This window comes from Ceratotherium simum, chromosome 22, assembly GCF_057802395.1.
Source record: "Ceratotherium simum simum isolate JZ-2026a chromosome 22, ASM5780239v1, whole genome shotgun sequence".
Classification (NCBI taxonomy): domain Eukaryota; kingdom Metazoa; phylum Chordata; class Mammalia; order Perissodactyla; family Rhinocerotidae; genus Ceratotherium; species Ceratotherium simum.
The window spans coordinates 3,038,996-3,183,174 of record NC_141921.1 but is presented as its reverse complement, the minus strand read 5'-3'; the positions used below and the strand labels follow the sequence as shown (position 1 = coordinate 3,183,174).

The 144,179-nt window shown below is 44.9% G+C and overlaps 1 protein-coding gene across 6 annotated transcripts; it reads right to left on the bottom strand.

The window, feature by feature from the left end:
* Positions 1–44,360: 44,360 nt before the first annotated feature.
* PLPP3 (phospholipid phosphatase 3) lies at positions 44,361–143,279 on the bottom strand. 6 transcript variants are annotated; one of them, XR_015555730.1, is made up of 7 exons: positions 141,119–141,833; positions 97,624–97,781; positions 83,142–83,422; positions 82,651–82,708; positions 76,689–76,740; positions 71,767–71,943; positions 44,361–48,440 (listed from the first exon to the last, which is right to left on the bottom strand). XR_015555730.1 is itself a non-coding variant. In XM_087445860.1 (7 exons), exons 2-7 carry the CDS (start codon positions 141,255–141,257, stop codon positions 58,687–58,689), a joined length of 939 nt encoding a protein of 312 aa, XP_087301986.1. In that variant the 5' UTR covers positions 141,258–141,765; positions 143,102–143,279; the 3' UTR covers positions 56,868–58,686. The 6 variants fall into 6 exon arrangements, 3 of the variants coding, with proteins under 3 accessions (XP_087301987.1, XP_087301986.1, XP_004438664.1); XR_015555728.1 differs by lacking the exon at positions 76,689–76,740 and having other exon boundaries at positions 44,372–46,930; positions 47,991–48,440; positions 141,119–141,832; XM_087445860.1 differs by lacking the exons at positions 44,361–48,440; positions 76,689–76,740 and adding exons at positions 56,868–58,812; positions 143,102–143,279 and having other exon boundaries at positions 141,119–141,765.
* Positions 143,280–144,179: the final 900 nt, after the last annotated feature.

Below are 144,179 nucleotides of genomic sequence, written 5' to 3'. Positions count from 1 at the left end.
ATGGAGCCCCTCCCTGGCTCGTCCCCACCAGGGCAGCACTCGGATAAAAAGTCTCGGGAGAACAAAGACCACATTTTCCGCTGAGAAGCAGCGAGGCCAGTGCTGGGGAACAATGCCGTGCTGGGATCAAAGACAGCTGGGCCCAGACGGGGACAAAAGCCGAGTCCCAGCTGGATGAGAATGACAACCTGCTCCCCTCCTCCTTTTACAAAGGTCTCTGGAGAGCACGCAGGCCAGGTCCTCCGAGGGCCACCCCACCTTCCGACCTCACCTCCCCACTCCTCTCCCAGCCCCTACCGCAGAGCTCCAGGAACGCAGCCTCATGCTCTTCCCCAGCCAGCCATGTTCTTTCCACTCTAAGCCTTCGCTCAAGTGTTTCCTCAGCCTAACAGGCCCATGCCCTCCTTTCCTCTTAAGGGCGCTTACTCCCCGGCAGCGTTTTAGCTCAAAAGCAGCCTCTGCTCTGCCCTCTGCAACCCTTTGAGGCCTGAACCAATCGCACCCTGCAGTGAGCTTACCCAGAACCCAGTTCCTGCCTCTAGTTACAGCACTGAGCACATTGCATCATTACTACCAGTGTCAATGCCTGCCTCCCCCACCAGGCTGTGATCACATGGAGACCAAGACAATTTCTTCACGATTTTGTAAATGTGTGGCCTAGCACAAGAGGAGGCGGCTGGGTAAATGTTTGTTGAATGAATAAGGCAATGAACGGCAGAGAGTGAGCTCTCCCAAGACCTGGAAATTCACTGGGGAACCATGTCTTTTGTATGAATCAAAACCTCTCCAACCTCTCAATCGCCTTTGTTTAATTTTTTTCGGTGAATATTCTTACAGTGCCTCATCTGTCCTGGGCATGGCTGGGTGCTGAGCATGGAATGGTCAGCAAAACAAAATCCCTGCCCAAGGAAATGAAGAGACACTTCTCCAAGGAAGATATACAGATGGCCAATAGGCACATGAAAAGATGCTCAACATCACTAATCATCAGGGAAGTGCAAATCAAAACAACACTAAGATACCACCTCACGCCCGTTAGAATGGCTATAATCACCAAGACCAAAAAACAACAAATGTTGGAGAGGATGTGGAGAAACAGGAACCCTCATACACAGCTGGTGGGAATGCAAATTGGTGCAACCTCTATGGAAAACGGTATGGAGATTCCTCAAAGAATTAAAAATAGAGATGCCCTATGATCCAGCCATCCCACTACTGGGAATCTATCCAACGAACCTGAAATCAACAATCCAAAGAGGCTTATGCACCCCTATGTTCATTGCAGCATTATTCACCATAGCCAAGAAGTGGAAGCAACCTATGTGTCCCTCGACTGACGATTGGATTAAGAAAACGTGGTATATATATACAATGGAATACTACTCAGCCATAAAAAAAGACAAAATCGTCCCATTTGCAACAACATGGATGGGCCTGGAGCATATTATGTTAAGTGAAATAAGCCAGAAAGAGAAAGACAAACACTGTATGATCTCACTCGTATGTGGAATATAAACCAACACATGGACAGAGAAAACTGGACTGTGGTTACCAGGGGCAGTGGGGGTGGGCACAAGGGGTGAAGGGAGTCATATATATGGTGATGGACAAACAAAAATGTACAACCCAAAATTTCACAATGTTAGAAACCATTAAAACATCAATAAAAAAAGCAAAAAAAAAACAAAGTCCCTGCCCTCATGGAGCGACAGGCTAGTGCCGGGGACAGGGAGACAAACAGTAATCATTTGCTTAATTAAAAGTGATGGTAAGTGCCGTGAAGGGAAAGCACAGGGCAGGACAGTAAAGGAGCGTGTCAATTTGTGCCTCAATGTCTGTTGCGAGCCCACCACATACTAGGGGAGGTCTAGGCTCTGGGGGGTAAGGTAGGGAACTGTGTGTCCATTATGGAGCGAACCTGGCCTGTAACGGGAAACTGACCCAGGCTGAGGAAGTGGTAACAGAGCCAAGATCTAAGGGATGAGCCAGCATGAAGAAGGCAAAAGGCAGAAGGTGGAGAGAATAAAAGTTTGCTGTGATTGGCAAGTGGATTGGGTTGCCTGTAGGAAAATATAAATGCCTACACACTAAAAGCCCAATAGAGAACATGGTAGCAGAAGTCGGCAGAGCAATCAGAATGTGAAGGTCAGACTCAAATGCCCACAGAGAATTTGTCTTTGCCCAGGGTCACCCCCAGACCTCTAGCAGATGGAGAAAAGCGGGTCCCCAGGGCCCTGGCTCCAACCTGCTGCCTCACGATGCCCTGTAACTGTGAGATGGATCGGGGAGACCCTTCTCTAGCCCAAAGATGGGCCCCTGGGATTGGAGAGCAAGGCATCCCCAGGACGTGCCTCTGGAGGACCAGGCTCGACCTGGAATTGCCTACAAAGATACTGCCACTTACCATAGCAAAAATAATAAGGGATGCCTTACGATGTTGTGTTCATTCAGCAACCACATACAGTTAGCAATGCACCTTCACGTAGACGGTCCCATTTCTCCTAAGAGCAATGGTCAAGCTCTAAGTTTCAATGAGACTGAGTTCTAATAAGTCTTCTTATTAACTGTGACCTTGAACGTGTTATTTCACCACTCTGAGCCTGAATTTCCTCATGTGTCACTTGGGACCAATTCTTCCTACGGGCAGAGCTTGGTTAGGATGCTGTATTAGTCTGCTTGGGCTGCCATAACTAAGTACCACACATTGGGTGGCTTAAACAACAGGAATGTATTTTCTCACAACTCTGGTGGCTGGAAGTCCAAGATCAAGGTGTCAGCAGGGTTGGTTTCTTCTGAGGCATCTCTCCTTGGTTTGTAGGTAATTGTCTCCTGCCTATGTCTGCACAAGGTCATCCCTCTGTGTCCTATTTTCCTCCTCGTATAAGGACACCAGTCACATGGATTCGGGCCCACCCTAATGACCTCACTTTAATTTAATTATGTCTTTAAAGGCAGTATCTCCAATTATAGTCACATTCTGAGGTACTGGGGGTTAGGACTTCAACATATGAATTTGAGGGGAACACAATTCAGCCCATAACAGATGGAATAATGTTTCTAAATTTCTACATGATGCCTGGCACACAGCAGACACTGGCTAGATGGCAGGTATCACTGACATTGGTATCATGGGGAGAAACTGTGGGGTAGATGACCACCGGTTCTCCCTCATGTCCTGTAATGGACAAACGGGGGTCGTGAGGTGCCTTAGGTTCTAATCCTGCCTTGCTACCTGGATGACTTTGGCAAGACCCTGGCGCCGTCTCTTCAGTAGCAACAAAGGGGATGAGCCCCATAATATCTAAGAAAGGAAGTTCCTTTCCTTCTCATATAGTTCTGTTGTGTAAGTAGAGAAAAATGAAGTTCCCGGCACTGGCCCCTCCAAGAGCAGGACAGCAAGGAGGCTTAGGTTCTGCCATTTTCAGAACCAGACACACCAATGCTCACCAAGGGCTCAGCTCCCTGCTGCTGCTCTGAACATTCTTTTGTAGTTGAAGCAATTCCAGAAAATATTCTTTTCCTTACCTTTCCCCTACTGCCCTCCCCAGCATGTGGGAGACAGCATTTTTCCTAGAGGCAATCAGTTATAATATTATCAGGCACAGAAAGCATAAGTTAGGGAGTCATCCTGATAAGACTCAATTGTCTCCAGGTCACTCACTGGTATCTTAGGCCAGATTCATTCATCTGGCGACTTGCCCTGCCCTGAGCTGCCCTCGCATGCTCAGGACAGCTAACCCTCCAGGATCAGGTGACAAGGCTAGAATACCACCTTTGAGGTAACTTTCCCATCGTGCTGCTTGTTCAGGGAGATGCTAAAGAGGTGGCTCGTTTTTCGTGGGTTTTTTTAAAGACTATATCAGCACATCCTTTTTGCAACATGAGCCCAGGCAGTTCCTAAAGACTGGCTTTGGTCTATTATATTTGCTTCCTCTTTGAATCCAGTCAAATCAAGATAGGGATGCCAGAAGAGATGAGTGAGCAGAGGAGAGATGCTTGGCAAGCAGGAAAAAAAAGGGTTTTGGAAAGGTACTAACTGATCTTCAGACCAGTGAGGCTGTATTTGGGGGAGCTCTCTGTGCTCCATTCTGAGCCCTATATTTTGTATTGATTTTCAAAATGACTCGTGCTCATTGCAGAAAATTTGGAAAATAGAAAAATGTAAAGAATACACACATGCACACATACACACAGTGTTTAAGCCCATCATCTTAAGATAATTGTTGAGATAATTGTTATTAGTGTTAGGGTGTATTTTATTTCAGTCTTAGTTCTTGTGGAGTTGAGATCATACTAAAAATCAAGATTTACATCTTGCTTGGGGTTTTTTCAGCTTTATTGAGGTATAATTGACATATCTTGCTTCTTTTAATTAGCATTTCATCGTAGGCATTTTTTTTTTTCAAGAGAAAATTTAATGTCTGCATAATATCCATTATATTGATGTATCACTGTTACTTAGCCATTCTCCTGTGGTGGGTGTTGAAGTTGGTTCTGTTTTCTGTTTTCTTGTGGACAGCTTTTCTTGTATTTGTTGGGCTGTTATAAATAACGCTACCTTGGATATCTATATACTTCATCCACCTTTTTCTAAGGAAATATCACTTCCTTAATTTCACACGCTGTATTCTTAAAACATCCCTGAGAATTAGGTAGTATTCACGTTGAATAGATGAGGATCCAAGAAACCAAGTGATGAAACAGAGTTTGTAAACCCAGAACTGAAGCAGAGCCCACTTCTTTAGACCTCAAGGCCCATGCTCCTTCTACCACACTGGTTCATGTCACAAGGTGAAGGACAGGAGCACGAGCAATCTGATGGCCACGTCCCATCAGGAAGAGTTGGAGGAACCAGGAATTCTGCACCTGGCAGAGAGACGACATAGAAAGCAAAGGTGTCTTCCAGCATCTGCCAGGACTACTGATGGGTGAAAAAGCAAGCAAGCTTGTCCTGTGCAGCACAGACGGCAGAACTAAGATATCTATATGGAAGTTAGAGATAATTTCCATTCAATATAAGGAGAAAGTGTGGTGCCATGGGTTTGACATAAGACAGACTTGAGTTTGAATCCCCACTCCATTACCTACTGGTTGGGTGACCTTGGGCAAGTCACTTGTGTTCTATGAAACTCAGTTCCCACACATTTATAGACAATGTGAGCTTGATCTCATGACTAGAGGTAATATGCCTTTAGAATACTGTTTGGTGTATAGCAAAGGGTCAAAAAATGGTAACTATAATTTTTAATACTAGATTATGGCTATCCAGCCCTGGAATGGCCATGTTGGGTATTCAAGTAGAGTTGGAATATCCATCTGTCCAATATATGGTGGAGGCAGCCAGAGGTTAAACCGAGCGATCTCTACGTTATGTTGTAGGAAAAACGTGAGCCGGAGTTAGGAGTCCTGGACATGAGACCTTGCTCCATTACTTAGCAGGTGAGGCATAAGGACAAATGACTTACCCTCTCTGGGCATCAGTCACCTTGTTTGTAAAAATAGGGATAATAACAATGCACCCCTCACTGGGCTATTGGGAGAGAGAGAAGGGATTGTTGATATACAAGCACACAATACAACTCCAAAAATTTCCACCGAAGTCCATTAATTTTATGATTATCATTCCAATGCAACAAGCGATGACTCTCCTGGGGTTGCATGGAGACAATAATTTGTGCTTCTGATAAAACTGCTGCCTTCCAGCCTCCACCAGTCGCTGTATTTTACAGTGTTGTTTAAAGAGAGAGCCAGCCAGGATGAGCAGAGCACGCCTGGAGTCTGGAGGAGTTTAGGACGCTGCCTGTGGGTCTGTGTTTCATCTCCCAGGAATGTCTATTTACAGAGCAGACAGCACCTTGTCTCCAGGACTGGGTCAGAGACTGTGAGGACCCTTCCCCAGCCCCGTCACCTCTGGCTGTGGGACACTCACAGGTTTTGGAAAGCTGACCCTTTGTGCTGGAATGCAGTGAGCTAGGCCTGACACATCTTCCATCAAGTTCCTTGGGAAAGAAAGATCCCAGAGAGGCAGCCTGCATTCATCCATCTGATCTCAGCCATCCTGGGTGCCATTGGGGTTTTATCTCTTCATTGATCTCAGCGACTAACTGGTGCCCTTCACTCAAATGCCCAGTATGTGAGGCTAGACATTTCTGATCCTCAGTGCTCAGACTTCCATCCATCACTCAGGAATGGATGGGAATTGCATTCAGAGAAAGAGGTGGCTTGTAGTGGCTTCATCCCATAAATTCTGATTAGGCGTCTTCTTAGCCAACATTACCTTTCCTCCAATGAAGACTTGTGATTTATATCAATCCACCATCAGTCTCCTTAAAGCAGAATCGGGCACTTGAAAGCTCTGAAGGCAGGTAGACCTGATCATAAATCTAGCGCTGTCATTTATTTGTGACACAAGGCAAGCTGTTATGCAGATTAAATGAGATGGGGCGTGTTAGACTAGCCCACTGCCCAGGCCACAGTAAACACTCTGTGAAGTCAGCTGTGACTTGGCTCTTGCAGCAGCTGTACAGTCTTGGGAAATTCACATAGCTCTTCCGAGTCTCAGTTTCCTCATCTGGAAAAACGGATCATATTTAAAAGGTGGTTGAGAAAAAAGCAATAGTTTTCACACTCAGAGTAGGCTAGTTTCATTTTCTACTTCTTTCAGTTAGTAAAGCGTGTTTCCTTGGCATGTTATTTAAAGGAACCTCAGAGCTTCAGGTTCCTTTTCTATAAGTACAATTAACAATACCCATTTTTCAGGGTCACTGGGAGAATTAGAGATAATATCTGGAAAGTTCCTAGCATGAAGAGCAACTGTGACATTATTCCTGAGGGATGACTGGCAGACTGGTTACCACTTTAATTTTGAATGGCAGCAGTTTAAATTTGGCATCTGAAGCAATTGACTTCTTCAAAGAGTGGAACAGTGTAATCGCCAGCCAACATCGCAGCAGGCAGACACTGAGGTAGATGCTGTGGGTGCAGCTGTTGGGCCACATAAATTAAATCAGAAACAGGCTCAAATTACACAGGCAGCCACTAAGTGGAGAGCTGGTGGGGGAGATGACCACTCTCCCATCTGTCCTTCCCAGCCTCTCCCTGCTCTTGTTCAGAAGTGGGCTATTTCTCTAGACACGAATTCATGGAATAGCCAAAATAAAACAAGACTCTTGGCCTCTAGTTTTCAATCCCTCCTCAACCCCCACATTTACCCTGGTCATTCGTCACCTAAAAGCAGCTTTGTCACGACTCTCATCTCAAAGAGCTTCAGTGATCCCTAATATCCCGAATGAAGTTCAAATTTGAAGCATGAAGTTAGTCTTCTAGAATTTTCCACTACTTATCCTGAGGAGAGTTCATGGTATAGGAGGGGTCGGGGGCTCTGGACTAGGAGTCACACACACCTAGCTGAAGCCCAGCCCATGCCACTAGTGCCCTGGTTGTGTGGAGCAAATTTCCTGAAAGAAACAAGTGAGTTTTCCTCAGGGACTACAAGACAAGAGCTGGTGCTCGGCACTTCCCCATGTTCTTTCAGTTAATTCTCACAACCTCTGCTTCGAGGTAGAGATTCTTATTGTCTCCATCTCGTAGGTGAGAGGACAGAGCTCAAGACCAAGCGACACAGGTCAAGTCTCTGAGCTCACTTCCTTGTGAGTAAATGGGGCCCCTAGGAATGTCCCCCATAGGAAGGATGAGGCCCCCGCCAGACACGGTGAGGTGTGGGGCTTTTACCAACATCACCTCGGCTTGAGGTACTCTTTCCATCCTCATCATCCTTTTTTCTTGATCTATAGCTAAACTATAGAGACCAGCATGGTGTCTGGACCTAGTATGGATTTAATAAAAACCTGCAAATATTTTTTGGAGCCTGGACTCATCACCAGGTTCTCCTCATAATGTAAGAAGCAGGCAACTAATAGCTCTTATCATTATACGTAGTGGGAACACGGAGGCTGTAGAGTTCATGAGGGTAAGCGTTTTGCCCACGTTCTCATTATTACGTCCTCAGTGTAGCTGATTTATATGTATTGAAGGAACAGATGAGTTAACAGGACTTTTTCCCTGGCAGCAGTGTATATGCGGCATGAATTGCAACAGGAAAGAGCAGTTGAGACAAATCATGTAGGTTCACGTTGATGCAGCTCGGAATCTGCTGGCCAGAGTTTGTTAGGTCACCATAGCAATAAGGAGATTGAAGTAAACGTCAGTTACGAACCCAGGAGAGCAAAAGTTCAGCCCTCAAGGACTTGAGTTCAAGTTCCACCTCCGCCCCAACTCACATTGCATGACCTTGGGAGGTGCCACCTCTTCCTGGGCCGTGTCTTTCTCGCCTGAGATGTAGGGAGGCAGGATCAGGAGAGCTCACACCATGCTCCCGAGACTCCTGTTCACATTTCTCCACTGGCTGATTCCTCTTGCTCCAACTTTTAAGGGCACTTTGAAAATAGCTGAAACTGTCTCCTGAATATTAGCATATTAGAGACAGCTACTGAGGGTAAAACACATATTGCCCAACCCTCACCTCAGAACAGGGCGAAGATTTAGGACATAGGTAACTCAAAGGGGAAGAGAGGTCCCAGACATTAGGGTTAGTGTCTTTAATGTGATCAGAAGGGATTCTCAAACTCTCTCTCCCATATTCTCTCTCTCTGTTTTACACACACACACACACACAAACACACACACACACACACCTCCCAAGCTAATCCTGCTACTCATCTGGACCAAACAAAAAAGACAAGGGATTGGGAGAGGGAATTGCCATTTCCTATCCTACCTACGCCCTCCTTTCCAGGTTTTTCTCTTACAAAGCCCAGTTCACTTGCGCAGGAAGCTTCGCCTCATCAAAATCACCAGAGGGGGCTGCAAGTCTCTTCAAATGCAGATTTTTAGGCCCCTCGCAGATCTTTTAAATCAGATATTTTTCACACACTCCTCAATGTCTGCCCCCACCCCCCGTCCTATGTTTACCAAGTTTTGAGATTCACTGTGTCAATGTTTAGGTCAATTGGAGACTATTCAAATGTGCCAGGCACTTTATATAGTAGCCTGAAGTATATGAAATTGCCAATATTCAAACATTTTTAATCTTCAAAAGTGGCAATTTTATGTAGTTCAACCTAAGCCATTGGTGTATTTGATGGACACCTCAGCACAACCGTCCAGGTAGGAATCGTTATCCCTATTTTACATTTAAGAACACGAGGCTCTGAGAGGTGACACATCTACTGAAGGACACGTTGTCAGTGGAGGGAAGAGGTGGGATGTGAAGGCAGGTCTGTCCGCCTCCACAGCCCGCATACGCCCCTCTGTTCCTGAACTTTCCACCACCGCTCCTCAGGACAACTGAAACACTAGACAGATGTGCACTGTCTCTGCCACAGTGTCCTAGGTTGGCGCCACCTCTGGCTCAAAACAGGCCGTGAGTCTGTCCCTGGAGGCCTGGGCTATAAGCACAAGTTTTCAGAAAGCTTTGTTTCTCGTCAAAAACTAAACTGATGTTTTTCCTGGAATGGCTTTTGGAAGGGAGCGTGATTGCTGATTAAATATGAAGTGGTTTGAAACCTGTCTCTCTGAATAACGTAATGTTTGCTCCTGACCAGGAAGGGGTGCCAAGGGGCTGTCTCTTCGGGGTTATTTAGGGGTCCTGGTCTCCAGCACCCCCTTTGGAAGCTGCTGAAGTGACTCTCTTTGGGTTTGACACTCCTCAAGGGATCCGTGTCCTGAAGTGGCCTGAGGGCTGGGAGGGAGCACTGCTGTCCTCAGAGCCATCAGCTCTGCTGGCTGAACCCATGCCTGCCCGAGAACTGGCTGCACTGCTCTGTACCCAGAGGAGGAGGCAGAGGCATACGGACACACACTCTCCCGCCATCTTAGCTCGGGGCCTGTGAGGCTGTGGAGGGAGTCCTGCATGAGGGTGGAAGGAAGAAGAGAAGCTTTGTCTAGAAGGGCCTCCTATGTCATATCTAGGAGGTGAATTCCTCAAAGACCCCTCAATATGGTTGTTCCTACTGAAATTTCATAAATAAGAAAAACCAAGACCCACGAAAGTTAGTACTTTCCCCAAGTTCACACAGGATTGAATCCATTCCTGTCGGATTCCAAAGCCCCTGTTCATTCCAGGAGGGAAGAGGGAGGCAGGAGGGAAAGGACCTTATTCTATGTCTAGCACTGTGCTGGATGACTTCCTCTCCATTATCTTCTTTTTCCTTCTGCCGTTCCTGCCAGGAAGGTATAATTATGCCCATTTCACAGGTAGGAAAACCAAGGTTCAGCGTATTGGAGTGCTTGCCCAGAGCCACCCAGGTAACAAATAGTAGAACCAGCCACAGCCGGGCTGGTTCTCACTTCCCACTCCCTCATGTCCCTCGTCGACAATGAGTCCCAAAGTCGGGATCTCTCTCTAACACTGTCACTAATCAGTGCGTGATTTGGGGCAAATCTTGTCCTCTCTCAACCGCAATTTCCCTTCTGTGTCATGAAAAGTGTCCCCCAGGTTTATAAATGTGATACAACAGTTCCATCAGAACCTGCTCCTGGCTGGATTATAAATATTACATTGCTGGCCCTTTATAGAGAGAAAGCATCTTAGAAGACACCAGAAGAGTCTGTGTCAGTCACTGGGGAGAGGTTGGGAGGGGACTGGGGTTTGGAGTGTTTGGAGAAGCAAGAAGCTTCGAGAAGTCCTTGGAGAGTCCCTGCAAGAGCTCTGGTGGCCACCTCACTCAAGCAGAGCAGGAGAACGGGGGGAGACCGGGGCTTGCATGAAGTGAGTCTGAGCTTCTTACAAGGAGGGTGATACTTTCTGCCCACCTGCCTGTAGCAAACATACTCCCAGGTCATCAGCCCTGATTCCTTCACCCTTCTCCAGCCCCAACATCTGCAAGGGTCAGGGCCTCACAAACCCCCTGCAAACATTCAGTCTCAGTGCCATGAGTTACCATAGAGGCTGCAATAGACAAACCCCCAGAAAGGAAAGGAGCGGATTGGTTGCAGTCCAACTGTGTATCAGGCATATATTCACTAATAAAAGTAACCAATACTAGAGCATTTTTTTTACATAATAACAAGAAATAGTAACAATAAAAAGGAGAATAAGAACAATCACAGTAACCAACACTTCAGGAGCTCTTTCTTTGTGCCAACATGCCAGTCCCTTTGCATGTATTAAGTTAATCCTCACAACAACTCAAAATGTTTACTATTACTGTGCCCATTTCACCAACACAGCCCACTGAGGTTCAGAGAGGTTGAGTAATTTATACAAAATCATACAGTAGGTAGCTGGCAAATTGAGAATATGAATCTTGGTCCATTTGACCTGAACACCTGGCTGCTCTCCATTAAATCAAGAGGCCTCGTGGAGGAACTGCATCAACATCCCAGTCTTTCCCCTTATTAGCTGTGTTGCCTTGGTCAAGGCATTTAACCCCTCTGAACCTCAGTTTCCTTATCTGTAAAATGGAGTTGTGTGGGGACCAGGAAGACTAGATCCATTCATGTATTTAGCCAGTCATTCCACAACCACTTGTGGGGTTCCTCTGGTGTATCAGGCCCTGAGCTGGGCTCTGGGGTTCAGGAGCTGAATGAGAATCCCCATTGACAAGGACAGAAGACACAGACACAACTAATCAAGAGGCAGCACGCTAAGCGTTATGAGAGGACTGTTGGCACACCCAGAAGCACTGGATAAACGTTCAGTGTTCTTATGAACCTTATGTAAAGCATTATTATTTATTATTGCTATTCATCGAAACATTAAAGGCTCATTTTCCTCAGAGCCTCCCTTCCTGGAGTTCTCCCATTAGATCCCACATTCCTCAGATGGACGCCGGGGCCAACAGAACTTGTATGTGCAGCTGCTCTCAGACTTGCGACACACTGGACTTTTTTTTAACCCTCCAGGAGCTTAGAGCCTGGAAAATCCCAAAGGTGACTCAGAGACTTTCAGGGAAAGCGACCCAGGTTGAGGCCTCGAAAGCCCCTGGAGTCTATCAACCCTGCCGCCCCTCTCCCCAGGCAGAACTGCGGGAGCTGAATCCCAGACTTCTCCCTGCGTGTGGCCACTGAGGGAGGCAGCACCCGGCCAGGGCCCTCAGTAGCCAGGGTCCACTTGTCCCTCAGCTCCGGGTCAGTTGTGGAGCCCTGGGAGAGTCCCTCCAAGCTCAGTGTCCTCATCTGTAGAGTGAGGACAGAATTTCTACCTCTCTTCCTCCCAAGCCTGCTGTACAGACTAAACGGGAAAGTACAGCATTGTGTAACGACCTACCTGTGAGATGGAATCCATTCATTCTCCATTTACTGAGGGCACATTTTGTGTCACAAATGGACCAGAATACCTAACATTTACTGGGTACTAATTCTATATATCAAATTAGTTTATAATTCTATAAGTTAATAATGTAAAACTATTACATATATTAGTTAATATTAACACTTAGTTTTACTTATATTAACTCGATATATGGAATTTAAAATATGGAATTAAAAAAATACTTAGTTTTTCATATCCTAGCTAATGTAGTCCTCACAACAACCCTGTAGGCAGATGTTTTCTGTATCCCCATTTTACAGATGGGGTAACCATTCACGTGGATGTTAAGTAACTTGTTTAAGGCTACACACACATTGCTGATAAGTACAGAGCTGGGATATGAACCAGGCAGAATAGCTCCAGAGTCTGGGCTCTTAACCTCCCTACTGCACTGCCTCGCTCTCCACCGGCAAGATCTGGCCCTGCCTTCAGGGGCTTCACAGTCTGGTAGGAAAGACAGACAAGAAAGCAGACAATTACAATATATGATACATGCTGTGATGGGGGAAGCACAAAGGGGTCACTGGAGCTAGAGGAGGGGTCCGACCGAGCCTGGGGGTATCAAGTAAGGCTCCTTGGAGGAAGTGGGTATGGAGTAACAAAGTAATCCTGGCTGAAGCACCAGTAGTGGGAACGCTTTGGAGAGAGAAAGAGGCCGGTGCCTGTGAATAATGGAGAGAAGTGAGAACATGGAGTGTACGGGGGGAGACCAGCTGGGGCAGAGCAGACAGGCCCTGTAAGCTGTCTCAGACAGGGTCCCAGCAGGAAAGAGACGCATACTCACCTGAGCCATTCAAGAAAGGAAACTTACACAGAGGGAGGACAGGGAACAGGACAGGCAATAATGGCTGCTGCAGTGCTCATGGGCTAGTGACCATTCATTACCACCCTGAAGCCTGAGGGGGCAAGAGAGGGCATGTGGGGAAGACTGCCGGAGGAGCCACAGACTCTGGTAGAGGGACACAGTCCTCCATGGGAACTGGGCAGGAGAGAAGCGGGAGGCAAATGTTCTGACCACTCTCCTCCTCCCCTCCCTTCTCTTGGGGCTTCATTGGCTGAACCCAACTGGAAACAAGAACCTAAGTGGGACCATCGACACACTCAACACGGATCAGGGTCCTGGGGCCCAGGGCAGGATGGAGAAGGGAGGATGGGGGCCCTGCAGGGGCAATCAGAAGACGTCCTTGTACAGGAGTTTGTTCTTTATGCTGAGGACAGTGGGGAGCCACTGTAGTGACACTACCAAATCTCCATTTTAGAAAGATGGCTCTGACTGCAATGTGAAGGAAAACGAAAGTAGCTTGTGAGGCTGGAGGCAGGGAGACCAGTTAAGAGGCTGTGGCAGATGCCCTGGTGGGAGGGGTGTGGGCCTGGACCATGGCAGCAGTGTTTAGGGTGAAAAGATTCCGACAGGTTATTAGGTAAAGCCTTCCCAAACCTCAGGAAGCTGCAAACCTTTCCTGTTCCTGTTCTCCCACCTCCACTGTAACACACACACACGTGCACACGCACCACAACAGCACCACTCCATGTGCCCTGGTGCTGTCACAGGCTGTACCCTCCGCCCCTCTGATTCAGATTCAACCAACACTTGTCGAGCTGCCCTGGTGTGGCTGACACTGCAGGGTGTTCTCACCATGTTATTTCATTCATACGCTTCACACATCTGTGGTCTGGACACTGTGCTCTCATCTTAGAGACGAGCAACTTGAAGGTCAGACAAATCCAGAGACTTGTTCTACAGTGAGTAAGCGGCATAGCCAGGACTTGACCCCCAGTCTGCCTGGCCCTGTCTGACCGGGGCTCATCTGCCCTGACTGTCCACGGAGTAGACCACCTCCTCTCTCCCTCCTTTCTCTTGCCCTCCCCTCTTTCCTGCCATGAGACCTCCCCGTCTTACACTTTGACCCCACAGGATTTCCTTGGTGAGAGGCATCCTCCCCTGTGGGGTCCTCAATAGACAGAGTTGGATGACGTCATATCCCCACTGCCATAGGAAGCCTGGAGCATTGCTGGAGCCTCGCAGGCCTGCAATCCTCACATTGGAAGGTCTGCTCCTCCCACCCTCCCGAACAGAGGGCACTGCCTGCTGTGGACTGGGGGAGTCACAGTCATGGTCACACCTGTAGGGCACTTCCTTTAGGCCACGCACTCTTCGTCCCAAAACCGCATGTGGTGTGTACTCTGAGTACTCCCATTGTACAGATGAGAAGACTGAGGCACAGAGAGTTTAAATAAATTGCCTAAGGACACAAAGACGGTGAGCAGCAAGGCTGGATCAGAGCTCACGCAGGGAGGCTCCAGCATCTGTTCACTGACCTCCTCATACGCTTTTTGCCTGAGATGGAAAGCCCCAAAGCACATCCAGTACTACTTCCCATCTTGAAAATAAAGAAAATGAGGCCCCAAGAGAGAGAATGACTTGCCCATGTCAGTGACAAAGCCTGGACTAGACTCCGGAGCCCGACTCCCGGTCCAGTGCTCGTCCCACCTCCTGGCACTGCACCTCCTCGAGCCTCCTTCCCAAAGCACTGCGTGCCCCTGGCTGGAATAGGCTGTTTCTCTCTATTATGCTGGAGTGATCACTCCCTCCAGGAAGACAGTTTACGGGACATTAGAGTCTCTTACTAATGATCTATATTCCTCGCATCCAAACTGGAGCGTGGCCAGTATTCCAAGCAACTCCTTGCAGGAGTCGAGAAGCTTTTGGCTGGGGAATAACCAAAGCCAAATGTTTCCAGAGGCAGGAAAACCCCTAGGGTCCCATTCCTCAGCTCCTCCTCAGTCCACAAGGGGGTTGTTCTGCAGCCAATGGAAGATATTCTCTTTTCTTCCTGAGACTCTCTTGGATGACACCTGGTGAGCCTGGGGTGTCACCCTCAGCCCATAATTATTCTATTGATGAAAACCTTTAGGATGGGAAATGTCTCCATCCAAAAACTCTGCACTGAACCAACAGGGAAACTGAGGCCAGCAAGGACACTAGGCCAGCTCCAAGTCACAGCAGGGTGAGCGCAGCCAGGGACAGGCTGGAAACCCCACCTGACGACTCCGAATCCTGTTTCTTTCCCCCACAACTTGTAAGGTCTCCCCAGCACTTGGTTTGCCCAGAGGACATACTTACTGAAAGTGTTTTCTATTATTCTTAAAATTCTAAACAGTTGTAGATGTCCTTTCAAAAACATGTTTGTAGAAATAAAGAAAAACAGTTCAGGGAATAACATCTCCCTCGTCCCTTACTTAATCTGTTTACTCAGGATTCCTGGGCCAATGACCAAGCTGTCCCCTGCCCTCCCCTTGGGGGCTTGAAGGAGGTAAATTTAGGACATATCAATGAGTTCAATGAACTGATTTTTGTGAAGTGCTTCAGTTTACACAGCATTTATATGTTACAGTTTACAATAGCTGTGAGGTAAACGCATGCCTATTGCAAGAGAGGCTGTGCGGCCTGGCCGGGTCTCTGCTGGACACTGAGTGAGGTAAACCTAGGCCTGGGTCCCAGCCCAACACACACCAGCTGCGTGAGCTCAGGCCAGCTTTTGATCTGCTCTAATCCTCTATTTTCTGTATTTATAAAACAGCCATCATACCCACCTCGCAGATTTGTTGGGAAGATTGAATGAGATGAGGCGCCCAGCACATTATGGCTCTTGGTAGCGTTAGCAATGGTTATCAGTGTACTGTCCTCTGCCAGGGACCACCTTACCCAAGAAGTTACTTAACCCTGGGGTTTGTCATCCCAATACAGGCAGAAAGTATAAATGAGCATCAGAGGGTTTGCTGGACGCCAGACGGCAAACCTACAGTGGGAGCTAGATACGCTCAGGATTGGCACATAACCCCGGTTAACCTAATCAGAGTGAACCCAGGTCTTGTGCGGGAGCTACAGGGAAGATGCACTATTTTTTTCTGCTGAATGTGAACCTGGAGAAGGTAGGCCTGGAGGTGCTGGCCGCCATCTTGCCACTGAAAATGAAGCCAGCGTGGAGGAAAGGAGACCTGAGAGAGGAAGAGACGGGGTCTTGATGACATCATTTGAGCCCTCCCTTCAGAAGTTCTGCCCCCGGACATTTAAACTGTATGAACCACTGTGTCCTACTTTGGGTAGGGGAGAGTGTCTATTACTTACAAGTGAAAGAATCCTACAGATTCTCCCACCGGCTTCAAGTGTTGTTGAAAGATCAAGAGAGACACTATCCTGCCGGGTGAGGAGGGTTGGCTGAGGCCACTGGAATGAGATACACAGGGCACTTCAGGGACTTGTGGGAATGTTCTATTCTTAAACTGAAGAGTGGGTATGTAGGTGTTTCTTGTGCTATTCTTTGTGCCTTGCACTTATGAAATATCTCGCAATATATTTTTTTTAATTCTACCTAAAGAAGTACAGCTTGGAAGAACCTTTCCAGAGACAATTTGGAATACATATAAATTACAACGCACAAATTTATTTGTTAGTTTAATTAATTAAATTGCCAATTTAAAATTCACAAATCTTTTAGCCCTGAAATTCCTCCTCTTATCCTAAGAAAATATTAAAATATGCACAAACGTTTATGTTCCACACTGTTTATAATTTTCAAAAATTGGAGGGGCTGGCCCCGTGGCTTAGTGGTTAAGTGCGCGTGCTCCGCTGCTGGCGGCCCAGGTTTGGATCCCGGGCACGCACGGATGCGCACCGCTTGTCCGGCCATGCTGAGGCCGTGTCCCACATACAGCAACTAGAAGGATGTGCAGCTATGACATACAACTATCTACTGGGGCTTTGAGGGGAAAAAAATAAATAAATAAAATCTTTAAAAAAAAAAACAAAACAAAAATTGGAAAGAACTTATGAGTTTTATCAACAAAGAATTGAATAAATTAGGGTAAATCCTTCCAGTGGAATATTTATGTAGTCAAGAAAAAGAATATAGTAGATTTTTTATGTATTGACAGGGAAAAATATCTATAATATACAGTTAAGTGGAAGGGGTGGGGAGAACTGTGTATCATTTGGAAATTGCATCCAGGTTCCAGTAACAGAAGACCTCATCACAGTGGGCTTAAAACCACAGGGAATTATTCTCCCATGTGAAAGATGGCCTGAAGAAGAACAGTTGGGGCTGGTGTGGCTATTCCTTTAAGTTAGCAATGACTTGGACACTTCCTTCTGGTCTCCAATGTGTGGCCTCCATCCTAAGGGTCCCCTCATGGCCTAAGATGACTGCTGAAACTGGTCCTTCACGTCTGTTTTGTAGGCCAGAAGGAGGGAAGACAAAAGGGTAGAAAGACACACCTCCCATTTGAATTAGCCTCTCTTAAGTAACCTTCTCGGTGCAGGACAACCTGTCTGCTTATAGGCTTTTGGCTAGAACTTAGCCACATGCACACACCTCGCTGGAATGGAGGCTGGGAAATGTAGTCTTTATTCCAGGTGGCAATGTGCTCAGCTAAAAATCAAGATTTTGTACGATGTTGTGTGAGTGTGTAAGTAGATTGCAACATATATGTTTATGTGAGTACAGAGTAAAGTCTGGAAGCATATACACCTAACAAAAAGTGGTTACGTCTGGGAAGTCAAATTAGAGAGTATTCTTTCACTTGCTACTGAATATCCTCCCGAATTAATAAAATTATTTTCAACCAACCGATATTATTTTTAGAATCAGAAAAAAAAAACAGATATCTCAACTCTTAAGAAAAAAGAGAGAATGATGTTCAAGTCCTATAATGTGAACTTCAGGGTGCATTATGTAATTAGCAACAGTATCCCATGTCAGGGTTTGAGTGCGTGCACTTATTAGGCACTCTTACAGTCTTCAGAGTATGACAGACATTGAAAAAGAAAAAGGCCAGACACAGTGGACACGAAAACCTCTTTTCTGATCTAAAGAAATTAGAGTCTACTAATGATACTCTTATCGTGATTCAATGGAGACTTCCTTTTACAACCATTTCATCTCCCCATGAGATTCATTCAATAAACATTAATTGAATGCCTACCATGAGCCAGACAATTCATTAGGCCCTTTCAACATTTTCTCATTTAATCCTTACCAAAACCCCTGTCAGGCAGATACGATCGTCCCATTTAATAGATAAGGAAACCAAGCCTCAGAGAGATGAAATAAGTTGCTTGACCTAATGCGGCTCAACATGAGATCTGTCTGACTTCAGAGTTCATCCTTTTTCTCCTCCACTGGGGGGTGCCTTGAAGCTGAATCAGCCCCGGCCCCTCCTCTGGAGCCAGTGGATGATAAATGGTAAATAATCCTCACCCGAGTTCCCGGTCTCGTACCTTAGGAGCCTCCGAGTCTAAGGCTTTCTAAAATTAGGTCGATCGCTTCCTTCCTCACCTCTAGCCAGTTTTAAATACAGGCTCTCCTGTGCATCTTCCTCACGCTCTGACATTTCCTCTGCACCGCGTGGACCATCAGACCAGCAGGATTTTTCCTATTGCCCCTGCAGCTTCCTCTGGGGGGCTGATTTGTTACTCATTTTGGACCCGGTTTTCCTGTGAACTTGTTAATGGTCCTCCTTACCTAGCCGTCAGCTCTGACGCAAGTCAGGAGGAGCCTCCATGCTTTAGTCACCCCTCAGGGATAGGGCACTGGGTGTCAGGCAGCCCCTTCTATGTGACCTGGACTGAGTTTCCCGGCAGCAGCGGGTGTGGTGGAGAGAGCTTGGGCTTTTGACCCAGACAGACTCGGGGTTGAATCTTAGCTGGGCAGCATTTCTGAGTCATGGTTTCCTTATTTCTAAAATGCAGGTGATAATACATCTTTTCCATGCTGCATGTGAGGGCTAAATGAGATAATATAAGTATTTTATTGCCCAGGGCCTGGGAATTGTTTACTAGTATTTAATATTTAATAACTTTTGTTATTTATCTTCCTTCCAGTTTTCTTGATTGAAAATGCCCTCAAATTTTCACTTTATACCCAAAGAATATTAACATGTATTATAATTATGCCAACAACGACATACCATAATAGTTAAAAGCACAGATTCTAGGCCAGACTGCCTGAGTTTGAATCTCTGCTCCACCACTTAGAAGCTATGCGACTTGGGCATTTACTTAAACCTTCTGAACCTCAGTTTCCTCAACTGCAAAATGAGTTTAATGATGGTACCTATGTCAGGTGTTAAATCACTTAGAATAATGCCTCACTCATTGTAAGCACTCAATTTGCGTGAGCTATTATTATTATTACCATGCCTTGAGCTCTTGCTAAATGGCAGGCTCTGTGTTAAACTCTCATGCATTCTCTCTTGTTTTCACAATAACGTAGGTCATACCATCCCCACCTTCAAGCTGGGGAAACTGAGATTCACAGTGGGAGGATGGCTTACCCTGGATCCCACAGCTAGCAGGTGGCAGAGGTTGGATTCACGTCAGGCAGTCAACAGTAGAGCCCTTTTCACTCCACTATGAGGTTATCTCCCTCTGACTTCCAGCTCATTCTCCAAGGAGCCCCCTTGGCTCCTTTGCAACTTCCTATCCTGATATCTCAGGGACATTTCCACATTAATCTTGGTTTCCTTTGCTATTTATCTTCTGCTACTTTGCCCACACTATATCACAAGGGTTGGTTAATCAGAACTTGTGTCTCAGTGGTTCTGACCGTAAAGGAAATGTCCCAGAACCCCTGCCAACCCGTCCCTAATCTTAGCTCATAAATGATAAGCTGTTTATCAGAGGGCAGAAGGCAGCCTATTGTTGGGATATAAAGGAAAGATGACCAGGTTAGAGGGCTGAGCACAAGATGTGAGCCTCCAGGACCTGCTGAGTAAGCTGGTGTGCATGCGGCCCTTGGTAAACAGGATGATGATGGCGGCCGAAACTGCTGACACTCAGCTCTGCTGTGCTGTGAAATGAGTCTTCCAGGATAGTCACGCATCCGTTTAACAAGCAGTGGAAATTAAAATCATAGCAGCTACCTCTGATTGAGTGCTCCCCATGTGCTAAGGAGGAGGTATACGTACCTCTTGGGCATCAGCTCTTACCAGTCTCTGCCATGCTCTTGAAGCTCCAAGAATCCCAAACAACCCAGAGCCCCCCACAGGCACCATGCTAATTCTTGCCTTTGTGCGTTTATCCATTCATCCCTTCATTCAACAAATATATTCTGACTATCTACTGTGTGTCTTTTGTGGGCTGAATTGTGTCCCTCTAAAATTCCTATCTTGAGGTCCTAATCCCCAGTACCTCAGAATGTAATCTTACTTGGAAATAGGGTCATTGCAGATGTAATTAGTTGAGGTTATACCAGAATAGGGTGGGCTCCTAATCCTATACGAATTGTGTCCTTGTAAAAGGGGGAAATTTGGACACAGACACACACACACAGAGGTAATGCCACATGAAGATGAAGGCAGAGAGCAATGTGACGTGTCTACAAGACAAGGGACACCCAAGATTACCAGCAAACCACCAGAAGCTGGGAGAACGACATGGAACTGATTCTTCCTCATAGCCCTCAGAAGGAACCAACCCTGCTGACACTTTGTTCTCAGACATCTAGCTTCCAGAAACATGAGAAAATAAATTTCTGTTGCTCGTGCCACCCAGTCTATAGTACCTTATTGTGGCAGCCCTAGCAATCTTAACACGGCGTCAGACTCAAAGCGATGGGGATCCACCCTGAGCAGGACGGATGAGGTCACTGCCCACACTGAGCTTACATTCCAACAGGGAAGACAGGCTGTAAGTACACAAAAATATATATCATATGATTTCAGGTCATGATCTGTGATATAAAGGAAACTAAAGCAGGTTAAAGGGATAGAGAGTGACCAAGACGCTCAGAGAAAATGCCTGTGAGGAGGTGACATTTTGAGCAGAGGCCTGAAAGACGTGAGGGCGCAAGCCATGAGAAGCTATGGAGAGAGAACATTCCACGCTGGCCCCTCTGTCTGGAGGATGGTGCACCTCTCCTTTGGCCCACTCCCCACCAACCCTCACACCTGGCTGGCTCATCCTTCAAATCTCGGTTCAGATGCCATCTCCCCCAAGGAGTTTTGCTGACCTCCAGGTTAAGCTAACTGCTGCTCTCCTCTGGGCTCCCAAATACCTAGAGTACAGGGCTGACCCTGAACTCTCGCATTGTTTTATAATTTTTTGGTTTGTTTTGTGTCTCTGTGCCTAGATTGTGCTTTCATAGAGGACAGGACCATGTCTTATTCATTCCTGTATGCCAGTACTCAGCACAGAAACTGGGGAAGATAGGTGTTCAGTACAAGTTTCTTGGATGGATGTGTGGATGAGTGGATGGACGGACAGATGGACAGATAGATGGATGGGTAGATGGATGGAAGAAGAGGTGAATAGAATTATGTTTTTTATTCCTCACTACAAACTTGTGAGATAGTTACTATTGTGCTCATGATCTGGATGAGGGAATCTGTGTTCACTGACGGATCCTGGCTGTTCACACTGACCATGTTCTAGGCAACAATTCAACTGGCCTGAATTTTGGTGCAGTAGCTGGCTGAGCAAAGTCACCAATTAGGCCCAAGTTCCTTGAAGTGCATAGCCTCTTACAGATTACACTTTGACATTTCCATTCAATCCTCACAACAGCCTGAAAAGTACGCAAACAGGATAACTGTCCTCATTTGACAGACAGGAAGATCTTGATTCAGGGAGGTGAACTGAATTGCCCAGGGTCTCACAGTTGGCAAGCAGAGCAACAACTCCTCTCCCACTGCTTTTTCCACTCCTGGTGCTGCCTCCACAACTAACTGACCCTCAGAACCATATCCTAGATGCTTGGACATAAGAGGCGCTTTGACTTCATCTAGTTCAACCTCTTACAGACAAGGAGGAAGGAGGAAGTGGTGAGAGTTGGCGACTCCATGCTCACTGTCCTCACTCTTGGGCCAGCCCCATTTCACTTGCTCCAAAGAAATACCAGAGAGATGCTGCTCTGTCCAAAGACAACAGGAAACACCTGCCCTTTAAAATGAAATATATAAAAGCAAAACAAAGAAAGAAAGAAGCCATTATATAGAGATAGCCCTAAAATCCATTTTTCCCTGAGAATTGTACTTTCTTCCTCAAAGCCCCTTTCCCTTTAAGACCATAAGCTTTTCTGGAGGATTGAGTTGGAGGAGGACAGAGTGATGATAAATCCACCAACCACAGCAGCCCCTTCCATCAGCCCGTTAATGAGAAACACATGGAGGTGGAGAGGAATGAAGGGATGGGCAGAGTTCAAGAAGTTCCTCGCTTTCTGGCGTGGATGGGGGTTTGTTGCGGATCTCAAATGGCCCAGCATTCCTGGCAGGAAATGGCAGAGAGCAGAAGTCCCACCGCAGCCAGCCACCTGGGGGTCAGCAAAGGTAGCAAGGGCCTCCTCTCGGTATGAGGATGGCCGTGACTTCAATCCTGGCTGTCCACATTGCCAATCAGCCCTCTGTTCTGTCCTGGGCCTCTGTGCCCAGTTCAGGGTATGGATTCGACCCAGGGAGGTCCAGGTCAGATCCAGGAGCTGCAGTCAGCCCCAGTCCCCAATGTGAAAAAAATCTCTCAAGCTTACAAAGCATTTTGTGGTAAAATATCTCAAGACTGGTCTGAAGTTGAAGGCTCTTACCCACCCCCCAAAGCCTGCTTCTACTCCTGTGTTCTTGATAACACCAACAATTCTAGCTGAATTCACCTGCCATTCAGCTAGAATAAAACTCAGTGTCTTCATTCTATCTCTGTATTATTCCCATATTCAAATGATATGCAAAGGCAGCTGACTCTACTGGAGAACTGTCCCCCCAATATTTTTTCCTCTCCATCCTGGAGCCCCTGCCCTAGGTCAGGCCTCATCGCCCCTCCCTCCCCATGCCAACCCACCCTACCTGTGAGTATGATCTTCCAGTACAGTTAACCTGATCAGGTCAGTCCCCTGCTCCAATTGTTCGGTCCCTAATTCCCTTGAGATAAGTCCAACTCTTTACCAGGGAACAGGAGGTCCTGCCTAACCTAACTTCATCCCCTCATCCCTTGCTACTTCTGCCTTTCATTTTTCTCTCCAGCAGCTCTGAAGCTTGTAGCTAAAACCACATCACACCATTTATCACCGCCATTCATTTCCTCATATTATTCCCTTTTCCTGGAATGCCTCCCTTCCCTTACCATCTCCCACCTCCTATTGCCCTGCCTAATTGCTACTCATTCTTTGAGGCACAGCACAGGTATCATCTCCTCCAAGAAGCTTTGTCAGACCCCCTTCACTCCACCCCAGCCAACCCCATGGGATAGGTACCTTCCATGCTCCCACAGCCCTCTCTTGTACACTGTGCACCCAAAGTGACAGCCACCTGTTCATGCGCCTTTCTTCTCACTTCACTGTGAGCTCCTCAACGGCCAGGGCTCCATTTTACTCATCTCCACATCACCAGCTGCTAGTCAAAGCCCTGGCAACAGTAAGAACTGAATAAATATCAAATGAATGAGTGAATGGTTGATAGACTTGATGTGACTTATGAGGGAAAGTAAGGAGTCTAGGATAATTCCAGGTTTGAGGATACAAGTGGCTGGCTATTGATGCTTTTCATAAGCAGAAGAAATACAGAATGAATCAATGAAATACAGATGGCTGCCCCCATTGGGTAGAGACTTCCACCAGGTAGTTAGATCCACGTACACACCCGGAGTTCAGGAAAAAACTTATCTAGTTGAGAGATATCATTTGGGGAATAACTGCGGTGAGAAAATTCCTCAGAGATGGGTCTAGAGTGAGAAAAACAGGGGAGGGAACCCTGAGGAACACTGGCGTTAAAGCATGGGCAGAGAAAGACAACCCCATGCAAATCACAGATGGGGAGTGGCCAGAGCGGTATCAGCTGCTCCATCAGAGTGTGACATCACCCAAACCAAGGTAGGAGAGCATTCTGAGAAGAGTGACCAGCATTTCCAAACGCAGCAGTCATGGCCATGCTTCTTAAGTGATGGGCAAGGCCCTTTGTAGTCTAGACTTTGCCTAGATTCTCTACCTTACCCCTTCACATTGTAGATTCCAGCCTGTCTGCATGGCTTAGGGTTCCCTCAATAGATCACATCATGTCACTCTCCCGTACCTTTGCTCAGCCATTTCCTCTCCCTATAAGGTCCATATCCACCCACCCCGGAATTGTCATCATCAATTAAATGCCTTCTTGAGCTTTTCCTCTTGTAAAGCCTTCCTAGCCTATTGCCTGCCCAGTAGAGTGAGCTGATCTCTCCCTCCTCTAGCCCTTCACTCTTCTGTGGATTTGGCTCTTACACATCACCTGTATTACTATATTTTTATTTCCATGCCTAGCTTCACCACAAGACTGAGTTGTCTGGGGCACAGGCTGTCTTATTTATCTCCATAATGCCAAGAATGGACACGGGGTCTGGCATAAAGTCAGCAGCCTGTATATTTTATTGAATGACAAAGAATGAACAAAGAACTTTGCACATCAACACCACTCAGAGAACAAATCAACAGAAGTGCAAAAATCAAAATCTGGTTAACTGAAGGTTCTCCTTTGTTGTCTTTTGATTAGCTGGGGTTCCCCTGGAAATGCCTGGGTTAATACTACGCAGGATGCACTGAGTTTTGCCCTGGCCTATATGAGCTCCTGTACGTAGCTGCAAATGAGCTAATCTGGGTGGGAGGGAGCACCTTTGTGGGGTCATATAGAAACATCCGTTTTTGTTAAGGCTGCCAAACTGCCTTTCCCTTGGCTCCATTGCACCGAGGGTGCTCATAAATGGTAAATAATCATAATGACCACACTCAAGGGGGTGTCAGTGGCCATAAAAGCTAGCTTTTATGGATGCTTCTCTGCATCTCCTGGTGGGTGGTTAGAAATTGAGCAGGCCTAATGGCCAGAGGTTTCCATACAGGCTGCATCTAAGAGACCTATACGCTTGGGTGGCAGGAAGGGAATCCCATCACAAGCTGGGACGCCCAACCACTGATTGATTGAGGAAGGCCACCCACACTGAGCCTTCTGGAATCCATTGGTGAGTCATGCACCAAAGGATTATGTCTTCAATATGGGCCATCGGGCCTGATACCGAGGCATTTCCTGCTTACAGCCTAGGGGAGCTGTCCTTAATGAGGGTGATGACCTGTAGGTCCAAGAAATAACCAGATGAGAGGGAAACCCTGGTCTCATTTACACCTTGTGGGACATGGCTTCCTAAGCCTCTTCTGTTTGATTCTATATTCTCCAGCAGACCTCAGTTTACATTCATTCCATCATTTATGTGTTGTATTCATTCACTCCATGGACATCAATTGAGTACCTGGGCTAGAGGTTAGAAGTACAGAGATAAATAAAACATGGTGCCCGCCTTTATTGGGTCAACTGTAGAGAGATAAGACACCAATTTTCATGTAATGTGTTAAGTATATACAGCCACAGAGTTATGTACATAGGGAAGAAAGGGGACCAGAGAGGTAACATTTGTACTGAGTTTTAAAGGATGAATAGAATTCTACCAGGCAGGTAAAAGGGAGGAAGGGAGGGTGCCAGGTAACCAGGAGGGTGGAGGCACTTTAAACAATTAGATACACAGAGTGAGAGGAGCACTGAAATGGGGGTCTGGAGCAGGGCCTCCACCTTGCATAATTCCCAGGGGCACCACTCACATCAGAGTCTACAGAGTCATGCAGTGCATAACCTGGTGGTTATATGCCCCTCGTGGCCCTGTCAGGAGACTTGGGTTCAATTCCTGGCTCTGCTATTAACTAGCTGGATGGCCTTCGATGACGCTTTCCCTGTTTCTCAGTCTCTTAAGTGTAGAATAAAGAAGCTGGACTGGATGGCTTCCAAACAGCCTCTTCTCTCGAGTCCTCTACGAGTCTATGGTCCAAGCTGAGCGGAAATGTCGTAGTTAAAGCTTGTCATTTCAGGACTAAATTAAGTATTGGAAATGAGACTTTCATCTTCCCCGTGAGTCTTGATTTCTGTATATTTTTTACATAGGTTGGTTAAACATCGATGCACAGAATATTAGCACTAAAAGGGGAATTAAATATCATTTAACCCAAGTGGTTCATGTTTGAGAAGGTGGGACTGAGGCCCAGAGACAGTAAACGATTCACCCAAAGGCACAGGGCAAGTTGAGTCAGGACCAAGACTGAGTCAGGATGGATGTATTCTTTGCCCCGAGCCAAGCAGTTATCAAATTTGACCCCAACTCCCTCAAAGATATTGTAACCTCCCTGGCCCAAGTTTCTCGTTTATAAAAACCAGCATCCTATTAAGAAGCATAAAGTTGCTAACGAAGCCTGCCTGCAAATCCTCTCCCACGCCTCCCGGCCACCCTGTTCCCACTCTGCTGGCTCCCAAATGGTAGAGCATGCAGTTGACTGAACTTGCAGACCTAGGACTGTAGCACACCTCCACCTGATATTTCTTTGGAATATGAGAATTCCAAACCCTTTTCCTCACAAGTAAATTAAATCAAGGTATACATTCAAGTCACACTAAATATGGCCAAAATATTCCAGTACCATCCACCCAGGCACTCAAAGGAGAATCTCAAGTGTGATTCTAGCTCCTCCCTCTCTCTCTCTCTCCCATTCTCTTATTCAAGTTCCAAAACATGTGCCTCTCCCCATCCACACTGACATACTTCAGCGCCACACCCTTTCTGACCTGGGCTGTTGCATTAGTTGTTTAGTCTCCCTCCCTCCCATCCATCTTCCTCCGTGCTGCCACCATGATTGTTTCGACTCTTCCCTGCTCAAAGGCAAACCAGGGGCACACCCATAGCTATCAGATAAAACCCAAACTCTTCCGCATGGCACACCACACCTTTTGTGATTTCCCCCACCCACCTGTCACTGTTCATCTCTGCCTTCATACTCCACAAGAGTGCACGAATATTATTCACGGTTCTACAGATATGCTCTGCTCTCTCAGGTCTCTATACCTTTACTGAGGCTGTTTCCTATGCCAGGAATAGTGCCCCCATCCTCAAGTCCACCTGCCTTGTACATCCCCCCTGCACTTGTCTGCTAGAGACTGCCATAACAATACACCACAGACCGGGTGGCTCAAACAACAAAAATTTATTTTCTTACAGTTCTGAAGGCTGGAAGTCCAAGATCAAGGTGCCAGCAAATTCGGTTTCTGGTGAGAGATCTCTTCCTGGCTTATCAACAGCTGCCTTCTCCCTGTGTCCTCACACGGCCTTTCCTCCGTGTGTGCATGGCGAGAGAGCTCTCTGGTGTCTCTTCCTCTTCTTATAAGGACACTGGTCCTGTTGGATCAGGGCCCCATGGTTATGACATCATTTAACCTTACTTACCTCCCTAAAGGTCCTATCTCCACATACAGTCACACTGCGGGTTAGGGCTTCAACACGTGAGTTTATGGGGAGGGGAAACAATTCAGTCCATGACACCTCCATCATAGCTCTTATCTCTGTGTATTATGATGATTTATTTTCACATCTGTCTCCTCTACTGGCTGCTAAGTTCTTGAGGAAACTTAGAATCATCTCTGAATCGTTCTATCAGTGAGAAGTGGTTCAGTTTTGTGAGGCCTGAGGCTTATAAAATGTGGTAGGCCCTCACTAAGAAGTGGATTAAAAGTTAGGTATGCAGTGAATTTAGACAGGGCCCCTGCAAGTGAGGGGCTGGCACTTAAGCTTCACAGCTTCACAGTTCTTCTGCCTCTGGGCTCAGCAAGGATGTAGCACAATAAAAAGCCTCTCTGGGTACTAGAGAGACCACAGGCTGGGTGCGTTCCAACCTCTCATCTCATTTTGGGCAGATAACTTCATTACCTGTACCTCAGTATTTCTGCCTATGTAAAATGGGCTTAGAATACCTGTCGTGTGAGATTGTTTTAAAGATATAATCAGATAACCTGAAAATATGTTAAATATTTGTTTACTTGCTTCCTGTCTGTGTTTCCAACTACAATGCAAGCTCCATGAAGAAAGGAACTTTGCCTTGGTCACAGCTAAATCACCAGTGTTCCATGATGGTGCCTGGAAATGGTTGGATGTTGATTGAAAGAATGTGGTACCTTATAGTACCTGAAAGATGGTGCCTGGTATCCATCGGTAAGTAACTTCTCCCAACTGTAATATTTGCTATTATTAATGAATCTTAGTTAAATGAATAAGGAAGAGACAGAAAATACCAATGATCAGAAGACATAAAAATCACTATTAGCTAGACTCTAGAGAACATTATAATTCAAAATTTCTTATTGTCCTAAATGTTTTTAAATGTAGAATAACAAAATATCTGGAAGGAAGGAAGGAAGGAAGGAGGGAGGGAGGAAGGGAGAGAGGAAGGCAGGAAGGGAGGGAGGGAGGAAGGTAGGAATGGAAAAAGGGAGAGAGGGAAGGAGGAAGGAAGGAAGGGAGGAGGGAGAGAGGGAGGGAGGGCGGGAAGAAGGAAGGAAACGAATGACAGAAAGAGAGGCAGACAGAGACAAATAAATAAATAAATAAAACAAAAGAACCCTGAAAACCCTCCAGGCAGTGGGGACAGTCAAAACAGGAAAGCCCCAGAAATTTGACGTCGTTTCTCTGGTGACCAAGACAGCACATGTATTCATTGTTCAGTAGCTCCTCCATACTCTCCAGGGAGCACAGAGCGCTGCTGGGTGCTGAATGCTCTCCAGCAACCCGTTTACAGGGTGCAGGCAGAGCCATCAGACAGCCTCCAATCACATCAGGCCCCAGGCTCTTCCCGTCTGGAGCTGTAAAGTCAATCTTCCTACTTAGCTCTGAACTATTCACCCCAATCAGTTAAGAGAAATCCCATCAAAAACCCCAAATAAGTTTGCTTGGCCTGACCTTGATGATTCAGGCTAAAGAGATATCACTCCTCCTGGAAGAATCTCTCATTTTTAAATGGCTCACAGTGATGGTTAAGGAGTTCAGGGAGAGTTAGACTGAACCCCTGAACTCCAGAGCCAAGAGGGGCCTTAGCACTCACAGAATGCCCCCTTCCTTACAACTGAGGCTCAACATCGAGCGACTTTGTCGAGGTCACACAGTTTTGTTATTAGTCTTGTTAAAAGAAATCCCTTAGATTGATCTAGCTTCCTACACAGTCCATTTAATTCTCACACTTGACCGTGTCTGACTTGTGGTTCAAGAATAAGAGCATGACCACGGCTTCACACACTTGTTTCAGTTTCTCATTCTACTTCATATGCACTGGGGGAGCTTAGACAAGTGACTTCACTTTTCTGGGCCTCGATTTCATCCTCCACAGATCAGGGTCATAGCATTCATCTGCCGCGTGTGTTGTCAAGATTATGTGAGAGAGCATTTACTTTCAAGCTGATACTCTAGTGCTTAATAAATGCTGGATTCACACCTTCTTCCTTCCTCCCTCTGTCCCTTCCTTCTTTTCTTTCTTTCCTCCATTCCTCCTTCCTTCCTTTGTTCTTAAAGTGTACTACGATGAATGCAAAGAAGTATCACTCTGGTCCTTGCTCGCAGGAAGTTCATCTCCAATGGGGCTTCAGTTTTCACATCTATAAAATAATGTGAACGTGGGAAGAGTTGGTTTTTCCAGACTCGTGCTCCCCTGACCTACTTCTCTGTTGTCACATGAGTTTCTATGTCCTCAGCACAGACTGCCGAGCACCTCCTCTCGGCTCCTGGGCCGAGCTGCAGGGATGCAGAGACGAACATTCCCTGTCCTCAAGGAGCTCACAGAAAACTAGAGCTGAGGACAAGGGGCAGATAACCCACAGTAAGCTTGAAATCATGTAAACATTTTCAAGAGTTGAGAAGTCATGGAGAGGAAAGAGGGAAATAGTCATGTCAAGGTCCAGCGATGAGAAGTCAGAGGGGAAACCCAAGAAGTACTCTAGTTCTCCTTGTCTGATTAAAAAACAAGCAAAAGAAAATGTTACAAGGAAGTAGAATTTCACCAGTCGGGCCAAGTCTTTCTGGGCACTGCATTTTCTGGAGAGAATCTAGTGTGTACCAACTACTAGATTTATTTGGTCCTCTGAGTCCTGTGATTATTAAGCCCTGTGGGAAAAAATGTAAAACCATATGAGACTGAAAAAAAGAGAAAGACAATGAAAGGAGAGGAGGAAAGAAGGAGGAAGAAAGGGAAAAAAACTACTTTGGTTTACAATTCTATGTACTAAGTCCCCTACCAGGTGCCTTCATTTACTCATTCTGTGAATGAAAGAAAAGGAAGGGAGGGGAGGGGAGTGAAGGAGCAGAAAGAGAAGGGGGAGGAAAGGAGGGCAGGAGGGCAGAAGGAAGGGTGGAAGGAAGGAAGAAACCTGTGAGATGGATATGATCTTCTTTTTAAACATGAGGAATCTAAAGCCAAGAGATGAAATGCCTTGCCCGAGGCCACAGAGTGACAAGCAGCAGAACCAGGGCTGAAAGCCAGCTGTGTCTGACTGCAAAGCTCATACTCCTTTCAGGAGATCCTGATCCCCAGGGCAGAGTCTACTGTATCCCCCTAATGATGGCATAGCGGCAAGGCAGAGTCTGAAGAGCGAGGACGCCACGGGAGTAGGGATATAAAGGAGAGACAAGAGCCCTTCCAGGTGCCCAGCAAATCCTGTGATTACACAGATTAACTTCTCCATGACGAGTCACCTAACCTCTCTGGGACCCCAGTTGCCTTATCTTCATCATTTCATGAAGAGACTGGATTAGCTAAACTCTTGAGCTCCCGTCTAGCTTGAAATCCCTAGATTCAACTCACATCACAGGATTTCCTACCTGGAAAGGTCTGTAGAAATCAGTGTTTCTCAAGCTTGAGAAACCTTGAGAAACCTCAAGCTAGACCCTTGAGGCAGAGATATCTATTCATCACCTTTATCTGTCTTCTTCTTTTGCATAGTGATAGAATTTTTAGTTGGTCACAAGACTGCCCATCTAAAGAACTTTCTTGGCCTCCCTTGCAGCTAGGGGTGGCCATGTGACCAAACTGTGGGTAGTGGGATGTGAAAGGAAGTGCTGTGTGCAACTTTTGCCCTTAAAAGAAAATGGCAGGCTCTCCCCTTTACTCTTTCCTGCTGGATGGAATGCAGACTTGATGGCAGGAACTGGGGCTGCCATCTTGGATCACAAGACGGAAGGCACATGTTGAGGACCACAGAACAACATGATAGAGAGAGCTGGGGTCCTGATGTTCGTGGAGCCATCACTCTAGCCCTGGACCACCTACCTGGACTTCATATATGAGAGAGAAATAAATTCTTATCTTGTTTATACCACTGTCTTCTAAAAAATGCATCCGTCTTAAAGAAAATAAATTCACAGATTCTCCAATTTGGAAACACATTGCATGAAAAGTGAAATGGAAAACAAAGAAATTCAAATGAAGCCACTGAAATCTCATGTCTACATATGGAAATCAGGGTCGGGGTCATCTAGATAATCCAGATTATGTTATAGTGAATGGGGAGAGGGCTGGATAATCATTTGAATGTAAATTCAAAATTGTAAACATTATCACAGAACTTTTTAATTGCCCTCACCCCTACCCTGAGCCCAGGGGCCAGACGAGCCCAGTTAGAGGAAAAACGATCTAATCCAATTGTTTCAAACGAAATTCTACTACGACTCCAGGCAATATCTGGTAGTGGCAGAAGTCCTGAGAGGATGAGGCAGGACAAGGTGGAGTCGAAATAAGCAGAACTCCAGGCCCCAACCCTCGCCTCAACCACAGCCCCACTGCTTTTATCTGGCTTATATCCTGGGTTTCCAGAGAAGAGCTCAAAGGGCTCTGTTGTTCAAGTTTGAGAAAGTCCAACCTCCTGGTTAACAGAGGAAGGAACTAGCGTCCAGAAAGGGGAAGTGACTTGTCCACAGCTACACAGTGAGGGAGAGGCCAAGTTCTCAAGCCTAGTAACCAGCCTCTTTCACCTGAATCAGACCTACTGATCAGGCCACATAGCTTCTAACATTGGGACAACCTGTCCAGGCCTTCCAGAGTCCCCCAGCCCATTCTCACCCCGGAGACAGAGCTTCCCTTTTGTTCACATTTTTATGTGACTCCCATCTTCACTGGTATTCCAGCCAGAAGAGAAAGAGCCTTTGTCCACAGCAGGTACCACAGCCTGAGGATGAGCCGGCGAATTCCTATAGAGGCCATAAGAAGTCACGGGCCATCCAGCCTGCTCAGCAGACCCAGGGAGGGAGAATTTCTTTCCTGGTCAGGAAGTGCCTTAAGAGCAGAGCGAGGAAAAGCCTCACAGTTCCTGTAGCATCATGATCATGACCAAAGGTCTCTTCTTGCCAGAAAGTAAGATCAGTACGTGCCTGTTGTCAGGGTCAGGCCCCCAAATTCCTGGGCACTAGTGCTGGTCACTCAGGTTAAGATTAAAAGCAATTATTCATAGGAATGATCCAGAAGTTCCCAGTTCTCAAGGCTTTTACACGCATTATCTCACCTGGGGACTCAGACAACACGAGAGGGAAGGTGGACAGAAATCCATATGCCCTCACGATACCTTAATAGACATGGAGGCCACCAGGATCGCACTGGAACGTAAATTCCTTAAGAGCAGGGATCACGTCTATTGCATGCACTACTCTTTCCCTGGGGTTTACAACTTGGAAGGATGCCCACTAAATATGTGCTGAATGAGTGAATAATAAACCACCCCTGCCAATCTTCCCAACTTCATCTCTCTCACTTCCCCCACGACACCACTCACTCTTTCTGCCAGTCACACTGAACCACGTGCAGGTCCCCACGTGCCGGAAGCTCTCTCCCAAGCCTGCGGGTTTTGGACACGTTCATTCCTCAGCCTGAAATGGACTCTCCCACCTTTGCCTTCTACTGGACCTTTACGTCTCAATCTTGACATTCAGGGCTGCTGATGTGTTCAGATATGCAGGTTGTTCACCAGGCAAGACTGACCAGCCAGGGGGCATCTAGGAGCACAAATACCTACTTGGGCTCTGCTTGCCAGCTGTGCATCCTGGTATGGGGCTGTATTTGCCCAGAAACATGGGCGCCTTTTTCAAATTTTCACAAAGATTCCAAAAGGGCTAACTGTGGTCCTGTTGACTTCAGTTCCTCCAAGGGCCTTTGCCCACACTCCAGGGTCACTTAGAATCTACTCACAATCTCTGGCCTTGTCTGTTTCCTCCTCGAGGCTGTCAGTTCTTCTGCTGCAACGGCTGTCTTGTTAGAAGTTGTCCCATCCGTTAGGACGGTGCCAGGCCCGCAGTAGGGGTTCAAGAGATGTTTACTGAATGACAGAATGAACGAATGAATAATGACTGAGGCCTAGAGAGGTGAATTGCCTTTTCCAAAGTCACACAGCCAGTAATTGGCAGAGCTGGCTTGAGCCCCCCAGACTTCCTGGAATCTAGTCCAGAGCTTCCTTCCACAGTGGAAGCCCTCCTTCCAAATAACCCTTCTGGAAGCCAAGCCCACAGAGGCACCTTAGTTAGCAATGAAGACAAGCCAGATGAACTTCATTAATTTTGAGCACTCTCATGCATCTTATTCACTCCGTCAGTGAGGCTTACTGATGAACAGAAATATTTGGGGAGACTCATTTTTCCACCCCCAATTCATAATTCTGTCTACTCGTCACTCTGCACCAGATTTAAGAGGTGCTAACTAAGCTGGAGCAGTCCCATGCCTCCAGTGCCGGCTCTCCTGACCCGGCTGTGCCCCTTTGATTCTTATCCTGCAAACCTAAACCAAAGTTGCTTTACCAAGTGGCTTCTCTAAAGGGTCCCAGAGCTAAAAGCATCTCACACTTTGGTCTTTCGGGATAATGTGATCCAGATCCCTCGATGACATGCTGCACAAGAGAAAGTGAGGAGGAAGGCAGAAAATCGCCACACTGGCAACCAGGAGACCCAGCTCCCTGTCCTGTCTGGGCAGGTAATTCCTCATTGCAAGAGTGATATCTGACAATACAATTGGACCAGGACTAGAGCTATTTTGCAGCAGAGGCCCAACATTCCCAAAGCAGAGCTGTCTGAAAGATTTGACAGACTTTCAAGAGAAGGAGGGCTGTGATCGCTTCTTTATCCAAAGCGGGAGCTTTGCTAGATGGGGCAGAGAGAACCCGGGCATGGTCTCCAACATCGGCTCCACCACTTTATCACTCTGTGACCTCGGGCAAGTCACTGAACATCTCTAGCCTCAGTTTCTTCTTTGTAATAAGGGACATAAAAATTTCTACGTTGAAAGGGGTTTTTTGGTCATGCCCTTCTTTCCTTATGTACTTATCACTACTAGAGCAGAGTAGGAAAGCGCGTGTGGTCAGGGCTTTTGCTTGCAGTGTGATCTTGGATAAGTTACTTCTCTGTCTCAATTTTCTCCTTTGTAAAAACCTCACAAAGTTGTCATAATGACTAAAAGACACCAAAGTATATAAAGTACTTGTTACAGTAAGCGCTAAACAAGTGTGAACTACTCTTAACCTTGTAAGTCTGACTACTAAATTATTAAGACAGACAGACCACGGATTAAAGGGTAGAGGCCCTGGGTTCCAGGCCCAGGTTGGTCCTTCTCTCGTTTTGTGATCTTAAATAATTACTTACCCTCTCTGGGCCTCCATTTATTTCCTCAATAAAACAAAGGGGTGGGGCTCTCTAAGGGCCTTCCAGTTCTCACACTCGTGGGTACCAGCATCTCTGCCCCTTTGAACCTTCCACTCCCTGGGCCTGAAATATCCCTCTCTGCCTGCTCATCCTGTACCCCCAAGTTACGTTTAACTTCCTCTGGGGATACTTCCCTCAATGGCACAGAAACGAGCAAACAAACGAGAATCAACATGGGCGTTTTCTTTTGCCTTTGCATTCACCAGTACACAGCACTCACGACTTTACTTATCACGACTTGACTTCTCGTTAGTTTCTCCTGTTCTCTCCCCACCCGGCAAACCGGGTACCCCTGGAGGCCACGGCTCCGGTGGAGGAATAGAAAGTGCCAGGGCTCTGAAAGCAGATGGGGGCCAAACCGAACTCTGTTCCTACTATCTAGGTGATGTTGGGTAAGTCACTTCATCCTCTAAGACTCATTGCTTATCTAAAAAGGGGAGACTAATATCTACGTCAGAGGGTTGTGAGCATTCCAGGCAGGAACAGCCCGGCGCGGGGACAGGAGAATGAGAGGCCTTCACTAGAACGGGCTGGAAGTTGCTTTTCTCTCCAGAAAGGTTCCCGGGGTGACACAAAGGAAGCGCGAAGTAAAGTGTCGGTGGACCGCACGGCGGGCGTTGAGCTGCTTGGAAATCCGGATCCTCAAGCCGCCAGGTCCCCCCACGGATAAACGACCGCCGCAGAGTTAACGTCCAGCCACCCTTCTGACCCCGGTCCTTTGAAAACAAAGACTGATGGAAGCCGGGCTGCTCCCATTGCCAGCCCCGCCCTCCGGCCCCAGGAGGTCTCCCGGGAAAAAAGGCCAAACAAAGCCCTTTTGCTGTGATCTCATCGCCCACATTCTCCCAGACGAACGCGCAGCCCCCAGAGCCTTCTGCACGTGCGGAGTCCTAACATCCGGGCTGGGAATGAAAACGGGGATTAGGCCTCGCACCCCTACCCCGGGCGGCCCCACCTCGCAGCCCCCGGCACCCCGATCGAGGGAGGGTCGGGAGGAGCCCGTGCCCGGGGCAAGCACCTGGGCGGCGCCCCTGGGTGGCCCTCCCGGGCCTCGGGGGACAGCCCGCCCGTGCGCGGGGCCTGCAGTCCGAGCGTCCTTCGCCTGCAGCCCGAACGACAGGCGGGTGGGCAGGCGCGGGAGGAGAGCCGGCACCAAAACCTACAGAAACGCCAATTCCGAGGAAACGGACCAAGCGGGCCAGGCTGGAGGCAGAGGTAACACTGAAAGGAACCGCGACTAGTTCCTCGGAGCAGTAAGCTATTCCACCCGTGAAAACGACGGTGGAGGCTACTGAGGAAGAGGAGAATCGCGGGGTCAGAAAGTGCACTTGGAAAAAAAAATTGACGGCTGAAATTTTAAAGAGAAAAATCAATACTCCAAACGCAGCAATTGGTCCACCCACAGGGATTTAATAATCCATTGACCCCATCATCCATTCCCATGCCCTCACTTCTCTCCTTCCGCAGCTTCAAAGCCCAGGCTCCATCATTTTAATTACTCGGTCTCAACTCCCTTGCCAGTCGTGCCCATCCGTGTACACACATGCCAAACCCCAATATGGTTGAATGCAGCTCTCCTGTCCGCTGGCGGTATGCGGCAGAGAAGCACCCCGCCTAGCTGACTGGTCTCAGCGAATTTCTGAAGTCCTGCCACATTTCCCGAGTGGACTCGCGTCCACGCCTCTAAACGACCTTCTTACATCTTCTTCTCTCTTGTCAGCCCCAACACCTCCTCCCCAATTCTTAATCACAGCTGCTAATCTTGCTCCGATTTTATTGAGGAAATAGCAGCAATCAGAGCAGAACTTCCTTGGGCCACCACCACCCTCGGCCGGCTCCTTCACCTCCACATCGGCTTGCCTTTCCCCAGCCTCCCTGGCCTCCCTCCTGGGAGTCTGCAGAGTCGCTCTGGCCTGCCCTTTCACAGGCCTCACCTCACTGTGCTCCAAGCCCGGCCCTTCACCTCCCAGCAACCCTTTCTTCCTCGCCTGCACCATCGCTCTTCCCCTCTTCTCTAAAACAGTCTCCTCGGCACACAAACATTCTGTAATTTCTCCCATCTTTAGAAACAAGAGCAAACTGAAACCAAACCAAAAACAAAAATCTCTTTGGTTCCATATCTTCCTCCAGCTCCCTACCCATTTCTCAGCACCCCTTTATAATAGAGAACGGCCGTGCCGGTGGCTTTTGTCAACTCAAAATCAAATTCACCTGTTGTTTTATCCTCAAAATCAGTTTATTCAGGAATACCCAAAAGAATTGCAATTCAGGATGTGAATTGCAAATCCAAAAAAACAAAGGAGGGGAACTGCTTTTGTAGAGAAGAAAGGGGGAAGACGGAGGGGCTGTATTAAAGGAAAGTCTATTGGGGGAAAGCAGTTCAGGGCAGCAACGGCTTATCATTGGCTGAGCTGTTGCTGGGTGGGGAGAGAAATCTTCCTTCAGTAGTAAAGTAGTTTTACTTCCTGTCCAAGACAGAAGCATAGGTCTATTCCTGGTTGTTGTAATTGACAAAGTACAATAAGGCATGAGAGCTCCCCCTACAGGCCTTCCTAACTCTAATTTAGTTAAGATTTCTCTTATTAATTTCCACATTTTCTCCTTTTGATCAAGATCTTTCTCCCAGAGCATCACTGATCAACAGATTGTCTGCACATAGTGGTCTTGTTCCTCCGTGCCAGGAAGGACCTTTCCTGGCTGTCATGTCCCACCCTGGAGGGAACAGGAATAGTGGCTGAAAACCATTTGGGCCACATTTGAGTAACAAGGAAGGTTAGGCTGGAGAACTCTCAGATATTTCCCATCTAAAGTCTATAGTCTAATCCAGTACTGCCCTGTTTCTCCAAGGTCGTAGGCATCAGAAAGCATTTCAAATTGTTGAGTTAATATCACCTTATTAGGTACATCATCTTTACAAATGTTCGACAGGCAATATGTACAGAACTTCACAACAAGTATACAGAGTAAGATTAAGAACAATACAACAAGACTGGATTGCAGGATGCTTCTAAATCAGGAGCCCAGAGCTGAAGGTAACCATCTGAACAAATCAAAAGATAGTGGATTATTAGGTGAAATTTGTTGTAGCCAATGTGCTTGCTCTCTAATCTTACATAATTGGGTGTCTACTTCCCCAGAGACAGTGGAGGCACTGCTTGGCAAGTAGATAATCAAGGGCTATACGATTATCCAAAACTACCTTGACCAATGAGGTAAGTGACCATTGCTGATCAGAAATTGCTTTGGCTGTGGAATTGGTCAACTCTACTAGAGTCAGGGAAAGATTCCTGATCATTTGGTCATTGGCACTCACTTGATCCATGGGAAGAAAGCTCTTCCCACAGAGGCAAACTCAGAGTCACATACAACTCCTGGGAATTCTCATTTAGAGTGACTATGGAGATTCAGTGCGAGAAACCAATGAGAGGTCCCAGTTTGGTTACACAGAGAGAACAGGACAGTGAATGCAGCAAGGGCACACTGTCCTTGTATTCTCCTGCTGTCAAGGCAAAGAGTTGCCCAATCTTAAAGGCTATTACTGAAACCTCCAGAGAATAAGATTTAACCAGGGGGTGTACATAAGACTCCTGCATAAGTGAAGGTATCTGTGGACTCATTCACTGGCATAGGGGCATTAACATTACCAAATCAGGGCTCAGGTACTTAGTTGTTCCATACCAAGATATTGCCTAAATACATAGACACGTTAAGAAATGTAAAAACAATGTGACTTACATTGACGGTTCCACAAAATTTTTTTGTATGTTTGTTTTTTGTGAGGAACATTAGCCCTGAGCTAACCTCTGTTGCCAATCCTCCTCTTTTTGCTGAGGAAAATTGGCCCTGGGCTAACATCCGTGCCCATCTTCCTCTATTTTATGTGGGATGCTGCCACAGCATGGTTTGATAAGCACTGCGTAGGTCCGCACCCGGGATCCGAACCTGTGAATCCCAGGCCACCAAAGCAAAGCACGCAAACTTAACCACTACATCACCGAGCCTGCCCCCCAACAAAATTTTTCATACAAATATTCAAAATACTTTGTTTTCTCCACCCAAGTTTGGGTCAAATTAAAGCAAGGAATGAGGTTAGGTGGGTTTAGCACCCTGACTCAGTAAACTGGGCCAGCGGAGCAATTTAGACACACAACAGCATCTGGAATCCCAGTGAAATTACTTACAGGGTGAACTAAGGGGTCATTACTGTCTTGGATAGACCAAGGTTTCTGATGGCAAATCCAGCAATCAGAGAGGTTTCCCTCTTTTGTGAGGGATTGGAAAATACGGACAAGGGCATTGTCCTTCCAGGAAAGAGAGGGAGAAAATAAAGGAAGAAACAACAGTGGGAAGAGGTTATATTGGCCTGATCTAGTCATCTTGGGAAAGCTGTCAGCCTCAGATGCCAGCTGCTTCTCTTCTTAGTGAATTTGATCTGGAGGTCTCCAGCATTTGTACAGAACTAGATGTCAGGTGGAACCTTCTTTAGCTGTGAGATGTGTACCCAAGGCTCAAGTCCCTGAAGTTTGGGGGCCATGTGGGCAATGAGGAGGGCCTAGTATAGTCCCTTCCAAGGAGATTTCAAGGGCAATAAAATTGGAAATGTCAATTTGGAGTATCATATCCAGACATTTAAGGAAACTAGAAAAATTTAGGATCCAGTCCAGCTTAGAGGTATGTAACAAAACCTGAAAGACAATCAATAGGACTAGAATTTAATATCTACAAAGATGCAAACATAATTTGTCTCTCCACAGTAGCCTCTATTTTTATTAAAGATAATAACAATAAAACTAACTTGTTTGTATTAAACTTGGCCTGATTATTTATACAAATGCAGCAAGCATAGTGATTGACCATATAAACTCTTTTTTAAGATTGCTTTGCTGAAACCTTATAAGCAAGGTATTAGGCCAGTTTTTCAAGCAGTTCCTTAAAGCTGTCAGTCATATCTGAGTCTATGTACATCTTTCTTGAATATAACATTCTAGTTAAACACTTGATAATGTAGCCAGTATTTCCAGTTGTGTTTTGTTACAAGGAGAACAGACTTTCATTGAACCCATGCAAATATATATATAGTCATGAAAAGAATACTTAAGAGTTTCTGAATTCTGGAGGGATCAGGTAGAGAGAAAAAGATAAATGTTTCAACCCACGTTTCAAAGATACACTTCGCCAAATTGTAAGTTATAGATAGCTTAAAAGAGAGGAGAAAAAAAGGAGTCCTTCATATCTGGAAAACAAAACATTAACACAATCAGTCTTCCACACACAATCAGTATTCCAGTATTCCAGAAATACCCGCCCAGTTCAGTGTTATGATCTTAAAGTCATCAAAACCTGTATTCCAGAACACTTGTCAAAGTCTTCCACGAATTTCTTTGAAAATGAAACATATTTGTAAAAGCATCAGAGTAAAACAATAACCGTCTGTAACTGACAAAAGACTTTTTAAGAAAAGGCAATGGGTAAATACAATTGAAAGAAAATTTGGTTATTTTTGTGACATATATTTTAGATAGTAACTAGGATTATAGGTAATAACGTTATATTAGGACATATCAGATATTTAGGAATGTTATACAATTTCTAGAACACTTTTTAGTAACATTCACCCATACAATATAACCTAAAAATGTTTATTATTGCTTATTCAACCATGCTTCTCATATAATTTGACATACCAAATAAGCCTAATTAGTGTAATATCTTTCTTTTTATAAGGTGAGGGAATAAATCTTTAGAGATGTCCCAGGTGCCCTTTGGAAAATCCCAAAGTTACATCCAGGTCAAAAAGATGTCATTTAGAATTTGAATATTTTGAGAAGCTTGTCAAAATATCAAAAATTTTGGACACTTGGCCAAATAAGATCATAGATCATTATAAAATAATACTTAAGTATCTATTTGACCAAAGTAACAATAACAGGTTTCAAAGGCAAATACAAAAGGTTACATAGTTGTAAGCAAAACTTAACTCCTTCAATATTAAGAAGACTCAGTTTTATTAAGTAATTAAAGACCCGATAGAAACAACACAAAACATTATTTTGACAAAACACAAAATCTGTTTTCTAGGCATATTGCTTAAAAGTAAAGAGGCTTTCACAATCTATTATCAAGAGCAGACCAATAGCCCAAGAAAATCTTGTCCTTTCAACAGAAAAGAAAGACAATTTTTAATTTTGCATTATCTTATTGTAATATTAAAACTCATTCATTCCAATTTTAGCCAGTCCTGACTGCTCATAAAATTCTTTTTCCAAAATTACTTTCCATAAAACTTCTACAAATTTCTTCTCACATTCAGATTCTGTCCAGTGTTTTTCTTTTTCTCATTCTGAAATAACCAGCCTCTCTTTAGAAGAAAATTACTTTCTTTTCCCTCAACAGAATGTATTTCCATTCCTCGTACCTTCTTTTACTGAAACACATCCTACTTTCCTTTCATTCAGAGACGTTTCCATTTTTGTGTCTAGTATATATATTGTTTTCATTACATATATTAGAATTCTTAACCCTTCTTAACCCTTAGGATCTCCAATTGCTAGTAAAGACTAAGAAGTAAGCAATTGCGGACTGGCAGATTTATAAATACATTTCATAATTTCTAGGAGTAAATGCCCTTTGAATAGTGTGGTCTTTCAATGTGGCACAAGACGTGGTTACTAATAGACCCAAATTTATCTTTAGTTTCTTTGCAATAGGAAGCCAAAAGTGAATAAACCTATTTTCAGTAATTAATTTTAGTATTTTATATTGTTTGAAAAATGATTTAGATATTCAATGATTATCCATTAATTTAACTTGGTATAAACTTTGATTTTATTTACATTTATTTTAATTACTTGCTTTTAGCAATCGTGCTTGGATTTGACATCAATAGCTAACCATCATCTTAAGTTACTTTCTTGCTGACAAATTTTGTAACAGAGACGGCATGAACCTATTTGACTAGTAAACCCAGGCAGAGAACAAAGCTGCACATTTGCATCACACCCAATACTGACAACTCTGAAGACATGCTTGTTCTTTTATTTACACAAACAAACTTAAGCCAGCTTTTATTTACTAAAGACTAATCTTAGATCACATGAACCTGAAAAGTTGAGTTAGTTTCTATTATATTTCTGCATTGAGGAATACTTAATTTATAAGTGCTTAATTTCAAGCCAATTAAATAGAGCTTTTTACAAATCAATTCTAGCAATACCATCCAAGGTAGAAAAATATCACATCTCTATAACATATACATACATAGACACATAGACAGACATAAACAGAGATCTCATAGCTTTCATTTAAAAAACGTTTAACCATGTCTCAGGTACAAAACTCAAAAAAATAGTTGGATTCAAATTGTATTTCTGCCAGATGGACTAATGTAAGGTTACTTGTTAAGATAGCCAAAGTATTTTACCAAAGATTTTTATTTGCGTGCTATAAGGGTTCTTTTAGAGCTGGTTTTGGAGTCATTTTGCCTATCATCGAAAGTCTAGGGTAATTGCTATTTAGATTTTTTCTTCTAGTTGTTTATTTGCTTCAGTCAACTTAGAAATAGTAATTAGGGGTTTAGCATTTGAATCCTCAGAGGGTCTGATTTTAAAGGGGCAGGTTTTCACAGAGGGGAAGAGAAGACAGTGTCAGGGTGGAGCCTGGGCACATGATGGCTGCTGGGTGCAAAGTCTGAGACAAAGGACTTTGGGAAGATGAACAAGATGGTGCCTGAGACAAAGAAGGGAAGGGGAACATGAGGCTTCAGAAGCCATTTTGTTCTCCCTCAGTTTTGTAAGTTGTTTTGGCTAATTTAGACAAGGTACCTTGTAGTTAGGAAATTTTAGAGCTTTGTGGGTATCCAGAAGCCTCCAGGTACCAGTGAAAATAGATATACCATTTGTTTTGCTTAATTTTAGAACCACAGCCTTCCAATTTGGTTTTAAGAAAAGCAAGTCTGGGAGATCAAAAGTTCCCCACAACGGCCATTGTAATTCCAGACTGCTTTTGATCTGTTTGGCCCACTTAGTTAAAAATGCACATGTAGAGGGCGCAAAGTTCTTAAACATGACTGAGGCTAGGGTCCCCGAAGGAGGGTTTCCCTCAGAACATTTAAATGATGGGGATCCCATTTCTGAAATTTCCTCTGAAAACTCAAGAAAGTTGCTAGAGTCCTAGCTCTGATCCCTGCAGGAATCTAAAAACAGAAGAAAGTTGCTGGATTCCTAGTCCTGATTCCAAAAGGAATCTGAAAACCAAAGAAAACACCTGGATTTTCAACAAGCTCAAGCCCCAAAAGGAACTGTCCTATCCTCAGAAAACAACAGAGTACTCGCCAAGGACAATGCCTTGAACCCAAGGACAGAGCCTTGAACTAGGAGGATGACATCCTTCCCCTGAGAGGACAAAGCCTCTCCCAATCCTGAATAAAGTCTGAGACTCAGAACACAAAGGGAGCAGAGCTCAAAATTCAACAGGAAACTCACCAAACCAAAAGCAGGCAGCAACTTACAGAAGAGATGAACGCAAGAGGCTCAGTGTGGGTACCTCACTCGATTGTGGGGGTCACTGTGTCTCTGGGGTTGCCTCCTTTGGATCCCACTTCTGACACCAAATATGTCAACTTAAGAGCAAATTTGCCTGTTATTTTATCCTCAAAATGAGTTTATTTGGGAATAGCTGAAAGAATTGCAATTTGAGATGTTCATGCTATGGCAAACCATAGGCAGATCCAAAAAACAAAGGAGGTGAGCTGCTTTTAAAGAAAAAAAAAAGGGACTAAGGAAAGGGCTGTTCTAAACAAAAGTTCATTGGGGGAAAGCAACAGTTCAGGGTGGCAACAGCTTCTCATTGGCTGAGCTGTGGCATTCTTCATTGACTGGGCTGTTGCCAAGTGGGGAGAGAAATCTTCCTTCAGTAGTAAAGTAGTTTGACTTCCTGTCAGAGATGCAAGTGCAGGTCTATTCCTGGTTGGTGTAATTGACAAAGTATGATAGGGCATGAGAGCTCCCCCTACAGGCTTTCCCAACTCCAATTTAGTAAAGGTTTCTTTTATTAATTTCACATTTTCAAACTTGTTTGGTTCATCTACCCCCAAAAGAATTTTGAAAATTATGTACTCTAACACACATTTTTAAACTGATGTCTGAAGTTATTTATTTAAAAAGTTTAAATAGCTGCAAAGAAGGTAATTTATGGCAATTTGTAAATACTGAAATTTTGAAATTAAAGGAACAAGTCACTGTTTTAAATGTATCTAGTTGAATTTAAATATCATGGCATTCTGATGCTTACATTTACTTAAAAAACATATGAAAGAGCTCTTCTTAACAATCAGAAATTTTACGTAGTTCCTTTTATTCCTTGAATTCATATTTTCATTCCATTTATCTCCCCTCCAGAATCTTAACTTAATACAGATTATATGATTGAAAGTCTTTTATTGATCATTGTCATATTCATATCTCTAACAAAAATATGTTTACAAATAGAAATGTAAAGTGTTTTGTTTCCTGTAACCATACGATTCTAAGTATTAAAAAATTCTATCTGAATTGATTTTCCACTATAATTATCAGTAGTACACAATTGATTAAAATAACAAATATATTATGGATTTTTAAAAGTAATTCCTAAACATATAAAGTAAAATTTTATCGGAAATTCATCTCATAATAAGGTATATGGAGACTTCCTTTAATTAGTTCTTGTATCCCATTGGTATCTAATATTTATTGCTAGAGTGACACAGGGTTAAACATCAATTCTATTCCTATTTTGCATATTTACAGATGTCAGCACTGAGAGACCTTATTCTCAAAAATAAGTACATGGGGAAAGAGTTTTGTTTTAGAAATGTGACTCATTCTTTGAACTCCTTCTAAGTTATATTCCAAAAACCACATAGTGAACTACCATCAAACATTATTTTTAAAAATAAATCCTCTGATAACTAATAAATCAGGAGCTCAGTTAGGGCATGCTAACAGTGAGATGCCTAGTAGACCATTCAAGCAGAGATGTCAAGGAAATGCATCCTCTGTCTCCTGTAGCAGGAACAGTGGTGACCCAGGCAGGATCAGGATGCGAGAGGTGGCTGCAGAGGCTGACCTTGACCCTGACCCTGACCGTCAGTGGAGTGGAAGAGCGCTGCACTAGAGTCAAAAGACTTGGGTTCTAATCATGGGACCAGCCCTGCTGGCAGAGTGACCTTGGACAAGTTCTGAAACCTCTCTGAGCCTCAGTTTCCTCTTCCCCCTTTCATGCAGGTGCACAGAATCTGAACACAGGAGGAACTCTCACCGCAAACAAAACACAGACTTTCGAGTTCTTTAACTTCTTATAAGAGAACAAAATAACAGATCCAGGTGCGGCTGAATCACCAGTCATGCACTCTGAATTTTATTTAATTTATTTTTTTACTTTTAAATGTAGTAAAATACAAACAACATAAAATTTACCATCTTAACCATTTCTAAGTGTACAGTTCAGTAGTGTTAAGTATATTCACAGTGTTGTGCAACCAATTGCCAGAACTTTTTCATCTTGCAAAGCTGAAACTCTATACACATGAAACAACTTTCTGTCCCCTCCACCTCCGACTCCCTGGCAACCAGCATTCTACTTTGTGTTTCTATTAGTTTGACTACTCTAGATACCTCATATAAGTGAAATTAAACATACTTGTCTTTTGTGACTGGCTTATTTCATTTAGCATAATGTCCTCAAGTTTCATCCATGTTGTAGCATGTGTCTGAATTTCCTTCCTTGTTAACACTGAATAATATTCCATTGTAGGTATATACCAGCTCTAAACTTTATCTCACACTGAGATAAGATTTTTGTTTGCTCAAAAAATATTTATTGAGCACCTACTCTGTTTGTGTATATATATCTATATATGATGTACAATGTCAGCCAAACAGATATAAAGTTCACAGTCTAGTGTAGATTTAAAGTGGACCCATTCTCCTGTCCCATCTTTTCATTCATCAATCAAGTCTCTGGGTCAGAATATCAAGTTGGCCCCAGTATTCCAATTTGGAGCCCTGAGACTACAGTAGTCCCCCCTTATCTGTGGGGGATGTGCTCCAAGACCCCTAGCTGATGCATAAAATTGTGGATAGTACCGAACCCTATATATACTATGTTTTTTCCTATACATACATAGCTAGGATAAAGTTTAATTTATAATTAGGTACAGTAAAAGATTAACAACAACAACAATAATAATAAAATAGAACAATTATAACAATATACTGTATTAGAAGTTATGTGAATGTGGTCTTTCTCTCTCTCTCAAAATATCTTATCGTACTGTACTCACCCTTCTTCTTCTTGTGATGACGTGAGATGATACAATGCCTACGTGATGAGATGAAGTGAGGTGAATGACTTGGGCATTGTGACATAGCATTAAGCGACTATTGACCTTCTGATGATAGGTCAGAAGGAGGATTATCTGCTTCTGGATTGCAGTTGACCAAGGGTAATTAAAACGTTGGAAAGTGAAATCAGGGATAAGGGGGGACTACTGTATCTAGTTCCATCCTCCACGAATACAGGAAGGATCTCCAGATCTTCCTCACACCAACCCAGACCTCTGATCCACCTTTATTCACTCCCTTATAGTAGCTTCATAGGTGTCTTCTGTATCTCTCATGAGATTATAAACCTGTTTGCGTATAAGATTGAGTTCTGTATCCCCAGCACTTTAACAAGGTACTTGGCACATAGAAATGTTCAAAAATTGTTTTTTAATGTTTACTCCTAAAGTTGGAAAATCCCTTATTTGTTGAAAATTATTCAAATAATTCAAAATAATTTAAAAACTACTGCTTGCCTACTATGTGCCAGGATCCAGTCTAAGAGATGGGACTATTACAAAGAACAAGACAAGCTTGATCCATACTCTCATGACACATTCTGGTTGGGGTGTGGGAGAATCAACAATAAGTGAAAAGTGGTAAGAAAAATATCAGACAGTGATTAGAAATCGGCTGCTAGAGTAGCCAGGGCCTGGGTTTATTCTGATTTATACTGGAGGGTCAGGGAAGTCCTCTCTGCAGAAGCATTGGCTGAGCAGAGATCTGAAAAACAAGAAGAAACCAAGCAGGAGAAGGTCACAGGGAAGGGCATTCCACGCAGAAGGAACAGAGACTGCAGAGGTCCTAAAGCAAGAAAGTTATGTTGAGGCTGGCTAAAGCCATATTATTCCTGTTTTAGAGGTAAGACAACCAAATCTGATTTGTCCACCTCTCACAGAAGTGGTGGCTAGATTGGGAGTTGAGTACAGTCAGAAAGTAAGCATATTTAAGGGATTTGCAGACATTTATCAAAGCAGTTCAATCCTCTAAGCTATAGAAAAGAAATATCCTGCCTGAACTTGATCCAGAATAAGCCCACTCTTCTCATTCAACACTCCCCACTGGGCCATCTGTCTCATCCATGCCTTGTGGCTTTCTCCACCCTTACTGTGTACAGGGTGTTGACTCATCAAAGTCTACCTCCAGCCCAGATGTCTATTCTGAGCTAGAGATTTGAGCCCCCAACTGGAACGCAAGCTTTATTTTGTTTTGTACGTTGCTATATTCGGAACCCAAAGCATTGTCTGTCACATAGTAGATAATAAATATTTGTTGAATGAATGAATGAATGAATAACTGAACTACAGACTTATTTATCCAACTATTTCCTGGACGTGTCTGCCTCAACATCCCACAAACACCTGAAGTTCAACATATCCAAAACAGAGCTCCTCATCTCCACTCATCTACCGCTCTCTCCTCCAAACTGCCCTTTCCCCCCTTTCTCTCTCTGTCTCCGAGATCAGTACACACCGCACCCGATGGCCTTTGGACATGGTTGTATGCTCTGTCTGGAACACCATCTCCCTTTTCTTCATCTAGCCAACTCCTACTTGCTTCAAAATTTAGCATTAAGCATCATCTATATAACACCTAATAAAATATCTTCCATTTAAGTGCTTGTAGTGAGTCAGGCTTTATGCTAAAAACTCATTTCCTTTAATCATCACAACCATTTTGCATAGGTATGTTATCTACAATGCCCAACTGAAGAAATAGAGGCTCAATTAGCGAGTGGCTTACGTAGTTAAGTGGCAGAGCGGAGGTTTAAACTCAAGTCTACCTGACTCGAAGACACGTTCTTTATCAGCGTGAGTGTGGTTTGCTTCCTCTCTGGTCTTCCTGTCATTTAGATTCCTCTTTTCTGGGTTTCCATAGCCTCCTGGGCTTTCCTTTGTCTTTCTGTCTGTCCATATGTCAGTCTCCCTCGTTAGACTGTAAATTCCTTGAGGGCAGGAGCTACGTCTAACTCTCAGTGTAGGAGCTCCGTGAATGTTCACTGAATAAATGAGGAACGCATACACCAACACTGGTTGTACTCATAACTCAGACCTTGGTTTTCCTTAATTTCCTTTGCTGTCACTGATGATGACTTTATAAGCTTGTCTCCTTGGGGGATCACCACTCATTTCCTCTGCTGTCTTGATTCATGCTGGAGTCCTCCAACTGAGCCGTGGTGACATCATGGTCATAGAACTCCTCTGCCAGTAAAGGTAGACCCCCACACAGCATCCTGTGAAAGAAGACGAAAGAGAAAGATGTCAAGTGGGAGTGCTGGAATAAAGTTTCTGTTTGCCTGCACGTGACCGAGTAACGAGAAGAAAGGAAACCCAAAAGTAGAAGGCAGAGGCTTAATGGGGTGGAAAGGAGCCCTGTGTGAGGCAGGAACTGGCCTCAAAGGATTAAAAAGAAAATGAAAAGTAAAAACTTGGCACATAAGCTTCAATTGGAATTAAAGCAATCAGGTCCACAAGAATCATTGTCCACTGAGGCTGGCCCATTGATGTCAAAACTCACTCCACCCCCTCCTCCCAACACCCTGAACCCAAGAGCAGACATTTTACTTAGGTACAGCGGATTCCACCCCCCATGGCAGGCACCTTCCATAGGGAGAGTTTCTCACTGAGAGCTGCTTGGACCACATATGCCACAGTTTGGTCACCAAAGTGGCAATTATCCTTTATTTCCTCTCTCCACTGTCACCGCAAACATCACAGCATCTCCACAAATGCCACCTAACGGATTGTGTCACCCACTCAGAAGAGGCAGAGAGAACACGCACATACGTGCATGTACTTGAACATGTACATGCAAGCTTGCCTGCATAACCACAGACACATAATCATGTATTTGCAAATACATATACATACTTGCACATATAATTACACACACACACACACACTTCCACATAAATAAATTAAAGGTGGACTCTCTAGTTATCTATTCACTCAAAAAATAATTATCAAGTACCTACTCTGTGCTAGCCACCATGCTCCATCCTGCAGGAAGGAATCCTGCAGAGAAACCCCAAATCTAGCAATGGGGCAGACTTAACTAATGTAGAACTACCTCTCCCAGAGAAAACACATAGAAATACTGAATAAAATATGTCAGCTGCCTCTATTAATAAAGTATAACAGTTCCCTGCCTCCATTAATGAATGGACCAGATCAAAAGAAGTTCCACATATCAGAAATGAAAGGAGAGTATAAAAGCAAGGTAATACCTTCAGACAGAAGTTCAAGTTGGAGAGGTATGTGGAGGCCATTCACGCATTCATGTATATCTATCTAGAAGTCTGAACTATTTGTTGAACTCCTTCTTTAGAGAGTTTAAAAAGAGAATAACATGATTACATTTGCATAGCCCAGGGCCTGTGAGCCCCCTGGGACTCATCCTGGCAGGAACAAACACAAAACTGCTTTCTCAACCAGGGTGCATGGGACTTCCAGAGAAAACACAGCTTATGCTGTACATAAGCTCACTATAAAAAAATCATAAGCCACACAAGCTCACCCTATTTAGTATCCAGAATGAAAATTAAAATCCAAAGAGATTTCACTTATTCATATTTATCAGATTGTTAAAATTATAAGGTCCAGCAATACCAATTGTTGAGGATGGAAATCAATTGGAAATCTCATACACTGCTCTTAGTATAAATTTGATACAACTACTTCTGAGAGCATTTGGGCAATAATGTCTATTAAAGTTGAGATGTATATACTCTACCATCTAGCAATTCCATTTCTTTGTATATTGGGACTAAATCTCTGACTTACTTGAACAAGGAGAAATACCTAAGGGTGTCCATTGCTGCATTATTTGTAACAGTGAAAAACCGGAAACATCCTAAGCGTCCATCAGTTTTATAATAGATTGATAAGGTATGGCTTACCCATACAATGATGTTACAGAGTGGGTAAATGAACATTATAGATCTGTGTGCCATCATGTATAAATTGCAAAAATACAACAGTGAGTGATTAGAGCAGATTATAAAAATACATACTACTTTAGTAATATTTACATATATACATATTTAAAACTCATAAAACCGTTCTCTCTATAGCTCATGGATGCATACATATGTTGGGTCAAGTAAAAATATCTGATTTGAAAGGACACAGCAAAATTCAGGATAATGGTTACCTGGGGGAGAGACTGTGTGGAATGGAGGAACTGGGCTTAAATTGTATCTTAACAGCTTATTTCTTAACAAAAACAATATTTGATGTGGAACAAATAGGGCAATATGCTAATCTGTCGTATGTAAGTGGTAGGTACATGGTTCTTATGTTATTTTTTGTATTATATTAAATTTTTAAAATAAATTGAAATTTAAAAATAAGAATAGAGCCGGCCCGGTGGCTTAGCAGTTAAGTGCAGTTTGGATCCCGGGCGCGCACCGACGCACCGCTTCTCTGTCCACGCTGAGGCCGCATCCCACATACAGCAACTACAATGATGTGCAACTATGACATACACCTATCTCCTGGGGCTTTGGGGGAAAAAAGGAGGAGGATTGGCAATAGATGTTAGCTCAGAGCTGGCCCTCCTCAGCAAAAAGAGGAGGATTAGCATGGATGTTAGCTCAGGGCTGATCTTCCTCACAAAAAAAAAAGAATAAATTCCATCTGAAGGATTTTATTCCCTGAGCAAGTGAGTGACAAAGTTAGATTTGTGCTTTGGAAAGCTCTCTCTGGCCCCTGTCTTTACGGATTCCTATAAGAAGACGGACGGAGGCAGGGATACCTGGTAAAGAGGCTATTGCAGTAGGCTGGTTGGCCTGGCATAAATTAGTGGTCTAGGAGTAAAGGGAGGGGATGGGTTTGAAAGCTATTTAGGAAGTAAAGTTGCCAATATACTGTCAGTCTTTTTTTTTTTTTTTTTTTTTTTGTCCGTTTGGTATTTAAATTTTTTTTTTTTTTACAAACTTCTCTTTTCCCCTTTCAATTGAAGTATGACACAGAAATAGACAAGTACATAAATCATAAATACAGTGCTTAATAAATTTTCACAAAATGACCACCGCCCAGATCAAGTCCTCTCCTGGTCAATATGCCTCACAAAGTTTATCACAAATCTGACTTCTATCACCATAGATGAGTTTTGTCTGTTTTTTGTAACATTGAACTGAATTTATTGCAATAACAGAGGAATTTAGTTATCACACATAACAAGAACTCCAGATGCAGGTGGTTCCAGAGCTGACCCATCCAGGGCACTGGGTCAACCACTCTGTGAGGTTCTGGCCTTTTCCTGGGGCTGGCAAGGTGGCTGCCACAGCCCCAAACATCACACCCTCACAGCACAACGTCGAAGGAAGGAAGCAGCAATAACCAGGCTAACGAGACACCTCCTCAAGTACTTTCCTGTTTTCTCAATGCATAGACCATGATCAGCTGCAAGGAGGCTGGGAAAGCCAGTGACCCTCTTTCTTAGACTCTGCGATGGAAGCTGGGTAAAGAAAAAGAAGGCTGGGTGTCATTATGAGAGTCAAATAATTTCCTTGGTTTCCTATCAGGCCAATTCAATGCTAGGAATCAAGTGGTACAAATATTTATTTTGGTTCAAGTGTCCTTTTCTGACTAAGCTATAAACATTGCTCTGGCATTTTCTATTCTTATTGAGCTTCCTGAAGTATTGTTTTTGTTTGTTTTGGGTTTTTTTTCCCAGTTACAATGAAATATAATTGACATACAGCATTGTGTAAGTTTAAGGTGTACAGCATAATGATTTGACTTACATATATCATGAAATGATTATCACAGTAAGTTTAGTTAATATCCATCATTTCATATAGATACAAAAAAAGGAAGAAAAAAATATTTTTTTCCTTGTGATGAGAACTCTTAGGATTTACTCTCTTAACAACTTTCAAATATACCATACAGCAGTGTTAACTATAGGCATCATGTTGTACATTACACACCTTGTACTTATTTATCTTATAATGTAAGTTTACACCTTTTTTTAAATTTTTTTTTTTTTTTGTGAGGAAGATCAGCCCTGAGCAAACATCCATGCCAATCCTCCTCTTTTTGCTGAGGAAGACTGGCCCTGGGCTAACATCTGTGCCCATCTTCCTCCACTTTATATAGGCCGCCGCCACAGCATGGCCTGATAAGCAGTGCATCAGTGTGCACCCGGGATCCGAACCCTGAGCCGCCAGCAGCGGGGCACGCGCACTTGACCACTACGCCATGGGGCCGGCCCTGGAAGTTTATACCTTTCAACCACCTTCATCCAATTCCCCCTTCCCCTACCTGCTCCCCCACCTCTGGTAACAACAAATCAGATCTCTTTTTCTATGACTTTTTTTTTTTTTTTTAATTCCACATATAAGTGAGGTCATACAGTATTTGTCTTTCTCTGTCTGCCTTATTTCACTTAGCATAATGCCCTCAAGGTCCATCCATGTTGTCGCAAATGGCAGAATTTTCTCCTTTTTTATGGCTGGATAATATTCTGTTGTATACATATACCACATCTTCTTTATCCATTCATCCACTGATGGACACTTAAGTTGTTTCCATGTCTTGGCTGTTGTGAATAACGCTGCTATGAACATGGAAGTGCGGATGTTTCTTTGACATAGTGTTTTTGTTTCCTTCAGATATATTCCCAGAAGTAGGATTGCTGGATCATATGGTAGTCCTATTTTTAATTTTTTGAGGAACCTCCATACTGTTTTCCACAGTGGCTGTACCAGTTTACAATCACACCAACAGTGCACAAAGGTTCCCTTTACTCCATATCCTCACCAGCATTTGTTATTTCTTGTCTTTTTGGTGATAGCCATTCTAACAGGCATGAGGTGATATCTCACTGTGGTTTTGATTTCATTTCCCTAATGATTAGTGAAGTTGAGCATCTTTTTACATACCAGTTAGCCATTATATATCTTCTTGGGAAAAATATTTATTCAGGTTCTTTGTCCATTTTTTAGTTGGATTTTTGGTTTTTTGCTATTGACTTTTGTGAGTTCTTTATATATTTTGGATATTAACTCCTTATCAGATACATGGTTTGCAAATATTTTTTCCTATTCTGTAGGTTGTCTTTTCATTTTGTTGATTTTTTCTTTTGCTGTGATTTTTCCTGTTTTGAACTTCATAAAAATGAACTCACACAGTATGTACTCTGCTGTGCCTAGTTTCATTCACTCAATATTCTTCCTGTGAAATTCACTCATGTTGTCGTGCATGGCAGGCGTTTGTTTATCTTCATTGCTGAATGATATTCCTCACGTGAATATTTAATTCCACTATTTAATTATCGCTCAGTTGTTGAAGGGGATTTGGGTTATTTCCAGTCTTGGATAGTGCTGCCATGAGCATTCTTGTACATGCCTATTGGTGAGCTATACACATCCTTCTGTTGGGTGTATATTTAGGAGTGGAATTTCTGGGGCATAGAGTACACGTATTATTGGCTTTAGCAGATACTGCCAAAGTTTTCCAAAATGGTTGTACCAAGTTATATCCCCACAAGAATGAGAATCAGTTGTTTCACATCTTCACCAATATTTTGTACTATCAGGTTTTTTGGGATTTTTTTTAAGTTAGACAAGGATGTCACAGTATGTAGTGATATCTCATTGTGATTTTAATTTGCATTTCCCCATGACGAATAAAGTTGAGCATGCTTTTATGTGCCATTTGTATATCCTCTGTTATGAAGTTTTAAAAATGGGTTGTCTCTCCTTTTCCTATTCATTATTATTTACAAACTGTTTTGGTATCAAAAGAAAACTACAGGGGCCAGCCTGGTGGCATAGTGGTTAAGATCGCGCATTCTTCTTCAGCAGCCCGGGGTTCACCGGTTCGGATCCTGGCTGCAGACCTACTCACTGCTCATCAAGCCATGCTGAGGTGGCGGCCCACACAGAAGAACTACAACTCTACAACAATGACACACAACTATGTACTGGGGCTTTGGGGAGAAAAAAGAAAAAGAGGAAGATTGGCAACAGATGTTAGCGCAAAAAGAAAAAAGAGAAAACTACCAAAGCCTCCCTGATGCTTAACACTTGTCTCTGACATCTGGGGCCATTCCTTCCACGCCTTCTTTTAGAAGAAGTGTGGAGAATCTGAAGGTGACCGTGTGCACTCAAGAGTTTTTGAAAACTGCAAAGGTCTGTTAAAGACACAAGCATCCTCATAGGAATGGTTCATGCAGAAGCTGGCATTCTTTTTCGTGGCAGATCTTCTAGAAGGGCTGCTCACACAGGAGCAGAGAGGGTCCACGTGGAAGACTTCTAAGTCTTTCTGACTCATTCCGTTTGCGCTCTCACAGCTCCTCATATACATCCCTCCTCCTCTTCTCACACTACCGTAATTATTTATTTACTCATTTGTCTCTTACCCTAGACCTACATCTTTAGAGCTCTTCTCATTCGTCTCATTCATTTTGTTGGTGCAGAGGAGTGGTATAAACAGGCTTTGGCCCTAGGGAGATCTCAGGGAAACCACCCTCGGGCAGGACAGGTCCTCCTGCTGAAATCTCTCATGCCTTCCTGTATTCTTTCTTTATAACATTCATCTTAGTTCTTAAGTACATAATTGTGTGAACATTTGATTTTTTGCATTTTCCTCTAGCCTCTAAGCCCCTTGAAGCGGAGATCCCATCCCTTTTACCCACTATCCTACCTCGTGTGTTTACCAGAGCCTGGAACATAGTAGGTAATTAAGACCAGTCAACAAATAACTGATACGGTTTGGATCTGAATCCCAGAGCTACCCAACCTATGGAATGGCTCCACTTTCCATAAGTCCTCATGAAAAGGGGTTATTTCTTCTCGAGACTGGTTTCTTCTGTCAAACACCATTAGAAAGGTATAATGGAGACTGGGGGACTAGTAGTGTTGGGTCTTATGGGGTTTGGTCTCACCAGTTCCTCCACTAACTGGCTGTGTGCTCCCTGCCTCCCCCCAGCAAGTTATTTTATCTGGACCTTTGTTTCACTAGATTTGATGGGAAAATTTAGACTCTGGCCTTAAGGATCACCTTAGCTGCATCCTGGAGCCCAAAGTTACATTTCCACTTAAAAATACTGAGAAAGAGCTGAGCTAGTTAGTACAGGGGCCCGAGTGGGGCTTGCCTTGTCTAGCTGTGAAGAGCAGGCTGACCTTGGCAGGAAAGGAAGCCACGAGGCATGTGAGTTTATTCCCAGGCCCTGAAACCAAATGGAGTTTGCTTGGCTGGATTTTGAAATTGTTTGGGACTGATGACTCCTTTTTTCCTTTCGTTTTCTCTTTTGAACAAGAGTAACTGTTATTCTATGCCTGTCTTATCATTGAATTTTGGGAGCAGATAACTTGTTTCTTGACTTTATAGGTTCACAGATGGAAAGCAATTGTGCCACAGGATGGGTTAAAATCAAAACCTCATCCTTACCTGATTTAGATGATGTAGTTTGGATGATGAGATTTGGGACTTTTGAGTTGATAAAATTTAAATGGGATTTTGAATTTTGAGTTGATGCTGTAACATGTTGAGATTTTGGGGGGTGTTGGGACAGGGTGAATGTATTTTGCATGTGGGATGGATGTGAATCTTTGGGGGCCAGAGGGGGAACTGTGGTAGACAGGTTAATGGCCCCCTCAGAGATGTCCATCTCCTAATCCCTGGCACCTGTGAATATGTTATGTGACAGGGCTAAGGAGAATTAAGGTAGCAGATGGAATTAAGGTTGCTAATCAGCTGATCTTTACATAGCTGGATTATCCTGGATTACCCAAGTGGGCCCCGTATGATCACAAAGGCCCTAAATGTGGAAGGGGTAGCAGAAGAGGAGAAGCAGAGAGATGGCAGAGCGAGGACCGGGCCCAATGTCACTGGCTTTGAAGGAGGAAAAGAGCCAGAAACCAAGGAATGCAGATGGCCTCTAGAAGCTGGAAAAGCCAGGAAACAGCTTCTCCCCTAGAGCCTCTAGAACTGTAAGATAATAAATTTGTGTTGTTTTAACCCACCAAGTTCGTGATAATTTGTTTCAGCAGCAATAGGAAACGAATACAAGTCCTGGCCTGCAATTTTCTCTTCTAGGATCTTAAACAAGTCATTTCATCTTTGCATTCATTAGACTCCCTTATTTCTCAAAATAAGAACTGCTGTAAGGGTCAAAGTGACAAACAGGCAGAAGTGCCAGGCATGTAGGTGGCTCAACAAATGTGAATTCCCAGCTTTCCCTCTTCTTCCAGGTCAAGGACACACAGGGAAGGAAAGCAGGGGCCGCATGCCGTTCTCAGCGCACACCCTCCGGGGCAGCCCCTTCCTTTGATGTAGGCTGGTACAGGCCTCCCTCAGTGAACTCCCCAAGCTCACCTTATCTCCAGCACTGCTCCTTATCTGCCTTTGGGGGACCCCTAGCTCCTCCCTCCCTGATGAAAACCCCCTTAGAATACAAAAGCTCTTTAGAAAAGCCTGAGATGAGAGAAGGCCCAGGGCCTCACTCTGCAAACAGGCTTTCAGAGATGAAAGAACAGCATAGATGTCATATCTATCCACTGGACACCATATTTCCCCCTGAAACAATCAGGAGCTGGTGCCCCGAGGGGGAGGCAAGCCCATTCAGAGAGCACAGCCTGCGGTCCCCCTCGTCCTACCCCATACCCAAGAAAACAGCTATCAAGTATTCCAGGCTTCCAATTCCTTAATTAGTTGTGTTATGAGCTTTTATTTAAAAAGCACATTTAATACAAGTATAGTTTCGCAGATACAAGTTTTCACTTTGTATTCTACAAAAGTCTTCGAATATTATCCTCTTTACAAAATGGAACCTTATAAAAATACTGACAATTTAATGTTTTTATACAGTTTTCTCTAGTTGCAGTTATTTCTTTCACTGTAAAACAATGTCTACCACAGAACTACGATATTTTAGTTGATATTTAAAAAAAATTAACTCGATGCTTTTTTAAGCAGCTAATGTAAATAACACAGGTCGAGACACAGTTTATAATCATAGTGGATACAGCTAAAATTGTTTCAGAAATAATATTTTACATAGTTAACTTTTAATGTTTTATACATTATTTATATAATATTTATATATAAAAATCATAGCTTGCTATAAGTTGAAATGAAAGGACGGCTTCTGTAATAAGGATGTGCATGTGGTTGATCCATGTGGTTACATTTAGCCCTGTAAAGGGTTTGCACCCAAGATCTGAAAGCATTTCTTCCCCCTTTCCTCAAAAATTCAGTAGAAGGGGTCCCTGTCTACTGCCTAGAGTGGGACCTTGCTTGGAAGAACACTTACGAATAGAGGATGAGGAACACTCTCCACGGAGATTTAGCCCACGTGTTCTGCCCAGCAGAACCTACCAAGAGCTGCCCTAGAGATCAACCCCAAGACAATAGTGCTTCACATGGCTTAGCAAGAGTGACTCCCGCAGAGACCCTCGTCAGCTCCGCTCTCTAGAAGGGCAGCCTCTCAGGCGTGAGACCATCTGCTACTCCGGCTCATTCTGACTTGGTGCAGCCAAAAGGTTGGCTCATTTTTCATTCTTGCCCCTCTCACTCCCCTATCTCTTGCACGAAGGCTGCTGTCCATCAGCCAGTGGCAGAGCACACATTTGCTCGTCTCTGGACTCCCACAGGAAATCCTGGTGGGCATGCAGCAAGGACCTCAAGAGAGAAAGCAGTGACCGAAGCTAACCGTTACCAAGAGCATGCGGTGCCCGGTGATTGATGTACACAGCATCAGCATCCTGCACCTGACGTGTCAACGTCACAGGACGATGTGTCAAAAGAAGACAAATGAGGGCCTGTACCCTCGATCTCTTCTGAAATTGTGCTATTTGTGAAGTTCACTCATCCACAAAGAGTCTCCTAATCACTAAAGTGAGCGACTGTGGCTGCTGTGGCCTATGGGCCGGGGAAGTGAGTGATAAGGCCTTAGGACTGGGAAGTTGGATTCAGGATCTGATCACTTGACTGAGCAAACTTGCTCCTTCCTTATATTAAAAACAAACAAACAAACAAAAAAACCCGAAAAAACTTCCTGAACCAAAGTCACAGTGGAAAGTGGAGTGGTGTGGACAGAGAGACACAAGAGGGGAGCCCCCCGATGGCTATCTTCTTGATTCAGTGCTATTTCTGGCATTGTGTGCTACAATGTGAATTTGAGCTCCTCTCACAGGCCTGGGTTTCCCAGGTCACAAAGGTGACCGGCAGACTCTACTGAAATCGTTTTAGTGTTTGTTCCAGAACAAGCCGTGTTCACTAGAACATGAACACTTAAACCAATTGCACATCCAGGATTCCGGCACTTGGTGTTAGTTTGCTGTTGTTTCCACATAGGTGAACGCTACCTATTTTGGAAGGCCACAAAGTAAGACTTTTTTTTCCTTTTTTTAAATCAGTCGGGCAAAAAGTTTTTCCCTACATTCTACTGTCTGATGAGATTGGAGAGCAGCAAGAACTTGCTGTCAGCAGTCATTTTACAAAAACAGCTCAGGAGGTGCGTGGCACCTACACCATGTTGTGGTGATTGTTCCTGTCAATAATGTCCACAGGTGAAAGGATTTCCTTCCTGATAGTAGGGGGAGGCAGGGAGAGTGTTGTCTTGGTCTTGAAGAGGTCGGACACGAAGAAAACCTAGAAGCACAAATCAGAGATCCGAATCAGTAACTGACATGTGGGGTCTGGGGCAGGCAAAGTCAAAGGGAAGGGCATAGAGGCATGGACTTTAGGAAAAGCGGCCCCAAACTACAGATCTTTGAATAGGGAGGGACAACAGAGGTCACATAATCCAAGTCTTATTGTACAGATGGGGAAACTGAGGCCCAGAGAAGGGCAGCGACATGCCCCAGGTTGCTCAGCTGTGCTAGGAGTAGAACTCAGTTCTGTGGACTCTCAGTCCAGTGCTCCATGTCTGCAACCCCCACTTCCTTATTTCTCAAAGCAAATGAATAGCAATGAAAGATAAGTTCCTAAACAAAGGAAGCAAGTCATAATTAGTCACAGTCATTAATCCACCAGACTTTCCCTTTCCTCACAAAGGCATCTAGGGTGTAACCAACAAGATCAGCCAGTACGAATTCCTATCAGCAGGAGCTGGAGTAAGGAAGCAGTTGTGAACACTTTTTCCTGAAAGCCCAGTGATATCAACAATTTGATGGGGGTCAAGAAGCCAGGGTCTCGTTGCTGAGGGAGTCAGCGGCTAACCCGGAGGAGAGGTCAATGAAAACTCTCCTATCGCTCATTCCCAGCGTCCTTCCTCCTGAGCATGTGAGCTCACTGAGCCTTTCTTAGAGTCATTGAGAAACATTTACTGAACAGCCTCTTGCAAGGGTGTAAGGATGGCTCAGGCATAGTTCCTGTCTCAATCAGCTTATGGTGAAAGATTCAAGAACTTAATGAGTTACTGGAGTAAGAAAAATTTATGCTTTGCAGTAGATGGCAAAATAAATACACAGATATTCATTTGAGCCATTTAGCAATGTGAGTTGGTATTAAGTAACCATAAGCGGCACCTATCAGTCATGTAATTTAATAGGAAACACATGGCTGGGTTTTGAAATAGGGAATAAAACACTTTCCAAGTTCCTCTGTCTAACGGCTTTCTGGACTGAAGTCTTTGTCCTCAGATGGTAATGTACTTACTACTAATGACGGCCCTGTGACTTCATGCTGGACACATTATAAGCAAGAAAATGAAGTTCTTAATAAGACAGCACCCACACTAAGGCTCTAGCAGCCGGGCCCTGGCCATCATAGGGACTTGGGTCATTTGTTGAACCAACCACCACAATGTCCCTTTTGTAGTAAAACAGCAATCAACGAAGCGCTACAAAAATCACAGCAAGAGGCTGGCAAGGCTAGTAACCCCAGGAGAACTGGGTGGCTAACAGACAGAAGTGAGAGAGAGAGACTTACTCGTCACCATAAAACCCCTTAACCTTCTGAATTTTGTATCCATTACATATATTACCTACTCAAACATTTAATTATTATTTTTTGTAAAAAAATAAGAAAAGAAGGCTAGGCTATTTCTATGCCATTACAAGAAAGTAAAATATTAGCCAAGAAATGTAACATTTTAATCCATTTACAGTCTGAGTGCTATTGAATGTACCATTTTGCAAAGAAAAAAATTAAGCCTTTTGTCACTTTCTTTTTGAAGGAGGTATGAGCAGTGAGAGCCGCACAGAAGGTTCATCTCCTAGCCAGGGCCAAACCTGAGAACCAGGGAAGAAAAGGTCTCTACCCAACCCTGCCAGGAGATTCTAGGCTCCCCTGCTGGGAACCCTTTACAAGAGTTCAGGAAGGGGTTTTCAAGTGCCACCCAGTATAAGGAAATACCAACGAACATGATTCAGGTTAAACGTGGAGATCATTAAACTTTTCAACCCTTCTCTGATAGGTGCAGAGCCAATGTCCTCACCTCTACCTGGAAATTACCTTCCCTTCCTCCTTCACCTCGTCTCCGAGGAAGAGATTTCAAAACATCCCTCCAGTGCTGGCTCTCAATTCCACTTCTTCCAGCCAAGCAGGTAGCTCCACCAAATAAGCACTTCTAACTGCTTTCATTTCTTAGAGATCTTTCTCCTAGCCTCCATTCCATGTGCTGAGGGCAAATGAAGCACGGGACAGACCCCCAGACCTAAACAAACGTCCCTCCTTTCAATCTACTGGCTCATCTCCCAATTTAATTTTCTGAGCTCCTATTTACTACATATTAGGGTTTCCGTAACTGCAAGATAGGAATGAGATGAAGGTTAAAAGCAACAATGTACTTGAGAAGACCTAAACCTATGCAGGTACATAGTTCAGTGAAAGGCAGTCCTTTCTCTAATGCTCTGAGCACCAAAGTAATGGCTGGGCCTAGAGTTAGCCATGCTCTGTCATATCTCCAAAACTCTGCTGATCAGCCTCTCTTCTCAGATGGGAAGCTTCCCGAAGATGGAGCCCTGGCCCTGATCATCCTATTTTACCCACGGCTCTTAGCACTGAGCCTTGCACACACCAGGGGCTCAATAAATGTTTGTTGTTGCATTTCTAAACTCCTCTCTACTGGAAGCAAGCATTCTGGCCTCGGATCTTATCGGCACATACAACTCCTCCAGACTTCAGGGGAACCACATACTCACACACCACATACACACAGCCAGGCGGTAAGATGAAAAGTTGAGTCAGGTCCAGCAGAATCCCCCTTTAAGCTGTATTTCGCTCTCAGCGTGGCTTGAGGTTACACAAACACTTTTTTGGGAGCATGAAACACGATCCCGTCAAGACTCACACAGGGCTCAGTCTTCCTAATGCTTGAACAGCAGAACACAACAAGGACTAGGAAAAGTGAAGACTTCTTGGCTTGGAGCAGTTCCATTTCCTGCAGAAGATGATCTCCAGCCAGAAAGAAAACCCAGAGGCCCAGGCTGGGAAGGGTCTATACAAATTAGGTAGCTATCTTAGGTCTATGGAACCAACCCACTCCCAGCCCACAGTCCCACTCCACAGACCTTCTCTGCTACATGAAAGAACTCACTGGACAATAAATACAGGCTCAGCAAGCAAGAAATTTATACCCTAAGCACCAAGAGTTCTAAGTTACACTGCCCCGAGCATTTGCTTTCAATTCTATTTTTCCAATTCTTTGCATTTTATAAATTGCTTTTATGAAAAACGCAATCAGTAAACACTCACTGAACATCCGCTCTGTACCAAGCCCTGAGATTATAAAGATAAATATATATGAGACAGAATCCTTTGCCCTTCAAGAGCTCATAGGCCAATGAAGGCGAGATTAGGGTAAATAAATAATACAACACAGTGTTTTAAGGATTATGATAGAGGGAAGCCAGGGTGTTAAAGACACACAGAGAATGTGGCATCTAACCCAGACTGAAGGGAGGGGAGAGGTTTCCCCCAAAGAAGGTATACTTGAGCTTAGCTTTGAAGGATCAATAGGAGTTAGCCAGGCGGTGAACGCTGTTCTAGGCAAAGGGTGCAGCGCATGGAAAGGCACGGGAGGGAGAGAGGACAGCACATTCAGGAGCTGCAGGAAGCTCAGTATGGCCAAGGCAAGCGGTCAATCGGGCTGAGAGGAGACAGCCAGATCTTGAGAAGCCTCCTATGACACGTTAAGGAATTTGGACCTTTTCATCTTGGCCCCAGGAGCCATTGTCAAGGATGAAGCAGGGAAGCAGCATGGTGGGAAGACTCCTATTAAGATCAGGATGGTATCTAAGACGGAGAAGCAGTCAGAGAGGGTGCCGAGCCTGAAAGCAGGGGCACCAGTCAAGACATTACTGCAGACTCTAAGGGAGGATGAGTCCTAACTAAATCCTTGCAGTGAAGTCAAAAAAAAAAAGAGAGGGATTTTTGAAATGTTGAGGATGGAACTGCAGTTGTAAAGGCGATGCGTATGTGTGTGGGGGGATACGTGTGCGGGGGGAGGGATGCTTTCTCTTTCTAGTTCTTTTTTCAACTCTAGAAAGTTTTGCCCTTGCTCCCATCAGAATTCTTCAAGTTTGGGTCACTATGCTAGGGAAAAAAATTATAGCTCTGCTTTCCTCTGCCTTCTAATATTTTGGCTCCTTCTGATACTGTCCTGGGGAAGTGGTTTCGACCTCCTCCTGAGTCAGGATGGAGGCTATTCTGTGACCCGAGGGAGTAAGATGATCTGATTTACCCAAATACTCAAGACAATGTAGCCTTCCCTCAGGAGCAAGACTCCACGTTGCCTCCACAAGAGGCAACAAAGTGGCTCCATGCCGGAGGAATCCCACCCACTGTGACGAGGAGGTAAGGCATGTACAGGGAGTCTCCTTACACATGACGACTATCATCGTGTCACCGTCTCCCACCCCCGCCCAGCACACATAGCACTGGTACCCAGCTTCGCACTTTGGAGTAGGACAGACTTGTCTTCAAATCCAAGTTTAACCATTTTCAGAAAAATACCTAAATGGTGATACATTACCTACCTGAGAGGGTTACTCTAAGGATTACAGGATGTAATGAAGGCACAAGCGTGGCACAGCTAATAAACGGGGGCCATTATCACTGGGTCATGTGTTCAGTGCCTACCTACACAACGTCACTCCTCTGCCCCTGCCCCTTGTGTGGAAAGGGAAGAAAGAAGAGAAGGAACAAGAAAAAAGGAAAAGGAGAGAGGGAAAAACAGAAATGATTGAGAATACGAACGAACACGTGAAAGCCTGTACAGCTTCGAGCCGGACATGGAGACCAGGCATGGATGGAGTTTTCCACAGGGGAGTTAAGATCTGCTCTCAGAGTCCTACAATTTCTGGGGCTATGAGTCAGCACAATCAAAAAGGAAGATGCTTCTGATGTCTTCTTGCCAGCATTGACCAGCTCCGGAGATGTCAGCCCCCAGAGCAAACAAGCCCAGCCCTGCCCGGGTGCTGCCCGGCTGGAACTCACCAAGAACCAAGCTGGTCAGAAACAAGAAGTCCAGTCAGTGGCCAGGTCTCCACTCCCACTGCTGCGAATGGCCAAGTCAGCAAATTCTGAGGGTCGTTTTGTTAAGGGCAGATTATGACAACAAAATTGTCCTTTTAATGTTTCTGGAGTCCCTGAGTAGTTCAACTCCTAAGAATGTGTAAGTGAACTCCTTGAAGATAGGAATCACATCCTTATACATCAGGATTTTGTGAGTCCCCATTGAACTCAGATGCCAACAGAGCAGATAGGTATAAACGCAGAAGAATTTTAGAATCCTAGAACCAAAAGAAAACTGAGAGTTGTCTATTCCAGTATTTCTCAAAGTGTAGTGCTCAGATCATCTATTTCAGAATCAGCTGGGCACCTCTTGAAAAAGCAGCTTCCTGGGCCCACTTCAGACCTAGTGAAGTGTGGCCTGAAATCTGCATTTTAACAAACCCACTGGCGTTTGTTATGCAGACAAAAGTTAGGAGAACCATGAGTGGGCAGACTATGGAAATGAACAGATGGGCTCAAATCCTAGCTCAGCCATTTAATGGCTATGGATCTTAGCTTGAAGTCATTTTGAGAGCAGTTCCTTCATTTGCACACTGGGCATCATGATACCTTCCTTGACCTCCCTTACCTTCCCTCAGTGGTACCCATTCTGAACTTTTAATGACTTTAGCACTAGGCCACAGGCTTTAGTGCATAATGCTTCAAATGCTGTGTCATGTTTCCCCTTCAGACTGTGAACTCCTTACTCAAGGGAATGAACTGTGCTCTGAGCCCAGCCCTCAACCAATCTAGACCACCCCCCTGTGAGGACAGAGACCACGGTACATACACCCCGAGCCCTGGGCCTTGGGATTTCCTTTTGACTTCCTGCTGTATCACACTGAACAATCTCATAGATGAAGGAGTAATTCTCTTTGGAGGAGACGCCTTGGGACCCGGCTCACCCTCATGCCATAAGTATAGAAAGTGTCTAAAGAAAAGGCATCTTTGAGAGCTCTGTCTTTTGACTAAATGGGAATTACATGATTACAATCACTACTTTTTGACCTCAATAAAGGGTTTGCAGTGGCTTTTGGCGCTGGGAATTTGCCAGCGTCTGTATTGAGTGATTTCCCAGTGAATCTGAGAGGGAACATGATGATGGGGCGGATAAAGAGTGTAGCACTAAGAGTCAGGTAGCAGGATCTAGTCCCAAAATTGCTATTGCTGTGTGACGCAGGCTAAGTCACACCCTTGTCTAGGCTTGAATTTATACAAAATGAAGAGGTTTATAATTTCAGATGATGGACCTGCCCTGTATTTGTGTGCAAAGGTTACTGCAAAACATACCTTCCCACAGTTACTGTAAGGCTTAAACGGAAGAATTTATGTGAAAATACTTTGTACCTATAAAGGGACATTCAAATCCTACCTTAGTGACTGTCGTTCATGATCATCACTGCTCCTGAGGGACGTGAAGGAAGTCAGTCCCTCAATAAGAAGGAGGAGCGTTCCGAGCAGCAGAGGAGAGAAGGTTACTGGCAATTCTGAAGGAGAACAGGCATCTGTGCCCTGCCAAGGAGCCTTATAGGAAGGCACCTCCAGGTTATCACCAAGGAGGCTTTCTGGTTAGGAGGACGCAGAGGGCTGACAGCTCTGTCACAGGTGCTGGATCCAGCAGGAGCTGGAGTTCAGGAACATGGTACCCAAGGATGAGAGAGGCTGGACAATGGCAGGGGCCCCTACTCCCAGAAATCCCACATTTTGAAGCCAAAAAGGAGAAGAGGGCTACTATTTATTGAGCTCACCTCCCCCCATTATCCCACAAGTTCCCTCATTCTGAATCGCTAGGGTCAGGAGACCTACCATGTTCTCATCCATCTCCATGTCTTTGTGTTATTCCTTCTGCATGAAATGCCCTTCCTTATCTCTTGTATCTCATGGAAAACATCTACTCATCTTTCAAGAATCACCTCCAGGAATTCTTTCTTGCCTTCCAACACCCTCAGGAAGAATGTACTATCCCCTCTTGCACCTGCACAGTCTCCAGGAGTGGACCCCATCCCAGCAGCTGCCCTCTTCTATCACACTTATTTGTTTCCATGTCTGTCCCCACTACACGTATCTTTCAAACTGCATGTCACAAGTCATTAGTAAGTTATAAAATCAATTTACTGGGTGGTGACCACCAGCATTTTTAAAAGTTAAATAAAAAATATTAGAATGTATCACACAGTAAGGTTAAGTCTTATTTTGTGAAATATTTCAGTTACGTATGGGTGCCTCTATTGGGTTACAGTGTAAAATGTATTTCTTATTATGGATCGTAGTCAAGTCTTGGAAAGCTACTGCACTCTAGCCTCTTTAAGGATCAACGCTTTTTAGCTCCGAATCTTTAAAACAAAGCACAGTACTAAACATATAATACACAGTCAATGTGTTGCGTGTACCAAGCACGATGCATCTTTGAATCCTCAATCTGAGCGTCTGCCCATCATCCACCCCATCTATCTCAGCAGGGGAAGGAGAAAGGAGATTTTAGAAGGACTTTGGAAACTGTGGAGTCCTGCAAAGATACTGTCATCATCTATTGGGGCCAAAGTTTATTTCCACCCTTGCTTCCTTCTCTTCTCCACACCCACGTTCCTGGCGCCTTTGCCCACTTGAGAGCGGAGGCTGGGGCAGCAAGGTTCCTGCTCCACCACTGTGTCCTTGAGTGTGTCACACTCTCTCTCTGCACCCCACTTTCTCTTGAGGAAGTCGTCTTCACTGAACTCTCCTTCACATTCATATTCTTGCTTGTGTCTTTTCCCAAGGTCGCCTCACTGGGGCAGACAAAGAATATCCTCACCCTTCCCTACATCCTGGAGGAAGACAGCAGCACACAAAAGAGCGACTGCTAGCTGAGCCACACCCCCGGGAAGAGGAAAACCAGGAAAGACTCTGTTGTGTGTTTATGAAATTCACGAGCAGCTGCTTCCTCTGCTGAACCCACAGTAATGGCGGCCTGGCCCTGCCCTGACCCCTCCCAGGGCCCCACAATTTGCCATCTGCTAGAGGGTCAGGGAGGAGGTGGCCAGATAGGCAAGTTGTCACTAGACAGGAAATGAACTGATGTCTGTCGCTTCATCTGAGTCCCTGGCTTACTCCAGGGGGTGGGTGTGGCGAGCCCAGCTGTAGAGTTCACATCTTGGTGGGGTGACTGCATGTGTGTGTGCCCGCGTGCAAGTGCAACAGGGCGACCCTAAGGGTCAGTATGTGCCTGTGTTTGCACTGGCCTGTGTGTGTGTCTGTGGTTCTGAGTGCTGGAGAGAGAGAGGACAGACATCGTGTGCCTGTGTACAACTGGGTTTGTCCCTATGCCTCTGGGTCTCTCTGGGCACTGGCTCTCTACCTTTGTCCTGTGTGCCTCTGTCCACCTGTGTGAAGGTGTACATCAGTGTGCAGGTCTGTCAGAGCCTACATGCCCGGGTCCCCATGTTCAGTCCACGATGCATGTAGGTTTTCTGTTGTGTTGGGTGCCATTGTCTTCCCTCTCTGGAAAGGGCTCAACAGTGAGCAGTCGGGGAAAAAACCGAACCCGCTCCTGTTTGGCACGTGATTTTCGTCTAGACTCGTCTGCTGGCTGTGACAGGACTTACTCTCCACAGACCAGGGTAAAAGTGCTGGGCTGTCGTGGCCTGATGCCCACAGCTCTGTAGGGACTGAGCCAATATTCCAGGGGGATGCACTGACCCACTGGGGGCTTAAATATGTGTCATGACCCCCAAATAAAGGCCACCTTCAGGGGTGCTGCAGGGAGACAGTTCCATCTGTCTGGTCCAGCTCAGTTCCTACAAGGTCAGCCTTGCCGCAACATCTCTGTGGGAGAAGGTCATGGGCCCTCCAAGACCCATTCACAGACGAGGAAGCGAGGCTCAGAGGGGAAGTGTCTTGCCCAAGGTCACAAGCTAATTCATTACTCATTCGCTAATGCTTATTAAGCACCTATTGTGTGTCAGCCACTATACTAGGCACTGAGGAAGAACAACCAGAAGGTCAACCCACGATTCTGCTATTAAGGCACCCACAGTCTAGCTGGGGAGATAGACGTATGAGCAGGCAATTTTGACAGAACCAGGCCGAATGCCACAGAAGGAAGAGCATGCAAAGGGCCATGGCACACTAGGAGAAAGTTAGACCATTCTGTCTTCAGGGAAGACAGAAGGGAAGGTGGGGTAGACCAAACAACGGCCCCCCAAAGATGTCCACGTCCCAACCCCCAGAACCTGCGAATGGCAAAATGGACTTTGTGCGCACGATTAAGTTAAAGATCTGGAGATGGGGAGATGATCCCGGATTATCTAGGTGGGCCCAATGTAATCACAAGAATCCTCATAAGAGGAAGCAGAAGGGTCAGAGTCACAGACAGACATGTGAAGCAGAGGCCAGCTAGAGTGAAAGAAAGAAGAGAGATCTGAAGATGCTCTGCTGCTGGTTTTGAAGACAGCCTCTGGAAGCTGGAAAAGTCAAGGAAACGGATTCTCCCTAGAGCCTCTGGAAGGAACGTAGCTCTGTCAACACCTTGATTTTAGCCCAGTGAGACCCATTTTGGAATTCCAAACTCAAGAACCATAAGAAAATAAGTGTGTGTTGTTTTAAGTCACTAAGTTTGTGGTAATCTGTTACAGCAGCAACACGGGAAACTAACACAGAAGATTTCATCACAGATGGGGTGACACTGGAACTGCACTCCATCGAAGGGGGACAGCGTCTAAGACAAGAGCTCAGGGTGTCAGAAAACACTGAGAAGTTTGTGTGCCAGGAGGTGAGGGCGTGTGGAGAGGAGCAGCTGAGGCCCCTAAAAGAAGCCTGGGTCTCGCAGCGCTGGCTCTGTGTCAGACCAACCAGGCTCAACTCTAGCTTCTCTACCTTCTCTCCATGTGAGTTAATCCTTCTCAGTCCCTGTTCTCTCATCTCTTCAGTGAGGACAGTAATGGATATGAGATTCAACATAGGATTTTCGGGGGACTGAAGATGATCTGTGTAAGGTACTTAACACAGTGGCTGGCACACTGAGCTCTCCATAGACGGTAGCAAGTATTATTTCCCTGTTAAGTTAATGGGGAGTCCATAGACGCTTGGCTGAGGAGGCGATCAGGATTCTGGGTATCTTGGCACCCCCTGCAATGGTCTTAAACCATACAGTGCTGCCTCTTTTTGGTCCTCCTAACCTCAGGTTCCTCCTAACCTCTGCCTCTGTGTTTCAAGAACAAATCACTACAGCTACATTCACGGGTGAGAAGAGACTCTCCTGGGATTCACTGGGACAGAAGCCCTGATTCTCGGGGGAAAGTTCTGCTATGAGACACAAGCAGAGCAGAGAGCAGAGGCTCCTGCTGAGGCTGCGAGGGCTCCACCGCGCAGCTCCAGGAAAGCACCTGATAAAGCTGCAAACCTGTGAGGCAGATGCCGTCATCCCCCCCACAGTTCCCCAACCCCCGGGGCACGTGGTGTTCTCAGATGGCCATCTTCTGTCTTCCTCACACTCCAAACCTGGATGACAGATCTTAAGATGGGGAATGGCCCATCTTCTCCCCCAGCTGAGCATTCGCAAGCTCTCGTGCTGACGAGCTACAGCTTCTCCTGGCCTCCCAGAAGGCTTAAATGCAGTAGATCATCAGTGCTGTGACTCTCCAAGCCAGGCAGGACCATGAGCTCCTACCGAGTACCAGGCTGGGTGTGAGGCATTTGGAGAAAAATGATAAACAGGATCGGGTCCCTTCCCTTATGTGTTCACAGCTAAGTGGGCAAAAGATGGGAGAAGATATTCATCCCCTCTTCCCAGACCACTTTTACACTGTAGGACAGGCTTTCAAACTCAAAGCAATGACCAGATCAGCCCAAAGGCTTGGGGAGGGGCCGGTGACACCCTTAAATTATGCTCCTTAGGCAGCTGTCTGTGCTGCTTATGCCTCAGGTTAACTCTGGCTGGCCTGCAGCCCCTGACCCTCCATCCTTCTCCCTTGCGAAGTGCAGAGGGCAAAGCTTTGGAGTCAGTGAGCCTCCTAGGAGCAGCTGCCAACTAGCTCTGACCTTGGATGACTTGAGTCATCTCTGAGCCTCAGTTACCTCACCTGTAAAATGGCTTCATGTGCCTAAAAGGAGCCAATGGGCAAAGGTTCTAGACCAGTGCCAGCACAAAGCAGGCGCTTTACGACGCCAGGACCAGATTCCTATCCTGTGCTACGGTTGGCCAGAGCCAAACAAGATACAAGTCAGACCCCTCATCTCCCTCCTTGAAAATACACCCTGGTCCTACCGGACACGTTGTCTGATTGCGCACAGCCAGAGCTTTAGGATATACAAGAGCAAGGCTATGAAGGATCTCCCCATTTTTGACTTTTTTTTAACCGGGGGTGCAGGAGACTCTAATTAGAGCAGTGGTGCTGAGAAGAAACACAACAGCAGGCCCCGGGGGCCGGCCTCCTGCTGAGAGCAAAGCTCAGAAGGACATGGTCAGCAAAGGGCTACCCTTTAGTGCAAACACCCATCCCCCGCTGTCACTGCACATAAAGGACCAGGCATCAGGGAACAAGCTGGTCAGAGACAGCTGCTCTCATTAACGACTCGTTCCCCCAATTTCTCTCCCTTCTGGCCCTGACTAAAAAAAAAAAAAAAAAAAGAAAGAAAAAAAATTAATGAATAAAGCTATCAAAACCACAGTCCCTTGGGCTAGGATTCCCATGCCGAGGCTGGCAAGCAGCCCAGATGCTCCTTTTTTCGTGGTGCCCACTCTGGTCACGCCAATTCCCAGTCCCTCTTCTTGCCCACTGCGCACTGAGTCAGGCTCTCACTGCTCCTGAAGCACCCTGTTCCTGTCTCCCCACATACTGTAACTCCTGTGCATGGCCTGGGAACAACTAGACTGGGAAAGCAAGGCTGTGCCTTATTCACACTTCTGCCTTCAAGAGAATGTTCCTTACGGTGTTTTGAAGAAAGGGAAGATCAGCTCCTTGATCCTAGCTTTTTGTTGATGAAGCATGCATTTACTCACTCTGAGCTAGGACCCCTGAGAGGCTGCGGTGAGACGGGAACAACAAGTACGTTACATACGGTCCCTGCCCCCAGGAACCTACAGTCTAAAGAGAGACACACATGAACATTGAGATTGTTATCAGAGAGAAGTGGGAGAGGCTACTGTGGGAGACACGGGCTGCAGCAGGCTTAGAAATGCGGGAAGGACCAAGGGCTGGTCCAGATCTCTCTATCGTTCATGATTCTTACTGTGAATGAACAGGATTATGCGAACAACAATACAATCTACACGTGTGGTGCTTCAACACCCAACCACCGCTGTGTTCTGGGAGTACTGCTGGACCGCGGTGAGCCCCCCTGAGTAGGGCCCAGGCAGGCACAACGTCAGAGGAGGGGCTCAGTTATGTGTGCTGAATAAGCCCCTCAAAACTTTCAGCAGGCAGGAAAAGCAGAGATTCCTGAGGAGACAGAGGCTCAGAAAGGTGGAATGCCTTATCCCACCCTCACTGTGGCTCAGGGATGAAATATGTGAAAAGGACACCCCATTCATTTGGGGCAAATCAGAATGTGGCTCATCCCAAGGCCATTCTCTAGGGAGCTCTGTGATTTATGTCCAAGGCCCTCAGGCTGGGGGAGGGCTTAGCTTTCACCAGATCCCCAAGTCACCCTAAAGGTCACAGTGAGAAAGGTAGAAGTGTTCCTGGAAGCTGAGAAGTTCAAGTGAACAGTAACTGTCCACCAGAGCAGCACATGAGCACTCATGAGTCAGGGACTTCGACTCTGCTAGTAACTTGACATGTGACTGGGGCAAGGTTCCTCCCCTCTTCAACCCTAAACGTCCTCATCGATAAAGTGAGCAAGTTGGACAAGCACTAAGACCTCTTCCAACCGCAACATTCTTCACGAGCCCAAACCTGCCATGTTTATGGAGAAGAGGATTTACAGGCCCTGCTGGATTAAAACTCACAGGCTGGAAAGAAGCAGGAATTATTCTCATTTACTGGAGGGGTCCTGGGGCGGGTGACTCTCCAGACACCAAGCAGAGACGAGGACTGAGAGCTCCCTGGCTTTGGTCACTGAGCTGGAAACATTTAACAAGCGAGCAGATCAGGGCTCTGGCTTGCATACTGAGGACAGGATGCTACTTACTATGCAGCAGGCCACCAGGGCGCCTTGAGCAAATCCTGCCAGGACGTCGCTGGGATGGTGCTTATGGTCAGACACGCGGGACAGTCCTGTGTAGAAGGCCATCATGATCAGGGTGAACTGCAGGAGGGGCCGGAGCAGGCGGGCACCTCGCCAGGTGAAGCGGGCCTGCAGGTACAGCTGGGGGAGGAGACAAAATGAACAGACACTAAGCGACTCGCTGTTCACCTGCATTAGAACACCAGGTCAACACACACTGCATTTCCGCTAGATGGAACCATCTGGACCTTGAGTGGCATGTTGTAGAAAGAACATCCAACTTGGACACAACCTCAAACCAGTTATTTAAACCTTGAGCCTTGGTTCCTATATTAAAAATAAGAAAAATGGAGTTTTTCTAGGGAGATAAGCTCGAGAGGGCTGAGCAAGATAATACACGAGAATGGCCTGAGCACACTGCCTGGCACAAAGCAGACACTTCCTAAATGCTAGCTCCCTTTTATCTTCCTCTCAGCTGACACGAATTAAAGAACAGTAACCAGGGTTAGTAAAAGTTTCTTTTTTACAGCTGATGTGTTTTCCTGGAGATTACAGCTATGCCGTCCCTACACTACCTGCCTCTCAGGATTGCCAAGGAAACAGAATACAGGATGATAAGGGAGGTAACCACGACAGTCATAAGGGGCCGCGCCTGTGGCAAAGAAAGCAGGTCGGTCAGAGGACGAGTCTCTAAGTCACTACTTAGAACTATGGATTTTAACTAGAAAATAAGGAAACACGTAAACCAAACAGACGATGCCAGAAAGCTTTCAAATGAGGTTGACAGACACGACTGGGTGGGGCAGAAGAGTAACCTGAAGAAAAATGGAAGAAAAAAAACCACCTCTGGCTGAAGCAAAGAAGTTGAAATGACGTCAACTGGGCATTGTCCCTCGGAGTTATCTTGCTGCAGTTTCCGTTCTAACCTCTGGGCACAACCTACTTCCCAGGTTCCTGTGGGAACCTGGGAAATGAGGGGGAAGAGGCGACAGGACCAGGGGAACTTCCGACTACAAATCAAAGCGAAGCACTCGGAGAGGCCAGGAGAGAGAGGAAGAGAGCGAGGGGAGAGGCCGGCGGCTAAAGATAGACCTGGGACAGTGGCAAAGGCCCGACTGCCCTTCCTGAGACAAATGGACACCTTCCTTTTGGTGGTCAGCAGAGAGCAAGCCAGTGGCTGGTCCTGAGGAGACAGAAGAGTGCAAGATTCCGGAGTCACTCCCGCTCGTGTGGGAAGTGACTAGCACTAAATCCTCAAGTACTGGGAAAACTATTTCAAAAACCCAGGCTTGGAAAACAGCAGGCAATGTTATAATCATTATGAATTATAGGAATGTATTATTGGGAAATCTAAGAATAACAAATGAAAAAAAAATAAAGAGATGCATTGATGTTGTTGGCTGCTAAACAAATGATAGAAATCAATGGTTTTTCATATACAAAAAGTAACCAGTTAAAAATCTAAAAGAGGTAAAATCATCGTAATAGCAAAGATGACTAAATAAATAGTAATTAACTTATGAAGAACTGCATGGACCTTTATGAAGTAAGGGACATAACGGGCAACTGGAATAGAGAGAGAGCTAGATTTTTTACTTATAAGAATACCCAACTTATAAACTCATAAATTGATATATAAATTCAATCAGATTCCCATGGATATCCTAAAAAGATGTGGAGAAAAAACTTGAAAAAATTATTCTAAGGATAACCTAAAAGGCCAATCCTGTGGAATCAGGGAGGAAAAAGTAATAAAATAATAAACAAACAAACAAACAAATAAGCCAGGCACTATGACAGGTGCTAAGGACACAGAAATGAGAAGTTGTAATTCCTGCCCTCTGGAGCATACAGTTCGGGGGATACATGAAAACAAGTAAGTGTACTTATGGGTATTACAGGAACTATGAAAGAAGTTGGAGGGCCAGGGTCAAGGGGAAGGGATACTCAACTCGAATCCCAAAGATGAATAGGTGTTTGCTGGACATAAGGAGATAGTAGTGAGGGGTGTGTGTTCCAGGCAGAGTGATGGCTTAGAAGCCGGCAGAGTTCCAGAGAACTTCACGTGGTCCAGAACAGCTGAAGGGGAGTATCTGTGCAGGGGGGAGGGGGTGATGAGAAACAGGGCTACAGAGGCATGAGGGGGCAGTTCATGAAGGGCACTGGATATCAAACCAAGGAACTTGGCCTTTATTTAGCAGGCCAGTCTTTCCCAAACTGTTCTCCATGGAATACTAAGGGTCTTTAAAAAAAAAATTGGTAAATGGTCTACGCAAAATCCTTATTTTCATCATTTACAATACTTAGCATTATTGGGTTTTTTTTTTGGTGAGGGAGATTAGCCCTGAGCTAATAACATCTGTTGCCAATCCTCCTTTTTGCTTGAGGAAGACTGTCACTGAGCTAACATCTGTGCCAGTCTTCCTCTATTTTGTATGTGGGATGCCACCACAGCATGGCTTGATGAGTGGTGTATAGGTCCACGCCTGGGATCCGAACCCACGAACCCCGGGCTGCCGAAGCAGAGTGTGCGAACTTAATCACTACCCCACCGGGATGGCCCCTACTCACCATTATTCTTACAGAACATCTACCTACTGAGTCCCAACTGGGAAATGTTACTGTAGGTAATGATGAAAAATTAAATGATTTTAAGCAAGGCACTCAGTACCATAAAAAATAATCTGCAGGTCAAAGGCTACTCCCTCATTTCTGCTGAAATGACCCAACAGTGGATTCTGCGATTATGAATCAAAAGACTCTTCCTTTTGGGGATGGGGATGGAGATGATGCTGGTGTAGCTCCAACTCAACTCAAGTCTTTAGGACAACAGCAAGTTCAGGGAACAAGGAATAGTCCATTTGTACTCTGCCCACTATGGTCTGGCCTCTCCAGCCCATCTGCAAGTCTGGATGGGGCAGGGTGGGTAACAGAGAACAGAGGCTTTCATGAGAAAAACCTCAGTGAGCCTCGGTTTTCTCACATATAAAATCACTGTGACAACCACTATCGTACAGGCTGTAGTACAGATCGGTGAAAACGTAGATCTGGTGCCTGGCACTGTGCACCGCTCAGTCAACAGATGACTGTATCCTCTAACCATTTTTTTAAATTTCGACCTCGTAGCCCTGAGATTTTCTAATCTCCCTCAACTGGAAAATCTGTACGTCTTTGGAAAATGCTTACTCAAAATCCTCCAACTCTTCCCCTGCCCCCTCCACGCAGACTTTAGGTCAGACGCCTTGGAAATCAGGGTGGGGCAGGGGAAGGGTGGGTTTCCCAACCGGACAAGGTACACATCTCCCCCTCCACTGACTCAGATACTTAAGGCTGGAGCTTAAGAAAAGAAAGATATAAATACATGAGAGGAACTTGAGGAGAGAGGAAGAGACCCGTCATCATAATAGCTTCAGGAAGACAGTGCCTGTGAATGAGAAAGCAGTAGGGGCCATGGGAAAGGAATCCCTTTGGGAAGCAGTCGGACAGGGAATTACAGTCGGCAGATGGAAGCTTGCTCCCCCATCTCCATCGGTGACTAACACATTTACGGAGAGACATCTCAAGATCCCGGGGTTGATCTTGGTGTCTGCGGCTGGGGCTTCAGCAGACAGCACAGCAGAAAAGTGAATTTTGGGGTGAGATAGCAATGATTCCAGTTCTGGCTCTACCACTTACAAAATGTGTGGTCACTTCACCTCTCTAAGCCTCAGTCTCCTCATCTGTGAAACAGGTAGAACAGTATCTCCCTCTCAGGGTTGCCAGGACCAAATGAGGCAACACAGGACCCTGCCTGGCCTCGGACGGGCACTCAAGGCACTCTACGTCACCTTTTGCCTCGGTAAATGAGAGTTACTCAATGACTGTGGTTGATTTCACCAAAACAAGTAAATTACTAAAGAAAGAGATTGCACAATGACCTTCCACCCAGTGGCAACTTCTGATTTGTGAAGTAAGCGGGCGGCAACAGGCTTTGAGGTTGATCAAAGGATCTGATAACTCCCTCCAACCCACACCAATTTAACTGCTGAATGGATTGGATTTTGCTGGTTCATAGCCCAGTTTGCATGAGCCACTACAGGCCAGAGGCTTGGGCCTCACCAGGATCAGTGAGTACTTTCTGGAGCGCCCTGGTCCCTTGGAAACCTGAGTCTGGGGACACCACGTGGGTCAGGAGGCTACACAAGGGCAGGCACCCCTTATGCAGGAGAGGAGGTCAAACCTCCTGACCACAACGATGCTGTGTCCCTGTCCTGGACCAAACACAAAGAGACTTACCCAGAATCATAATTCCTGCAGGGGCTTCGGTAAAGTCCTAGGCACCCTGCAAACGGTGGTTGGGAAAGGGGTGAGCAGAGCTGGACAAAATCAGAAAGTCTGAATCACCCTGACCTCTCATGACAGTCAGCAGCCCTGAGGTCCTGTCTTATCTATCTTCACTTCCTCCCACTGGGCTGGGAGAATCTACTTCCTAAGCATCAGTGTGACGCTGCAGAAAGTGATTTGCAATCAGAGCAACTGGATTTGAAATCTTTTCTCTGCAACATACCAGCTGTATGACTCTGGTCAAGTCACTCTACTCCTCTAAATTCCTGCTTTCTTATATATAACATTAGGAGATTTGTCCATTCAAAAAAACCCAAAAAACATGTTGTGAGCATCTCTTCTTTTCAAAACTCTGTGAAAGATACAGACATGAATAAGTTCCTTCGCGAAAAAAGAATCAAGTCCCTTTCTTGTACTCAGATTTTTCTTCCAACTGCTAAAATAAAACTGCTAATTGTAGATATGATGAAGATTACAATAGAAAGGTATATATATGTCTGCCACTCCACCCCTACCCCACCCCACAATGATGGCCATGAAAGTCCCTGGCACGCAGAACTCACTCGTAAATGGAGTTCTCTTCTCCTTCCTGGTCCTAGCTTCAAAACTGGAGTCCTGTGGAATTCCAACAAAACCTCCTTAGAAAAGTCTGGCTGAACTCAAGCTGGCTCCTCTTGTCTGAACCAGCAGAGTCAGATGTGGGCTGAGTCACAGGTCTTGCTAAATCATTTGTGTCCCATTACATGATTTGCATACTGGTGAAACAGGTCTGTACTGTCCTCTCACTTCATTTCCATTGCCCTTGGGACTGCTCTGTTAAGAGTGAAAAGGAGGCTTTTGTCCTTCCTTATGTCCCTGCCCGCTCTCTTCCTGGAAGTCTGTCCAGATCACCAACATCCACAGGGAGAGACTTTCTCCCTTCTCTCATCTCCTCTGTGGCTCGTGCCTGGCTCTGGTTCACGTGCCTGGTGACTTGGCTACATGGTGCAGAACTGGAATTTCTCTCTGGGAAGTTAGTTAACTACTTTCAGGACAAAAGAGGAATTTTTAGTTGACTTTTCTCCTCCTTTAGAAAGGAATTAGATCTTGTTTTCTGTCACTATCAGGGGGAGAAAACGAAACTACCAGTTTTCTGAGCCTGTTCTAGACACTTTGCCAGGTGCTTTCCATTCCATTACCTGCAGCTGTCACAATCATCCTGTTAGGTGCACATCATTGTGCCCATTTTACAGATGAAGAGATCAAGGCTGAAAGAGGCCTTGCTCAAGGTCACAAAGAGCCATGATTTACACTGAGTAAGATTTGCCTCGGGCCGGCCCCGCGGCTTAGTGGTTAAGTGCGCGCGCTCCGCTACTGGCAGCCCTGGCTCCGCTACTGGCAGCCCTGGTTCGGATCCCAGGCGCGCACCGACACACCGCTTCTCCGGCCATGCTGAGGCCGCGTCCCACATACAGCAACTAGAAGGATGTGCAACTATGACATACAACTATCTACTGGGGCTTTGGGGAAAAAAAAGGAGGAGGATTGGCAATAGATGTTAGCTCAAAGCCGGTCTTCCTCAGCAAAAAAGAGGAGGATTAGCATGGATGTTAGCTCAGGGCTGATCTTCCTCGCACACACACACACACAAAAATGATTTGCCTAAGTCCATGCTCTAACCACAGAACCACCTGGCTTCCTTAGGGATTTAGTACCTTGCACACAAAGTATTGGATTTTTCTGTGTTTGCAGAGAAGAAGCAATTTGAGGAGACCTCACAGCTGTCATGGACTAACGGACAACCTGCGTGGGACATTTGGAACTTCAGGCTCCTCTAACTGACCTGCATACTTGTAACGCCAATGTCTGAAATACAAGGGTATGGCTCTTGTAAGAGTTAGAGTAGAAGGATCTCTGAGCTGATCTCAAGCTAAGGAGAGCTGTGAACTGACTGAATGCACCTCACGCAGAGGTGCTCTGCTCTGTGCTCCGACGCTTCAGTTCACTTGAGGCAGAGAACATATGCAACTGTTTGCAACTGTTAACTTTTCAAGATTTCCACACAAAATATGAGGTGTTTTGGTGTCTCTGGGTGCTCACAAAGGTACTCAGAAACTGCTGGCTGAATGGATGGATGACGTAGAGAGGAAGAGGAAAAACATCTGGTACAGTGGTTTATTCCCGTCGGAAACAACAATCTTGCTCCTGCAAGAGGTTTCACCAGACACTCCCAGGATCTGTGGGCATGTCTCGTGGGCACACCAGACCCCACTGCTCCAGGATTCTAAACATGTTGAATAAAACCTCAATGACTAACAACCACAGACTGCAGAACGTGGTGGTCAGAGTACAGCCACTTTACCGTTTCCTTGGTTCCCAACTAACCCTCTGACACATAAACAGTTCTCATGGGCACCACAGTCAAGAGTCAATAGGTAAACAGTTCAGCCAAGAGGCAGCAAAGTCCTTCCCTACACCACACAAGCCCTTCATGATCTATCAAGTCAGTGATGAGGAGATGAACAAAATTCTGACGGGCATGGAAAGGAGCGTGGCCTGGGAGTGCCACAAGACCTAGGATTCATTCATTCATTCATTCATTCAGTCAGTCATGTGACCTACACATCCCGTGCCTCTCCTGCACAAAAAGAAGGCTGCAAAGGGAGTTAGGGAGTATTAGAGGAGGCGGCGGTCATGCCCAGGGAAGGCTTCTCTGACAAAGTGACCTGAAAAAGGCGGGTAGCAAGGGGCAGATTCCTGGGAGGGCAGCACGGCAGTGAGGGAAAGGCCTTGACACTTGACTGGAGCTGCAAACAGAGAAGCTGGGCTGAGGAGCCCAACGGTCTTCTCAACTTTCAATGCGCCTGACTAACCCTGCTGGGAGCCTCCCCTGGCTCCTGCCACCCTCCACTCCAGGGTAGCTTGGGTGCCACAATTCTGAGCTTCCACAATGACCTACACATCCCTATGCCTCTCCTGCACAATGTACCAGACTGTTCTCATTGGCTACTTGCTCCTCTGGACTGAACATCCCAAGGGCTGTGACCAATTCCTTACTAATGCCTATAGTCCCACCCCTAGCACGGTGCTTGGTGCATAAGAGTCACTCACGACATATTTGCTGAATGCTGAATGCTGAATGAATGTTGAGCTCCTTGAGGGCAGAGCCCAGGCCTGATTCATCTCAGTAGCCCCACAAGGTGGCAGAGTACCCGGCACAACAGAGGAGACACCAGGTACGCTACATGAATTGGCGCCCGCCCTGGTGCTGGATTTTATCCAGACAGCCAAATCATCCTCAATCTCTGGCCATGGAGGTGCAGGGCCAATCCAGATGTGGTCCCTGGGGTTTAGGCCAGGGCTCAGGAGTAGGAAGCAACATTTATGCTTATATATGCTGTGAGATTTTTTCATTAGAATTTGCATTAATCTCTAACAAGACTTAACCGCATCCTTAAGCTTCCATGCCCAGAGGGAGTTTGGTGTTTGGGGCATGGTTTTTCTAAGTTAATCATTTTACAAATCAAAACCTAACATGGAGTACCCTTCAAAGCCATGGAGGCTCCAGATGGCAGCTGGTGCTAGAGCAGGGATGGCGGGTGTAGGGTCCTGGAGTGGGCATGGCTGGTGCTTCCGATCCGCTGCTCTCTTTGAACTCCATGGTAATGTGGGCATCAGCCTGTGCCTGACGGCTTCCCATCTTCCCTGTCAGCACTTAGGGTAGTTCAAACTTCTTTCAAATAGAACCACAGAGATTGAGAGAGAAACAAACACCATCTAATTCCACTCTTTCATTTGACACATGGGGAAAGTGGGGTCTAGAGAAGAAAAGTGGCAATAACTCTGCAAAATAGACAAGACTGTCTCCACTCTACAGATGAGTACACTGAGGCTTGAAAGCTAAGTAACCCACTCCCGGCTCCATAGCTAGTAATTGGCATGGCCAGAATCATCCAGGTCTGTCTGACTCTAAACACCAAAGCTGTCAAACCTACACCCAGCCAGTTCAAATGCGATTCTCCCCAACCCTCCAGGGAAGCTGTGGATCCTGGGCTGCATTAACAAAAACACACCTGCACCGGGGGAAGCCAGAGTCTCGTCTGCCCAAATCTGGCACCTCCTAAAGCCCACCAGGAAAGCACTGGGGATGGGTCTAAGGGCTTCTCTGACTGACTGCAGGATTTCCCACCCACCAGGACAGGCAGCAACGGTGTTCTTCAAACTTGCTTTAGAAAGCTTTGCAAGTCAGACATTCAAAGGGCTGAGATTTCTGTGTAATATCACATAAAAATGAGCCCTGGAAAACGCATGGTCCTCCTTACTTTTTGGCCCTTCACTTCAGAGGTTGTTTTAGGGCCAAGACAACCTGAGAGCTAAACAGAGCCCCGTGTTTCCATGTTGCATATGTGGGTGTCTGCGAGTGTGAACGGTGAAGGCACGTATGTGTGCAAGGTTTCTAAGAGTGTGTGGGTGCGTGTGTGCATGGGTGAGTGTGTAATAATATGCTTTGGAGAGGAAGGATTAAGGAGGCTCTTCTCTTTCTCCCTCTTTCTTCCTTTCCTCTCTCCCTCCTTCTTTTCCTTCCTTCTAGGAATATAAAGGCACTATAATTTTTTCTTCCCTCAGAGAGATGCAAACAAACATTCAATCACAGTCCACTCCTCACTCATCAGCCTCTAGAGAGCTCTTGCTGTAATCAGAGCCGGTGAGCAGCCGATGGGGGGCGGGCAAGGGGGGCATCTCACCTGTTAAAGCAGATCTGAAGGAGGGCAGGTTGCCTCCAGGGGAAATTGCAATTAGGGTCAGGAGCTTCTTTCTTTAAGTGTATCCTGCAGAGGCTTGTTTGTTTTTGTTTTTGTCGTGCAGTAAAATGAAAAGAACACAACGATGCTGGAGTCATAAGGATCCGCCCTCAGATATGGTTTCTGCCTCTGACTGGATGTAGAACTTTTATTACTTAACTTCTCAGATTCAGGTTTGTTTGTTTTAAACTGAAAACAGGGCAATCGCAATGCATCTCAGCGGGTTATGGTGAGAATCGAATGTTATAGTGTGAACTTAACAGAGCCTGGACACAGAGGGCACGGTGTTGGTTTCAAAATTATCTAGTATTTTCCCCTTGGAAGAAAATGAAGGAATATGAAAAAAATGGACACGTACTCACTCCTCTAAGCACCTTTACAAAACACTCAAACTACAGAAGTGCTTCCAGCCCTGGGCAAAATATAAAACTGGAACAGGAAACTAAATATCTCTGCTAAATTATCCTGTCTAGGAGGGAGGCAAAAACAACCACAACAACAACAAAGAAGTGAAGAACGGAGGGAAGTGCTATTCATGAATAAATAAAATCCACATTTAATATTTTTACAGGTTGGGGCCCACCTTTTAGCTCTGCATCCTAGGTAACAGGAAGCCCAGAGGCCTCCAAACTTGGACAGGATTGGGGTAAAAAACAAAACAAAACAAAAAATCCTCTCTGTTTTTTCCAATTCCTAATTATGTTTTTTTTAAATAAGTCAAAATCAAAATGTTCTTTTTCCAAACAGCTCATGCTCCTCTGAGCTACGTCTGACCTCTCAGCGCCTTCTCGCTCTGAGCACCATCAAAGCAGCCGAAAGCAGGAAGTGCCTTGGCACAGGGACCTCATTCAGGGAGAGGAAAGGCAGGGAGACCACAGTTAACTGACAAAGGGAAACAGACCAGCCGCTGTCTGTGTGGCAGCTGGAGGGGAGCTGGGCGCTTCACCTGCACCGTCTCCGCCTCTCCAGGAAGTCAAAGCAGACGTGGCACGGGAAGGCCACCATGGCGATTCAGACCATGGTCCACCTGTTGAAGGACCTCCAACTCACTGTTTCACCTCTCTGGGCCGTGGTCTCTGGATCCAAGCAATGGGGATAAGGATTTGCTACCTCACCGTGTTATTATGAGGTCATGTGTACTCATGGATGCAAAAGTATTTTGTAAACCTCGAAATCACTCTACATTAGTCAGATACTGATGATTTTTCAAGCCCTTCCATCAGTAGAGTATGGAGGAGGACTGGCATGGCGAACATTGCAAGGACTTTGATCAGAAGGCTTGTATTTGAGCAACAGTTCTGGTGTCTATGTACATTTTGGCAGTTCACTTGAATTCTCTGAGCCTTACTTAGTAATCCTTTCCCACAACAGAGATAATATTACTTATAACATAAGGTTCTTGTAAGGATCAACTGAGTTAATGGGTTTTCAGAAAACAGTGCCTATTACCATAACATATTATACAAGTGTCTTTATCACTTTATAATTTCAAAATGGGTACACAATGCTTATCAAGCAGCCATGGTAAATATTATTTTTATTTGAAAAATGGGAAAAGCCTGGAAAGTAAAACAACTTCTACTAACGCAGTGGCAGAGCTCAGAATAGAACTTCATTTTCCTAGCTAACCCCCTTTTCAAGCATTTCACAGAGAAGTCTGTCCCTAACCATTCTGAGGGCTCTATGTACAGAAGGGATTGAAGCTGGGGCTGGACTCCAATGGAATCAGAGGGAAGGTACTTACCACCAAATAGAGCATCGTGTACATGGAGAAGGAGGCGTGGCCAGAGAAGAAAGACTTCCTGCAAGAGTAAGAGAGGGCCATGTGAGGGCCATATTTGCATCCCTGATACGCATTTGTCTGTCTGACTTCCTCCCTAGACTGTGACCTTGAGAGCAGCACCATCTTGTTCGTTTTTGCGTCCTTGGTAGTGCTTTGGACACATTGCCTGGAACCTAGCAGGCACCCAGGAATGCATGAATAAACAGAAGAATGAATGAATGAATGAATGAACGAATGAATGGACTTACCGCAGCTCTGTCATAATGGTTTATTTACCTATCTGTCCCAATCATGTGACTGTGAGTTCCTTGAAAATGGGGGCTCTGCCGTACTCACCCATCTAAACCAGAGCCCAGCACTGAGCCTGGCTCCTAGCAGGTGCTCAGTGAGTGCTCACTGAATTGCCTGCATCAAAAGGGTGCACACTGCGACCGTGGGAGGTGGCATCTCACCTGGCTTCCTGGACCTTGCTGTCGTCACCTCTGCATTTGTAGTTTTGGATGTAGCCCTCAGAGCAGTTGATCTGGCTGAAATCAGGGTTGCAGACGCTCAAGAAGTGAGGACGCAGGCGCCCTATGGAGACTTTGGCAATGTCTGTGAAAGACTGGCTGATGGCACAGCCGAAGAGGAAGCAGCCCACTTGCTTATAGAGGGCTGCCACATAGGGATTCTGAATGGTTGACCGGGACTTCTCCTTCAGGTAATAGATCCGGTAGAATTCCCCTGTGATGATCTGAAATGAAACCAATAGGGGAATTAGGCAGCATCAAGACCCAACATCAAAACTCATATTGTAAAAGATATTTAATGACATAAGAGAATGCTCAGTATGAAACTGCACGTTATAATCTAGAAAATTCCGATTTTTTATTTAAGAAGTATACAGACACAAATTTGCATGGGAGGTAAGATACAAGTGATAACATGGTCATTTTTTTCTTTTTTAAAAAGTCTTACATGGTCATATAGTACCTTTGTACCAATAAAAATATACAATCAAACATATTTATATGTAAATATATATACAATATATAAAATATATATAATATATAAAAACATATTTTTTTTATGTCAAGATGACATTTTTATGTCAGAGGATCTGAGCAATCTCAGGATTCTGGGATTTGGGGTAAAGGATCACCAACAATGGTCCAGCTCCACAAAGGGCCTCACTGTGCCATGGTGGGGGTTTCTGTAGGAAAGGGTGAACGCCACAAGACCAAGTCCTGGGTTTGAATCCAGGCTGTACCACCTACCTGGTGTCCCTCAGCAATAACTGAACCTCCCCAAGCTTGTCTCCCTCTCCATGAAAGGAGGCTACACACCTTTGCAGAGTTGTTGGCTTAAACGTGGTAACCTGGATGGGAATGACCTGGGTATAGAAAGTGATTCTTTCGTTGCACTTTTTAGAAGTATGGTCTGCTGAAAAGAACGCTGGTCTAAAAACCAAGGAAATTTTAATACAATGCCCTTCAGCGTTTATGAATTTCCTCGTGTTGCCTGCACTGTCCCCTTAATCCTGAAGGACAGCGAATGAGTCCTGATTTTCGTACCCTTCCTCCATCCCACTGTGTCTCCTCCTTGACACTCAGGGGGCATTTATCACTACTAAGAAAAAAAAAGCCACCAATTATTGATTACCTATTGCACAGCAGGTATTACTTTTATACACTTTATTTCATGAAATTCTCACAACCACCGTGAGATAGATACACTGAGGCTCAGAGAGGCGCAGCACCTCAACGGAAACTGCCTGGTTTTACATTAAGAATGGGGGGCCAGGGCCGGCCCGTGGCGGCTTAGCGGTTAAGTGCTCGTGCTCCGCTGCTGGCGGCCCGCGTTCGGATACCGGGTACACACCCACGCACTGCTTCTCCGGCCATGCTGAGGCTGCGTCCCACATACAGCAACTAGAAGGATGTGCAGCTATGACATACAACTGTCTACTGGAGGTTTGGGGGGAAAAAATAAATAAATAAATAAAATTATAAAAAAAAAAAAAAGAATGGGGGGCCAGCTGATTCTCTGTAAGGCAGACGCCTACGAAGCAGAGGACCAGTTCCGCTTTGGTGATGCACAACCACACAGAGCTGCCCTTGTCTTAACTCCACAGCACGGCCCTGGCCACTTCCTGGTTGCAACCAGAGTCCAGAGACAGCGATGCTCAACTCATCACTCACCACAAAGTCCCTTTCGCACTTCCTCACAGGCAGGACGATGAGCCACACTTGCCCTTTCAGGGAGCAGAGAGCATGTTCCCAACCACAAGGGAAGCAATAGAGTGACATATCCGGGCACTCCTTTTTTTTTTTTTTTTTTGTGAGGAAGATCGGCCCTGAGCTAACCATCTGCCAATCCTCCTCTTTTTGCTGAGGAAGACTGGCCCTGGGCTAACATCCGTGCCCATCTTCCTCCACTTTATATGGGACGCCGCCACAGCATGGCCTGACAAGCAGTGTGTCGGTGCGCGGCCCAGGATCCGAACTGGCGAACCCCAGGCCGCCGCAGCGGAGTGCGTGCACTTAACCGCTTGCACCACCGGGCCGGCCCCAACTCCTTTACATAGTCTCCCGTGTACAGCTGGGAGACTTTACAGCTGGGGAAGGCGTCTGGGCATGGGGTCTGATCCAAGTCCTCGAGGGCTCCCAAGTCCGGGGGTAGGATGGCCATGCAGGAGGGAAATGCCAGCTGGGCTCAGGGGCGACCAGGTGCAGTCCCGAGAACAGCTACCAGAACTGCTGACATTTATACAGTGGCTGTGTTTATAAATGCTTGATATTTCTAAGTGCTACACTTTGGTTTCCCAGATCATACTAAGTGTGATTCCATATTAGAGAGAGATGGTCAAGGCCAGTCCAGTCCAGCATCCTGGCTTAGCCATTCCCTGGAGGGCGGGACTAACACCCGGTCCCGCGGAGGTGCTCAGAGACTATTGGTTGAATGAATGAATGAAAGAAAGGGGGCAGGACAGAAGTCTCCACCATTGTTTTACTGCAAAATTGGGAATATCCTGTAAACATTACCAACAGTCCTTTGATAACACGTTGCAGAGATTAAAATTGGAGAAGCATGGTAAGTCAGAAATGAAAGGGTCCATTATATATGGAAGAAACAGGTCAAATTAACTCACAGCTGAAGATTAGCCGCAGGTGTCTGACTCCCGCCCAGCATTCTTTCCTGCCCTTCATGGTCTAATCCCCTTTTGAACCTATTTATTCTTTTACCCATGTAACCTTACAGGCTAACAAGTTCCAGATGTTATTACCACCACCAGGTTCTCTAACTCTTTCTTATTCCTCTTTATTTATAAATCATGCTCACGTGAATTGAGACGCAGAGGGAAGAACACTTAACTAGGGGTCAAGGGGCCGGGGTTGGAGTCCCTGCTTACTGAGTGAATTTGGGGTAAGTCAGTTTCTCCATTCGCAAAATGGGGGCGCTAGACTCCGTGATGTATTACTTCATAAGTGCAATGACATTTGTTCTCAACTCTCCTGTGTGACCTCCACCACTAGCCTCCCAACCATAAACCAATAAAAGCAGCAGTGGAGGAAAGGCCTTCCTCGGAGATGACACCACAGGCCAGAAACAGAACCAAGGCCCATGTACAAGCCCTGCCCTTGGACTGCTCTTCAGTTCTTTGTGCTGTACCACTGCCACAGGTGAAGAAACTGTATCTAAATTGCCTCTGCTTTCCTGTTTGATGCTGAAAAAGAACACGTGAGTTTCCATTGCAAATAAGTATCTCTTACATGAATGTACTGATTAATCTCAGGGGAGTCACCTCCTCCTCTCACGGGACGAGAAAGGGGTAAAGAGAACATTTTCTGGCACCTGAAATTACTAATAATGCTAATAATAGCATCAATCTTTTACACTTCTTTTTCACTTTACAGTTTCATTTAATCTGCAACTCTGGGAAGAAGATATACTCATTCTACAGATGGGGATGCTAAGGCACTGAGAGAGAGTAACTTATCTGAAGCATTTGAGGCTAGTAAGTGACAGAGTTAAAAGCGGAGACCAGATAGTCTGACTCTCCAGTTCAAAGACCCACAGCAGACTACATTGAGATAATTTTATTATTTCTATTGGTATTAAAAACAATTTCCACCGTAGAATAACAATTGTATACAGTCGCGCACCACATAACTACGTTTCAGTCAAAGGGCCGCATATACGACGGTGGCCCCGTATGATTAGTACCACACAGCCTAGGTGTGTAGTAGCCTATATCATCTAGGTTTGTGTAAGTACACTCTGTGATGTACAACAAATCACGTAACGATGCATTTCTCAGAACATGTCCCCGCCGTTAAGCGACGCGTGACTATATTTTCAAGGACAGGACCAGGCTGAAGCCATTTAGCAGACACGTGACTCCAGGACCACATGGCTTCTGCGGCAGCCCTGACAGATCTTGGAGTTAATGAGCAACAAATTATGTATTTTCTCTATCCCCTAGTACAGAAGGGTCGGGGAGTCGACAACACAGCCATAAATCATCATTATGAACCAGCCGGACTTGGCTTCTTGTAATCCTAACCCTTAAAAGACCATTTAATGAAATTCGGGCTGTGAAAGGCAGCCCGAATACCTCACCTCTGCAGAAGAGGCGAAGGCTTAAATTGTTCCACGACACGTTACACACCTAACTCTGGAGTTCCAGATTTACTGCTTTCGGACTTTATTCATTACTCACAATGTTTTTATTCCTGAGTAATAAAATAAGCTCTTCCCTCCTCCTGCCTCCCCCTACAAAGGCTGTCTCCACCCCCAGACTCCCGCCCCTGGAGCCCTCATTTCTGCTTCAGTCAGCAAGGTTGTGATATGTAAATGTCACTGCTGAGAAAAATGCAGTCAATGTTGATCCCTTTCTGAAACAGCAAGCAGCAGATTCTGGAGGTGATGGCAGGCTGCCAGGCCAGCAGAGGAGAATTCTCCCCTACCTGCCTTTTAAAGCACTTGGCACAGAATCTGGAAACTAATAAAGTGGGAAAGCATTGCAATTATGCTACGAGGGGACAGAAAGGGACCAGTCCTCGCCTGAGAACGGCCACAGTTTGGAGGGAGGTTGTCTCCAACTCTAAGACAGCTCCTCTTCCTGTCTTTTCTGGTGTAAAAGAGCACAGCTGCCCACATATGCACAAATATTGAACTGTTCCGGAGAGGAAATCTGGAGAAACGCTAGGATAGACTTTTTGGAAATGAGAGAGCACAGGGTGATAAAAGAAGCCGACTTTGGAGCCAGAAAAACTTCAGTCTGAATCCCATCTCTTACTTTAAGCAAGTGACTTCACCTCTCTGGGCTTAGGTCTCCTCGTCTATAAAATAAAATTAATAATATCTACCTGGCAGGATTGCCAGGGGATTCAAGAAGGTGATATGTCAAATGCCTGGCATCCAGCAGAAGAGCCTTCCAAAAGTTAATTTTTCCTCCTTCCCTTGGAGAAGGGAAACAAAAAATTAACAAATACTTGCAGATAATATCTTTTCCAAGATACTTCCAAGAGCTCCTTGGAAAAGAACACTCTAAATTGAAGAGTTTGGAAGTACCATCCCTGTAGGGTAGAACCAGAAAGTGTGTATGAATATGTTGGTTCTGACCATTTTATCTGTGATGGCTTTTTCGGGGAAGCAAAGCGGAAGGGAAGTCTAAACCCAAGGCAGCACGAGCAGCCCTATTGTCTTGTTCGTAATATTCCACTCTATACATTATCCCAAGAAAAGTAAGATTTTTGCACATAGTGTCCCAATAATCCCTCTTTTAGAGACTGAGAACTCTTCTTCTCCTGCTGAGTTCGAAGGACAAACTTCCCTATATTCTGATCTGCTTGAATAATAATATTTGCATAGCACTTTACAACTGACAAAGCATTTTCACATCCACTGTGTTATTCACTTCTCACAACTCCCTATGCACTACTAAATTATTACTGGCACTTTATATGTGAGGATGGAGAAGGCCAGGACCAGTGAATCACTCTCGGTCAGAAATGAGGCAGGCGCAGGGCCGTCGCTGCAGCCCGGACCTCCTCATTCTAGTTCCTGTACTCTGTCCAATGGCGTCAAGCTGGCTTTCTCTTAGAAGTCCTAGCAGGCCACAGAATCTATGTCTCCAGGGAGACAGACACTCACAGAGCACCTGGTAAGGTCATGTAATCTTGTCAGGCACGTGCACATGCAAGTCCCTGCTAGCCACAGAGCGCCAAGCTGTTCTTCCACAGCTCAGTTATGCAGATTAACGAACTTCTTTCAGTCCAGAAGAGATTCATTCAACAAACATTTGATAATGGAGAATAATGAAGAGAGAATCATTGTTCTCAGTCCCAAGGGAAAGGAAAAATGTAACGTATCTGGGTCCTGCTTCTAATGAGACAGAAATGTAGCTGTATTTTCGCTGAAGCTGAATACTCCATCTTATACAATAAAATGTAGTACCTTCAATGACTAGAAATAATTGATGAGAAATTTAATCTTCGATTCTTCTCCTACTTGGCTGTCTTCAGCTTGGCAGGAGATCAGCACCTCACAGACTGGGAAAGGCAGTGGGGACCCAGATCTGTCCAAGGCCACCAGTGGAGCTTCTGGGTTCTATGGGTAAGTCAACACTCCAATATCTAGAATATGGACAGCAAAGAGGCCAGTATGGCCACAGAGGCGATTTAGGGTTGAAGTCAGCAGTGGCCACCCTAAGTCCACAAGCTTTACGAAGAAGGCAGTCAGAAGAGTGAAGCACTGTTATTTCCCCAAAAGTCAGGGACTCAAGGCCACAGGTCTCCTAGATGACCGGCTCTGCCAGTCAGTGCAAGAGCCTCCAGACTATTCTTTCTGTAGCATTGCCCACTGCCCATTGCTTACTCCTTTTTGACACCGAATTTCCTAAATTCCTTAATATCACACGCCAGTGATTTTCTTCCTATTTCTCAAATACCTTTCTCCTTCTTCCAGTAGCTCCACTTCTGGGTTCCACCAGATAAATGTGGGTCTTCCTAGGATTATATCCCTGCCATTCTGCTGTGATCTCACCTGTTTCAATAGTTTCAATTATTACCACTGTGAAGATGACCTCCAAAAGAGCATCTCTCTCTCTCACTCTCTCGTTTCAGCTGACCCCATCAGTCCTATTCCAATCTTCTGCCAAATCTCCCAACTAGTTATCAAACTGATGTTATCATCATGTCAACCTCACCAAGTCTAAGAAACTGATGTTATTATCATGTCAACCTCACCAAGTCTAAGAAACTGATGTTATTATCATGTCAACCTCACCAAGTATAAGATCACACTCATTCCAGCTTCTGCCCCAAGCCTCACTTCTCTTCCCTCCACCTCCACTCAAGGTGCCACCAAACATAACTGCAAAGACATGGAATCTTAGACTCCTCCCCCTCATCTATCCCATTCTCATCAAATTCTGTTCACCCTACTTTCGCAAGGTGTCTCACATCCATCTTTCTCACTCTCTTCCCCTTGCATTGCCACCACTGTGGTTCAGGCCTCATCCTTACCTTGGTTAGAAAATTGATCAAGCTAGCTTAAAATACTTTCACCAATCTCTAGCCAATTAATTGGAGTAAAAACTCCTTAGCATTCAAAGAATTTCACAATCTTGCCAAAATCTTTTCCTACCTTATCTCTGTTGACTCCCTTAGACTCTATGTCTCCAGCCAAACAAGTCTGCTCTGCATTTCCTGAAAACACTCTTGTGTCAGACTCGACCATCGTTGGAGCAATCCCCTCTGCCTGGAATGTCAGGATCTCTGACGAAAGTCCCACCATCCTTCAAGTGGAGCTCAACTGCCAACTAGCGCACTGGGTTAGAGTTCTGGCTCTCTTACTTAGGAGTCTTAGACAACTGACCTCCATAACTCTTAGTTTCCTGACATGTGAAATCGGGGATGATGACAGTACCAAGAGCTCCAGGGTTGTTGTGATAATTAAATGGAACAATTGCTCAATGAATGATGATGGTGATGATGATGATGATAATGATGAAGCCTTTGGCAATGAAAACAACCTCCAGTGACCTTCCTCTGAACTCCTATAGGACTTTATTTATACCTCAGACCATCTACAGCACATGGTCTGTTTTGTCCTTGAAGCTCTCACCTCTCCGGGGCCCACCCCCCTGCACTGCCTTGACTCTCTGCTTATTCTCTGACCAATTCTTTAGTCTCCTTGAGGGGCTAAGGGTGTAGTCAGTCTTGTGCTTGACCTCTCCCCTTTAGACCCTAAGCTCTGAGGGCAGCATCTGCGTCTCCTACACCAGCTTCTAGGCCCAGGTGCCTACACAGTGCCTGCTTGCTCTAAGGGAGGTCTCACCAAGCATCTGCAACAGCAGGGTATCATCTTCTGTACAAACTACTACTGCACACTGCCGACCTTGTGCCATCATCTGCCCAGTGGTTTAGATGTTTTATCTTCCTCCACACACTGAGCTCTCCAAGCCCAGGAGCTTTTACAGCTCACTAAATAAAGAGCACTCGCTGAGCCCTAGCACAGAGTGGGCCTTCAATACATGTCAGTTCAAGCAGTTGGGCTCTGAAGCCAGACAGACCTGGGTTTTCATCCCTGTCCCCCATTCACTACGTTGACTAACCTCACACTAGTTACATCGCCCCAGTAAGTCCCAGTACCCTCCCTCATTTGTAAAATGGGGTAAATAATACCTACTTCACGTAGCTGTTGAAGAGGATTTAAGATAAGGCATATTGGCCCATTAGATAGCTAGTAAATGTTATCCGGCTCTCTATCTCATCCTCTAACACACAGACTCACACAGTATGGATTTCTCAGCCTCCTAAGCAGTATCATTTAAAATGAAGAATATCATCACTTTCATATTAGATACATTTTTCAAATAGTCATTAACCCCTAAGAGCTAACAAAGAATGGCTGCAGCTCTCACCTTTTCCAGGGCATGAGAGGTTGGGTGGTGGGGAAAGAGAACAAATGAAATCCTAATCTCGATGCTTGTGTTTGTTAAATTGCAAATAGATGCCCCCTCCCACCATACCCCCAGGCATAAAAAGGTTTTAGAAGAACTCTGTAGCCATCTGATCAGGGGATGACACAGTTGAAGGATTAATGTGGCCACTCTCTGTTGGTGGTCTTGGTAATTGCACAGATGTAGTGGATTGTAAACTGGGGGACCGGGTCTCCCACCAAGGTACCGCTGGGCCAGCACCACTTCACTTCTTTCAGAGTTGAGAACTCGACTAACCTTTAATGAGGAGGCAATCTTGGGGAACCTTGTTTTCTTGGCAGTGCTCTCTCAGATAAAGGGCGATGGGGGGTGGGGAGGAAGTAATGAAGTCCAGATGTAGGCAAAATGAAGCCTGATCCTGAATAAACAAGACTTGGAGGTATTAAGCTCTTCTTCTTGTCTGTCCAGCAAGAAATTCGCACGTTCCCATGTACACCATGGACCATATTTAAGATCTTGGGGAAGAGAATAGGATACTTTTCCCTGCTCCATATATCCTCTGACACCTTTTGGCCTAATGCTTTTGATTTTCTGCACAAAATTTATAGCCTCCTCTGTGAATTTTTACAAACATATATTGAGCACCAAAGTCTGTGCCTTGCACTAGCAATACAAAATCAAATCAGACTGGTTCCTACCCCAATGCAGCTAACAGGGTAACCAGGAAATAGACAAGTAAACAGACATGACAGTTCAGCACAGTAACTGCAAAGATAGAGCTGGGCCCAGGGATCTCTGGGATCTTTGGAAGGTGGGGGAGAAGGTAGCCAAGGAATGCTTCCTAGAGAAGGAGATGTCTGCTTGGTGTTTATTTAGCACCTACCATGTGCAAGAAGAAAAGGCCTGGTCTCTGCCTCCCAGGAACCTATCATCTAGCTGGGGAGACAAGACTCGGCTGCAAATCACATTACAAGGCAATATGTATCGAAGGTGCTCTTTGTCTACTTGAGACGAGGCAACTTCTGGCCGTTTAATGTTGAAGACAATACGCAGCTTGGCTGGGCTGCAGTTCACCACTGTGTCCCAGCACCTGCTACACATGGGGGTTTGATAAATAATTGTGGAAAGCAGGCAGGCTTTAGATGGCGGCAGTGGTGTCATTATTTGAAAAAGCCTGAGCCTTAGCATCAGAGGACTCCTAGTCTGGCCCTGCCACTAATTAGTTATGGGAAAGTCACTTAATATCCTTGACCCCAGTCGCCGTAGCTGTAACAATCCACCTCCCAGGATCACTACCAGGTGCAAGTAAGAGAATGTGCACATGAAGGCCCCTTTGTAAACTGTACAACACTGCAGAAATGGAAAGGATGATTCTCAGTGATGACACACATCACGGCACTTGATTCGACCCCCAAAACAAGCCTACCGAGCTGGTGAGCTATTGTCTCCAATTTACAGAAAGGTAAGGCGCAGCTCTTTTCCAAGGGGGTTAATGTCTTGCCTAAGCTCAAAGGACAAGTCACAGAACAAGAAAGCCCAGAAGTTGGGACATGAACCTAAGTCAGATGGTGCCAAAGTCTGAGATTTTTCTCTAGTTAGGAATATTATTACAGAGGATTAGATTCAATGGGATCTGAGAGTAAAAGTAGCATTTTTATAGCCAGAAGGAGAAGGGGATTCACCCATGACTCACCCCTGTGTCAACCCCTAGATATCAGGAATCTATATAAACTCCTTTCAGGGTCTGACCAACGTAAGCACTGAGCCCATGTTTATTTAAAAAGAACACAGAGCATTTTTTCCATATTAAAATCTTTACCCATAATACTCTTCACAGCACAGTGCAAGGCAAACTGAGAGGAGGCTGGATAGGAGACGATATTTTAGTGTTTGCTCCTAATCTCAGCGCTGCGAGTCATTAAGCCTTTACAAGGCAGGGATAGGAACCATTGCTTTGCGGATTTGGAAGGAATTCCTATTATGCTATAATTCCAGAATCTGAAGTACATCTGAAAAAGAGGTCAAAATGACTAGATTTTTCCATATCTCCTGCCATAGAAAGGTGTCTGCTTTCTCTATAACTTCAGACGTTTTGCATCTCCAAACCACACTCGCAACTCCACCGTCATTCCCTTCCTTTGTTGTGACTGGAGCCAAGGGCATCCGAATCAGGTAAGGCTTCTCTTGTTGTTTCAAACAAACCTGACACGGCAGGAGATGGCAGGAGAAGGCGTGGGCAGCAAGCAGCAGGATGATTCGATTTCCAGCTCTGGGTTCCCCTCCGCCCTTCCTGACTGTCATTCACACCCTCTGATCAGAAGCAGATTCTGGCTGGAGCCAGCCAGGTTCTGTGGCCAGTCATGATGGGAAAGTGGCAACGTGCTCTTGTTGTTTTTTAATTTAAGTTGCACAGCTGCTCCAGGATTGAGTATACTAAAGAGAGTTACTTTTCCTCTGAGGTCTTTGCTTTTACTTTTTCCATGGGTATTCGGGTACTTAAAGGCAGGTAAGTGGGCAAGCAGACCTCATGAGGAGCCCACATGTCACACAGGCCTCCAGCTGAAATACAGGGGCAGCTGGATCGGGGGGAAAAGTCCTCTTGCAAAGAGCACTGAGTGAGAGTCAAGAGACCTGAGTTCTAATGAACTAACTGCAAGGAAAGAGTGGGAGATATGATGTGTCCAAAGGCTGGAGTTCCTTTCCTGATTCTATTTTTACCAGATAGAAGGTCTTGGCTAAGTCACTTCACCACTTTTTGACTCTGTTTACTCATTTATGATAAAAATAGTTAACATTTATTGAGTATACTGTAGGTGCCAGGCACTGAGTTACTTACATATATTACATATATTACACATATATGTACACATACACAATACACATACACAATATATGTATTACACATAATACATATATTACATATACTTACATATATTAGCTCATTTAATTCTGAAAACCTTACTAAGTAGACATATTATCTCCATCTAACAGATGAGCTACTGAAATGAGCCTCACTGAGGTTAATTAACTTGCTATTTGTTCCATAACAGAGGAGCTCAGCTATGAACCAGAGCTTACACCTTTAACTCATGCTAAACTGAGAGCCATAAGAACGAATACCTCTCTCTCGGGGTTTCCTTGAGGGTGAAATGCTTGAACACGGTCCACAGGTTTCTAGAGCACACAGTAGCACGTGAAAAGGATAACAATTACTGTGGTATTTTCTTGCCTGGTCTTTCCTGGCCCTATAGGAAAGCACTCTCCCAACCTATTTTGCTGACAATGTATGGGATGAGGAAGCAGGCGGAAGCAAGGTGCTCATCCTATAACCAAGGCCACAGCACATGACTGCTTCAACAAAACCTGGGAGGTCAGGGAGCACTTTAATTAAAACATCAACATGACATGAGGAGAGACACAAGCGACAGCTAAGCTCTTAGGAAGATATTTTATTTGGAAATGTTACCATCTTGTGAGGAGGAAGGGACAGGTCTTGGCAAAAACAGGAAAAGAGCTGTTGACCAGGGGTCTCGCTTGAAGAAGGAAGAACAGAAGAGAAGCACAGACCCCAAAGAAGCTACTTTAGTACCCTACGTCCACCTTGCCCACAGCTACAAAGCACGTGCCTACGACTGACACAATTTGATTCTTATAGCCATCCTCGTGAGTGAATTCAAACACCACCCTCATTTTACAAATGAGGAAAATGAGGGCTGGAGAAACCAGTGATTCGCCTAATTTGCAGAGTTAGGGGGTGGCAAGGCCTCTGAAGAGTGTCTCTTTCCACTGCGCCATGTCTGGGAGCAGCCCACTAGGCAAGCCAGGGGTAATCTCACGTAGAGAGAGTGAAGAGCAGACATCCCTGTCACTGGGCTATTCTTATCTTAACCCCTCCCTGGTTATACTCAGCTTCCTAAAAGCATTCGATTAACTGATCTTCCAAGTGTCAAAAACACCTGTTCAAACCTTAGTACGAGATACCGTGCAATGGAAAAGCCAATCGTCCTAAAGAACTCAAGCACACACTGTCAATTTGGAGCAAATAGTAAAATCAGATTTTTATATTTCTCAGTTTCTGAACACATAGATCCTTAGTCCATCCACCCTTAAGAAACTACTACAGCTGCCAAATGGACTGTTTTTCTTTTAAAAGTTGGAAAGAATTCTACGAGCCTCCCTTCCCCCTCCCCAATTTCAAACTGTTGATTGTGTGCTTGGTTTATGATGTTATTAAAAAACAAAGAGGGGTCTCAAAGTTTACAACCAACCCCCAGAGTGGGGAAGTCAAAAGAAAAAATTCATGAACTGTGGTTCATGTACCATCAGCAGCTTACATTAGATCCAGAGCAGGCAAGAGTAGCTGACTGCCTATCCCCGTGAGCAGTTTCTTTGGATAGGAGAGCCAATCTCCCATCCAAAATCGAGTCTGCAAGATGGAAACAGGGCTTTGAAATAAGCCAGGCATAGGCATGAAGTCCATATTTACTAGCTGTCGCCTTTGAGCACATCATTTAACCCCTTTGAGCTTTTGGGTTTCCATTAGTATAATGGGGATACTACACTTATTTCACACATAGTGTTGTTAATACTAACTTCCTTCCTTCTTGGCTTGCTAACACAGGCCAAAGATAAGTTTCCAGGCTATGATTAAGACAAAGATGACTCAAGGATCTGTGAGAGAGAATTTATTATTTTGATGGGCATGATGCCTATCTCTTTTGCCCACATCGCTGGGATTCAAGGGCAAAGAACAAACAGAAAATATTAGACGTGTGGAACAGACCGCCGTGAAAATGTATGACCCACAAATTACAAGATGGGATTACCCTCAATTCCTCTTCCCCTCTCCTGCCCCAGATGGACACATCTAGAACAGGGCAGTGACCTTCCAAGCAGAGCCCAGGTGGGCCATACCCCAATTCCCACGAGGCTACCATTGCTCAGAATAATTCTAGGCCTTGTCCAAGTCTGTGGCACATTTTGCATCCTCAGTGAGGACTTCATCCTTTAAGGGAAGATCTGGATGTAAATCTGGGCTTTAGCTGCATATGAGTAACCTGCTCAGCAATTAAGAGTTTGCAAAGTATTTCAATATTCATGATCTGGGCCGGCCCTGTGGCTTGGTGGTTAAGTGCGCGCGCTGCAATGCTGGTGGCCCGGGTTCGGATCCCGGGTGCGCATCGAAGCACCACTTCTCCGTCCATCCTGAGGCCGAGTCCCACATACAGCAACTAGAAGGATGTGCAGCTATGACATACAACTATCTACTGGGGCTTTGGGGGGAAAAAGTAAAATAAATAAAATCTTTAAAAAAAAAAAAAAAAATTCATGATCTCTTTTACTCCTCACTGCAACACTATGGCTATGAAGCAAGATGGTCACCCCTGGTTTTAAAGATGCACAGCTCGTCAGTGGAGGGCCAGGTCTAGAACCTTGGTCTCTGGATTTCAAGTCCCATTTTATTTTCACTTTGACACCACAGCCACTGGATGAGAGAACTAAACGATATGCCAGAGAACGCCATGGCATTATCACTGTCACAGCAGCACAGCGCCAGTGTGGACAGACACAGAAAATGCCATGCTATCTGACGAGGCATTTCTCCCTCCTCTGGGGTAAGGGACGACTAGGTTCAAATCCCAACTCTACCACTTCTTGACCAAATGGCCTTGGGCAAATGACTTCTACTCCATGGACCTCAGTGTCTTAACTTGTAGAAGAAAGATAAGAACAATATCTAGGATTCATTGGATTGTTGTGGGGATAATGCAGGCAAAGTATTTCAGAAGAGTGCTTAACATACTTTTATAATACTTTTAGTATATACGTGTGTATATATATTTAGTATCTTAAAACACTTTTAGGAACAGTATTAACTGCATGAAATAAATAGTGTTAATTAAATGAAATTCTACTTGACCTGCCAAGCCTCTGCTGGCTCAGATATTCTAGAATGTGACACAGGGGAAGTCAGACAGGTTGAGCCTGGCAGTCTGGGTGCTTACCGCGAGGATGGCGATGACAATCCCCACCGCGCAGAGCACAGCGTCATTTATCGTCTCTCCAGTTTTCAGTGGATACTTGATGCTCTCGTCATTGCAATAAAACCCTCGATGGTACGGCTTGATGGTGCTTGTCTCAATGATGATGAAGGGCAGGCCCGCTGGTCAAGATGGAACCATCGCATATATCAGAAAAAAAAACAAAAAAAAGGGGAAAAACATCAGCGCCAGGAAACCAAAGAAGAACGACCCACAGCAAAGACCACCCCAAATAACAACACTGACAGTGACATTAATTCCTTGCGTTTGTAGAGCTCTACACGCTGTAGAGAGCTTCACTACATGCACCACTTTCCTGCTTTAGCCACCGCTGAGAAGAGTGTGGCACGGGGCCGGCCCCGCGGCTTAGCGGTTAAGTGCGCGCTCTGCTACTGGCGGCCCAGGTTCGGATCCCGGGCGCACACGGACGCACCGCTTGTCCGGCCATGCTGAGGCCGCGTCCCACATACAGCAACTGGAAGGATGTGCAACTATGACATACAACTGTCTACTGGGGCTTTGGCGGAAAAGGAGGAGGATTGGCAACAGATGTTAGCTCAGAGCCGGTCTTCCTCAGCAAAAAGGGGAGGATGGATGTGAGCTCAGGGCTGATCTTCCCCACAAAAAAAAAGAAGAGTGTGGCATCATCCTCTTGTCTTGTCCAAGAGCACAGAGGGAGGCAGTGGAAGAGACAGGGCAGGAGCTTTCCCACTGCTCTACAACATCCTCCTAAAAGTTAAAGCCCAGTTTATAATAATTACTAACACAGCCCCAAATCTAACGATGTCTCATTATGCCTCCTAGTGTGTTCTTCTCTAAGTCTTAACCATTTCCCCTTTGAGAAGCTCATCCTAAGGCCTTGCTGCATGGAGTATTGAAGGCCTTGGAGTCAGATCCCAGATCCACCACTTCTTAGCAACGTGACTTCTGGTTCTCACTCCAACTTCCTGAGCCTCACTTTCCCCACAAATGAGTTGTGGTGACGACTAAAGGAGAACAAAGCACATAAAACTTCTAGCACAGTGCTGGCACATAGTAGCTGCTCAATGAATGCCATTTTCAATCCTTTTCCTGCACTGTTCAAAGAGTCACTGACAAGACCCAACAGAGCTGAGCTGGGCTGTACTGCCTGCAGACCTGGAGGAGAGCCCAAGGGCATCCAGGAGCCCAAGCCACTCTTGCAGCTGCTGCTAGTTTATCAGCGGCTGGCTCAGATGCCACTCTCTTAAAGGTCACGGCAAATGGATTCCATCACCTGCCAGGAAAAGTCCCTCATAACCCTGAAGCAAAAAGTCAAAACCCACAATATCTCTTGCCTGGACACGCAATAGCCTCCAAATCGGTCTCCTGACCTTCACAAATATCCACCAGTTTCTTCCTGACCACGCACGTCCTTGCCTTGCTCAAGCCTCTTTAATGGTTCCCCATCGCACAGGATAAGATAAAGTCCTTAAGTATAACCTCCAGAGTTCCCCATGACCTGAACCTCCCCTCTCCAGACTCATGGTCTGCTGCTCCCCCTGACACATCCTCCAAGAAAACAGTCCACAGAGACTCTGTCTTGCTTGGTGCTCTTCTCTTAGACTGGAAGGTCTCTTCCTCCCCTACCACCAAGTTCAATACCAAGCCCCAATGCCACCTCACAAATTAAAAGGTGAGCCACTGATGTTAGGACTAGGGAAGACCACGAAACACATCTTGTTAATGATAACAGCCACCACTGATGAGCACCAACAACATGTAAAGTACTTTATATCCACTTTTCTGCTGAATCTTCCAGCAACACTGAGAGGCCATTTCAAAGCCTCGTTTAAGCAATACTATCGCTCACCTTCAAGTGGAGAGAACAGGGACTCAGAGAAAACATTTAGCTCATTCACAGTCTCTTAATCTCACCCCAAAATGCCTAAATCCCTAATTTAACTTTGCAAATTGGTTTCGTCCAAATGTGAATTTCATTAACTGAAAAATCCTAAGATAAGTGGTTGTTTAAAAGGTAAAATTCCATTTTCATGTTTTTCAAAAAGAATTAAATTCATGTCACGTTACTCGAAGGCTCAGACTGCCTCTTAAAAAAAAAATGTTCCATGAACTCCACAATTTTTCAATTACTTTGGTCCAGACCGGCAGCGATAAAAATGCTCACTTTCTAAAAAGTGTATTTATGTATCACTGTGCATACACACATGGATTTATTTGGTTTTATTCTTTGGATTTATTTGAATTCTATGGCTATTTATTTTGTGACCCCTAACTGCTTCCTGCTAGAACAACAATTTATTTTATCAAATTCATACTGGTGCTTTGAAAAGAGAACGGCAACACACCGCAGCACTGTGCTCGACTTTCTCAGAGTAAACACGCAGGGGCCCTGGAAGCCTATCACCATTGGCTCTTGAAACCCTGTCTGCAGTGGAGTGATGAGGGCACAGGGAGGCAGTGGACAAAGGTTCTGACTTAGAGATGGCAAGAGCAGCTAGCTGATCTTTTGGGGTTCGAGGCTGGCAGAGAAAAGATATCATATGGGCCTAAAGCATCTTCATTCCACGGCTGAAACACTTTGAAATGTGGCCAAGTTGGCTATGAAAAGTAGCTGAGAAGCCAGCAGCATGATATTAATAGTCCGCTTTTAAAGTTCCACACACCGTGATAAAATCGTTGAGCTCCATGTCCGAGCCCGGCCACAGCCTCTGTGGTGCCTACGAGCCAAAGCGTTGCTAATAAACTCAGGAAGGGAACAGACTTGAGTTCCTTCCATTTGTGCTACACTCTTAGGCCCCCAGCTTCTATTTTTAATAGTGTTCACATGATAGACCTGTAAAACATATGCTTCTAAGGACAATAAAACACATATAAAAGCTGTGGAGTTAGACAGAACTGGGTTAATGATCTCAACTCTGCTCCCTACTACTTGAGCAAGTTATTTCACACCCCCAAAAGCCCCTCTCATCTGGTTGATGGGAAAAATGAAATCTAGCTTTGGGACTGCTGGGATGATGTCATGAGTTAATATATTAATTCATTCATTTATTCAACAAATATTTAGTGAGTCTTAACTATGTGTACTAAGTACACGGAATACAAAGATGACACAAGCCCAGCTCCCAGGGAGCATACAATCTAGGAGGAGAAGTCACACATCATTGACCAAAATCAGTACAGGAAGTCACTTCAGCTGGAAGACACCAGGCAGCAGCACTGGTAATGTCGGCACAGTCTGGCACACACTGTGGACACTCTAAATGCAAGGAGGAAGAAGGGGGAGAAGTTCCACAGAGAAGGTAAGGAAAGAAAATCCGTCCGCTCAGCTCCTTTACCCTCTTCACCTGGGAGCAATCCAAATCCTTTTTCTTCCTTCCTTCTCCAAGGCTCAGGGAGGGTTTCCGGTTCTGATTATGTAGATGATGACCACAAAGAGACAAGAGTTGGATCTGAATGTGTTCTATTTATTTTCTTGAAAGGCGTGGAGACAGCATTTAGAAAACCCAATGGCTTTTCGGTCTCCCCTACAAACTTGTGGTATGACTGGGGGTGATGCCAGTCAAATCTTGACTTTGTTCCAGGAAGAGAGCAACCTCAGATCCCTTCAGTTGACGGAAAAAGCATAAACACTTCCCCCAATGGGGCAGCTGGTCCTCAAGAGACATAACATGCCTTGCCTCTCCAGGACACAGAGAATAGGCTGCTCTTTTCCAAAGCAGGGTCTCCATTTCTAATTTTGGCATCATCTTTATTACCAACCACTACAGTCCCTGGTCGTCATTTCAAGAAAATTCCCAGTGCTAGCCTCTGGGAATCTAGACGTGAATATATCATAGTGCCTGCCCTCAAGAGGCTCATGGTATTGTAACAAAGTCACAAAAACAAGTGCTCTACAATATTTCCAGTGTGAGGACTGACATACGTACAGAGTGCAACGAGGGTACAAAAGACTGCCCTACTAGAGACACGAAAGATGGCCCACAGAGGACGGGAGGCTTGACTTGTCCCAAATATGAGTAGGAGGTATTTGGGGTCCCGGCGTTAAAAGTACATCAATGAAAACTCAGTATAGTTTAGTGATTCCCATAAGGCAGTCAACAAAACTGATGGCCATTATGAGATGACAATTTTAAATCTGACTACAGAGCTGGAAGAGATACACAAGTAAACAATGAAAGGAAGAAAGGAAAAAATAGCACAGAGAATAATAATAACAGCTAACATTTACTATACAACTATTATGTGCCCAAACTGTGCTGAGGATCCCCACATAAACTACTGCAGCCTGACAACCTGGTTGCCTCTTACGTTCTAGGCACTGACTGGGCTAATGAGATGAAGGAGCTTAAGTCCCAACCTTCAGGTGGCCCAAAGGCTAATGGAAGAAACGGTCATAAAAACTAACACGTTAAGTCACCCTAAGGTTCAAAGGGATTAAAGTGACTTGCCAGAGTCCCTCTGCAAGTAAGTGGTGGAGCTGGACAGGGTTCAAATTATCTGACTCTTGGGTGCTTTCTAAAGTGAGTCACTTGGGCCGGCCCCGTGGCTTGGCGGTTGAGTGCGCGCGCTCCGCTGCTAGAGGCCGGGGTTCGGATCCTGGGCGCGCACCGACGCACCGCTTCTCCGGCCATGCTGGGGCCGAGTCCCCCGTACAGCAACTACAAGGATGTGCAGCTATGACATACAACTATCTACTGGGGCTTTGGGGGAAAAAAATAAATAAATAAAATCTTTAAAAAAAATAAAGTGAGTCACTTAAAACAGAGAGCAGGAAGCACCTATGAGTATTAATAAGTTAATTGAAGCTCAGCAAATCTCATGGTCTTTGACAAAAAAATGCTTTGTTTGGAACAGTCAAGGCAACAGCAATGGCTATTGTTCACTGAACCTTCACCATGTACCATGCACATGCTCAGTATCTAACTGAACCAAAACTCTGAAGCCAATATCCTGGAATTTAGATTTATCTATAATGAAAGGTACATTACGAGCTTTTTGCAAAGCAGAACCAAAAAGTCTGTTTTTATATATATATATAAAAAAACACACACACCATCTGGTGATTCTCGACCCAGACTCAAGCATTCTCCTTCTTTTAATCAAGGATCAATTAACTTCTTATCCTCCAGGGACCTTTTGGGATGTGTAGGCTGCAGAGGAGGCGAAATACGAACTCACTGACAAACACTTAATGTGCAGAAAATCAAAGCATGAAGAAAGGCTCCTGTGTTGGGTTCAGGCCTTTGAAACTTCTTGGGCTTTGAAAAACTAACAGTTGGGCAGGTTGGGTGGTTTGGGGGTGGGGTGTAAAAAAACAGAGGATAAGTTTTCGTGGCCCACCCATTGATAAAGTCATGTGGGAAGTGTTACAGAGGTGACCCAGCCTCAGTCCTGCTCTCCTCAGCCACAGCTTCACGTTTGCACAAAATTAAACACAGCCTCCTGCTCTCAGTGTTTTCGAGAAAGCCCTTGTGAGGGCAGGGAAAGAGTAGGGGTGGGAGAATGAATGAGAAATCTTTGCACTTTTGCAGGACCAGAATCAGAGCATCAGGGAGGGGCTTCCCATGGCTCCTCTATACCCAGTCCTTCAAGTGCCTTTTCCAGAATTGTCCACCTTTCCACTTAATCCAATCTGTAGTTACCTTAAAACAAGCAAAGTCCAGGATCTGTGAAAGTAATAATTAAACAAGTATCTGCAGAAAGCCTACATATCTACCCACAAAATAATAATGGATGTAGAATATGTGTGTAGCTATTAAGAATAGTGTAGTTGCTCAAATCAGGCAGCTCTTATGACTCTGTGACAGGAATTTATATCCCGCCTACAGTATAGAGTTCTGCTCACTTTACAAATGAAAAAACTAAGGCTCAGGAAGGTTAAGCAGCTCATCTAAAGCGCAACGCTAGCAAACGGCACCAATTTAGATGTTAGAAATATAGATGGAAGACACTTGGCTTCTGATTTCTAGGAGTTTGGAATCTAATTAGGGATTAATGTATTTTAATCTCCACAATAGCTCTGAAAGGTTGTAGGTTATTATTTTCATTTGTACCAAACAGAAAACTGAGGCTAGAAGTTTTGTAACTGTCCAAGGTTCCCAAGGGAGTCAATTGGTCACTGGGATTTGAACCCAGGTCTGTCTTTCTTTTGGCTCATGTTTTCTCACTCCATGACCTGACCCTCCCTTTCTTTATAAATGTATTCCCTGTTAAAATAGGACCAACCAACCGATTTTTTTTTAATCACTTAAGGCCAGAATGGTCAACCCAACCAGTACTTAGAGGTTCAAAATACAAATATTTATGTTGCTTGTAAGTGACAGAGTTTCTATTTAAAGTAATTAATTGCTACTGGTCTTAGAAGTGTGCAAACTTTCTTTGGTTTACGATATTTGTCCAGATTTTTAGACTGGACACAATCCAGATGAGACAAAACTAAGTTTACTATGAAGGCGTCTCCCCACCTTTGCAACGGGCTGCCATGAAAAATACTTGCTGTTGGCTGGTGTGAACACGCAATATTCTGGGTCTAGAGGTTTCCTCTGACAAATGCTCAATTCTTCAGTATTGGAAAGTTCAGGCCCTTTCTTCACAAAAAGAAGACTGTCGGAACCCAAACCAACTACATGGTAGAAATGAAGAAATTAACGGCAGAGCCAATCCTGGTCCTGGGTTTCCTGACCCCGACTCCAAGGTCTTCAGTTTAATTCCACACACAGGTGTGGACAGTTACTGAGTACTGGGAACTCTGTTAGGTGATGGGGACACAACCATGAGCAAGATACTGCACTGTTTTTGAGTTCCTCAACTTCGGAAACTTCTCAGTTTCCATGACCAAGACACCTGTCTTGACAGAGACAGGTGTCTTTAGTCTAATCGTGGGTGTGGAAAAAAACTTTGGATGGTCTTTCTTATTTGAAAGTGCTTAAAGTAAAAACATTTCATTCTTTAAAATAATTTATAGCAGTGCCTTAAAACCCCCAGCTCTGGCTCTTTTGGTCTTTTCAGTTGGATTTTTAAAGGGTTGCCACATCCACCAGGAACTAAAAAACAAACTGACTAACAACCCATGATTCACACCTTTCATTGAGAGACTCCAGACTTCTTTTACCACCATTATATATTTCACAAATGAGATATTTTATTTCTAGTAATACACAACTACCAGAGCCAACAGGACTTACGATTCGATTCCTCTACCCCAGGTAAAACTGGGTCATTTCCCTAGACTTCCTTCCTCTCTTTTGATCTCTCTTTTAAATAAGAATGAGAGTCAATTTACATTCATTGGGGCATCTATTATGTACCAGGAGCTCTACATACATCAACTGATTGAACTTTCAAAACAATCCTCTAAATTATTAGTAAATAACCAAACAACCAGAACCAAGGGTCAGAGAGATAATAATTTGCCTCAGTGTCCACTCTGCTGATAAGATATGTAACTGGGATATGTAACAGAATACTCTGACTCTCAAGTTCGTTCAGAGACGGGGCCAGTTAGCCTTTCTCGCTAAGTACACATGAACTGTGTCTCCGCAGATATTAACAAAGCTACAAAGTTCTGGAAAGCGTATGTTGACTTTGAACAAGGATAAAAAGCAAGCTCTTCCTTAGATGTTGAGATGGATTTATACAGATCCAGCCACTCTCCTGCCTCAGACTCCCTTATGACAGACCCAAATGTGTTCATTTGCAATATGGCCATGCAGAGCTAGGACACAGCAAGAATTACCTGTGTGCACACGGTTTTAGAGCTTGTACATAAACAATCATATTTGATCTTCCTAACAACTCTGTGAAGTAATATCTTTGACATCTGGATTAAAATACTGCTAGCAAACTTGTATTCATCCTCCAAGACTTAAACATCTCTTCTACAAAGGATTCCCTTAGCCATGTAACCCACTCTGATAAAGTTACTTTTTTCCGATTTATCCATGAACTTCAGAGTCAGACAGACAGGATTTGACACCCCATTTCTATCACCTGTCATGCTTACTGTATGACCTTGGGCAAGTCACTTTACCTCTCTGAACTTCATTTTCATCACTGTACAATAGGACTTTGTACAATAGTTCCCAAGATACACACTTGATTAGAAGACTAACTGGGACACAGTTTATAAAATATCCAGTAATTGCCTGGCTCCATAAATGTTAGTTCTTGCTTCTGAATGTGACAGGAAGCCACTGAAAGCTTTTAAGCAGAGTTAATATGTGATCAGAGTTCTGTCAAAAGCTCAGTCAAGTAGCCATAGGCCTGCCAGCCACTTCCCAAATGCAATCTGATCCCACGGGAAAAGCATGCTCATAAAATCCTATAATTCCAGGGACCTCTTGGGATTGTGTAAACAGAAGGGGCTTCGACATTGGTTAGCAGGACCTGGCACCCTGATGCAGAGAAGAAATATCACAGCAGGAACCCTGCCATGCATTCTCAAAAGATCACACGAGGCTAAACGGGAGCTAAGTCTACAATAAGGGTGAAAAAAACATTTCTTCTTATTTTTCCAATAGTTAAACATACATTCATCGGCATGCATGCTCCCATCCAAGCCATGCTGCCCAGGTATACACAAAACACCGGGTTCACATGGCAGTAATATAAACAATATGTGGACTGGCAGGACATCAGACACCTGGGAGGACCAAAGTTCGAGATAGTCAAAAGGCAAGACCGGAGCCAGATGCAGTGCCAAACATGAGGAGGTGAAACATTATCGGAGGCCCTGTGAGAACAAAATCATGCTGGTAGGCCATGCAAGGCCGCCAGGGCACTCCAAGGTGACCAGTCAGGCTACATGGCCCAAGTGCTAGGTCAAAGCTCACAAATGGGCAGCCCAGGCCAAAACTGGCCTGCAGAGATGTTCTGTTTGGACCACCTAGGGTTTAATTTTTTTTTTAATTAGTTAACATTTAATAACGGGAGGTCTCACATAACATCTAGATTTCCAGCTTCTTAAGCCAGCTCTAACGCCATATGGCAATGCAGGCAGTAGTAATTGGCTGCACACATTCTCCGGGCGCCATCATTCTCTATGGTCTCCCTGACACCAAGGCTGCGTGTCAGCTGCCATTTTCATTGAGCCTGCACTGTCACTTTTCCTATACCTGGTCTACTCCACTCATTTATGTCAACTGCCTGACCCCTGTAGTAATTGGCTTTTCTCTCCCTGCTCTAGAGAAGATGGAAGTCCTTGGATGAACCTACAAAAATACAAACAACTAACTCTTGACTCAACAAAGTCCTCTGTGGTAGATACCGGCCACATCAGACATGTATATATATGTATGAGTATGTGCACCTGTTTATGTACATGTCTTCATATCAACCTAAGACTGAGCATCCTATCTATATTTTCCATTTTAAATCCAAGGATTGTGTCAAGTCACCACTGCAAGGAAGTTAATAATATTTGCACTTTAGATACGGGGAAACTGAGGCTCAGAAGCTAAGTAACTTGTCAAATGCCTCACAGTTAGTAAAAGGAATGAAGATTGGAAACCGAGGCTTGTTGAACTACAAACCCCTTAGCAATTTTCCTCCATGAGGTTGGCAGTGGGGCCAGAATGCATCTGCCTTACTGGCCAGTTAAACAATGTATAAGTGTTAATAAATTACACAGTTATGCTTCCTAAGAAAGAACTGCACCCAACTTATGTATCTCCATGTGACACTGAGTTATCAGAGAGTTCTAATTTTTATGGCAATAGTTATTTGAAATAAAAACAAAAAAGCTCCTTCTGATAAAAGCTCATTAATTCTAAAGAGTAAAAGCCAAGTGAGAAGCAACTTAAGAATAAAGAGTAAAAGCCAAGTGAGAAGCAACTTAAGAATTCAAGTCCATCAGACATTTGTTGGTATTACAAATCTTCCTCTAAATGGAGTTAGGCACATTTCAGTAATATGCCGGTAAAGTTTAGGAACTATGAGAGATCTCAGATGTCATTTACTCCACTTAACAGATGGGATAACTGAGACCCACCACACTGTAGCACTGTAAGTATTCCTTTCCTGTGAGTCTCCTGCACGAGCTGAGAGTCTCTTCAGAAAAGGGTCCATATTTACTCACCTCTGTATCCTCGGCACAAAGAATAATTCCTGGCACTTAGTGGGTGTTCAACAAATGTGTATGAATAAATGTATAGGAAATAAACTAAAATTCAGAAGATCCAGTTCTGCCCCAAATACACCATGACCTGTGGATCCTTTTTTTACTTCCCTTCTGAATTTTAATCTAATCTCTCTCAAATCCCAAATCCTGTTTTTCTAACACAGTCTCCCAAAACAACACACCACCACAAATCCTCACGAAAAGCAAATGATTCCATTAGGGATAATTTATGGGAAACCTAACCAGCTTCAAGTCTCGGATGGGTGGTTGGGCTGGATGATTAAGACACCTAATCTTCACAGTTTCCCAGCATTTTTCAGGTAGTGAAACGATGAGAAAATACTGTGTAGGGCACCCCAGCTAAGCTGAGGAGGCAGATGCTCAGTGATTCAGCTGCCACAGCCTACCTGGGCCAGCTACCCCAACGGCTACCAGATCAATTTCAGCACCGCCCTAACTCATCTGCTGTGATGGTCTTGGGAATCTCTGCCTGAAGAAAGCTCTAAGGAAACGGAAGGGCACAACTCTCAACAAAGTCACTCAGACCTGGGTTTGAAAGCCAGTTTTGCCACTCATAATCGCTGCCATCTTCAGCAAGCTGCTTAACCTCTCTGCGCCCCAGATGTAAAAAGAGGATGCCATTACCCACTTTGAAGAACAATGAGGATGAAACATCACACGCTAGGTACCTAACCGAGGTTAGTTCTCTGCCCTCCCAGTCCTGAAAATCAACTACCCAGCTGTTTACATGATGCCAGTCAACTGGCTTGACTGGTTTCCTCAAAAAGGTGGCTGAACTAACCTAGACAGGGCTGTGGCAGCTCAGACAAGGACTGTCACTCGAGCTGAGCAAGCCTGGAGCTGTTCCAGGGTGCTGCAGAGAAGACAACCCTCACCCCAGGAGCACACTCCCCATTCCCAGCCCTGTCAACGTTCCTTTTGTAAAACACAGAAACCTTCTTCAAATCTGACAGCTGCCACCTGCACAAATAATTCAAGGATGTAATTTTGTAACTGAATACACGCCCCGAAAGCTGAAAAGTTTGAAGTCCAAAATAATCCCTTTAACCTTCTGCCTAAACGCTCACTAATCACTTTTTAATTTGTAGCTGACTTCCTCTCCATGTGCTGTCCTTATAGGCTACATTTTCGTTTTAGAAGTATCCAGGGAGTGGAGGGCATTACAAAACACCTGATTAAAGTGCAAGTCAAACGTCTTTCCCAGACATCCGAGGCTCGGGGCATACCCCACCGAGTTTCCCAAATTGCGCTGGGCGGCAAGAAAGTGAAGGAGAAAAAGGCTGCTTTGAAGGAGGAAACTCCTCACTGAGAGAATTATGGGCAACAGAAATCAATACGATGTGGTCTCTGCCCTTCAAGAACGCATACTCTGGGGACAACCGCCCAAGATGCAATGTGACAGGAACATCCACGGAGGCATTTCCAAATGTTCAGGGAGCACGAAGGATGCCCTTTAGCACACGACTTGGCAGCCAGTAGGCATGCAATACCAGTTTATCGACTAGCCCAGTAAATGCATTTCAAAGATTCCTTGCTGTCATTCAAATGCCAACGATGTATTTAAGGCTATAAAAACAAAACAAAACAAAACAAAACAAACTCCAGGACTGGAAAGATTTCCCCCCCAAAAAAGTTAACAAAACTGCTGCTGTGTTCCACCCTTATCCCCTACCCAACTTTTAACCTTGAGGAAAAATGAGAAAAGCCATTTGAGGGAGCTCAAAATATAGATGCTGAAAAGATGCTAAAAAGGAAAAACTGGGAGTTTAAAATGTTCTTCTGGGCCGGCCCTGTGGCTTGGTGGTTAAGTGCGCGCGCTGCGATGCTGGCGGCCCGGGTTCGGATCCCGGGTGCGCATCGAGGCACCACTTCTCCGTTCATCCTGAGGCCGAGTCCCACATACAGCAACTAGAAGGATGTGCAGCTACGACACACAACTATCCACTGGGGCTTTGGGGGGAAAAATAAAATAAATAAAATCTTTAAAAAAAAAAAAATAATAAAAAAATAAAATGTTCTTCAACCCAGAAGAAATTTCTTACTTGGGAAAAAGGTTTCTAGTTTAATCATCACTGGGATTACTATAAATTGAAGTTAAGTTGAAACCAATATATCAATTTATACATTGGGGTCATTCTACTTTGTGTCTCTTCTAGCAAATTAGCCAACCTTTTACCTACCGTGTAATGAAGAGTCTCAAGTAGTAAGGGCTGGGTAAGCTCAGCCAATGTCCTGGGGAGTAAAATGATTTCTACACTAGGTTTTGGATCAGTGAAGAAATGCCTAATCAATAAGAAGATAACACAAGCAAGTCTGGGAGTATTAGTTAAGTTTTTTCTGCCAAGCTGACCTTAAAAAACAAATACTAACCAACAATAATTGATAATAACTTGCATTCATCAGTGGTAGTTCTGCTGCTAACTAACTACATAATCGCACTTCTGCTCTCTCAGGCTCCATGTCTTCATGTGCAAAAGGGTGGTTTTACCAGGTGTCTATGGAACTTTCTAATTTTAGGAGTTTTCAACTTTATCCAAGGAGCACACAGTATTTGATAAACAAACTGAAGGTTTCATTTCCCCAGCGTCCTTAAAGAGCAGATGGGCATCACTACCTGCCCACTGCCCGGCTGGGGTAACAAGAAGGACACTACTTTAAGTTTGTGAAGGTAGAATGGCGAAGCAGGGCCCTCTGGAGTTCAAAGATACTTGTTTATAAAGAAAGCTCCAGAAAACATCCCCAAATCTGCAGACCTTCAGATACAAACTGAATTAATGACTAGCAGCTCTTGGCTCTGTCAAGGAAGTAGGTATCAGCATAAACACGGTGTGGGTTGGAGGCCGGTGGCAATTAGCATCAGCTACTGCTGCAAACTGGGTACTGTTCTAGGCTCTTTTTTTTTTTTTTCATAATTTTTATTTATTTATTTTTTTACTCCCAAAGCCCCAGTAGATAGTTGTCTGTCATAGCTGCACAGCCTTCCAGTTGCTGTACGTGGGACGCGGCCTCAGCATGGCCGGAGAAGCGGTGCGTCGGTGCGTGCCCGGGATCCGAACCCGGGCCCCAAACCCCGGGCCGCCAGCAGTGGAGTATGCGCACTTAACCGCTAAGCCACGGGGCCGGCCCTGTTCTAGGCTCTTTATAGCTGGGCCTCATGTATTCCTCCCGGTAATCCTTTCCAGGTAAGCAGTAGGAGCTCCACTTTGCAAGGACCAGAACTGAAGATGAGAAACAGGGTCGCAGAGCAGCAGAGCAGGAGGCCTCTGGGTCAGGTTGGCTTTCCACAGTGCAGTGCAGCTATCTCATTTCCAATCTTCACGTGCTTTGGACTGGACCTGAGAAAGGGCGCCTCTCATACACTGGCCGGCCCTCTGGAGACAGAAATCCATGTGCTCTAAGGCCACCCTCAGTTGTTCTGGCAGCCCCACCCCTTCCCCCACCAGGATGGGGATAACAAAATGTGGGCATTCAGATACACGTGGGAGAGCCGGCTGCAGTAAATAACTCCTAGGTGGTTTGCTATAGGAACCCTATTGTTCCAGAGGGAAGCTCTTTTGCCAAAAACTCTCCAGGAAGCCACTGCTCTCTGATGCATTTTTCAGCTGTTGAGAGAAAAGGGTAGTTCCTGGGATGTTTCCTCAATGGTTCTGGAAGCCAGGCCCTTAATCCTTGCAAGGAAGCAAGGAGCCAGCTTCTGTCAGAGGACAGAATGTCTAGAGTCCTTCTTTCAAATAAAAACATAAAAACTCCTCAACTTCCCCTTGTCAACCTCTCAAAATGTGAGAATCAGGCAGAGGTGGAGAAGAGGGTATGGAAGCCCAAGGAGGGGTTCAGGCCTCCTCTGCACTCCCCTCCCCTCCTGACCCTGCCCACTGACCTCTCTATGGCAGTAAATTACAAAGCCCCCACTGTTCTCTCTGCCCATCCTCCTCCGCAACGCCCCACACACATACCCTTTTTTAAAGGGCGAAATGCCAAATAACATTATTCCCCTTCACCACGGTATTGCCACGAGAGCTGCCTGGTATGTTTGCCTGAAAAATGGAAGGTTTTCATGAAAGCTCTGCCTCCACTACAGCTCTCCCTTTGTGGAAATGGACTTGGAAAGAAACTGAAGGATCCCCAACTGGAACCTAATTGGGCAGCCAAGAGCGGAGAGTAGGGCCGCCGGCACTGCTGCGAGTCCTCGGGAATACCGGACTGCGCTTCTGACAGCCTGCGACAGGGCCCCTCGAACTCCCGCAAAGCCACTCCTCCAGCCTCTCCTGTCCCTCTGCACACTGCGGCTCTCTGTAATGGGTGGCCTCACCTCAGAGTAGGGACCTTCTTATATAATTTGAGGGGAGGGGAGCACCTGTAGTACCTATACAGGTATCCGATACCTTTGCATGATGTAAATCGCAGAAAACTGTTCCACTGCCCATATTAATCAACTGAGCACCAGGAACAATCAAACAGGGTTTTCCAGGTTTGGTTTGGTTTTGTGACAGTTTGGAATTAGCAGACCTAGGTCCGAGTCCTCCCCTCTCTGCCAGGTGTGGCAGTGTGACCCTGGACTAGTGGATTCTCAGGACCTCACAGTCCTCATCGGCCAAACAGGGTGTGCAGTCTGGAAGGGCTGTGAGGATTTCCTGAGATGCTGTGTCCAACAGCCGAGCACGCAGGAGACGCACTAATGTTTCTTCCTTCCCCCAAAAGCACGAAGGGGAGGGGGACACATTCCTGAGGACGAGAATGTGACAGGATCGTGAGAAATAATCTCTCCTATCACGCTCCAAGTACGGTGGAGAGCAAACCTGCATATGTGGGCTCCCGCCTGTCCATCAAGATGACAGAATGGGTCTTGGGGAATTAATTATTCAACAAACGCGCCCTTCACAAATCCCATCCAAAGGAACGGTTTGATGCCTTTCAGTACACTGACTATTCAAAATACTGAAAGACCAGTGCACTTCAAAAACCTCACAAAAACCCAGGCCTGGGTTTGGCAGGAGTTCCTCAGCCACTGGGTTTTTCTGTGTGTGGTTTATAATAACATGCAAACCTGATGCCAAGTCCTAATCTATTAAGGGACTGCCAATTAGCAGGAGGCTTAGAGCTGCAGGTCTGAGAACTGGGGAGCAGGTCTAATTAGGCTTGCAGATCATTCCTCCCATTGCCCTCTCAATCTGACACAAGGCACCCTGGCCGATTGTCTGTACATGTCCTTTCCGAATTCCTATGCACACTGTTTTCTGTTTGTTTGTTTGTTTGTTTTAAGGCTCCAGGCCTGAAGGCTAGTGCTTATTTTCACGTCTGTCTTTAACGGTAAAACTGGGGATTGAACAAAGTTATCCTCTGGATAGTGACTCTCAGATTTGGCCAATCATCAAATTCATCAGGGGCACTTATTAAAAAACACATTCCAGGCACTGCTACTCAATAACCCAATCAGAATTTCCGGGGCAAGGGCCCGAGAATTCTCATTTCTAACAAGATCTTGAGGTGATTCTATCTCAGAGTGATTTGTCAATCACTGCTCTAAAAAGTAAAAACAATTTCCTTTTTGAATTCAAGGGCTTTAAAAAAATTGATGTATAATATACATAAAACGCAATTTACATATGCATACACCAAATAAACACAGTTTTAAACACATTGAATATCAAATGTTTACTGAGTAGTATTGTGCACTGCGGCTGAGAAATCCTGAGATGAGTAAAACAGCGTTCCTACCCTCAAAGAGCTCCCTGTCTAGAGGACCAGTAACATCCCAATCGAAAAACCAGTCTTTCCTATGCAGGGATCCTGTGAGAATTCAAGCCTGCAGACTCCTCTCACTTTCTTTTTGCCTCGTTGTGAGCTCAGCTTTCCAACATCTTTGCCAGGACGGCTCCAAAAACGAAACAGAATGATTTCAGACACCAAACATCAGAGGCCCATCTTAGAAGGGGAGAAAAAGCGTGAGAAACATATGGTTTCAAGATACAGGAGAAAATATGAGCCTTAGGTCTGCCTGGTCTGAAGACAGAAACAGAGTGGAAAGTAAAATTAGGAGCCCCCGCCACCAGAAGCAGAAAAAGCCCTGGGCTGGGGCATGGAGCCCAAGGTTGGATTCTTTTATGACTTAAGAAAGTCCCTTTGGGGGGTCGGCCCTGTGGTGTAGTGGTTAAGTGCACGCGCTCTGCTGCTGGCGGCCGGGGTTCGGATCCAATGCACTGCTTGTCAGGCCATGCTGTGGCGGCGACCCACATAAAGTAGTGGAAGATTCACATGGATGTTAGCTCAGAGCTGATCTTCTTCACACACAAAAAAAGAAAGTCCCTTTGGGGCCTGCCGGTGGCCTAGTGGTTAAGTTTGGCATGCTCCGCTTTGGCGGCCTGGGTTCGGTTCCCGGGTGCCAGACCTACACCGCTCATCGCTGCCCATGCGGTAGCAGCGACCCACCTACAAAAAAAAGAACACTGGCAACAGATGTTAGCTCAGGGCGAATCTTCCTCAATTAAAAAAAAAAAGTCCCTTTTCCTTGCTGAGCCTCCTTATCTATTAAAGAGAGGAGGCTGGACTATTCGGTCATTTCCCAAAGCATATTTGGCATGAATCTTTCTCCCTCGGGCCTTCGTCAAAGTTCACTGTTGAGTTTCAACAGGGAGATGTACAACCTAGAAGAACTAGAGTTCTCCAGAGAACACTCTTTAGGAAAAGCTGGCCCAAATGATCTCCAACTGGCTCTAAAATTATGTTTCATGTGTATGGCTTTTAAACAAGACTGAATTCCAAGCCGGCAGGGGCAATAGTTTTTATTTATCCTCTACACAGTGCTGGATACACAGCAGAGACTCAAAATAAAGGCATACGTCTGGGGTAGACAGTGGCATGGCCAGGCTGCGTTTTAGAAAGATGACTCTGGTGGCCGTATGTACGACGGACTGCAGCAGGAGAGCTTTCTAACTGAAGCTCCCTGCTAACCAAGGGGTGACCAGCCTCCTTCCCAAGGAAGAGCCTTCTGCATTTTTTAGATACATCCCCATCAACCCTGAATAAAATGTATTAAGGCCTTGCACAGTTTTGACACCAAGCAGGCTGGACAGCACAACTCAAATAAACACTGCCTGCCCTCCAGAAGCATCTGGGGCCTTTTCCCTCTTTGCTGCAAACCCCTCTCCGAAACTGACTGCTGTCCTTTCCCTATTCAGACTCTCTCAGGTTATCAACACATAGCACTATTCAGGAGCGTACACAGGTGTAGCTCAGAACTAAAGAGCCAAGGAGGGCAATCCATCTGTTGGCAACTGAAGCACAAGGGCAAAGAGTAGCCAGGTGTAGCTCCAAGCGTGTGGATTTTGGAGTCAGACACCTGGGTCCTGTCTCCACCTTAAACAAGTCAGTTAACCTCTCACAGTGATGTGAGAGGAGGAAGATACTGTGTGCAAAGATGCTTCATATAATTCCTGGCACAGAGAAGTGCTCAAAAAATGATACTATCATGCATATGGGATGTTGTGTCTTCGGTAAGAGGGAGAGAGACAAGTGTCATCCTGGCCCATAAAGAAATCCATTATCTACTTCCCATATAGTTACTGAATATGTATTAGGACAGTCACCAAGCCTTTGGCATTTTTATGAGACATGAGTGTGTGATTGACAATATGGATTATTGGGAAAAGCACAGGCTTTGGGGTCAAATAGATTTGCAACTGAAGCTTGGATGTGCCTCTTTTTAGTCCTGTGACAGTGAGCAAGCTGCTAACCTCTCTCAGCCATCTGTAAAACGGGGCTAGGAGAGCCAATCTTGAGGGGTTACTGTGACGTTTAGAGATGGGGTACCATATGTGAAGTGCACTCAGTTCATAGAAGCTATTGTTATTATTCATGGTCTTCCCTACAAAATACATTAGAATGAAGAACGACGAGCAGGGGAGCCCTTTGTCCCCATGTGGGAGGCTTCCAAGGGAGCCTGCCCTTGCAGGCAAGGGCAACAGTATACATCGAGTTTTCCAAAACATCCATGTCTTTTCCAGCTAAAGGAAAATAACTGGGGATTTTCTTAGCACTTCATGCTGGTTTGAATGGAATGTCCCTGGGGACCTCCTTGGTTTACTTCATGCTGATAAGAGTCTCCATCTCTATGGAGACAGTTTGCTCACTTTCTCTTCACTACTTTTCTCCAGTAGATATTTATTATGCACCTACAAGGGACAAAGCACAGACAGAAGAGCAGTTGGGGATATGCAGCGATCATAGTGCAAACCCTTTTTTATTCAGGTGAGAAAATTCAGAAAAAGAGTGATGACTTGCCCAAGGGCACTCAGTAAAAAAGGGACATAGCTATCGATGTCCTGCCCAACCCCAGGGGACACTCCTTACAGGCGTCAGCTTCAGCCCGGGCTGAAAGTGGGGCTAGCGCCCTTCCCACTACTCCATAACGGGAAGGCTTAGCAGGCACCACAGAGCGGCTTCTGCTCAACGGCTTCAGCGAGGGCTTTTGTCTTTCTTGTGTACAAGGACTCCCTACAGGCCACTGACTGGCTGCCTGCATTAGCTGGTTATTGTTATACTGGTTCTCGCCTTCTCTGGAGCTACTGGTGTGTATGTATGTGCGGTGTGCGCGTGTGTGTGCATGTGTGTGTCTGTGTGTGTGCGTGCATGCAGCTTGCCACAGTCGTTTATGCAGCAGAAGGAAAACAAAAAACTAAAAGGAATCTACGAAAAAGAGAACAGAATCAAAATCGATGACCAATACTTAATGCTGACTGGTTTTGTGAAGGAATGTGGTCCAATTGCCAGGGAATTATCGGGATGCCTGTAGCCTATAGGTCACTCTATTCCCTGGTACTTTTAAATAAGAATGAAACAATCTGTGCAACAAGCTTAGCAAATGCTTTAGAGCAATAAAAATTTTAACTAAGCATAGTGTGCTGTACTTTGTTTTTTAATAACATGATTCTACAGGTTTCAACTGGTCAAACTCAGTTAAATTTAGCAGTTAATAACCATCAAACATTGTCTCACACTAATCAAATTCAGATCAAGGAAGAAATTTTTTGTTGTTGTTCACGGTATTTTCAATTCATGAGTGGAAAACAGGATGTGATGATAATGCACCATTTCAGAGTCACATAGGCCTAAATTCAAATCTCAAGCTACTTGGCCTAGGCTTCAATTTCCTCACATATAAATGGGAGTGTGTTATGGGTTGAATTATTCCCCCTCCCCCCTAAAAATTCATATGTCCTAACCCCCAGGACCTCAGAGTGTGACCTTATTTGGAAATGGGGTCTTTAAAGATGTAATCAAGTTACAATGATGTCATTAGGGTGGGTCCTAATCCAATGACTGGTGATCTGATAAAAAGGATTATTTGGACACAGAGACAAGCATACAGGGCACACAGGGCACAAAGGGGGAGCGCCACCATGTGAACATGAAGATGGTTATCTATAAGCCAAGGGGAGAGGTCTGGAACAGATCACTTCCTCACAGCCCTCAGAAGGAATCACCTTGATTTCGGACTTCTCGCCTCCGGAGCTGTAAGACAATAAACTTCTGTGTTTAAGCCATCCAGTGTGTGGTACTTTGTTACAGCAGCCCTAGCAAACAGGACAATCATACCCACCCCAGAGAGTTTTGATTTGGGGGAGTAGGGCAAAGGAAAACCAAAGGGAATGAAGAGAAATCTATGTGTGATTAAAGCATGATTCTTAATTTGAATGATCATAAAGGGTCATTTGTTCAAGTAAAGACAAAATAATTATGGTGACTATTAGCAACACTGAAAATCATATGTATATATGTAGGTATATATACCTAAATAACTGAAAGAAAATCAAATAAAAATGACCAAAAGGAGATATGCCCAAACGGTAATAGCGTTTGTGTTGGGTGGTGGATTATGAGTGATTTTCCCCCTTTTTCCAAATTTTGGGTGATGTAGTTTAAAACTGATGATGAAAAACAAATTTACCTTTTAGAAAAAAGGCTAAAAAATTTATGCTAGTGTCAAAAATGACTTGGGTTTCTCTATTTTGTTCTGTTTTTACTGAACAACTTATACGTACCAGGCCCTGAGTTAGGCACTAGGAATACAGAAGTAAAAAGAGAAGGGCCTGCCTCAGATTTCACTGTCAGGGTTCTGCATAAACCCATACGGGTTCTCTACACCTCTCCAAATGTTAATCTACCATACAAATACTCTAATTCAAAGAGGGAGAGAAATTGTCTGTGTGGCCCAGGTAACTATAAACACATCAGAAACTTTTCTTCTAAATGTTGTGTTTCAATAAACCAATCAGCCATTGTAACTTCTCTGATTAAGCCCAGTTGTCAAAAACACTACCCGAAGCGCAAATCAAAACAGGGAGAAAGGCCACCCTTACATCTCATGACAACACCTAACTAATGTTAGGTTAACCTGCATGCAGATTCCAGGCCCTGTCACCTCTTAACTCAAGTATGTTTGCATTTGCTGACCAAGCATATGTCTGTAAAACTCCTGTGTAGGAACAATAATAGTTAACTGCCACATAATAACACTACAAGACAGAGACTGAATAAGCTTAGATTCCTGACTCTTGGAGGACACCCACAGCATGGGTGACATCATCAATGCAACTTTGGGGCATAGCACCTTTTAAGATCACTAATTTACAAAAATTTGTCCCTTCTCACCTCATACCTCTGAGCTCTATCCGTTCCAGAAAAATCAGTTTTCCAAATAGGTGACCCAAAGCCACTGCTCTTCTTCTATGGTGAAGAGATCAGTGGGCCCAGGCCCTCTCAGCATCAGCTCTGTTGTCAATGGTTTGCCAAACCCACCCTTTTCCTTTGTTGTTCCTATTGTTCTATTTCCATCCCCATCCCCCTCAATCTCACCAAGCAGTTGACAGGAAGTGGCCTTTTCTGGTCATGGAAGTTTTTGCTTAATAGGTGAGGTTTAGATATATAAAAATGCAGAACAAAAAAAAATTGAAGAATAGAATCCACCAGGATTTCAATTATTTTCTCTTCCTTGAGTTACATCATTGAGTCTTCTCCCATGTTGATGGCCCTTTTCTAAGACTGAACTATCCCTGCTGGACTCCTTCTGTCGGTCAGTTTGCTGCTGTTTAAGTATCTGTGAAGATGAGTATTAGAAGTTGAACTCTAGGAAGGTCAAATTTAAAAACCTGTCTGGGTGGTGGGGGAGGAGGGTCCTGTGTAGGTGAACACGGAGGGAAGTTCTTAAGAAGAAAGACAGTCTGCCTCACTGCAAATCTTCAAGCTTGGGTCAATTAGATTTTGAGCTCCTTGAGTAGGAATTGTGCCATTTGAACCTTATATTTACATCGACCTAGCATATAGCAGGCGATCAACTAATGTTGCATGATTAAGTGGGTGAATGAATGTATTAATAAACGTGGTTGCTTTGGGTCTTGAAAGAAAAATCACTGGTCAAGTCAGACATCCTTGCTAGAATGGTAACATCTATGTACCTTCATGGATCATTCCCCTTTTCAGCTCCAAGACATATAATGTCATTAATCCACATTTTATAGGCATACTAATTAAGCTGACAGAGAAAAGACAACAGCTTCTGAAACCAATTTTCAAGGGTTTTGAAATCAACTGTCACTGTATGGAGAAACTTTATACTTCCTCCATCGATCTCAGTCGCTCTTCTCCCCAGCAAGTCCCAGGGCACTTTTCCAATCCCACATTGCCCTGTGCTGAAGCCAAAGCCCAGTTTCCTGTCTCAAAAGGTCCTTTGTTTGGGCTCTCTTTCCAAATCAGCGTATCCTGAGCTTGAACCCTCTTGCTTTTGAGAACTCCAATGCCTTGGCAGCAGAAGGCTTTGCCAGCAGGTTTGTAGTCCTAACAGCTTTCAAAAACCTCAATGTGAGCGCATGTCTATAGCTAAGAAAGTCTTTCCATGGGAGGGGGTAGAGGGAGTATTATTTTAAGAGTTGCAAAAACAACTTCAAATTGACTCTTTAGTCTTTAATTGCTACCAGAAGACTGAGAACTTCTTGTTCTCTTGTATTTCATTAAGATGATAGTTTTAATCAACTTTAAATGATATTGGTTAATATGCTCTGCTCAATCTCTCAGGCAAGTTTTGCCTCAGAATACTGGAATGCCTTAAAGACAAATTTCCAACATGTTCTCTGCCACTTGCAAAACACCTTCCTGCAGCAAGTGCAGATGGAAAGGTGGTTACATCTGTGCAGCTGCCATGTGATTCCCTGGAAGGACTCCAAAGTTACTTTTCAAAGATGAGATAAACTGCCTCTAATCCATACTTTGTATATTACACATGCCATAAATCCAGGTAGCACTCTCTTACTTATTTGTTCTGAAGCTTGCCAATTATCTATGACAGATAATTTCCAAACAAAAAGGTGTCGGGGGCAGGGTAGATTAATGGGGAAGAGCTACTGTCTGCCAGGCATCTTCCAATCTTGGGACAACCTGTAAGATGGGAATTATTGTCCACATTTTACAGATGACGAAGCTGAAGTTCAGAGGTTCCAACCTTTGCCTCAGGTTGTAAACTAGCAAACGGTGGAGCCAAAATTTGAGCCCAGACAGATCCTCTTTCCACTGTGCCACACTGCCTCTTGAAGTTTAAAACTTTATGACTCTGAGTTCAAATCGTGGGAACTTGTTATGGTGAATCTCTTTATCTCTCCTCTATGTCACAACCCTGTGACAGGATTCAGCAATTCAACAAGGTCAAGACCTCCAACTATGAAGCACTGTTCCAGGTGTGAAGTCTTTTATATTTGATGACCTCAGCAGATCTTAAAGACATCTAATTCAACTGCCCTATTATTTAGGTGAGGCAAGTTAGATCAACAGAGCATAAGAGATTTGTTTAAGGTGGCTAACTCGTGCCAGAGCTGGAATGACTTGAAATGAGGAGGTGAAGGTACCCCAAGGTTGGAGTAGGGAGGGAGTGGGATGAGCAGAAAACAGCCTGAAGAATGGATACACTCTTCCACAGGCAGAGGAGAAGGGGAGGGTGCTTTGAAGAGGAAAGAGTCTGATCAAAGGCCAGAAGGCAGACATCTGTGGCATGTGTCTAGGAAGCAATGAGACCAATATGGATGAAGGTGGATGTCAATGAGAATACTTGTGCATTCAAAATAAGGCTGGCAGGAACTACAAACCGTTAACAGTAGATGCCTCTGATGAGGGGAATTTGGATAGATGGCAAGAGGGTTATCCCCTTTTAACAAAATCATATTTTTGGAATATTTTTACTATCAGAATACATTACTGTGCTTTGGGATGTTATGTTAAGGTTTAAAAGGCTTTGTAGATTACTGACACATGGGGCCAATATCTGATTTGCAGAATAACCAAATCCAGTGTAAAGGGATGCTTTAAAATAGGGTATTTACTGGATTTAAACTTGAAGCCCTACAAGGTAAGAGTTTTATTTCCTGTGGATTTTACCCATTTTCTAAGACAGTTAACTTCTCTGGGCCTGCTTTTCCCACCTATAAATTGGGAGTGGGCAGAGAAAACTCCTGATGTTTGGGCCCCTCCACCTCTCACATTCTAAGATTATTCTAAAAGATGGCCATTGGTACTGGTCTGAGCTGAGGCAGAGAAACCATTCTGCTAAAGGGAATTCTTCAGTGCAGTGCCTCCTACCAGCATTCTCCTGACGTGCCGGTCCAAACAACTGTGATGTTACTGCTCCCATCCCCCCCAAGCTCAATTCTGCTACCTCTGTACAGCAACCATGTTGTATTTCTAAAACTGCATCTGCCCAATGTCCACTCCAGAGGATTCACAGGCAGGGACGGCATCCAATTCATCATTAGATCCAAACACCTAGCACAGTACCTGTACATTAAAGGTGCTCAATGAATGTCTATCGAAATGACTCATCATCACCATTCATTCAGGAGCTTTTAATTATAAAGCTGATTAACATTATTATTAACGCTAATCATTACTTACCAACACGGTACCAAACACAACTGATGCTGGGTTAAAAATTATAGGAAGAGAGATTTTATACTGACATAACCTTTTGAACAACTAGAAATGCTTCCAAGGAATAAACTTGCCATCACCGCAAGTATTAAGCAGAGGCTTGATACTAACCAAGAAAAGATGGGTTAACAGGGTTGTGCACCGGGTGGAGATGGATAATGGGAGGATTGATTAAATGGTTATGAAGTCTGAGTTTTGAAATAAGATACACAGATCTGGGATTAATTCCTAATACTTAATCTCTATATGCCTCAGTTTATCTGTAAAATTGGAATAATATACCCATTCCACAGGATATCGCAGGGATTGAGTAAAACACGTGAGGCATCAGGAACGCATTAGCTGCTCTATACTGTCAGTTCCTTTCTCTTCTGAATTGGACATTTTGGCATTTCAATCTCAGCCCTCTCAGAACTGTGGGAAGCAAGATTAACCCTGATAAATATCTAAGAAGGCAAACATACAAACGTGAAATGTATCAGTAGAGTAGGGGATTGTTTTAAAAAGCTTTTCCAACATACCAAACAGAAAAAGGTTAAAAGGAGAAAATCATTCCTCTCCTCCCTTTCAGTGTGAACTTCACAATATTTTAAGGAAGAGAGATTTCAGAGGAAGCACCCAGTTGAGCAAAAGATCTAGAGAATTCTTTTGCTGGAAGATTTAATTGTCCCATTTCACAAATGAGGCAAGAGAGAAACAGAGAGGGAAAGCTGGTTGGCCGAGGTGACCCAGTAAGTTAGCAACGAAGTTAGGACATAAACCCCGATTTCTTGACAAGAGGAGATTTCTGCTCTCCCCATTCAGAGCCCCTCCTAAGGCAAGACTAGGATGAGAAAATCACTCATTCTAAAGACAGCCCTAGCTTTTAGGGTAAGTTAAACATCTTTTTAATAGAAGCTATCATGGTCAGCACAAAGTCAGTCTGTTGACTAAGTTCTAAACACTCTATGAATCCAAAATTGCACTTAAACCACCTCACCACTCCTAAGTTACTTAACATACTCCCCATTCTCTCAGGCTGGTCAATACTTTATTATGGGCTGTTACAAACTTCAGCCAGCAGAGGTTTTTTCCATTTCATCACATTGACTTGCAGGAAGTATGTATTAAGCACTCAGTGTTTAGCTTTATAATTATCCTTAATAATAATTCAGCTATTTATAGAAAGAAGAGATACTGTGCCAGTGGCTACCTTAGGACTGTGGTAGTATAGGTAACACAAATTTTATTCTTCCTTTTCTTCTTCTCTACATTTTCTAAAGTAACTTTTTATTGACATTTTCTTCAATAAAAATTGGAGCATTTATTATATATAAGGAAGTCATAATCTATTAAGATGGAACTGAACAAAACTATAAAACAAACCAAAAATCTTGACCTAAGAAAGGTCAACATGGGAGCCCAAAAAAGGACTAACTCTGCCCCGAGGAAATCAGGAAAGGCTTCACGGAGGGAGGGGCACTTGAACCGAGTATCAAGAGGGGAGCAGCACAGACCAAGCCAAGAGAAAGAAGGTCATGGCGGAAAGCACCTAGAAGAGCCAGAGTAGAGACGGAGGACAAGGGTATGGAGGGCGAGCAGAGGGGAGGGGACCCGAAGGGGTTGTGGGGAGCCAGATTCTGAAGGGTCTCCAATACGCAAAGAAGTTTATTCTGTAGCCAACGAGGGGTCATAAAAGTCCTGTTCTGAAGAGAAGGGCCTCCATGATCCGAACTGCAGTTCTGAGAAATGACTCCTCTGTGCTCAAAGCTTACAGGATATACGGGAGACTATCACCCTAGAAATAAAACCTGCACAGAAATGTTTTCAGATCTAGGTGTATGAGAGCATGCAACCTAAAATGGGATAGAAACAGGGACAATGGAAAAGAGAGAGCAACGCCAGAAGACAAAAAAAAATTCTATTCATTGTACAAATATGACTTTACAGTTCTGAAGCGTTTTCCTATATATCTGTGATACCACCCCTCTGGTCTCAGCAGCTCTGTGAAACAGGCAGGGAAGGAGTCATCACCCCTATTTTATTAGTGTTAAAGTGGCCATGATTTGCCGAGGCTCACCCAGCTAATACAACAAAGCTAGGAATAAAGCCCAGGACCAGCATGGAGCTACACTCTTAGACTCTTTATTTTTAAAATTTCATCTAATTATCACCTCAAGACACCTGGCTGTGATTTTTTCCAAGGACTGTTTGTGTGTCTATCTTCTCATCTTCTCACCTGCCCCTTTGAGGGCAGGACCCGCCTCCAGTACTTGTCTGTATCTCCCTCACTGCTTTGTATTTATCTCAATAAATACGGAGGGCCAGATAAGATAGACAGCTGAGTCACAGGAATGTTCTCTTCTCTAGTTTTCTGACAATAGAGAGTGGTCAATAACCAAGGACACCCTTTCCCAGTGGTCTGGTGGGTATTCCCATTCATCACCAGCCCCAGTGGAGGAACAGCCCTTGCCATGACTCCTATGATCCAAGGTCCCTCTTGCCAGCTGCTCTGCATTCTAAGTGTGAAGGATCTGTACAAAATGGGCCTGCTCTAAGTCCTATTTAACTTTTCCATGGGTCTGTGTTTGTCAAAGCTTCATGCCAACTCTGTAGGAAAAAGAAATGCCACAAAACTTCTTTTAGGGAAGAGAAAAAAGACCTACTTTATACACTTGCTCTCATGCTAATCACACCACCATTCAAATCCCAGCTGAATAGGAGCCCTACAATAGCCTGGGAAATACACAGAGCCTTTAACCCAAGTGTAGGCTACTTCACTCAAAATGTTGCATTCCTCTGGCTTTTTAACTCCTTTGGAGAAGACTGATAAGAAGAAGAATTAACAATACAATCTGGAGTTGCTATCCTTCTGAAGAAACGCCATCCCATTTCTGTATGAAGTTGGCAGAGTATTCTCCCACTGCGGCTTCCGCCTTTTTCTTCTGGGCGCTACAGAATTGGAGCTGAGATTCTCTTTGACATATTTTCAATAAAAGTGGATGCATGGTCCGAGCGACCAGCTCAAAGCAGATGCTCGCAAAGCACTTCCCCTGGAGTCTTAGTAAATGATCTCTGCTAGTGATAATAAGTTGAATTATTAATACAGGGTGTCACCACCCACTAAAAAGAGTTGAGACAGGCACTGCTGACCAGATTCAGAGAAAACTGAAATGAACTCCAACCTCCTCCTTCATAGGGTTGTTGTGAAATTCAAGTAAGTTAATAATGCATGTAGGGCCCCTCACCCGCCAGAGAAATAGTCAGTAAAGTTCATGCCCTTCCCCCTTCCAGCCTAGAGGTTGAGTCTAATCTCTATCCTCTAGGAATTTACAAAGAAACAGGCAATACTAAAATGGGCAAAAGGCTTTAAACCCAAAATGACACCTGAACACTTTACAAGGCCTGATAATTTCATTTTAAAACTTTTCTGGCTTGCTTGCTTTCTTCATATGCTTACTACTGAAAACAGTAGTCAGTGCAAATTCCAATGCCAGTCTCCAATGTCGGAAGAAAGAGCATAGGTGCTGGTTCTTATCCCATCGTAGGTTCTTATCCCAGACACTCCACCATTTTCCAGGGGCAAGATCCCCAGCAAGCCACTCAACCTCTCTGATCAGCAACGGCCTCATCTGTAAAATCAGTCATAGCGGTGTCTTCCCTTCAGGGCCAGACGGTTTGATGAGACACGGGAATGTGCCTGACTACAGTGTAAGAGTTCAAAAATGTTCCTTTTCCAGTTGACATTTAGGAATGATATTCTGGGTGAGGCGGTATTGGTGTTTTGTTTTGTTGGCTTTTCAGGGCTGGGAAGCTGGAGATCTAGAATGAGAAAAATCCATTGAGGCAAGAAAGAACATATACATTCAAATTCTCAGATGCATGCATTATCATTTGGTGGAACTACTATTAATAATCAATGTTTGGATTTCACAGCTGAGGCCAGCACAACCACAACCTACCAATGTAAGGCAAAATCATAATTAAAGGTTCTTTGGCTCCATCAATGACCTTAGGAAAATTAAACCTAAAATTAAGATGGCTTATTTTCCCTTGGGATTGGAAGCCCTATATTTTGAATGTTTTGACCCAAAAGTGTATTTTAACTTCCCAACCAGCCCTGGGAATTCTGCATTCACACAATGACTCCAGCACAGACCTTCCAAAGCAATGGTTTACTAGGCTGAGTGGAGCCCATCGTCCCTCCTGCCATGTCACTGGAGCCACCTCCACACAGATTTAAATGAGAAGCCCACTAAACAAGACTCAGGTAAGTTGGCAACACCTTTGGAAATATTTTAAAAATCTTAGCTTGCTGGAAGTTTCTCCCTACGATCACAGTATGTGCAGTTGCTTCAAAAGAAGACACGATGCATTTACTTAAAATGCCAGCCAGGAAGCCAGCAAGACAAATGCAATGATGAGAAATCATATATTAGAGGCCATTCCTCCCTAGAAACCTACAGAGGCCAAATTGACCAAAACAGCTATTTTGGGCAAATGTCTAATGAAATCCACCGTGTGGCTGAGAAGCATTTCTGCCACTTCCTGTCAGTGGTTGCTAACTTTACAACAATGTGGGTCATTTGTGGGGAAGAAGCTACTGGTACAAGTTCTATTTACTGCATTTAATGAAGGCACTGCATCCGCAGCCACTAACCAGAAGCTCAGAATTTCTCAGTGACCCAAAGGTTACACCAAACCACAATAGCAGCAGATAGAGGTCATAGGACAAAAGCGTCACTAACAGAGTGACCCCTGACTGCTGCCTGATGCCAGTGACAAGGCCTGGTTCAAGTCCCTCCTCCCTTTAGGAAGCCTTCCCAGGATCCAGTGGTCGTCTTCTCCTCTCAATTCAGAGCTGCTTGTCCATTCTAGGATGTCCAACCTTTTCACCACAAAAGATGCCTCGCAGTTCCTTCTTGACCCTCTGTGACATCTGCAAGACATCTTTATTTACCAAGTAAACTATATTTTAAATCATTTCTCCACTTCTGTTAATCAAAGCATAGAAAGTGTCAATCCTATCTCCTGATTAGTGAAAATAACCAGTAAGACCAGAGGGAACTGGCAGGTGTCATGCAACATTCAAATCATAAGCACACAATGCTGATGCTTTGACTAGTCTAGGCAGAGGCTGATGCTCTGAGTTAGCCGTGGCAAGTTAACCATTGGTAAATGTACAGCACACGCTATTTTTGAAGTACTGAAAACAGCATTAGATGCCTTGTGAAAGCAGGAGAGCCTAGTGGTTAAGAATGGCCTCACGTGACAGACTTTGCAGGTCTCACCTCAACTCTCAAACTTACTTGCTGCATAACCTATGGGCAAGCTATTTTTAACCTCTCTGAACCTCGGTTCTGTAAAATGGAGATAATAGTGATGAGGACTTCCTAGGCTCATTGGGAGGATTAAATAAGAGAATGCTTGCACACTGCTTAACTCAGTGAGAGAGACAAAGCTAGCACTCGATAATTGTTAGCAATTATCATCATTTAGTCAGGCTGGAGTCCAAATCCCAGCCCGACACATATGTATTAGCTGTTTGAACTTGGGCAAACCATTCAGCCTCTCTGAGTTGCAAAACCAGGTTATTAATATCTATCTTATTCTGTTCTTGGAAAGAGTGAGATTTCATCTCAAGCTCCTAATAGCAAAGATGAGTGCCTTTTCCTCACTCTCTTGTAATATTTGTGGTTTAATTTTTCATGCACTTAGAGCTTAATTTTTAGTGAAATTTACAACTTGACGCTCCAACTAATTCTTAAAGATGTGTGCTTGTGTCTTATACTCTTTAACATCTCCTAGCATCCAGCACATAGGTCTAAAAGATACATGGTAATTTTAATTTCTGAAATGATAATTATGTACACAGCCATATACCCAGTGGGAAAAGAGTGAATAATCAACCTTATTAGGAACTACAGTTCTAGTTCATGGTCTTCAAATTATGGTAAAGCAGATCCTAGGAATATATAGGCTTTAATATCTGCACTTCTGTTTCCAAGGTACCCTGAAGATCCAAGGCTTTTCTTCATTTTGCTGAGGCCGGAATCTGCACATCTCACCCTAGTTTGTGGAAGTCTGTTACTGGGCGGGTGAGCGCGTCTGGCTGACCACCCAGCATCTACTCTCAGTCAGCTTTATTGTTCTCCGCTCACTCCTCTTGAAGGCCGCGACACTACTAAAGTGATTAAAACCTTTGGGGCCGGCCCCGTGGCTTAGCAGTTGAGTGCGTGCGCTCCGCTGCTGGTGGCCCGGGTTCGGATCTGGGCGTGCACCGATGCACCGCTTCTCCGGCCATGCTGAGGCCGCGTCCCACATACAGCAACTAGAAGGATATGCAGCTATGACATACAGCTATCCACTGCGGCTTTGGGGGAAAAAAAGGAGGAGGATTGGCAATAGATGTTCGCTCAGAGCCGGTCTTCCTCAGCAAAAAGAGGAGGATTAGCATGGATGTTAGCTCAGGGCTGATCTTCCTCACAAAAAAAATAAATAAATAAAAACTTTGTTTCTTTGTGAAAAATGCCCCCAAGAACAAAGTGACAATAGTGGTTTCATGAGCGTCTTAACTCCAAAGGTCTTCGGCAAAACTTTTGTATTTTTTTCTTACATATTTTAACTAATCTTAAGATATTTCTAAAATGGGTGCAGCCACTATGGAAAACAGTTCGGCAGTTCCTCAAAAAGTTAAACATCAAGTTACCATATGATCCAACAATTCCACTCCTGGGTATATACACCCAAGGGAATTGAAAACTATGTCCACACAAAAATCTGCTTGTGAATGTTGACGGCAGCATTATTCATAATAGCCAAAAAGTGGAAATATCCCAGGTGTCTATCGACTGATAAACCTATATACTAATTGTGGTACATCCATACAATGAAAGATTATGTGGCAATAAAAGTAAATGAAGTACTGATACATGCTGAACACATGATACAATATGAATGAACCTTAAAAACATTATGCTGAGTGAAAGAAGCCAGTCACAAAAGACCACATATGATATGATTCCAATTACATAAAATGTGCAGAATAGGCAAATCTATGGAGATTGAAAATTGATGAGTGGTTGCCACGGGCCGGTGGGACAAGGAGGGTAAATGGGAGGTGAGTGCTATCAGGTATGGGTTTCTTTTTGCAGTGACGAAAATGTCCTACAATTGACTGTGGTGATCGTTGCCCAATTGTACACTTTACATGGATGAACTGTATGGTGCATGAATTATATCTCAACAAAACTGTTTTAAAAATACCATTACAACCCAAGAAAAACCGTTTTTCTAAACAAAGAGGATTTCATATGGCCCATTTAAGAGGCAATTGAGAGAGAAAAAATTCCAGAGCAAAAAAAAAACGTAACTAACTTATAGCCTCGTCTGTCTAATAAGGCTATGAACATGAAGCAGGATTTACTCATTCTATAACATGGATTTCATAAGTCTTCTATAAACACTGCATTTAAAGGGTTTGTGGAGGGAGTGGCATCACCACAGTTCAGAGGTTCCCAACCTAGAGATCAGGAACTACCTATAATCTCTCTCTTATCCATCCTTCTCTTCTCTGGCCCTGATACTTAGGTTCAGCTCTCAGCTGCCTCCAACTGGTCTCCCTCCCCAGCCTCTGGTTTCCCTTCCCTCACACCCAGCAATCTCAAACACAAATCAGATTAGATTAACCCTCTCAGAAAAAATTTGCACAAATACGTTAATTCCAAATGTTGTCTGTAAAACTTTTGTAATTTTTTTCCTTACATATTTTAACTAACCTTATGATATTTCTAAAATGGTGTGGCCTCTCTGGAAAAACAAGTTGGCAGTTCCTCAAAACGTTAAACACGGAGTTACCATATGACCCAACAATTCCACTCCTAGGCATATACTGTGTTTGGTTTCTATATGATATTTTCCATAATAAAAAGAAAAACGAAAACAAAAATAAAACTTCATTTGCCCTGCCGGTCCTCCAAAATACAGTTCAAATTCCTTAACTGCCTGCCATTTATAGGCCCCCTTTATAATCTGGCTCCAACCCACCTTTCCAGCCTCACCTCCAACATCCTCTTTCCCCCACACAATGCAAATACACAATCCTTCACACTCCAGCTGCCAAGGACTCACCCTTCCCAAATATGCTGGTGTTTCCCCATCTCAGCACCTGTTGTTCTCTCTGGGGCAACACTCTGGCCCCCTCCATGGCCCATGGGCTGTTATTTCTCAAGCAAGACCCAGCTCCATGCCCTCAGGCAAACTTCATCTCTCTTCACTGCACTGCTATAGCCCCTCCCTTATCACTCCAAAGTCAGCAACACCTAGTGTGTCTAATTGTGCAAAAGTCTGTTTTCCATTCACCAGCCTGGGAATTCTTAAAGGGGAAGGAACCCCGGGGGCCTAGCACATAGTAGGGGCTCAAGAAACATCTGCAGAAGACAAGACTTATACTTGAAAGACAGGTACAAACATAGACTTAATCAAATAGGCTCTCTAAAAATTATGCTGATTGACACCACAAACTAATTGGGGGCCATATATAAAGAAACCATCAATGAGAACGGCTTCCTTCGTGTCAATATAATCATGTGTATTATGTGCTTTAGGGATACATAAACAGGAACCAAAGCATACTGCTTATTATGACAAGGCGCTTACACTGATTTGCATTTTTCTGCAAAACTCTCTAGGCATATAATTTTGTTAATTTGTGACAAACCTCAAAAACACACTTACCACCAATACTCTGATTGCGATGTATACTTTCAAAGCACACAGACATCAACAAGTTCCTTTCAAAAGTTTCCAACTGGATCTTATGTGTGTTGTTTGGTTTGGTTTGTTTTAAATTTGGGGATTTTAATGCAGATCATAATTTATCATTTAACCCGGACCTGAGAGAGGAATAGTTTCACAGGGATGTTTGAGAACCTGACCCAGCCTGCGTTTGAACGCTGGCACTGCTAATTAATGCACAACCTTGAGAAAAAAGTTTAATCTGAGACTCAGTTTCCTCCTCAGTCAAATGAGAGTAATTTCTACCTCAAGAGGCTTTTAAAAGGCAAAAACTTGGAAAACCTGGGTTCCCTTTCTTCTCTCCTGGGATACATCATTTGAAAAAGGTGGCGCCTGTTCAAGCTCAAATCAGTCAGCAGTGCTTTTTAGTAATAAGCACTTTCTAGAACAAGCGCCAGTTTGAAGAAAAGTGATATATCAAAAAACTGCCTAGGCCTTCAAATTTGCCCCGTGGATCTCTGGCCTCACTGACTAGCCTCCACTGATTTGGATTAAAAGTTAAACCTGTTTGTCTTGTTCCTCTTTTAATTGACACGGGCAAAAGAGAGAAGAGAATCCAGCTCTCTGAAGATATACCTCATGAATGATATCACATTTCAAACTGACAAGCAAACCCTAAAAGAGCAAAATGGGATACAGACCAGAACTTGGTTCTAGGCCCTGTTCCTCCACCATCACTGGACACTACTAACCAGCTCAGGCCTCAGGGTCCTCACGTGTGAGTCAAGGGCACTGACCAGGACGGGGTGACCATGACAACAGCAGCTACTGTTGGTGTCCAGTGCCACACTCTACACCAGGCACAGCCTCACAACTTATCCCATTTTACAAACGAGACAACTGAGGGCTCAGCGACATTCAGTAACTCGCCTAAGCGTATAGCTAATAAGAGTCAGCAAACTCCCATCCGTCTGACTCAAAAGCCTGTGCTCCCCTCAGACCTCCCACCCTCCCCCTGTTAAAAGGGGCCTGTTTTTCTGACCGAGAAAAAAAATGACCTTGGTATTGTTGATAATGAAATCTCCAAGGTACCTTCGAATTCTAAAGATTCCATGAATCTTGGCAATGAAAAACTGCTCCGATGGTATTTTCTTTATTACGTCCACAGAGAGGCTCATTCAGCATACTTGAAGCTGTTTGGCGATTATTTATACATCCCTCTGTCTCCTCCTCTGCCTGATGTGATCCTTGAGCTAAGACTCATATCTGTGTCCTATACTGGGCCCTGCAGAACATACTGGTACATATTCGGACTCAATAAAAGCTGAAATAAACGAAATGGAATGAAATAGAAAAGAGCGAGTCTTTTTTTTTTTTTTTAAAGATTTTATTTGTTTATTTATTTTCCCCCCAAAGCCCCAGTAGATAGTTGTATGTCATAGCTGCACATCCTTCTAGTTGCTGTATGTGGGACGCGGCCTCAGCATGGCTGGAGAAGTGGTGCGTCGGTGCGCACCCAGGATCCGAACCCGGGCCGCCAGCATCGGAGCGCATGCACTTAACCACTAAGCCACTGGTCCGGCCCAAGAGCGAGTCTTCACTGCATCAATTGCATTGAAAAGTGGGCAGCAAGGGAAGGCGACAAGAGCCCTGGAAGATTTATGACTACTTACTAGCTGGGCACCCTTGTGTCAGTTACTTAACTTCTCTGAGCTGCAGTTTCTTCCTATAAAAGGAATCTAATATCTATACCACATGGTTGGCCTGAATAATAAACACGGTAACTAGCACAGTTATTCCCTTCCTCAAGAAATACGAAGAGTGCCCTGGATGCCAAGCATTTTGGTCATTTTCAATCACGTCTCTTGTTTTTAGTTAGATTTTCCCCTGGGCTGTCAGAAGACACAAATAAGAGGTGACCCTAAAACAGACCATTTGTCCAAATTCCCTCCCACCAGTCCCGAGGTGTGTTGTCTTTCTCTTAAGATGAAGTGGCCATGTCCCTTTCAAAGAGGACGAATGCACCCACCAAAAGCTGGTGAGGTTCCTGCACTGGGACTGTCCCAGACAGGCTCACAAAACCTGCCACTGCTGCTCTTCGGCTAATGGAAAACATTTGTGTTTCCTCTGCCTGGTTTTTTCTTAGGATCCCTTCACAATTTTTTCCCCCAATATATTTCAGGCAACTTTGATGCCAAACAAAAAGGATTTCATAGAACCACTGAGGAGCGAGGGCACTGGGAAGGAAAGAAAATACTAATACTATGAATAATGATAGCAACACAACACCTGATAATATAGGGCTTTTTAACTTTTCAAAGTGCTTTCAGACTCGTGATCCCGCCCGAGCTTCACCATACCAGGATGTCACTAGGTCTCTCTTATTTTACACACAAGGAAACGGAAGCCTGGAAAGGTTAAATGATTTTTGCCCAAGTCACACCTATGGGTGACTTTACGTCAGGATTCCAACCCAGATCTGGGTGAATCCAAACCTTGTATTGTTTGTATAATACTCTGCCAAGCTCAGTTTGATCTCTGAAAGGCTCTATTCAGGAATCTAATTTATTCCTTTCATTTTTCACTCATACACAAACTTCAATATCTCAAAAGAAAATATTTATAGAGTTAACACCTCATTTATCCAAAGTAGTCACTTGGCTGGCAACTTTCACTACACAGAACTCAGTTTAGAACCCAGAAATAAATAAAAATCCCGGCCTCTAGCAATGCAAAGACACCACCAAGTCTCACACTTAAAGTCACAGGCCAGCCCCCAGAGGTAATTTCTCCTTTTGAAAGAATTCTAACAAGCTTATCATTACCGAAAAAGACAGGTGCACTGACCACAAATGAAAAAAGTACAGACAACCTAACAATGTGGCAAGTGCCAGAACATTCAGTCCAGGGACAAAAACCCCACAACATAATCAATTGCCCTTAAGACATTAGCTGTTAAATAACATAGTGATTCTCAACTTGGCCTGATAAGAATCACCAGAAGCTTTTATAAAATACAGAATCCCAGGCCCTGGCCCAAAGCCTGCTGAATCTAAACCTCCCAGGAAGGACCCTGAGAATCTGTATTTCACACCAGATAGGTCTCCTTATTAGGTGAGTTGTGAAATTCTGTCATAGTGGGCATTCTCAGAACAAATTATTACTCCTCAAATAATGTGTACCGGATTGAACTGACACACAGGGTAGGGTTTCTCCATAAATATAGCTGCCTACACAGGGAAGAAGCCCTGGACTGTGGTCTCATTAGCATCCTGCTGTGACCAACTGGATTTGCCAGCCCAAATACTGCACAGGAAGGGAGAAAGGATCAAAACTGACAGGAAATCAAAAGGCAAAAAGTGGAAAAGGCCACCAACTCTGGCTTTAGCAGTCTCCCACAAAGGCAGCTGTACCCCATGCTATAGTATAAGAGAAAGTTAGGGGAGAAAGAGCTAAGAGCTAAGGAAAAAAAACTAGCCATTCTGGACAATGAGGAAACAGAGGTTTCCAACCATCCGGGACAAGTCAGCAGGGCTTACCTACTGAATGGACATTCCCTTCTTTATTTCATTCCACGCAGGATGCTTGGCTCAGCAGTTCACCAGTTGATTAATGAAAACCTGTGTCTATATTCTGTGGTTCACGTGGTAGATTAAGTTATCAAAACCTACTGAGTTATTAAAAGCACATACTTAGTGAATATAATAACTGAGCAACAAAAAAGAAGGGAAAAGTCACCTGTTGTGCTTGCTTACTTGTTTCCTTGTGATTACTGTAAATTTCAGAGAGCAATGTGATAAGACATATCACCCACGGAAAGTCTAGCCAATTTCTCAGCATACGGGACTAACTGCAGTAAAACAGAGTGCCTACTTTCCCTCCAGAATGAACACCAATGTAAGCTAATTGCATTGTCAGCATTAGTTCTTTGGTAAAAAAGGTAACAAATCAATTGATGATAAATGGTCTAAGAGAAGCAATGACTGGGTTTCTACATCATAATGTCTATCAGCACAGACTCATAAAATTGTTAGAGCTAGAAGGGATCTGAGAGATGACCTAGTCCCTTCCCTTTGTTGCGATAATCAAGAAACCGAGGCCCAGACAAGTCAAGTGAATTTTCTCAAAGTCACACAGCGATGTAGTGGCAGTACAAGACCAGAACTCATATTTCCAGGCTCCTCATTGTTGTGATGACTCACTGAGCATGTACAATGAAGAGCTAAGCAGAGGGCCGGCCCGTGGCTTAGCGGTTAGGTGTGCGCGCTCCACTACTGACGGCCCAGGTTCGGATCCCTGGCGCGCACCGACGCACTGCTTCTCCGGCCATGCTGATGCCATGTCCCACATACAGCAACTAGAAGGATGTGCAGCTATGACATACAACTATCTGCTGGGGCTTTAGGGGAAAAATAAATAAAATTAAAAAAAAAAAAAGAGCTAAGCAGAACGCATGCAGGAGGTAGACATTCAACAAATGTGAGTGTCACTTGTCTCTATTAGAAATCGGTCACAGAATGTTGCATGGCCGCCTTAGACATTAGACATAATCCCACTCAACCAGTCATTTTACCGATGGAAAAAACTGAGACCCATAGAAAACCAACTTGTCCACAACCACGCAACTAGATGGTGGCATTGGGCAGCCTAGAACCTGAAGCCAGACTTCTGGCCCCAAGTCTCCATTCTCTTCACTACACCACACTGCCTCCCTCTCACTAGTAAAAGTGAATAGTTTAATAATAACACATGGGGCCGGCCCCGTGGCTTAGCGGTTAAGTGCGTGCGCTCCGCTGCTGGCGGCTCGGGTTCGGATCCTGGGTGAGCACCAACGCACCGCTTCTCCGGCCATGCTGAGGCCGTGTCCCACATGCAGCAACTAGAAGGATGTGCAGCTATGACATACAACTATCTACTGGGGCTTTGGGGGAAAATAAATAAATAAATAAAATTATAATAACACATGATGATTTCATGTATCCCAGATATGGAACCGTTCTAAAATTTTATCTCAACCATTTAATTGTAAATCAAGAAATGTCCAAAAATGTCTGGAACCACTAAATTAAATAGCATGGTTGCTGACCATCCAAATTCTATATTTTTACCTGGTTGAGCTTGTTTCGTTTTGTCTCATGATACTCCACCCACTGACTTTGTTCCCTGGTGGAGCATGGCACAAGAGTCAGGCCTTTCAAACCAAACCTGACCACCACCTGCTTCCTTAAAACATCTCCCACTAGTTTAGCTACAACCTACCTTCCAGTATCAAAAGCCAAATGAAGAAGAGTCTTTCTGAACAAAAGAACCTTTTCTAAACAGGCCTCAGGGTATACTATGAGGAAAAGAGGGCTTAAGAATTCTGCTAAATTTTAGGAGCTGCCTTCTCAGCTAAAGTTTAGATCAACAATGAATGCAGGGCCGGCCCCGTGGCTTAGCAGTTAAGTGCGCGCACTCCGATACTGGGGGCCCGGGTTCGGATCCCGGGCGCGCACCGACGCACCGATTCTCCGGCCATGCTGAGGCCCCGTCCCACATACAGCAACTAGAAGGATGTGCAACTATGACATACAACTATCTACTGGGGCTTTGGGGAAGGAAAAAAAAAGGAGGAGGATTGGCAATAGATGTTAGCTCAGAGCCGGTCTTCCTCAGCAAAAAGAAGAGGATTAGCACGGATGTTAGCTCAGGGCTGATCTCCCTCACAAAAAAAAAAAAAAACAATGAATGGAAATCATCTGTCTACAACTTTACAACTTACTGGGCAAATGTGACATTCTCCTATTTAAGTGAATGCTTCATGGTCTTCACCATAATATCATTACTGAATATTCATGTCATGGTCTCATCTACCTATGATTTTGAGACACATATACGAATACAACCACAGAACCTTCACCCAGGGCTCCGGGTTATAAGTCCCTTGCATTCGCACAGGTCTTGAGACAAGACAACTTTCACATCCAATATGTCTTCTGATCCTCACGGAAATGTAATGGAGCAGCCATTCTGATCCCCATTTTGCAGATGAGCTAACTGAGCTCAGAGGATGAAGGGCCTTGAGCAAAGCCCACAAGACAAAAAGCTGGACCTGTCCAAAACTGCCTACCCGTCAAAGTGCACAGGAGGCTCTCAGTAACTACCTGGGGAGGCAGACAAGGAAGAGGGAAGGCAGAGGATCAAGGCTCAGCCTGGATTTACCAAATCTCTGTATTTATGCCACCACCGTGTACTGCTGTGCGTTCTTTCTCTGGAACCAGTGTCTCATGGGGTAAAAAGGCACCCTCAAAATCTGAGAATTACTTAGTGCAAGAGCCAGCCCCAAATCAAAACAGTGCCATAGAGCAACAGGACCATATCACCGACCAGAAGAGCTGAACCGCCTTCATCTACCTGCTTTGGTGCAAATGGGTAACTGAGAAATGTGGAGAGGCAAGACTTTCTGCAAAGTGAGCTTCAGGATTTTCTCAGATGAGAATTTGAGTTTCAGGATTCTTCAGATGAGGAAAGGAAAGGGGAATGGACTCCAGTCATGCTCACCGACCATTAGGGATCAACTCAAATCGACTTCAATGTCAATCTGTTTTCTCATCTATAAAATGGTTAAGCGGTTAATAAGTTCATGCGCTCCACTTTGGCGGCCTAGGGTTCACCAGTCTGAATCCTGGGTGCGGACCTACCCACTGCTCATCAAGCCATGCTGTGGTAGCATCCCACATACAAACAGAGGCAGACGGGCACAGATGTCAGCTCAGGGACAATCTTCCTCAAGGAAAAAGAGGAGGATTGGCAACAGATGTTACCTCAAGGGCCAATCTTCTTCACCAAAAAATTTTAAAACATAAAATGGAGATAATCTCTTCATAAAGGTTACAGTGAAGAGTACATAAACCAATTTATATAAAAAGAGGCTAACAGAGCTTAGAAAGACAGTAGATGCTCCTCCCTTCTCGCCTGGGAATATTCTCTGCTGCCCTCATGTAACCTCATACACCAGAAACAATGCACAAAAAACAGGAGGCGATGCATATTTTTACATAATTGAAAGGAAAACAGGACCAGCCCCAGTGGCCTAGTGGTTAAGTTCAGCACGCTCCACTTTGGTGGCCTGGGTTTGGTTCCCAAGTGCAGACCTACACCACTCATCTGTCAGTGGCCATGCTGTGACAGCGGCTCACATACAAAAAGAGGAAGATTGGCGGCGGATGTTAGCTCAGGGTGAATCTTACTCAGCAAAAAAAAAAAGAAAGGAAAACAAAATCAATTTCAGAAAAATTACCATGCAAAGATTCATAACTATATTTATAAAAGCAACTAGTCTGCAAAGATAGCTGTGCAATGGGAGGTAAGCTCCCACTGCTATTCTCTGACACCAGATTCTCCTGGCATTCACACAAGAGTGGACTTTCAGGGGCCAGCTCAGTGGCGCAGCGGTTAAGTGCAGGCACTCCACTTCGGCGGCCCAGGGTTCGCAGTTTTGGATCCCGGGTGCACACCAACGCACCGCTTGTCAAGCCATGCTGTGGTGGCGTCCCATACAAAGTAGAGGAAGATGGGTATGGATGTTAGCCCAGGGCCAATCTTCCTCTGCAAAAAGAGGAGGATTGGCATCGGGTGTTAGTTCAGGGCTGATCTTCCTCACAAAAGAAAAAAAACAGTGGACTTTTAGTTTTTTCACCAAGAATTTAACATTCCAAAAATATATGTGAAACAAGTTAAACTGCTTGTATATGTCCACTTACATAACACTTATATAGGAGATGAGCTTTTATTTTTTTCACATACAAGGTGATCAATCTTGGTGTATATTCCTGTGAGAGAATAAACACAAAACTATGTCTTTCTTTTTAGTATATTAGTGCCCTGTAATCCAGACCATATGATCAATAAACTATATAAAAATTAAATGATACTGACAGTCTTAGGCAATGAGTAAACCAAGTAGGGCCAGCCCTGTGGCTTAGCGGTTAAGTGCGTGCGCTCAGCTGCTGGTGGCCCGGGTTCGGTTCCTGGGCGCGCACCTACGCACCGCTTCTCTGGCCGTGCTGAGGCCGCGTCCCACATACAGCAACTAGAAGGATGTGCAGCTATGACATACAACTATCTACTGGGGCTTTGGGGGAAAAAATAAATAAAGAAATAAAATTAAAAAAAAAAAAAAGAGTGAACCAAGTAGAAACAATTTTTTAGAACTGTGGTGTGTGTGGAATATTAAAATCACATGTTGTGTTATTAATTTTCTTCAGTCCAAGTTCTCCTGCATAAATTTCTCATGTTAATATTTACCTTACAGTTTTCCCTTTAAAGGTGTTAGAGAGGCATTAAATTAGTGATATTGTAGTTTGGCCTATACATAGGCAGACACTGATAATACACTTTGAAAATGACTTGGTTGACATGGTTTTAATGGCAAGGCACAAACCCTTGAAATGAAAAGCCATGTGCTTCTTATAATGAAATACAAAGTCCTGTTATCTTACTACTTTTTGGAGGTAAACAAAATCATTTAATCAAACAGACCAACAGTAAGTAAACATAATAAACAACTAGGTTTAGAATACTAGCTTTGGAGGGACACAGAGGAGTCAGGCAGATGAAGAACTGACACGTGCAAACACACACCTCACTTCCACTTTCAATGCACACCTTCAATGTATTTTGGGGCTTCTGTGTCCCTGGCTACACTACAGCTGAGAGGTGTGTCTTTTTGTAAATTCCTTCACACCTCTTTTCCCTTTAATAAAAATGCACCATCTCTGGGGACTGCCTTCTGAAGTCAGAAGAGTGGAAGAGAGGAAGAGAACAATGAAACTGTACAAGGGCTGTCAAGCATGTTCTAGCTCTGCTTGGTGGGAGGGCACATTGCACCGGCAGTCTAGAAAGAGTCTGCCCGACCACCAACCAAACCCGCAGTCCACACTGGGCAGCCCCAGGCAAGTTCACAGCAAACGGCTTGAACGTGTTTAGTGTTTCCCGGTACTCCCCCGGGACCAGGCAGGGTCTTTTAAAAATTCAACAGCTTGGCAGTGAAACTCTAAGTACTAATCTTCCCACCGTGCACTTTAAGCCAGGCACCTTCAGGAAGGTAGGCCCCCCAGTGACAATCCCTTTACATAGCATCTTAATGTGGAATCAAAGGAAGAGGTGGGAGTGGGATGTGCCACCTGGACTACACTCCTTTCTTCCCTTCCACAGAGCACAATTTTCCTGTCTCTCCTTATCTAAAGGGGCCATTCTTATTTTCAAACTCAAAGAGTTCCATCTTTTTTTGACTCTCAAAATTCACTACGGACAGTGAAGCAAGGACAGATGGACCTCAGGAAGGATCCTGCCAAAGCAAGAGTCATGAAGGCAGGGAAGTATAACTCCAGCCCAAGAAGTCTCAGGTTTGCACAATCTGTATGGATAAATCCATTTCAAAGGGGACTTCAGTCTCCGGGCAGGAGTTCTATTTTAAGGGAACTGAATTGGGAACACAGATGTTTCTTCAGTTAGCAGAGTTGGCAGAACAGCTCCTGGACCAAATCCGAGTTCTTAATGCAGGAAGGGGCCTTGGAGAGCACCTAGTTCAACCCACTCACTCAACTGATGAGGAAACTGAGGCCAATGGGGCAGCTAGGTGGCACACCCAGCAAGTGGCAGGGTGGCAGGGTTCTGATGACAAGTCCTGTGCGCTTTCCATTACACCATGATTCGCTTAAAAAAAAGAAAAATTCTCCGCTGACTTCAACCTTGGAACTCCTGTGGATTCATGTCAATAGTTTTCTCCCTCCTCCCGCCGAGTTCATAAATCCTCCTTACTCTCCCACTCCAATTCCTTTAACTCCCACCGCTCCTCTGGCTGTGGCTTCCAACTAGTTTGCAAAACAGAAGTGGACTGTCGCCTCAACGTTCTGGGAGTGCAATTAATTGTGGTCCCAAAACATGGCCGTAGCTTGCTTTCCCAGTGCCTCAGTTTCCTCCTCAGTACAACGGGGCTTCTCGCACGCACTGCAACGAGTCAGGGAGAGGGCTCGTTAAAACTGACGCCTGTAAGACCGCCCACCACCAGGCACATAGTAGGCGCCTAAGAAGTGCAGTGGCCCGCATCAAGCCCCCAGACAGCACCCTCAAATTCTGGGGGGTTCAGGAGAGAAACAACTGGAAAGGCCGGCTTGCAAGCCCGGCTGGGCCGCGGCAGGACCAGCGGAAGGGCTGGATGTTTACATACAGCCGGGGGACGGCAGCGCGGCTCCAGGCGGGAGCCGGCGCTCCAGGAGATCCATCTTACTTGGATGGAGCAACACGCTCTCCGCCGGCTCTAGGTCATGGTTCAACCAGCTCCCCCTGTTGTAAAAGCACGAACCCACACCTTCCGTGGGGTTCTGCCTGGGCTTCAACTGGAGATGGCTTTTAAGGAGCGGGTTTCCAGTGGCCCGCGAAAGCCTACGCACGCCCAAACACTCAGTTACAGGCCGCGAGGGCGGGGGGATCGGGGAGGGGGCCCGGGGGCCAGAAGCGGCGCGAAGGCTCCCCGAGAAGGCGGGGGGCTCCGGGGCTGACGGCGCGGCGGGCGCTGCGAGGAGACGCGGCCGGACGGGGCCCCGCGCGCAGGCAGCGGGCCCGGCTGGGACGCGCGCCGGCGGGGCCGGGGGCCGGGGGACGGCGGGGCTGGCTCACCCATGAAGAGGCAGAAGAGGTCGAGGCAGACGAGCAGCACCCGCTTGCTGCCGCCCTTCCTCGGGTTGTTGTTGAGCGCCGGGCTGCCGCCGTTCTTGCTCTCCGGGGCGATCGCCTTGTCGTACTTGTAGTTTTGCATGGCGCTGGCTGCGGCGCGAGCCTCCCGCCCCGCGACAGCAGCCACACACCCAGGCGCCCGGGTCGCCTCCCGGCCGGTACTGCTCCGGAGAGGGGCGGTCGGCCCCGGCTCGGGCGCGGCGGCGAGAGTGCAGCCCCGCCGCCCGCTTCCGACTGCAGGCGGTGGTGTTTTCTGCTCCCCTGGTGCGCCTCTGCTTTCCTGCTTCCACAGTCCAGGGGGAGGAGAGCCAAACCCCGAGCAGAAACTTTTGCAGAGCTGCGCGGCCCGGGGCGCGCGGGGCTGGCGTGTGTCTGCGTGCGCGAGCGAGTGGGCAGCGCGGGCGCCCGGCCACCTTCCTCCGCCGCTGGCTCCTTAATGAATGGGAGCCGCGCGGAGCCCGGCCACTCCGGAGCGCCTGCCCCACTCCAACTTCTCCTCCTCCTGCTGCTGCTGCTGCTGCTGCTGCTGCCGCCGCGGCTGCTGCTGTGATCGCCTGGGTTTGTTTTCTGCTCTTTTATTTCACGAGGTCCTTTAAAAAAGAGAGAGGGGGAAAGAGAGGGACCTCCTTACTTGGCTCTGAAGGGATTCAGAAAGCACAGCCCCTTCCTTAAGCTGCCTAAAACGTAGGATAATTAAGGCCACATTTTCCCCCACCCCCTTCAAAAAAAAAAAAAAATCCTAAAAGGAAAAGTTACTCTCAAACCAGAGAATCCGGGAGCCCCTAGCGTTCAGAAACACCAAATTGTCACAAAAGGAAAAATTATATAAATAAAAAGAAACATTTTCTTGCTGGCCTTGGGGCAGGCAAAAGTTGAGGCTGTACAGCTGAAATGCATTTCTCCTCCCTTACAAATTTGGGGCTTTCAAGTCTTTATTTTGATTTGAATCGACTTATCTTGAAAATACTCCAGGAAAGCTGCCTTTGGTTTTTTTAAGATCTTAACACCGAGCGCCGGATATTGTGCTAGATTCCGAGGATATAAACATGAAAAAGACTGCACGACTCTGGAGCTATACCTCGTGGCTTGGAGTCCTGGCTGTGGCTCTGTGCCTCAGTTTCCCCATACGTAAACTGGAGATAATAAATGTTTCTCCCAAATAGAGTAACTGAAGGTTTAATCAGTTAACTCGTATAAGAGCCTTGAACAGTGCCAGGTACACAGGAGGTGCCATATAAGGGTCAGCTATTACCTTTCCTCCTGTTTCTGGGGTGGAGGAGTCCCAAGCCCTCCAACCCACGCTGCTGGTTCAGCTAGCCTCGAGCCTGCCTGCACCACTCCCTGTGGGGGGTTCCAGGGCAGCAGGAGTGCTCTCTGGAGGTATCTATCTGTAGCTTGAGTTTCGGGGCAATCTAATGCTCTGCGTTAGAGGCTGTCATATTATTTTAAATTATCTTATGTGATTTAATCTTTCTTCCAGATAGAATATAAACATTTCCAGGGCAAGGGCCTTCCCTTGTACCTTCTATAGTGCCTAGCAGAGAGCTGAGCACACAATGGACAATAAATGGATATTTCTTCCAAATATCTCTTTGTACATCCAGAAATAGAAATAGTTGTAGCTTTGTGGTACATTATGTTGATCATGTTCTTTTTTGCACTGACTTGTTATGGGGGTCAGTAACTCTATATCCAGCCACCGTCAACCACTCACCCTTTCTTGGAACAGTCCTTTCACACTCCACACCCCTGCCCTCCTGCTCTCTCTGCCTGTAATGCACATCCACCCCTTCTCTAGCTAGCAACATGTTTCTTTTGCTTTAGGGTTCTCTGAAATGTCACCTTCCCTCTGAGCCCTTTCTTGACCCCTGGACAGAATTAACTTCACCTTCAACACTTTGTTTATAACACTCTTGTAGCACTTACCACAGTCTGATTTGGTGTCATAGTTAGTAAAGACTAGCCGCTCTACAGATTATCAGCTCCAGAGCATCTCCCCAGTGCCTAGCACAGGGTTTGGTGTCTGCTGAATTAAGCTCAAGTCCAGACTGGATAACAATAAGTGGGGCTGGAAAGAAGGGCAAAATTGCTGTCTTCTGGAAGCAAGAGTCTCTGACTCTCCAAGATAGTTTTGGAGCTGGGGCATCTGGCTACCGATGGATCGGACACAGCACTCTCAATTCAAATAGCAGCAAGTAAAAGCCCGGGTAACTGAGAGAACAGATTCTTTGGATAGCTTTCCAATGAGAAACACCTTCTCTTGAAATGTTAAAATAGCAGAAACAATACAAGCCAATTTCATGACTATTGACATTCTAAGAGGAATTCCGGGATTCCAGTCTCTTTCCCTTGCCCACCCAACCCTCTTTGTAATTATAATCATCCTTGAAGTTCTAAGTCATCAAACCTTATCTTTGGAATCCCAGCCTAAAAGTAAGTGCAGGCCTTCCTGAAGCTGCAGCCTACTCTGATCTTTCCCTCGTTTGAGCCCCAAAGTCCTTGGGCATCTGTGCCCCTCAGGTGGCTACTTCTATCCCACTGTCTGCTACTCTGTTCTACTATTTGAATTTTATAGTTACTTCCCTTTACATTTCCTGTCTGCTTTTCCTTATCTGTGAAATGACTTTTTTTAATTTAAGAATAAACATTTTTAAAAGCCAGACTTTTACTGTAGTTAAATGGTATTATAACTCAGCAATCATTGTTGGTCCCTTTAAAGTTACTGGGTAAGGGCCAACCCAGTGGCTTAGTGGTTAAGTGCACGTGCTCCGCTGCTGGTGGCCCGGGGTTCGGATCCCGGGCGTGCACTGACGCACTGCACTGCTTCTCCGGCCATGCTGAGGCCACATCCCACATGCAGCAACTAGAAGGATGTGCAGCTATGACATACAACTATCCGCTGGGGCTTTGGGGGAAAAACAAATAAATAAAATTATAAAAAATAAATAAATAAAGTTACTGGGTAAGATTATTAACTGTTAGTTGGCACCAGATCGAATACTAG

Excerpts from the sequence above, each read along its gene's own strand:
- PLPP3 (XM_087445860.1), bottom strand. The coding sequence starts at position 141,257 with ATGCAAAACTACAAGTACGACAAGGCGATCGCCCCGGAGAGCAAGAAC. Across the intron at positions 97,782-141,118 it reads CCTCTTCTGCCTCTTCATGG|CGGGCCTGCCCTTCATCATC; the intron begins GTGAGCCAGCCC and ends CATCTTGACCAG. Across the intron at positions 58,813-71,766 it reads CCCTGGTGGCCTGCTGCATA|GTTTTCTTCGTGTCCGACCT; the intron begins GTAAGTAGCATC and ends TTGTGCTTCTAG.